The following is a 121,896-nucleotide window of genomic DNA, read 5'->3' as shown; positions in this document are numbered from 1 at the left end:
CTCCAACTCAGACATCCCTTGCCTGTCTTCCAAATTCTGGGATTAAAAGTGTGCCCTACCACTGCCCCGCTGTGGTAGAACGATAATTTATACATGCAAATAGAAAGGCATCTCCATAGCTGGGTGGTGGGAGGGCACACCTTTAAGCCCAGCACTTAGGAGGCAGGGGCAGGAGGAACTCTTGAGTTTGAGGCCAGAGTGAGTTCCACGACAGCTAGAGATACACAGAGAAACTCCGACTTGAAAAACCAATCAAACCAAAAACAAAACCCCAAAAAGGCAGGTCCTATAAATTGGATTAAGAACGTGTGGGCAGATGAGCAATTAAAAGTCAATTAAAAAAAATAGCAGTCCTGAGAATTTATAGACCACACCAGGTCAATAGGCAGCAACAGTCTCACCTGGGTCATAAAAGGAGGGGCACGGTGCTGGTTCTTACCTTGGTTGTCAACTTGACTTTAGTTAACTGGACTACAGTGCAGAAATGGAGGGCACACCTTTTGCTTAATCGGCGGTAGGAAGATCCACTTGTAATCTTTATCTTTGAGATAGGAAGACACACCTTTAATCCTAACCATTGGAGGTGGGAAACCCCACCTCTACCCTGAGCGCACGTTCTGCGGGAAGCCTACACTAAGGACAGGGAAGAAAAAAGCTTTTGCTCTCTGTCTGCTTGCCCTCACCTTCCAGCAATCCCATTCCTTTACTGCATTACAGCCTGCTTCTTCGGAATTCCAGGGCAAACTACAGACCAGCTGAACCACACGGCCTGGATTCTTGACTTTTGTGTACATAGCCATTCTATAAAATCCCTTTCTTTGCACATAGAGAGATTCGCTCTATAATTTCTGTTACTCTAGGGAACCTTGATGAATACAGGTACCTAACACTGAGACCGGGACTGGATTGTCCACCTGTCCACTGACAGCTTGGTGTGCCAGGCAGGCAACTCCTAACTGTTCATAATTATTCTCTCCTGCTGCATTCGGCCTACTTGAAGGGCCCTCCTTTCATCTTTCTGATGGGTCTTGTTTCTTGTTTCCTTCTTTGCCTCGGTGGACCGGCTCTGCAGCCCCAGCTCTGTGGGCCTCCTGCTGGTTTTCTAGACACCTTTCCTTACCACCTGCAGCGACTCACTTTGCATAGATACCGGCTTTCTGCTCTTGTCTCCTTTAAAATCTTTTGTGGCCTCTAAACCTTTTGTAGCCTTCATGTGTGAAATATACGGTGTTATAAAAGAATAAAAGAAGTTGTAAATGCCAACAGATCGCTATCTATGATAATATAGGCTACTTAGTAGAAAGTAACTAATGAAAGTCTCATAGTATTTGAATTTACTTTTATAATTATCAGTGTTTTGCCTGCATAATTGTCTGTGTCACTTTAGTGTCTGTTGCCTACTTAGGCCTGAAGAGGGAGGCAGATCCTCCGGAACTGGAGTTAGAAGCCCATGAAGAACTGAAGTCAGCAGCCATGCTGGTGCTGAGACCCCCAACCTGGGCCCTCTGGAAGAGCAGCAACAAGGATTTTAATCCCTGAGCATCTCTTCATCCCTCATGAATTTATCGTTATTTAAAAAAACTGACATCGTGAAAACACCCAAACGTCGATCTACGTTTCTGACAAGCTCGGGGCAGTTTCTTTACAGATCTGGCTATTTTTTTTTCCAATTACAGGCTACTATTTAGACGACAGGAATGAAAGAGATATCCAAACAAAAGAGTTATGCTAAAAAAAAAAATCGGTAACATCATAGAAACCGAATTCCTCTTCCTCTCAGGTTCACGCTTTCGGGAGCCCGAAACCCACGGCTGAGTGCCCACGGGTTCCCAGGCCTGAGGTGGCCCAAGGGCACCACGGCCTCCCTCAGCCTTGTCCCCGAGTGGCCTCTCGGGCCGCCAGGGCACCGGCGGCCCGTGGCCTTCGAGGGCCCACGACGCGACGCACATGCCCGTGCTCGCCTCCGCGTTGGCGGGAAGACGGGGAGCGCGGACGCGTGAGGCCGACTCGGAGCCTACCCATGAGGCAGCGCGCCGCGACTCGCGACGCCCCCTCCCCCATCGCGGTGCTCCGCAGCCCGCTCCGCGATGGGAGCCACGGCGGTTGCGGCGCACGGCCCGCGCTCCTCCCTCGCCTCCTCCTCTTTCTCCTCCTCCTCAGGGCTCCAGTCAGGCCGAGCCGCTCCGCTCACGGTAAGCGCCCCCCGCCCCGCGCGGCCGCCCGCCCGCCCGCGAAGGCCCTCCCGCGCGGCCGCGCCGCCGCACTCCGGGGGCGCAGGGTGGGGGTCTCGGGCCGCGGCGCGTCGGCAGGAGCGCCCGGGCCGGGCACGGGCCGGCTGCGCGTGTGACTGGCCCGCCATCTTGCCGGGCCTGGCGCGGGAGGGATCCCGGCGCGACGAGGCGAGGTGGACGGCAGAGCGGCGGCCCCCACGGTCCAGGCCGCCCGGCCTCCGCCTCGGCTCGCCGCCACACGGCAGCGCAGGCCCGCCCCAGCGTCGCGCTCTCCTCGGCCGGGCTTCGCTCTCAGGAGGCGACTCCCCCTCGGTCCTTTGTACCCTGTCCGCGGGTGTGTGGCGGAGACCTGACCTCCTCACAACACAAACCCACTCTACTCTTCAAGCAAGAGCCGAACCCATTGCAATGGCGTCCGCTGTAACAGCCCCAGAGGCCCTGCCTTTGCTAGACGAGCGCTCCTTTGCAGGCTCACAGCCTTCTTTCTTGTCAAAGGGATGTCCCCACTGTGTCAGACGAGTCCCGTTATTGTCTACACGAGAAGGGTTTTGAGCAGAAGCGAGTCCGAGTCGGACAGATTTTTTTCCAGCGAGCTTTGCAGGTTTCACTTAATAAACCACAAGCGAGTGATCGCCCTTTGAGGTTTTAGGTTGCTCAAGAGATGTTTTCACGACTCACCTGCCATTGGAAAAGCCTTAGGAAGCGTTCTAGAGAGAAAAACGGACGGCAACCTGCTGCCAGCAAGGAGGCCTTTGGCTTGGCGAAGATGTGTTTTTCTATTCAGCCTGCCATAGTTAGATACTCGGCGTTATTGTTTCCAAATTTGGACGGAATCGTCTAAATCATTGGGCGTCTTTTAGTGCCCTTAAACATAATCACCCGAGGGGAGTAGGAAGTCCAAAAGACCCTCTTGGGCATTTGTAAGCTCTCCTGCTCTGGGAGGTGACTGAACCAACTCTGGCTGTTTGGATGTAAATAATATGATGGCGAAGGCTTGGATTTGAGGACCTTGTGCTTTTGATTGTCCTACATCCGCACTAACGCTGTTGTAAATTTTTTTTTTTAATTTTTGTATTTGTATCTGTCACTGATGTCACTTAATGTATTCCTTTGGGCCCCTTTCCAAAGGGGAGGGCTGTTTGGAGGGTCGGCCTCAGAGTTGGCTTCAGTGAGAACCCTGGGCTCCCTGGCCAATCACAGAGCCTGGGTGTTCTGACTCCTCATTCAGCCCTCACCTCACCATTGTGTGCCCCATTTTCGTTAAAGTGAGATGGCTGAGAGTAGGAAGAAGTCCTAGGCCTCCATATTAAAGGAATAGCCTTCAATTTTCCATACTCTTACATTTTAATTTTTGAGATCATGTTACCTTTGGATGTTATTAGTGGTCATATTTTTTGATCATATTAGAAACTTGAGTATGGCGCGTCCAGATGTCTACCGGGGGTGAGATTTTGTAAACATGTTGCCACATTTGCTTTGTCTCAGCCTGCTGAATGTGTTTGTTGCAGATGTGACAGTTCACCCCTAAGTACTGGATATGTACATCGGTAAATAAAAGAGGCCATTTCCCTCTATACTATAGCACATTACCAAAGAAAAATAAGACTATTTGTATGTATTACATATTTTTCCACTATTTTACAAATCATGCAGATATATAATTCATATCATAAAGTGTGAGACGACTTAGTAATCATAGCTTTGGTCTCTTAGTTCAAATGTTGACTTTTGAAACCTCCTTTTGCAGTTTGCTTGGTTTTAGTGCTTAGTATGAATTTACCTGCATCTGTCTGGTATTTAGAGGGAGACATTCTGAGAAGAATTAGGAAGAAGAGGAACAGTTTTGGAGAGTAGAATGTGCTCAATTTAAGAAACTTGGAATTGGCCAAGTGTGGTGCTTTGGGAGGCAGAGGCAAGTAAGTGGATGGATCTTCCTGTGTGATTAGGCCAACAGGGTGGCGTAGTGAGACCTTGCCTCGAACAAAAACCCTTGGAATTGTTTCTACCCTGTAAGAGGTAAAGAGAATAGTTGGAAAACATTTTGCCTTGGAAAGTTTGGAGCTGTGTAGCAATAGTGAGCCACAGTGAGTTAGATCTAAGGTAGCTTGCTGTGGGAGCACTATAAATCTTAGTATCTCACTTCTCTCTAGTTAAGCCTAGTATGCACTCCTCCAGCTGAGTGTTTTTCTTCTCAACATTACCTTTTTTAGTTGAGAAGAGTAAACTAGGTGGTGGTGGAGCACACCTTTTATCCAGCAGAGTTGGAGGGATCTCTGTGAGTTCAAGGCCAACCTGGTTTACTGAGGGAGTTCTGGGACAGGCACCAAAGCTACTCAGAGAAGCACTGCCTCGAAAGACTAAAAGTAGAAAAGAGTAATACAATAAATATTTAGCATACCTGTTGTATTTATTCAATAGAAAATTTATAACTACACATTGTTGTTTGTTTATTTGAAATGGGGGTTTCTCTGCAACAGCTGTGGCTGTCTTGGAACTCACCCTGTAGACCAGAGATCCATCTGCCGCTGCCTCCTGAGTGCTGGGATTAAAGCTGTGCACTACCACTGCCTGGCATATTCTCTCTTTCTTAAAACAAATATTACTTATTTATTGATTGTTAAGTTTGAGAAAGTCTGTCTTGGGTACCTCTTAGGAAGCCTCCAAGATTTCCTTTATATGGTACACTTATGTATCACAGTCAAAGTCTGTGTTGCTGCTCTCTTTTCATTCTTCTGGTTTATCGCATTGTGAATTGTCAATTTTTTCCCCATTATATAGGCAAAGAGTAGTAAACCAGAAATTTTAACCACATTCAGTGAAAACTAACAACAGATGAGGATCAGGACATACTATCACAAAATAATGTCACTTTGGTGTAAAGAGTATTTTGAGTTAAAAGGCAATTGAGAATGAAAAGATGCATGAAGAATTCTGCTCTCTTTGGCTAAGGGCAGGACTTAAATTTCCTATATCTGAAGAAGGTTAGTTTGCAAAAACATACCTTGCTAAAATAGCTTTTTTCTTTGTTAGTCTCTTTCCAGTCTTTTTGTTTTTAGTTTTTTATTTTGTTTGGCAGAGTCTTATGTAGCTCAGGCTGGCCTGGTACTGGTAGTATGTCCCAAGATGACCTTGCTTCCTGAGTTCTGAAATTTGAGACATGTGATACCTTATCCAGCTTCCCAGTGATTTATTCTTGCTCAGATCCTAAACTTCTCTGTTAAGATGATAAATAATCCTCCAAATCTAGCCATTTCTGTGAGTTTCAATCTTCTGTGAATTCTTGAGAATGAAGTTAGTGTAACTTTTCCTAATTTTTCGTTAAGTTTAATTTGCAGGCCTTTAGGTACTGAGTCTGTGTATGACTAGAAGAAAAGTTTGTGTTCTCAGACACTGACTGCAAGGATGGTCATCAAGTCAGTCTTCTATACTATACCTACTGAGAAGAGAAGCAATGTAATATTTTCTAAAAACCAATAAGAAAACTGAAAAAAAAAGTGAAAGATCTTACATTAATCAGATTTAGTTCACTCTTGTGTCTTTTCTAATACTTTTTGTTGTTGTTGTTGTTCATTTTGTTTTGTTTTTTTGAGACAGTGTTTTTCTGTATAACAGCCCTCCCTGTCGTGGAAATAGTTCTGTAGACCAGGCTGGCCTCGAACTTGCAGTGTTCCACCTGCCTCTGCCTCACAAGTGCTGGGATTAAAGGAATGTGGCACCACCGCCTGGCTTGTCCTTTTTCTAGGCAGTTGAATCATTCTTCAATTTTTGTTTTCTTTGTTTTTAGCATAGTTAAGATTGAGCAGTGGTAACCTAGAATGGTGGAAGTAGCAAAAAGATTTCAAGATGTAGGAAAAATACAAGTCAGTTAAGGTCCCACAATGTACTTTAATATGTAAAAAGATACTTCTGTAGAACAATGTAAGATAGAGTGAGTTTGATTCTATTTAAGATTAGTAAAGCCTGGTGAGATGGCTCAGTGGGTAAAAGTGTTTGCTGCCAGGCCTGTTGATGTTAGTTTGATTCCCTGGACCGACATGGTGGAAGGAGAGATCTGACCCTGTGTGTTGTCTTCTGACCTCTGTGTATGTCATGATGCATGTGCATACACAAACAAATGCAATAAATTTTATTTTAAATCAGTCAGCAAATTTCCCCTTCTTGTTTGAAATCTCTAGGAAACAACAAAAGTCATGAATTGAAATACTTGAAGAAGGAAAAAAAAATTTAAAGTGTCTGTGGACACTTAATAGTGTGGGGATGATTAGTAGTTAATTGTACAGAGTTCTACCTCTCTAATGCATGACTTAAACCTGTCTGTCTGACCTTCTCTGTTAGCTTTTTTTTTCTAATTTGTTACATCTCTAACAAATTCAAGCAGTATTAGAATGTTGTTCTTGGGAGATCTGTTCCAAAATATTTTTCTTGTTAGCAGTACTTCCTTCCCTTCATTTACCTCTGAAGATAAATGGACTTTACTGTCAAAAGTCTTCTGTAGTGAAAGATGATAAACTGAAATCTTAGAATCAAGATGTTATATTTAGGCTTTTTGATTAATGAGACTAAGCCAAAATATTTTTTAAAGTCATTTTTAGTTTAAACAGTACTGTACTTTGACAACTTATAATGATGAACACAAATGATTTTGGATATACACTTAAACACTCACACTATGTTTTTACACCAATAATAGTAGAGTGTTGCTTTTACCACTTGGATGTCTTTGTTTATTTGAGAATTAACTAAATCTATGTATTCTAATGTTTTACAACATTATTATTTCAATTCCTTGGATTTTTGACCACTATAGTAAATTTAGCCCCCAACCCCCTCACAAAGTCTGTGACTTGTGTTTACATGGAACAAGGAGTGCCAGGATTCTGAAGCTTTAGGCACTTGGAAGGAATTGACTTTGTTCCTTTACTACTTGTAGTTCTGTGTAGCTATAACCAAATACTCTACAAGAAAGGAAAGGTTTATTTTGGCTTATGATTTCAGAGTGTTGAGTCCTTCATGGCCGAGGGAGTGTAGCAGAGCACACAACATTTCACTTCATGGCAGACTAGGAAATTGACTATGCTTTGTTCAAGTTCACTTGCTCTGTTTTCCCTTTTACTCCCAGCACCTGGAATGTTGCCACTCGCATCTTGGATAGGTCTTCCCTACTCCGCTAGTCCTGTCAGACACCAGACACACTTGGAGATTTTGAATCCACTCAGACAGTGAAGATTAACTGTCATGCCCTCTGTTTTGTGAGGCTGGGTTTTCTTCATTTCATCTGAACAGTCTAGTGTTCTAGTAGTATGAGTCACTTTTGAAAATCTGGTCCCTTGGAGTGTGTGGTCTGTTCTACTACTCACTGCACACTGGAAACTTTAGCAGTAAGACAGCCCAGCTGTGCCTGGGTTGGTGTAAAGTTATCCATGTTTGAGATTCTGTACTAAATGACTGAAATCCACACAGTGTGATCTGTATGTCAAGAGACAAAGTATAAAGTGAATCTTAGAAAGTAAATCTGTTTACCTTTGATATAAAGATTCTAAGCACTTGAAAATGGCTGAGTGAATACAGATTTTGAAGGACAGCTGTAAGATTGACAAATAGATGCTGGGCGGTGATGGTGTACTCCTTTAATCCCACCACTCAGCCAGGTGGATCTCTGAGTTTGAGAACAGCCAGGTCTACACAGAGAAACTCTGTCTCAAAAAATAAACTAAATAAATGGACTAGATAGGCATAAGAGACTTTCAGAATTCCACATACTATATTTTGATCATATTCTTTCCCTCCTCCAACTTCTCCCAGATTCTTCACCACGACCCTACCCAACCACCTTCATGTTCTTTCTCTTAGGGAAAAAAAAAAAAATTACTTAAAAAAAAAAACCCACATGGAGTCTGATTTTTGTTGGTTAACTGCTGATTATGGGGTCTGCCTAGGGGTGTTGTTGATATATTCAGTGTTACTCCATTGATGAAAACTGATTTTCTCCTAGCAGCTATCAATTGCAAATGGTTTCTTGGTTCAGGCAGAACTCAGTCTTTATTTCTCCTTCTCCAAGTTGGGATTTTGTTGGGCTTGAGTGTGTGCAGATCTTGTGCAAATTGTTTCTGGAAAATGCTGTTTCCTGACATAGTCTTTGCCTTTTACAGTCTTTCTGCCTCATTTTCTCTTCTACATAGATCCATGAGCCTTGAGGGGAGAGTTGTGATAAAGATATCCCATTGAGGGCTGCCTGAGTGTTTCAAAAGTCTCATCCTACACAATGTCAGTTATGGGTTTGTTAATTATCATCTACTACAAGAAGCTTCTCTAATGAGGGTTGAGTGATGCACTGATCTATGCATATAGCAATATATGCTCTTAGGAATTGTTTCATTATTTAACGTGTTTTCAACGTTTCATGTAACATATACCAGTACTTTTTTAAAGAATTGCTGAGTGATAATAGATTGTATGGAACACCAGTTTTAAAAATCCAGCAGTTGAACATTGGAGCTGTTACCACTTATTTAATTATTGTGAATGAATAATACATAGTAGACTTCATACCTCAATTATGAGGGAAGGATTGAGAAAAACAGAATTCAGGTGAATTTAAATATCCAGATGGCAAATGGGAAGGTAGTAGCATATCCCTTTAATCCTAGCACGTTAGGCAGAGGCAAGTAGTTCTGAGTTAAAGACCAGCATGGTCTACAGAGTAAGTTCCCTGACAGCCAGAACTACACAGAGAAACCCTGTCTCAAATAAATAAATAAAATCCAGATGACAGTTTTCAGTAGGGACTAAATCACAGGCGAAATGACAGGGCTAGAGGCTCATACTTGATAATTCTACAGCTGAAGCTATGGAATTTATTCACTGTCTTTTGGGTATCAGTCTGAGGTCTCAAATGCTACAGAAAACCCATTTCTACATGCTTTAAGGGGGAAAAGATATGGAGAATCTGTAAAGGGTTCAAAGGAGTAGCTGATTGAGAGTTGAGTGCACTATTTTCAAGAAATGGAGTTTGCAAAATAGCTACAGATAAGACATGAATATTAAAAGGTGGTTTGGCTGTTAAGAGTTTTGGGGGAGTCTTCAGGTGGATACTTTTAGCAGTGTAGTGTGCAGTAGAAAGGATTGTAGCTGGGCTGCCTTGCTCAGTTCAATTCTGGCTGATGAGTAGCAATAAAGAACAAATGGCTTTTAGCCTAGATCACGTTTGCAAGATTTTTTTTTATTTATGAGTTGATACAGAGGGATTTCCTGTTCTGTTGTGAAGAAGTTCCTTTATGCCGGGTGGTGGTGGCACACTCCTTTAATCCCAGCACTCGGGAGGCAGAGGCAGGTGGATCTCTGGGAGTTCGAGGCCAGCCTGGTCTACAAGAGCTAATTCTGGGACAGGCACCTAAGCTACAGAGAAACCCTGTCTCGAATCCCCCCCCCCCCCCCCAAAAAAAAGTTCCTTTATAAAGAAGTTTTGTTTTGTTTTTTCCAGGCAGGGTTTCCCTGTATAGTCCTAGCTGTCCTGAAGACAGACCTAGCTGGTCTTGAACTAGCTCATAGAGATCCACCAACTTTTGCCTCCTGAGTGCTAGGATTAAAGGTGTGTGCTACCATGTGCTGACCTGATCTACTCTTGATTAAAAAAAAAAAAAGGCTTGGGGCTGGAGAGATGGCTCAGAGGTTAAGAGCATTGCCTGCTCTTCCAAAGGTCCTGAGTTCAAGTCCCAGCAACCATATGGTGGCTCACAACCATCTGTAATGGGGTCTGGTGCCCTCTTCTGGCCTGCGGTCATACACACAGACAGAATATTGTATACATAATAAATAAATAAATATTTAAAAAAAAAGGCTTTGGGTCTAATGTTAGAACACTGGAGTAGACATCTCCCAGACCAGACCAGCCTGTCAAACTAAGACATAGCCTGCTTATATTGTTAGAAAAAGCTGCTTATTTAGTTACATGTTTGTGCTCAGATTGTAATTTCATCAAATATAGTCTTGCATGTGCATGGATGCCAGTCCCACCAGGCACAAGCCTCTTGGTGCACCAATGTGTAGTAGGAGCTGTGGGCCGCTTCCCGCCTCCCAGCTCCCGGCCACCGGCTAGCTTTATACCCGAAATAACAACACACAAACTGTATTCATTTAAACACTGCTTGGCTCATTTCTATTAATGTGCGTAGCACCACGAGGTGGTGACTTACCAAGGAGATTCTATCCTATGTCCATCTTGGGTCGGAGCTTCATCGCCTCTGCCCTGGAGAGGAGAGGCATGGTGTCTGAACTCACTTCCTCCCAGCATTCTGTTCTGTTTACTCCACCCACCTATGTTCTAACCTATCAGGCCATGCAGTTTGTTTATTAATTAACCAATGAAATCAGCTCAAAACAGAAGACTCCCACATCACCAATGATGGACTTTTTTTTTTTTTTATTGAATCACAGGAGTAGTACATCTCCCATCCCAAATGATAACTGCAGAATGAGCAAGGCCTTCAAAAGGTCACCGCATTTTCTCTTTTCTGCAGTGGGAAATTCTAACTCTAGAGTAGATTACATAGTCATGGCTGCAGCAAGTCTGGACATGAAACAGATGTGGCTTCAGCAGCATTGAGACCTTGATTATTGCTGCTAGAGTAGTTTCTTTAGAGTGATTCAGGTTCAAAAAGGTTCACAGCCCTCAGAAGGGTCTTTCACTTAACGAGAAAGGGGAATGGGTGGCAGTAGAGAAGCACAAAGGAAGGATCTGATGGTGTCATTCTAAGGGCTTAACAGCTAACAGTTCTACTCAAAACCCCTACTTCTAACTCCTGAGTGGAACTTGAAACAAGACCTAGGAAGCTAATACTCTGAACAGTATTTAATAAAGCCATTAACTCTAGCCATATGCCTGATGGAGAAATTCTGTGTTCTATATCTGTGTCTTTTGAGAGTTGTATTTTAAACTATCACAGCTTTGCTAAAATGAAATATGTATTGCTTACTTGAATTATGAATTATCTTTTTTCCTCTTCACCAGGAATTTGCTTGTTTTGAATAGATTTAGGTATAGTGTTGGATTTCAATTCTACTTCTTCATTCATTATGTTTTACCTAGAAGCTTCTAGAAAAAAACTGAAAGTAATAGCTTGATAACCAAATGTTTAAGTCCTACGCATGGCATTTTAAAAGTGATCAAATGAAAGATCCTTCCTCATTTGTCAGTTTAGGCAAAAAATTATATTCCTGTACTAGATTAGAATTGGCATGGACCATGAGGGGATCTTATCTTGAAAGTGGACACTGTCAATTTTATAATGGTTGAAATTTTCCATATTTTTTCATTTGGTGATATGTGTTCTTTAGAATTCATCTTTTGAAACCTTTTAATTGCTATGTTACAATGAAATCTGCCTCCTCCCTGTAATTTTTGTCTTTTATTTCTCATGAATATTGAAATAGTGCTGTTTCTGAAGTCTCTGGCCTTTGAAATGAATGTGCTTGAATTTTGTGTGTGTTGTGTGTGTGTGGGGGGGCAGTTCTATGTGCACTCATGTGTGTAGGCCTAAGGTTGATGTTGGGAATCTTCTAGATTGCTCATCTACTTTATTTTCTGAGGAAGAATCTCCCAACCAAACCAAGAGCTCACTGATAAGCTAGTCTAGTACTCCATTCGTCAGTTTACTCAGGAACTACTGGTGTGGGTTCTGGGGACTGGAATTCAAGTCTCGATTGCAAGACAAGTACCTTAACTGCCGAACAATCTCCCCAACCTTTGAATCTCCTCCCATCATCACTTAGTTGTATTTCTATAGAGAAAGTACTTAACTGCCTCTATAATTCACTTTTCACAATGATATGGTTTGAGCATTAGATGAAATAATTTTTTAATTAGGGCAACTATAATTGTATAATGATTATAATTATTTTATGACTACAAATTACATAATTTGTAGTAAAAATATAATGAATGGAAGTAAGCAGTTGTATTAAAACTTGACATTAAGAATGATTTGTAGCTGGGTGGTGGTGGCACACACCTATAGTCCAAGCACTTGCGAGGCAGAGGCAGGCAGACAGATCTCTGAGTTTTAGGCCAGCCTGGTCTACATAATAAGTTCCATTACAGCCAAGGTTATACTGAGAAACCTATCTTAAAAAAACAAAAACCAAACAAACAAAAGAATGAAATTGTATGGTTTACTCAAAGATGATAATGATTGAGACAAGGCCTTCCTCTGTAGCTCAGGCTTGGCACTGAATTTAAAATCCCTCTTCCTTAACCTCCCAAGTAATGGTATATTACAATCATGGCCAGGCGGTGGTGGCGCATGCCTTTTAATCCTAGCACTTGACAGAGGCAAGTGGATTATAATTATAATTTTGTCAGGACTGAGTCCCAACTTTTCCTCTTTTCTGTTTGCTTATTGCTGCTAAGATCTCCAAATGTATACTGTTTTAAAATTACATTTGGTGTTTTTGGTTTGTTTAAAAATTATAACTGTGACATTCATTTTTATTTGTTGTTTGTGTGTGTACCATGTGTGCTTGCATGCCATGACATGTATATGCTTGCAGAGTCAGTTCTCTCTTTCTACCTTTATTTGGCCTCTAGGGTTTTAACTCATGCTGCCAGTATTACATAGCAAGCACTCTGCTTTCTGAGGCACCTTGATAGTACAAAACTGTATCTAAGTGTACTGATTTCAGAGTTTACCTTACTATTAAAAGCTGAGAAGGAAGGAGGATGTAGGAGATCCAACACAAGGTATGAAATATGCTAAGCAAGCACTCTTCCCGCTTTACTCTCAGCCACAGTAAAACACATTTTTCATAACTCAGTGTTTGGTAATTTTTCATAGTTAAGAGATTTAGTTTTTTTTGGTTTGATTGAATTTACTCCCCTCTGCGTGTTAGGCCACCATTCTACCCCTGAGCTGTATCTCTAGTCCAGAAGTTCATAAATTGCCAAACATTAATAAGAAATTATGTCTATTTAAATTTTCCATTGACTTCTAACAAAAACTTTTAAGGCATAGTTTAATTTTATTTATGTAAAAGCTGAAAAATTAATAAAATAGACATTATAATTATTTTTATCTACAAAAGGTTAGGTTGTATTTTGAAGTCTTAACTTTTTTTACCCTTCTTTTTCTTCTTTCCTTTCCCTCCCTCCCTCCCTCCCTCCCTCTCTCCCTCCCTTCCTCCCTCCCTTTTGTGTGTGTGTGTGTGTGTGTGTTTGCGCATTCCTGCCTGCCTGTACACACATATTGTGGAAGTAGGAGGACAACTTGCATGAGTCAGTTCTTTTCTTTGGCCATGTGGATTCCAGGGATTGAGTTGAAGATTATAGGTTTGCTCCAAGCCCCTTTCTGCACCAAACCATTATGCCTCTGAAGGATCCTCACTAAATCAGTTACTTGGAATTCATTTTTTCAACATGAGCATGAAATCTGTGCCTGACTCTGTAGCTGAAGTAGAGTAATCTTTTGCTGGTTATTTTAGAAGCAACTTGAAGAGGCAAGAAAACTTTTGGAGCTGTAAAATCCAAGCTGATGCCTCTGCTGGATATTCTCTTTCTCTTTCAGGTGACTTATTCATTGAAATAAATGCCTTCACTCCTAAATTGTGAAGCATATTTCATGGAATTCATATAACCACTTAATTGAATTATATGAGTCTTATAGTTGTAGCATACTTTCTTTTGGGCTCCCAACCAGCCCCCAACTCATGACACGAGACTTATTATTAGTCATGAATGCTTAGCCTTAGGTTAGGCTTGTTTCACTAGCTCTTATAACTTAACCTGTTTCTCTTTGTTTATATTTTGCATCAAGACTTTCCACCTTTCTTTCATTATGTATGTCCTATTCCATGTCTGACTGGCTAGTGGCTGCTTGACTGGGTCTGAGAATTTCTCTTTTCATTCTCTTGTTCTCCTCGTTTTAGATTCCTCTTACTTCTCTCTGCCTGCCAGCCCTGCCTAGCCCTCTACTGCCTTGCTATTAGCCATTCAAGCTTTATATTGGGCCAGTCAGGTGCCTTTGGCAGGCAAAGCAACACATTTTTACATTGTTAAACAAATGCAGCATAAACGAATGTAATATATTTTTGCCTAGTTAAAGTAATACTCCACAACAGAATGTATAATTGTGATTCGTTATTATTTTTTTCAAATACAGCATAAATGAATGTAATATATTTTTGCCTAGTTAAAATAATATTCCACAGCAGATAGTATAATTGTCATTTGTTGTTGTTGTTGTTATTATTTTTTTGAGACAGAGTTTCTCTGTAAAACAGCCCAGGTTTCCTGGAACTCACTCTGTAGACCATGCTGGCCTCGAACTCACAGAGATACTTTCCTGTGTCGAGTGCTGGAATTAAAGGTTTGTACCACCACTGTCCAATGCTCCTTTAGTTGTTGGGAATGAGTGAAGAGACGTGTCTCTTGCTATTTTTCCGGCCCAAGAGCATGCTTAGCTGGTTGCTTCTCAGCTTCTCTGATTTAGCAAGTTTTCACCCCGACATCTGACTCTGAAGTCTTTATTGGTAAATAAAATGATAGAAACTTCCAGGGCTGCAAGACTGGAAGACCTAGCCTGGCGGTGGTGGCGCACGCCTTTAATCCCAGCACTCAGGAGGCAGAGGCAGGTGGATCTCTGTGAGTTCGAGGCCAGCCTGGTCTACAAGAGCTAGTTCCAGGACAGGCTCCAAAAACTACAGAGAAACCCTGTCTCGGGAAAAAAAAAGACTGGAAGGCCTTCCAGGGCACAGCCTGAGTGGCCATGGGCCCACAGATGCTAAAGTATCAGTAAGTTCATGCACAGCCTCTCTAAGCCAATGAAAAACATCATTTGGTGCCCAAAGTAGGGTACCACATGTAGCAGATCTTTCTTGTCGGACTCTCTTTAGACTGCTGACCCCCAAATAATGACACGGAGACTTAATTATATGAAAGTTTGACCTTTAGCTTAGCTTCTTTCCAACTAGCTCTTGTAACTTAAATTAACCTGATTCTATCAATCTACATTATGCTCCGTGACTTTTAACCTTTCTTCCATTCTGTATGTCCGACTTCCTCCATGTCTCGCTGGTGTCTCTTCTCTTCCCAGCATTCCTGTCTCTGGCTTCCAGGCTGTTGCTGTTCATCTCTTTATTAAACCAGTCAGAGCAACATATCTTCACACAGTGCACAAATATTCCTCAACACTAAAATATATTTAAAATTATGTCTTGTTCTTGAAATATATTTTTGACTGTGAATAGGAACAGGTTAGCATCAGTTAGCATTTGGGAAGTAACATTTACTAAAACTGATTATGAGGAAATTATTCCTTTTTATGCATATATTTTGTTGTGAGTTTGTTTGAGACAGTGTCTCACTGTGTAGTCCAGGCATCAAACGTTGCCTCAGACGATTACAGATATGTTTCACATGCTTGTCACAAATAACTTAGCTTTAATTTACTAACTTATCCGATTTATTGAAATTGGAAGTACTTGATATAATTTTCTGAAATTTGGAATTATTCAGAAATGAACCAGTTATTTTAAATAAATTATGTGCATAACAAACATCCAACTCTAACAGATTTTTATATAAAGGGTAAATGGTATATACTTTTATGTAATATGCCCTAATGGTAGATATCTTTATTTTCTAGAAAGGCAAATTGTGATAACTTGCTGCCTTTTGTGGTCACATGGTAAGTTTAAATATTTCAATTAGATCCAACAGTTTCTTCTTTCTTATGTATTTGTTTATGGAGGTGCATGCTCTGTGTGTTTGGGCAAAGGTCAAAGAATGACATGGGGTCCCTGTTCGATTACTCTCTGCCTTACTCCCTTTATACAGTACCTTACTGGCCCTGAAGCTTTCTGTTTGGGCTAGACTGTCTGGGTAGCAAGCTACTGGGATATACCTGCCTTTGTCCCCCAGCACTGAAGGTACAGGCACCTGGCACATGTTTCTATGCCTGGCTTATGTAGGTGTTGGGGATTCAGACTGAGGTCTTCCTGTTTGCACAACAAATGTTCTTAGCTATTGTTCCATTTCCCCAACTTCTTCATCAAGAATTTGTCTCTCCTCCTTCTCTTCCTCCTCCTCCTCTTCTTCTACTTCTACTTTTTTTTGGCGATGTGGGGGTGGCTTTGGATTCACTCTGTAGACTAGGCTGGTCTGGAACTTAGAGATTTGTCTGTCCTTGCCCTCCCTATTGCTGGAATTAAAGGTGTGCACCACTATTGCCTGGCTGAGCCTTCCTTCCTTCCTTCCTTCCTTCCTTCCTTTCTTCCTTCCTTCCTTCCTTCCTAAGATTTATTTATTATGTATACAGTGTTTGCCTACATGCCAGAAGAGGGCACCAGATCTCATTACAGACGGTTGTGAGCCACCATGTGGTTGCTGGGAATTGAATGTTGTACCTTTGGAAGAGCAGACAGTACTTTTAACCTGAGCCATCTCTCTAGCCCCTGGCTGAGAATTTCTTGATTGCAAGCTTGACATATCAATATTTGCAGTTAAAATTACTCAAAATTGACTGATGTCATATGTCAATACTTAGGTGACAACTTATAGAACGTCAGATCTGCAACTTGATGGGTGACAGTTCCTCTCAACAGAAAGGTGGGTGCTTCTTCAATGATTGATACTCATAAGCAACAGGTGCGTAAGTGCACTGTGTGGTGAAGGGTGAGGTGGGCACTCTTATACACTGTGTGGTGACGGGTGAGAGGTGGGGTATGCCTTAAACTTTGGTATTGCTGAGGTAACAGATAACTAACAAGTCAAGTAGAAATGAAGTATTTTATCTCTACTAATAGAAATGGCTACTATTTATCACTTTGGTATACATTATTACATATTTTTCTTCTATGCTTGTACAAACATTTATAAAAATTATATAAAAGAATTATAGCTTTTTTCTTAATAGTCTTTGATATATTAACAATTGCTTAGCCTTGTTAAATACACACGCCCAGGCATAAACATATATATGCGTGCGTGTGCTATAAACTATATTAGTTTACAAGGGTTGCCATAACAAACTGTTACAGACTAGCTGGTTTAATTTGGTAGAAATTTGTTTTTGGATAGTTTTTGAGGGTAGAAAGTCAGGACCAAAGTATTGCTAGGCTTGATGTCTTTTGTGAATGCTGAAAGAAATGCTCTAGCCCACGTTAAATCTGATTAATTATGAACATATTAAGAACATGGTAAAATGTATTAATTTTGGCTTAAAAGCAGAAATGGCACTCTTTGGTATAATAGAAAAAATACTTAGAAATGATAAATTAAAGATATTATCTAAACTAGAACCTCAGATTATTTCTTTGGTAGTCTTATTATCTTCATGTCTGGACAAGCTCCAATTCATATACATGCACCTGTTATATTAGTTGAGGCCCTTAACACTGTTTTCTTTCCCCACCTTGCGTCCCTCTGTTCTTGTATTTCTTCTTTCTGCATTACAGTCTGAACCAATATATGCATGTAGTTTAAAGAATCAGACTGTAAGGTTTTAATTGGCTCTGCCAAAGTTTTTTGAAGTTTTGTGTGTGTGTGTGTATAATATTTCATCAATTTTACTAAGAATGTTATATAATTAAAGATGGGTATTTTTGCTTTCTTTTAAAAAATATGTTCGTCACAATTTTTAATTTATGTGTATGTGTGTGTCTGAGTTTTTATCTTGTGTATGTGGTGCTTGCAGAGACCAAAAGAGGGCATTGACATTTTCTGGAGCTGGAGTTACAGGAGACAGTGAGCCACCCAGTATGGATATCCAGAATAGAGGTTGGGGTCCTCTGATAGAGCAGCAAGTGCTCTTAACTGTTGAGCCATCTCTCCAGCCCTGTTTTAGCTTTCTTTTTATATATGTTCTTATTTTATTATTTTTAATTAAGTGTAGTGTGTGTATGGGAGGGTGGTTATGTTCATGTATGAATGAGGTGCTCACAAATTCCAGGGGAGGGTGCCAGATCTGTTGGGTCATATGCAAGAACAGTATATGCTCCTAACTGCTGAGCAACTTCTTCAGCCCATTTTACTTTTTATATTTTGTTTTGTTTTATTTTTTGAGAGACAGGGTTTCTATGTGTAGACCTGCCTGTTGTGAAACTTGCTTTCTAGACCAGGCTGGCCTTGAACTCTGAGATCACCTTTAAAGGTGTGCTCCACTATCTCTTGGCCTGTGGAGTGCTCTTAAAGTTAACTTAATCCTTTTGAAGTGTTGCTATCCTTCATCCATCAACTAGAAAGAACATCTGCTTGTTCTCTAGACCTACTGACTTACTCTTTTCTGGGACTTTATTTTATATTGAATGCCATGTCCTTTGCTCCCTATGTCTCACCTTTTGTTTATTAGGCTGTGTGTGTGTGTGTGCGTGTGTGTGCACGCATGTCCATGAGTGTGCATATGTACAAAAATGTATGGGAAATCGGAGGACAGTTTGTGGGAGTTGGTTTCCTTCCACCACTTAAGGACTGGGGATGTAATTCAGATCATCAGACTTGGCAGCGAGTACCTTTACCCACCCACTAAGCCCTGTTAGCTTCATTCTTATTCAAACACTATTTTTTTTTTGTTTGATGCCTCTAAATATACCAGTTTCTTTTCTACTTTTCTTGCTTTGTGTCATCTTTTTCCTAGAATCCTTTTAATTTTTTTCTCTGTCTTTTGATCTTTAGATAGGACACGTTCCTTCCTAACATTCCTGGTGCTTATCCATTCATGCTTAAAAGAGAAGTGTTACTTGGTCAGAATTTCTAAGTAGTTTTTACTATATGCATTGCTTTAATTCAATTTCTTTAGAGAGAAATGTGTAATAATGTGTAATTCGTTCTACTTGAGATAAGCCTCAGTCCTTTCCAATACTTCTCTCTAGTACTACTTCCCCTCATTTCTGCTCTTTTGCCTTGCATTTCTAAATCTGGTTCATTCTAATTTGTTTCCCATCTATGGCTCTTGCTATAGTCCACCTCCCTATTAGTTACGTCTTTTTTTTTTTTTTGACAGTGGATAGGATATAATCCTTTTTGTGGAGATAATCATTCTAGATGTCTGACTGAAACTCATTTTGACTGGATTTTCTAGGTACCGTAAATTACCTTTGCTTGTCTGAAGTCTATTGGTTTATTATAGCTTAGAAAGTAAGATCTTAGTTTCTTACTGTTCTCATGTACTCACCATAAACATCACTTCAGAAATTGTTACTAGGATTATTAAAGTAGATTCAAAATATATATAGCAAATAATCTTTTTAATTAAAAGAATGTTGCTTCTTTTAAAAATTAGATAATTTAAAAATGGCAGAACTCTTTATGGAATGTGAAGAAGAGGAACTAGAACCATGGCAGAAGAAAGTGAAAGAAGTTGAAGAGGATGATGATGATGATGATGAGCCCATCTTTGTTGCAGAGATAGCAAGTTCAAAACCAGCAATTTCAAGTAAGCATTTACTACTTACTTAACGTAGAAAAGCAGTAGGATAAGGTTATTTCTTAGGGTTGTTATGAAAATATCCCTATTCCACCATAAGAAGTTAGGAATGAGATACTACCTGGGGAGACTGATCAGGGTTGACTGGCTGGAGCTTTAAGAAGGGGTAGACACCAAATATCAGCAGAGCAGACTGGGAAATGCAAGTGATTTGCTGGTGGCATTGGAGATCTTCTGAGAGCAGGAATTAAATTAAAATTTTAGTGGTACTGAAAACCCAGTTTATCTGATTTTTTTTCTTTCTTAAACCCAGAATAGCTTAAAGGAAAAATTTAGAATTCTTAGTTTTAACTTTTGAGATGTACTAAATACATTTTGTGTTAGTCTGAGATGAGACCCTACTGTAGTGTCATCTCCACCTGGTTACAAAATGTAGAGAGAATGTGTGACAGTGTCATAGCTTCTGACCACAGCTGTCTTTCAGCAGCTAGTTACATATGTGATATGGAGGGTGTTGTCTCTAGCCATTGCATTTTTACCATGTCACAGTTAGTACATTCACATCTCAGGCTTTTTAGTAGAACAGCCTTTGGATTGTTAACTTTCAGTTAGAGTGCTTGAACTTAACATTGTCAAAGTGTTAAGATAAGAAAACTGATAGTTGTTAAGCTGTCTGTTCAAAGATGTCTAAACTGGAACCGGGTATCATAGCACACACCATTATTCACAGTACTAGGGAGACACTGGGGAGACAGAGGCAGGTGAATTTCTGGGTTCCAGGCCAGCCAGGGCTAGATGGTGAGACCTGGTCTTGATGGAAAAAAAATCACAAACTGTACAAATTTCAAAGATTAAAAGAGTCTTTCTCATTTTAATTATATGTTTGTTTTAAGCCAGAAAAATTTATCAATGCATGTTAACGTGTCCAGCATATTAGTATTTTTTTTCTTTTTTTTATTTTTATTTTTTTTTATTTAAACATATTAGTATTTCTTATTTACCTTGGTTAACAGAGAGTACTATGGAATTTTCTGAAAGCCTCCTTCTTGTTTTTCTTGTCTGTAGTATTAGAATGGCACTTTTATACAGTTTTTATGGAGAGAATAATTTAACCAACTGAAATGTCAGTATCATTTCCTGTGATAGATAGGTAATTTCTCATGCAATGCTAAGTGGGATGCTATTTGGATTATAAGATGAGTTTAGTGTACATTTGGCTAATATCAGAATGGTCTGTTTTCTCATTTATTGTTTCTTAGGTATTGATTATCTTACACTTGAATGTTATTATATGCAACACTATTATTCAAATTCTCTCGATGAAAATATGACAGGATTGAATTTATACTGATTATAGATGACAATTAACGGTACTCAACTATAATAATGTATACTTTTTTTTTTCTGAACTGTGAAAAATTGAAATGAGCCAGGCAGAGGTAGTACACGCTTTTATTCCCAGCACTCCGGAGGCTGGGGCAGGTGGATCTCTGTAAGTTCCAGGCCAGCCTGGTCTACAGAGACAGAGATCCAGGACAGCCAGGGATACACAGAGAAACGTCTCGCAAAAGAAAAACAAAACTTTACACATTCATATGTATGTAAGAGTAAGAACTTTAAATTATTCCCTCAAAGTCATACCAATCTTAACTTCTGATGTGATATTGGATCCGAATCCTCTTAACTTAGAAGATATTCAGGTAACTTTAGATTCCAGTATTTATACTATATTATTATTGACTACTAGTAAACTATAGCTTTTACTAGTTTTCCCTTTTGAAACTCAGAGATAACTATAAATAGTCCATGGAGATTCTCCTTTATACAACTTCAGGGCTTTTAGAATTGTGAATAGAATATGGAGGCTAGATCAGGGTTTAATTTTAAGTCGTAGGAATCCAAATATAGGTACAGTTTTGTCACCTCCCCAAGGAAAGCACATGCACCCACATTTAAATGTGTTTTCAGAAGGTTTTTGTTTTGTTTTGTTTCTTTTTGGTTATTGTCTTTTTGAGACAGGTTTTTTTTTTTTTTTTCCTGTGTAACATCCCTGGCTTTCCTAGAACTCTAGATCAGGCTGACCTCAAATTCACAAAATCTGCCTGCTCTGTCTTCTGAGTTTTGTGATTAAAGGCATGCACCACCATGTCTGACTTTTGGAAGGTTTTATAGAGACAAAACTTTTTTTGCCTTTTCTTTGCAGAATGTTTGGCTTATATGCATTTGGGTTTATTAATATAATTCTGGCCTTTGAACATTTAGTTATAATAAGAAAGATTGTGCTTATTCTATAAAACAGTTAATACTGAAACTTTTTAAATTAGTGATATTCCTAATATCTACTTTCAGTTCATAATTTTTAATATCTCAGTATATATTTTATTCAAACAAGTTTAAAATATCTCTATATTTTTTTAGATATTTTGAACAGAGTTAACCCCAGCTCACATTCACGAGGAATAAAGAATGGTGCACTTAACCGAGGTACAATATTATTTTATTGCTTTAATTTTAAGCTTAAATATTTTGAAAAGTTCATTATATAGAAATGCATTCAATGTGTTGTGTAATCTTAAAATACAGGTTTTACTACTTCATTCAAGCCTACAAGTCAACGCTTCTCAAATCCAGCATCAAATCCTGTGGCTGCCTTGCCAGTAAATTTTCATCCTGAATCTAGATCTGCAGATAGCTCTGTTATTGTTCAACCATTTTCTAAACCTGTAAGTGTTTTTGAAACTCCTTAGCCAGCTCAGGAAATATTAACAATACTCAAGTAAAATTATCAATTATCAACAAGTAGCACCGATTAGTTAGCATAATGGGTATCTCAAGGTCACCATCTTTATGAACTTAGTAAGATGGGGAATATGCTTAAACTGACTAGGTATAGCTTTGAAAACCAAGACTGTCAAAGTGTAAATAAAAGGATTATAATGAATATCACGTGATAGAAAAACATTTATGCTTGCAAACTCGGCCAGGTATTTTTAATTTTGAAACTAGTGAGAAGCCTTGATAGCATTTTATTCTGAGAAATGTACCTTCATACTTCAATTAAAAATTTTTAGTAAAAAGTAATAGATAGTGATAATTAAAATTTACTAAGCTAATAATGGATATAAATATTTGTACTAAGTGCTGTGCATAAATTAATCTCATTTAATTCTTAAATATACCTAGAAAGTAGGCATTGTTACCCCATTTTTATAGTTGAATAAATACTGAGGTTTACAGTGATTGAATGATTCACTGAGGACCCGTAGCTGGGTGGATCTCAGATCTCAGGATAGGCTAATTCATTATATATATATATGCATACACACATACATATACATATATACACATATACACACATATATGCATGTGTGTATGTTGTATATGAGTGTATTGTTTGCAAAATGGAAGTACTGCCTCAATTTAGCAGTTCTAAGGATGGTGTGCAATTCTGGAGAGTTTCTCAGGACACTTTCAAGTGTTTGGGATTCAACACCTTTGTTCTTTTTCACTATTTGACATTAGTGTTGATGAAATAAACAACATTGACCAAGCCACTGATGGCTTAGTGTGAGTCAAAACCAGGACTCATCTGCACAGTGTTTGCAGGTTAGCCACCTACCATGCACTCTCAATGAAGTACTTCATTTACAGGTGGTCTCACAATGAAATTTTTCAATACATTAAACATAAACTTCCATTAATGTTATTTTGTTAACTATACTCTTAAATATGTATCTTTTAAACGTTATATATGGCAAAGTGGGTAGTATACATACAACATTTCTGTGTCTGAAGTGTCTTCATGATTGTCTTTAGGAAAAGCATTAGCATGATTAGTAAGCTGAAATACCCTCTGCATTTTACTTGAAATTATGGCTGACAAGCTGTAGTACATTATTTCTTCATATCATTATTGCCATAAGCTATGTGACTTAAACACAAACAACATACATTAATTATCTTATAGCCTTATAGTTTCTGTTGGTAGGAGGCAGATCGTAGCTTAGCTGGATCCTCTGCTTTAGTTTTTAATAGGACTCCCATTCAGGATGTGGTTCTCAAAGCAGTCTCATCAGGAGCATTGCTTGGGAAGTATCTCCCAAGTTTCAGATGCTTATTGGTAGCATTGGTTTCCTAACTGAGTCTCAGTATCCTGGGTTTTGGCTAATTCCTTGCCATATAGGTCTTCCCACAATGACTGCTTGCCTCCTTGAAGAAAGGGAGAGTTCTTTGTTGGTGGAGGTGATGGTGGTTTTTGTTTTGTTTTTAGTCAGCTTTTCTCTGTGTAACCCTGGCTGTTCTGAAACTCAGTCTAGTTCATGCTGGCCTCAACTCACAGAGATCTGCCTGCCTCTGCCTCCCAGGTGCTGGGACTACTGCCCGACATGACTTATTAGTCTTAAGAAATAATTCTGTTTATAAAATGATGTTATATACCTTGTCATCTTTACCATGTTATTTTGTTAAGAATCAAGCCAGCTGTCCAAGCCACATTAAAAGGAAGGGAATTCATACAGGAGATGGTATCACGGAGTCCACTTTAGAATTCAGTTATTCACTCCTCAGTTTAGTACAAAAATCTTCACTATCAGTATCATCACTTTACAAGGCAAACCTGGGATACCGGCGGCTCTGGCTCTCAAAATGAAAATAAAAATTACAAAAGTAAAAACTAATACTACTTTTATGTATCTGCAAATAATTTTTTATAAAATCCTCATGCTGCTCCATAATGGATTTAATGTAATTAAAAAATAAACTAATATTTAATATTTCTGCTTTAATTTCTAGTTTGTAAATGTAAAAAGTGTTTTGGGGTTTAGTTATTTTTAAATGTGTGAGATCATTGGGGATTTAATTCAGTTGTGTAGAGTTCTTGCTAAGGCCCTGGGTTCCGTCCTCAGCTCCGAGGGGAAAAAAAAAGACAAAATAGCAAAAAAGACCAAAAAACATAACAGAACAAGGTAACTGGTTCCTGACTCCCTGAGCAAGTGTCAGGCATGGGTTCCATCTAAAGGTGTGGACCTTAAATCTAATCACATAGCAAAAATAAATTTGTAAGATCATTTTGATGTTGGAAAGTTAAGTGAGTATTGCCTTAGTGAATAGTAAATATCCTTAAAATATTTCTTTAGACAAAAAACAGTTAAGAGACTACTCACTTTCTATCTTGGATCCTGTAAGGTTCCAAAGGCTATTATTATTCATGTTCTTAAATACAGGAAATGTTACAGTTAACTTGTTTTCTTCTACTTGTTATTAGTTGTTTGGCATCTAGAGTAGAAAACTGGAGAAAAAAGTTGACTAATATAGTTAGATAAATAAATCTAACAGTCTCAAGAAGAAAGCAGAGGGATGGTATCTTAACTTTTATAAAAGTTAGAAACTAGAATCTTTTCAGTTAAGAATATTTTATTTCTTTGGACATAAACCACCTCAATTGATGGTTTGTAGTCCTGGAATCTTACTGGAAAAAAGCCAGTTTGTCTGTTTGTATGGGAGCCTAGAAATCATACATTTAAATCTCAGCTATCTTTGTGGTCAAAACTAAAATCACAGACTTGTGTTCTGGAATGAATGGTCTTATTTTAGGGGCTTTCACCATGAATATCGGAAACTACTGGTTTTAATTATTTTTATTGATTTAATTTTAATTTATTAAATTATAATTATAGTTTATATTTAATATCATGTTTTATTTGTTTAATTTTTCATAGAATAGCTTTGTGACTTAGCACTTTTTTCAGGCAAGATTGGGATATATTGCTGTTAATATCATCAATAAAATCAATATGATTCATGACTAATTAATATGAATTATTTCATTTATAAATTTACTTATTTAGTTTTTTGAGACAGGGTTTCTCTGTGTAGTCATAGATTTCTTAGAACTCACTTTATAAACCTGGCTGGCTTTGAGTTTATAGAGAGAGGCAGAGGCAGGTGGATCTTTGTGAATTCGAAGCCAGTCTGGTCTAGAGAATGAGTTCCAGGACACCCAGAACTACACTGAGTAACCCTGCCTTAAAAAACAAAACAAACAAACAAACAGAAACCCTCCACATTCTTGTTTGCTATATTTTCTTTTTTCTTGTTTGTTTATTATTTATGCAGGTTTTTTTTTACTGAATTCTGCTATTTACTTCTTGATAATATTGCAATTTTAGAACCTCTCAGCATGTATTGGTCTTACAGATATAAAGTGAGCTTGCATTTCTTTTACTTTAAAAACACTGGATTAGAGTTTGCTACTCAGGTTAGGTAATCAATTTTTAGCTGGGCAGACAGGAATAAATGAGCGTTATTGCTTTCAATTTTGATAGTTGACAATTTTGCCCACTAGTAACTACTTTTGTGCTTTTTTAACTTGTTGAACCATCAAAGGTTTTTATTTTAATGATGTAAATATTCCATTAAATTGCTTTTATACATGTGTTTAAAACAATAATTATAATTATATCCAGTACACGTAATATTCTTTCTTGGAATTTAACAGGGTTATATAACAAACTCTCCACGAGTTGTGTCTAACAACTCTTCAGAGTTAGTGTTTGATCTGACCCAGGATACAGGATTATCACATTACCAAGCGGGACCGTCAGTTTCTATTGCAGGTTGGTGTCACTATTTTTTTTCCTTAAAATAGTTAAACTTGATGGATAATCATATGGAATCACCTTTGTTTTGGAACCCATATCTTTATGTGAAAGTATTTATTATATAGACTGCTATAAATAGCTTTTAAGTGTCTTTTTGAGGTTTTATATAAAATCTTCACAAAGTCACATTGTACTCATTTTTCCTATGAATTCAACCTTAAAAATTCTTTAAAAAATCAATGAATGTTTCAGATAATATAAACATTGTTAAGAAAATTCAGTTTATGTTGCCCCTAGTATAAAAAAAAGTATATGGCTGTAATTGAATTTTTTTTTTTTTTTTTTTGGTTTTTCGAGACAGGGTTTCTCTGTGGCTTTGGAGCCTGTCCTGGAACTAGCTCTGTAGACCAGGCTGGTCTCAAACTCACAGAGATCCACCTGCCTCTGCCTCCTGAGTGCTGGAATTAAAGGCGTGCGCCACCACCACCTGGCTGTAATTGAATTCTTAATTAGGTTAGCGTCTTTCTAGTTCAGTAAGTGATTTCATTATATAGTTAAGTATGATTTTATGGTGCTGTAAAGTAGCTATAATAAAGAAATAGATTTTGGACTAGTGACATGACTCAGCAGGCAAAGGCACTTGCTTCCAAGCATATTGACCTGAGTTTCCATGCCTGGGACTCACATGGTGGGACGAGAGAACTGACTTGTAGCAAATTGCCCTCTGACCTCCACATGTGTGCTGTGGCATGGCTGTATTTACCATGCTCTCCTTTCCCTCCCCTCCTCTCGTAACTAAAAGGTAATTTAAAGAACTAGTTTTTGAATGTGGCGGTGTACATCTATAATCTCAGCGTTTGAGAGGCTGTGGCAGAGGATTATTATCAGTTTGAGGTCAAGCTGGACTATGTAATGATTTCACAGCTATCCTGTGCTACATAGTGGAACTGTGTCTCAAAAACAGAAAGACAAAGACTTAGACATAGTAAAAAATGGTCTTTAGACGAGTAATAAATTTATCTATTGATGATTTAAAGTTCCTTTAGTGCATATGATAAGCATTCTTCATTAATTTGAAATATATTAGCATACCATGGAGAAATTTTTGTCTTTGTGAAAATTCCTCATCATCAAGGCAAGTTAGTTCTTAAGCAATAGCTATTTGTATTTATTGAAGTGTTTTAACTAAGATGTACAAAATTTTTTGGAATGGTTAGATTGTTTAATAAATAGATTAATGAGGTGTTTAACAGACTTTCCTGCACTTTTTTTTTCATAATAGGGCTTAAGGTGCTTTTCCATTTTAAAAATACCTTATTTGATAAACACGTCTCTGAATGTCACATACATAGTTTACTAAAATGTTTACTAATATCTTGTTAATAAAATAGGTACAAGCGAAAAGAAACGGAGAAAAAAATATTTGTATTAAATCTGGCATTAGGAAGCTCATAGACTTTACTCATAGAAAAAGTCTACAGTCTTGAAACTTCTGGGAAGAAAGAACCAATAAAGACTCCTATTCTCCCTCTCAGCTTTCTACTACAGTGAGTGAAACTTCATTAAGTGGGATAACTAGGAAGTTTTAGGTTTGAACCTCTGCTCTTAAGATTTAATTTTTATCAGATCAGCTGACTCTTCATAGTTTCGATTTTTTTCATATTAAGAGATGGGGCTATTCATTTTTCTTCTATAATTTCATTCAGTTCTCCACATGGAGCAAAGGCACCTGAAGATAGCATTTTGATTCTTGCTCTAGTTCACACAGGGCTTTTTTTAATGCCCACACAAGATAAGTGAAACGTGAAGTACATTTATAACAAATGTCAGTACCAGTCAGTGTTGATCTTTCAGTAGCATGATTGACTTGACAGATTACTGTCCGTGGAGATTATGAGGTTTGAGTTTGACTGTGAAAGAAAGTGGGATTTTTACTGGCAGAGCTAGAATTATTTGGGGATGGAGAATAGCACAAGCCTAGCAAAACAGATAAAGGGTCAGAATATAAAACACAAGCAGGACCAAGTGCCATGGCTCAGTTGGTAAAAGCATTTACTTCCAAGTCTTGACAACTTTGATTCCTGGAATCTACATGGTGGAAGGAGAGAACAGACTCACAAATTGTTCTGAGTTTCACCCAAATGCAGTGACTTGTGCATACCCTCACTCATTCACAGAGATAAATAAATAAATGTAAAAAAGATTGGAATGAATGCAGTGGTTTTATTTAATGTTGAGATTTCTCATGTTAAATTCTTAAATTGAAGAAGTCTATTTTTACATTATAATCTATTTTATAATTGATTAATTAAAAATGCTATCACCTATATGTTTTCCAAGTAACATAAACATGTTAGTATGATTACACTATCAGAAATCTTTTTCATATATGTGCAGTTTGTCTCAGATCAAGTGTTTTGAAGATTGTGAGAGAAACCATTATTACTTTGTCTAAAAGATGAAACAGTGACTGGGGCAGACTGCTTGTCCTGGCTTTTTGAACCCATTCTCTTTGGATGGATACCTTGTTCAGCCTAGATATATGGGGAGGGCCTTGGTCCTTCCTCAAAGCAATGTGCCTTACCCTCTCTGAAGAGTGGATGTGGGGTGGGGTAGGGGACAAAGTGGAAGGGATGGGAGGAGGAGAGGGAGTGGGAAGTGAAATTGGTGTGTAAAATGCAAAAAGTTAGTTTGTTTTCTTTTTAAAAAAATTTAAAAAATTTTTAAAAAGATGAAACAGTGAAATGAACTAGTATAATATTCTTATTTTCTTGGCAAGTTTGTCCTCATTAAAAATACTAATAGCAGATCTTTTGGAATAATTTTATCCTTTAAAGCAAGTTAAGGTATAAAGTGTCTTGTTAGTAATGGTAATTGTTCTTTTTCTTTATGTACCAAGTATTTTAAGGTTCTTTGAATACATTGTTTGACCTTAAAGTAACTGTAAAATAAGGTAGCAAAAACGGAAATTGAAACTCAGAAGTCAAATAAGAATGCATAAGTAGAGACTGACAGATTCTGGGTTTGTTTCTACAGTTAGTGTACAGACGGGGCTACTTAGTGTGCAGTTTGAGAGTCTTTGCTACAATGTACATTATATTTTATTTTTAAAAAGGACTTTGTTTGGCCTAGTTAGAGTCTAACTGTCCCTCTTTCTCTTGCTGATACTCTAAGGTTTAATCCTTTAGCGTTATGGTGCTTTAGCTAAATGGGAAATTATTTTTAATAATGAAATCTCCATGTAAACAAAGATTCATGCAGAAGTCTAATAAATCAAATAGAAGAGTTTTTTGTTTATTTTTTTACTTTTGGTCAGACACTCCTTAATATAGTCCCTTAAAAGAGACACAGCTCCCTCTCTTATGCCCTTTCTATTGAATGAGTAAAATATTATTCAGGTGTAGAAGTTTCTACTTTGTATATAGCAATAAGTGTGTAATGTCATAAGCTATGAGAGATCACTTTGTTAGGTGGGAAAGGACTAATCACATAAGGCATTTTAGGTAGTTACAAAATTTTATCTGGGCATGGTGGTGCACACCTTTAATCCCAGCACTCAGGAGGCAGAGACAGGCAGATCCCTGAGTTCGAGGCCAGCCTATTCTACAAAGTGAGTTCCAGGGCATCCCAGGTTGCACAGAGAAACTCTGTCTTGGGAAAAAAATGAAAGAAGTTATAGGATCTGTGAATGTTTGGAGCAAATTATTGGGTATGCTCGCCTCTCTCTGTGTGTGTGTGTGTGTGTGTGTAGTACAAACTTAAATGTATTTAAGCATCTGAAGATTATTGTTGGTTCTTAGGAACTTCAGAATATCTTTCCTCAGTGTCATTATTTTTTTCAAGCCATATTGAGAATGTACTTGCATAGGAAGGCAGTTTCACACATTGATTGAATAAATGTAGTTCTTAGTAAGTTTTTATGCTTTTTCCTTAGACTCTCTAAGTTTGTATCATATAATTTGTTAATAAGGACAGGGTCTTATTATGTAGCCCTGATTGGCTTGGAACTGGTTAGGTAGATCAGACTGGCCTCAAATTCACAGACCTCTGCCTACTTCTGCCTCCCAAGAATTGGAATTAAAGGTGTGTGTGCCACTGTGCCTAGAAATATCATTTAATTTTTATCATTGATATAGTATAGTTCCATTATATCATATATATTAGTTCCCACATATAAACTTAACTAGTTATGAGCAGCATTTCATAATATTTTAAAATCTTTTTCTACTGTTTAAATCATTTTAGGTTTGAATGAAAGTTCATTTTCATCAAAACGTCCTGGTTCTGACATAAGCAGTGTTAACCCAAAAAAGCCTAAACCCAGTGACAATATTTCTGGAGCAGATGCCTCTTCTATAGTCTCTTTAGAAAAGCCTCCATCAGTGATGTCTCTGCAGGTGACACCATCACAAGGTAAATGAGAATAAAATTACTGTAATATTTAAAGGTAAGTTTTGCAACTGTTACAAATTCAGAGACTAATAGTGGTTATTTAAAGTTAAAAAGTGCTGAATTTGGGGCCTGGAGAGATGGCTTATTGGATATGAGCACTTACAACTTTTGCAGAAAACCTGGGTTTGATCCCCAGCATCCACATTGAGTGGCTTACAACCATCAGCTAATTCCATGGAGCTTCAGGGTGCCAAACATTGTCCTCTGGCCACCCCACAGCCATCAACACAAATGTGACATTCATGTACACGTGTGTGTGTACCCAGAAATAATTAAAAATAATTCGGAAAAAAAGCCCTGAAAAGTGATGCGTTTTATTTCATAATTGATCTGAATTCATTTTAGGTGCAAATTGCTCATCAAATCAATCTAAAAATGGAACAACTTTTCCAAGAGCATGTCCTAAGTGTAATATTCACTTCAATCTTTTGGATCCTCTGAAAAATCACATGACGGTAAAATTTTTTTAGATTCTAATTTGAAAAAGTTTGAAAAATCTCTAAAAATGTTAATGACCAATTTATAGTAAATTTTGGTTTGTTAAAACACTTTATTTAGGTATGAAATCTTATATTGGATATATTCATAGTGAGTGCTTAGGTAAAAATTTATATTCAAAATGATTCTATAAGAAAGGCATGTGGTGGCACATGCCTTTAATCCCAGTATTTGTGAGGCAGAGGCAGATGAATCTCTGAATTCAAGGCCGGCCTGATCTACAGGACAGTCAGAGCTACACAGAGAAACCCTGTTTCAAAAAACAAACAAACAAACAAGCAAACAAAAAACAAAGAGAGATAGTAAAATTCCTTATTTCATATATTTATAATATTTGCTTATTGTATTCTGATTTTAAACACAATATACTGATTAAGTCATTCAGATTTGTAAAACACTTTAATTTAAAAATTCTATACTGTGTGTATGTATATATGCTAATGTGTGTATTCTGCATTAGATGATGAAGATCTAAGATACACATATATTGTCAGTATTCAGATATAAACTTCAAATGCTCATGTTTTTCACTTGAAATATTGTTTTGATAAAGTTCAGAATATAGTTTGCACAATTATTACAGATTTGTTTCAAGTTTAATAGGAAGCTTTTGATTTAGATTTTTAAGGAAATTTGGAAGTATTTATGAAGTATAAACTTTAGTTAAGACTTCCTTCAAATATTAGCTTTTACTATGCTCTTTTGTGCCTTTATAAAAATGTTATGTATTCTTGTTCCTACTATAAATGACTGGAAGGCAAAAGAAGATAAGAAGAACAGCAATATAGAGTACAAAAGGAAGTGAATGAGGGAAAAGAATTAAGTACCTATTAACAATTTTTTATTCATCATTTTCAAAAATAAACAAAACCAGGAGGAACTCACTGGCAGTTCATGGGGAAAGGGGAGACATATTGGTCAATGGTATAGCCACTGGTTAAATTGCCCATACTACTGTACATAACCCTTTACTCATGAAAGTAATCCTAATCAAACTTACTGAGCTTGAAAAGTAAGCAAAAAGAAAGCTGAAGACAGGAGGACGACTTACTACTTATTGGTAACAGGCAAAGTAGGAAGAAGGACTCGAGAGGATAATGAGGGTTGAATGTGATCAAAATATATTATGTACAAATATGAAAATGTCATATTGAAACCCATGCTTATGAGCAATTAATAGACAAAAAACTTTAAAAATTCCAAACCTAGTCTCTTTTATTCAGAATTATATTTGATTTATCCTACTTCCAGCTCCCAGAATGTAGCCTTGTGAACTGTCCTTCATGCTTCACTCATACAGGAAAATTATCCTGTTAATGGAATTTCCACTTTCTTTGTAATGTTTTGATGAGACTTAATGAAAGTTTATGTTTGATGTTAGAGATAGAGGGGCAAAAGGGAGTACATTAGTTCTGCTTTACTCATTTTTTGACCAGGTATTATAATCATATGATTCATAAAAGCCTACACAGGGATGCTAGTGAGGAATCTGGCCCCAATTCACATTTGCCTGATTCATAAGGTAGTCCTTAAAATAACTTCATATTAGTTTGCTTTATGTACTCTGGTTTTCTTTTTGTGTTTACAGGTAAATATAAAATGTTTTTATTTTCCCCTATTATATGTACAGATTTTATTATACTGTATAATCTTCTTGGCCTAATTGGCTTTCTGTTGCTGTGATGGAAACATCATGATTAAAAGTAATGTAGAAAAGAAAGGTTGTCTGTCAGCTTACATTCAGACTATCATGAAGGGAAGTCAGCGCAGGAACCTAGAGGCAGGAACTGAAGCAGAGACCTTGGAAGAATGTTGCCTAATGGCTTGCCTCACCTGACTTGCTCAGTTGACCTTATTATCCACCACAGGACTACTTGCACATGTATGGCACTGCCCCTAGTAGGCTAGGCACACCCACATCAGTCCTTAAGAAAAAAATTGCCTCACAGACTCCTATACAGTCCAGTGTCATGGAGGCATTTTCTCAATTGAAGTTTCCATTTTTCAGATGACTCTAGTTTGTGTCAAGTTTACAAAAAGCTAATCCTGCACTTGGAAAGATTGATGACCTCTGTCCTAAATGTGTGTGTGTTTTAATATCTTTTAGAATTATTTATGATTACTTTTATTGGAAATTGCCAAATGCCATGTAATATTCAAATAGTAGAACACCAGAGCATTTTATGAAAGTAACATAATTCATGCAATGTGTATTTATGTATTTTCTTGTATATTTTATTCTTGTATACTTTATTTCATAATGGGCAGATACACAGTCATCAAATCTAGGAAGGGTAAATTTAAAACCATGGGGCAATATTTTGACACAGAAAGACAAAAACTACATGATCTAAAAAGTTATCTCAGAAGTAGAAATATTTTTAGTCTAAGGAGGTTAAAGATGGAGTTGGAGAGGTTAACAGCTAATACTCTGTTGTAGTTATATCGGAGGTAAGTTCTTACGTTGTTTAAGAATATAGCACAGTAGGGCATAACATTAACCCATTAGTAATTAGAAAACTCTGCATCCAATTTTCCTGTGATAGTTGTGATTTTCTTTCCCCATAGGAGTTTTAAATAAGATAGTGCTTTGTTTGTCAAAATAATGCCATTGATACATATTTATAATATATAAATTTTAAGTAAGTTCATTCTTTTAATCTGCCTCCTGACACTTGTCTTTTTGAGACTGAATCCAGAGCCTTGTGCATGCTGGACAAGTTCTCTACCATTGACTCAGCCACAGCTCTTGAGTGATTTTCTATAGGAGAGTCAGATTGCTCCATATCGTGCTTCTTTTCCTTAGGATTAAAAGTAGCATTATCCTTATAAAAGTCTTTAGAAATAGCTTGATATTCCTAATTTTGAGTTCATATATTTTAACATGTACCTTAGGAAAAATTTAGAAATAAGACTGGAACTTTAGACTCAGCACTCAGAAGCAGAGGCAGGCAAATCTTTGTGAAATCAAGGCCAGACTGGTTTATTTAGTAAATTGCCAGCCAGTTCTGTCTCAAAAAAGAAATACGGAAACATAACAAACCCTTTTTTGCCTCACTTTGTAAATTAAAAGAAAATGGGGGAGGGGGTTGTGCTTCCATTTTATCAATGGAAAAAAAAGGTAGTCTTTTAGGATATACTGATGTACTTAGCCCTGTCTGAACTGGAATTCTCTGTATAGACCAGGCTGGCCTTGAACTCACATAAGTCCACCTGCTTCTGCCCCCTGAGTGCTGGGATTAAAGGTGTAAGCCTTTATGCTCAGCTAAAATGGACTTATTTTAATTTTGTTTATGAGTACAACCTTAACTCATGAATATAAATTAGTTATGTTCCTCTCTGAGTCAGTTTTATTTAGTATTTTTCCTACTTTTTTTGATGTTTTTACTTTGTAGGTATAGAAATTCAAAAGTTACAGTATATGAAGATAGTTCAAGCAATCTGTTCCTTACAGGAATACCTAATCTCCAGAACCCACATTTAAAAAGATCTAGGTGATGTTCATGTTGAGGTGCCAAGCTAGATAGCTGATGCTTGAGGAATGGCAGCAAACTTGTTGTCTGGCCTGCATATACATGTGAATGTATAAATGCTCACACCCACATGTACACACCTGCATTTACATACACAGAGTATAAATGTTGACCATGAAATGAAGCAGGAATAATGTAACCTTGTCGAAGATGCTGTACATCTGTCTATCACAGGCCTGGCTCCTCATGTTAGACTGAATGTTTGATGAATGATAATGATGGAAAGACTTACATGTGACAAAAGAGGAAGTGGATGTTGTAACCATAGGACAGAATAATTAAGATTTTCAGATGCTGGTTTAATAGCACACTTAAGAAGCTTTTTGTTATAAAACAATTACCTGTGTTTCTTAAAAAAACAAAAAGCAGAAACAACTTCTTCGGCTTCTACCTGTAGACATTGTGGTCCCAGGAATTACCATTTCTATTTATTTATTAATTGGATTTTTGAGGCAGGGTTCCTGCCTGTCCTGGAACTCTAGACCAGGCTGGCCTTGAACGCTTGCCTCTGCCTTCCAAGAGTAGAGTAAAGGCCTCTCAAGTGTAGAGATTAAAGGCATGTGCCCCCATCAGGCAGGAATTACCATTTTAATGAGCACCTCTGAATTTTCTGATGCAGATTTTTCTAGGTTTGCCCTTGAAGAAAAAAATACTAAAAAGCCCTACAACTGAAAATTATATACAATAAGTAACTTACTTATTTCTATTTATTTATTTTGGTTTTTCAAGACAGTGTTTCTCTGTGGTTTTGGAGCCTGTCCTGGAACTAGCTCTTATAGACCATGCTGGTCTTGAACTCACAGAGATCCGCCTGCCTCTGCCTCCCGAGTGCTGGGATTAAAGGCGTGCTCCACCACCACCCGGCACTTACATATTTTTAAAATGTGCATATATGGAAAATTTCATATTATAACTATTTATGTGATAACTTGATTTTATTACTGAGAACTAAATTTCATCTTCAAATATTTGAGCATTCTGGATTCCAAGATGTACCAGATGCATTTGTTTTTGTGTCCCAAACCATTTCTAGTACCCATGAAATTAGGGAATGGCATTTGAGCTCTGTAAAAGTCTAGTTTTAGCTAATTTAGGAAGTTGCAGCCTAGGTTTTTTTTTTTTTTTTTTTTTGAGATAGGTTTTTCTGTGTATCCTTGGCTGTCTTGGCTCTTCTGGCACTCACTAGGTTTGCCTCTGCCTCCTGAGTGCTGGGATACACCACTCCTGTCCAGGAGGAAGATTTCATATAACCGGGTACATCAAAGCATGTACCACAACCTTCCTCCTGTATTACTGACATGGTTATGAAATGAATGAATTTTGGTTAAGAAACAAATGACTATTAAACATGTATCTAAGCAGGCATATTGCATGGGAAAAGTTTAAAAGCTATAGCCAAGTCTTAGTGTTAAGGTTTTTTTTCATCTCTTTTTAAATTTTTGTTTTGTTAAGATAATGTTTATGGGCTGGCGAGATGGCTCAGCTGTTAAAGGTGCTTGCCGCCAAACCTGACGACTTGAGTTTGATCCCTGGAACCCACATGGTGGAAGGAAAGAACAGACGTCCGCAGGTTGTCCTCTGACCTCCACAAGTGCACTGTGGCACTCACACGTCCATACATAATGCACACACTAAACAAATAGTCTACTCTAAAAAAAAAAAAAGATGTTTACTTTTCTAAACGTTTTAGAATATTCACCACAGAATTTTACAGTTTCTTCCAGATATCTTATCAAGCATAGTTTTATGTGGTTTACCCTTAGTTGAAAACATAATTGTTTTTGCTATAATTTTGTAATTAATAAGGCATCTTTTTTTTTCTCTTCTAGTATTGTTGTCCAGACATGATAAATAACTTTTTGGGATTGACTAAAATAGAAATTTCAAATACAACAAATGACACTAAAGCTCTTGATTCAGAGAAAGGAAAATTGATCATGTTAGTTAATGACTTTTATTATGGAAAACATGAAGGAGATGTCCAAGAAGAACTGAAGACTCACACAACCTTTAAATGCTTCAGTTGTTTGAAAGTTCTCAAAAATAATATTAGGTATGTAAATAGGAATTTCTATTTAATGAAAATTGAAATGTTAGAGATGTTACCATTGTGTCTTTATCATACACTGTGTTGCCATTCTAGATAGCAATTTCAGTATGTTCTCCTTTGTTGTATTTTCAGATTTTCCTCTTAAATCTTGCTATTTTTGTCTTTCATATGGCTTAAGAAAGGACAGATTATTTTAATTTGAATCAAAATGAACTTATTAGTGATTTAGGAATTTATTGTGTGTTTTGAATTTTCTAATTTCTCTGAATAGTATAATTTCTTCACAATACAAGAAGTACTTCTTCAGAAGGTTTCAGATTGACTTTCTCCTTACTAATACTATTTGATGCTCAAACCTCCCACTTTATATTTATCATCTTTATTGTATATATCTTATAGGAATTGACCGCTTTAGAGAAGTACTACTAGAAGACGTGTCTGTCTTAATTTTAAAATTTAAATAAAAATTAGATATATCATTCTCAATGGAATTTAAAAATTTTTACATACAAATGTTTTTAAGTTTTAGCAATTTATACTTGTATTCTTTGAGTGGCCTATGTTATAAAAATAGCACCTTTGCCAGGCAGGCAGATCTCTGTGAGTTCGAGGCTAGCATGGGTGTGTAGAATGAATTCCTGGACAACCACAGGTCTACAGAGAGAAACTTTGTCTCAGAAAACAAAACCAAAAAAACTTAGAAGAATAACAAGAAGTCACCAGGCAGTGATGGTACACACCTTTAATCATAGCTCTTGGGAGGCAAAGGCAGGCGGATCTTTGTAAATTCGAGGTCTGCCTGGTCTACAGAGTGAGTTTTAGGACAGCCAGAACTACATAAAGAAAAATCCAGTTTTGATAAACCAAAAAGAAGAAAAAAGCAAAGAGATATGTTGAATGATGGTTTTCATATATTATATAGTCTAAATTTTTTATTTTATTAGGTAAGACTTTTCTACTCTCATAAAAACTTTCAAATATTCACTAAGAATTTTAAAGTTTTACATTGGACACTTGCCACCTTGTGTCTTCTACCCTTATTATAGTTGTTTTATTGTTTTCCTTTGTCTTTCTTTTAAACAATCTTATTTTTTAAAAATTAAGCTGTTGATGAAAACTGATTTTTCTTTTATGTACATTTCATAATAAGAATCAGACCTGAGTATACTTAGATAAGTTGTACTTCAGGAGTAGATATGGGACAAATTTGGAGAGAGATGAGAATATAATAATAACATACACAAAACTCAACTCTCAAAAATGAATGAAAAGATTATTGTATACAAATACACATACATTTACCATATCTTTTACATTTATTAAAAATCTTGTGACTTAGCATTTTATACACCAACAGTTACCTCTTCAGCTCCAGGGTTCATTCATTTTTATGCTTCTGTGGCTCGCTGATACAATGATGCTCACAGGCTTTTTTTGTGTGTGTGTGTGTGTGTGTGATTTTGTATATTCCCCAAGCTCTTACACTACTTCACCTTCTTCAAGAGCTAGTGGTCCCAGTAGTTTAGCAGGGAAGTTGTGCTTTGGAATCAGTCTTGAAGTAGACCTCCACCACTGAGTTCCGTATTCTCTCAGGAGATAGGGTATAAACTGTCTTCTGTCACCACGTTAATGGCCACACTTTTATGGTCAAAGCGACCGCTGTGGCCAATTCTGTGGATGTAGTTTTCCCTGTTGGTGGGAAGGTCGTAATTGATGACTAGGGAGACCTGCTGCACATCAATGCCTCTGGCCTAGGTCAAGAAAGATGATAGAGCTGTCAGAAGATAATCTACCCAGACTGATTAGGCATACATGTAGGCTGACAAAGGCAACAAGCAACCCTTGTTCCCCAGACCTCAGGCATGTCAGATTTTCTTCCAAGTTGCTACATTCCTGAAAGGGGCACTAGTCAGCCCTTTGGAGAGGGAATCACCTTGGACTCAAAGTGTAATTCAACCTGCTTTGAAGAGATACTATGTTTTAGAGATAGGGGGGAAAAAAGGATGTCACAGCCTTCATGATGGCTGTTCTCTGGATTGATAACATTATCATATAATTTTATGGTCATTTCTTTTGAAGCCTCCAACTGAATAATTTACTAATAGTTGACCCATTCTGAAAATTATTTTGCTCAAGTAATATTACTTTCCAATTAAGCCAAAAGCTTAAGTAAGTACTTTTAAATAGGTATACCATACTCTATACTTAGGGTCATAGTTCTGCTCATCAGAAGCCTGTAGGGATGCTGAAATAGCAAAGTGTAAAACTAAAAAATGGAGATTGTCTTACAAAGGACACAGTATGCAAAATGAACAGTTTGTGCAAACGGTAAACAGTGTCACTAAATAAAATGAAAAGTTACAATTGCAGGCATTAGAACTGCTCTTATGCATTTTAAAACAAAGTAAAAAATACTAGTAGCTGGAATTTATTGTGTATCTTCAAGATCTTAAAGGATTTTCCCCATGACTCTAGCTGCTTTTGCTGATAGGATTCTCTTCCACTATTAAATTTTACAGTGTGAATAGTCCTTAACAATGTAGACAACCCTGCCATTTTATCTAAAAACAATCATCTGAAACTAGTGACATTTGAGAACAAAGATTAAAAAGTGTCCACTTGAGGTCATTATTTAAGACATGCACTTTTCTAGAGAAATTGAAGATTCTAGATTTTGAATAGTATTCACAATTTTATTTATAATGGGGTTTGAGATTTTCTTTTGAGTGTTTTAATTTGAATCTTTGCACCTGTTGACAATCTTTTACAGGTTTATGAACCACATGAAACACCATTTGGAACTTGAGAAGCAGAGCAGCGAGAGCTGGGAGAAGCACACCACTTGCCAGCACTGCTACCGCCAGTTTCCCACGCCCTTCCAGCTGCAGTGCCACATCGAGAGCACACACACGCTTCATGAGTTTTCTAGTGAGTTAACGCTAACGCTGCCTTTCAGTTTCGAGTGTTTCTTTACTGTTGAAGTTACGCAGTCTTGAGAAAACTATTGCAGAAATAGAAACAAGAAACAGACTTTGAATTTTGGGGGCAAAATTCAAAAAGTTAACTTACTTCAACAGTTTCAGTTGAAATTCCAGATGTGTGTCATGTATTGCTACGTGAACTCAGATTATTTGGTACTGAGACAATAGGATGATGAACATGCATTTGCAGTAGTGCTAAAAGAGGAATTAGAGGACTTGCACTGGGTTTTTTTGTGTGTGATTGCTCACGACCTCTCACTGCTGTTCCATTTACCTTTAGACAAAAATGAATGAACCTTTATATTCATGTATTAAAATGTTGTAATAACTTTATTCCTTCTATTTATAGCCATTTGTAAAATCTGTGAGCTATCGTTTGAAACTGAACAGATTCTTTTACAACATATGAAGGATAATCATAAACCTGGTGAAATGCCGTATATCTGCCAGGTACATCCATCCATGTTTTATAGTGTTCTTTACTATTTGTTGTTTTGGTGTTAAGATTTGTAGTTGTTAAACAAATTGTTAGAAATCTTTTTAGTTAAGGGACCAACATTAAACATTTAATTTTAGAGAGATTACAGTCTCTCAGAGCCAGTCAACTCTCCCATTGTGGCAAGTCAGCAAAATGAGAGTAGGAGAATGAATGGATGTGTTCATGTTCCAATAAAACTTTAAGGACTATGATTTTTGAATTTTAGCTAATTTTCATGTGTGGTGAAATATATTGGTCTTTTTTTTTTTGGTTTTTTGAGACAGGGTTTCTCTGTGACTTTGGAGCCTGTCCTGGAACTAGCTCTGTAGACCAGGCTAGTCTCGAACTCACAGAGATCCGCCTGCCTCTGCCTCCCGAGTGCTGGGATTAAAGGCGTGCGCCACCATTGCCCGGCCTATTGGTCTTTTTTTTACTATTTAGGTAAAAAGGGTAGCTAAAATTAAAGTCCCTCCTACTTAGTTTACGAATGTAAAGTCTCTTGCATATTTCATACATTACATGAGGGGAAGATAGTGAACTTTATTTGGCCAGAGGCTGCTGTTTGCTCCTGGACACTAGAAAGAGAGGAGCCTGATCAGAAAAATAGATGTGGATTTACGATTTACTTTACCCTAGAGGGAATAGTGCATCCATATGACCAATGTGAAAATGCTTAGTTATACAGAGCCTGTCATGTGCTTTGGTACAAGTATTTCTTCAGAATTTGAAGGAATAGGAAAGCTGGAGGGAGATGAATTGCCACTTTCATAGCTTGGAGGCTGTATTTATAATCTGATGGCAAGTACTGTTTTATGCAGAGATAAAGTATTTTATAGGACTCCACAACCTCCAGAAGGTTCCAAAGCTTCAAAATTCAAGAGAAGACGGGGTGACAGGGAAGTGATGTGATAAAAAATGAAGGTATCGGGGCTGGAGAGATGGCTCAGTGGTTAAGAGCACTGCCTGCTCTTCCAGAGGTCCTGAGTTCAATTCCCAGCAACCACATGGTGGCTCACAATCATCTGTAATGAGATCTGGTGCCCTCTTCTGGCCTACAGGCATACATGCAGAAAGAATACCAAGAATACTGTATACATAATAAATAAATCTTTAAAAAAAATGAAAGTATCTATTATATTTAGGAAGCAGTCTTGAGTTCTGAAGGATCACCCTATTCTGACTTTTAGTGCTTTCGTTAGTGAGCTTCTTGCATGGATAGGCATCAGAGCTGGATATTGGTAGTATATAATCTAACAAGTGATTCTTTGTCACTTTGTACTTTCAAATCAATTACAAACTTTCCATTTCAACTTAATGTTTTTCATTTCTAGGTTTGCAATTATAGATCATCATTATTTTCTGATGTAGAATCTCATTTTAGAACATCGCATGAAAACACTAAGAATTTGCTATGTCCATTTTGCCTTAAAGTTATTAAAATTGCCACACCCTATATGCATCATTACATGAAGCATCAGGTGAGTTTAGTAATTTTTACTTTTTCATGTTACTTGATTATCACTCAGAATATTCAGTTTGTTCTTCAAAGGAAATAAAGTTGTTCCATGTATACAAGTGATTTAAATTATGTATAGAATCACTTGTAAAGCTTCCATGTCTTTCCTTTTCTAATTTTCTCATGGCCTATAAATAGTGATGAGTCTCAGAGACGACAAGGAATAGGAAGCCTAGGATTTAAACAAAACAAAAGGCAAATGGAATATGGGAAAGATTGGCTACTTCAGGGTCTCAGTAGATGTGGGAATGATTTTGAAGTACCCTCTCAAGAGGAAAAAAAGTGAGTTAGAATTGAAAGAATCAAGATAGAGAATTCTTAATCTTGTTTGTATCTTTGTCTTGTGTTTTCACCCCATTGTCCAGATCCTGGTGTTGTCATTACAGACCTAGGGTAACATTTCACAGTATTATGACAATGCTCCCTCAGCATTGGAACTCTGCCAGAGCATAGCTTGTTTCCTGAGTGACTTCTGCTAGCTTTAGCTATGTGATGTCTGGAACTCATCATTGGTTGTTCCTTACTTCTCTGATGTGATACTTAGTGGTTCTTTTCCTGGAGCAATTAAACCATCTTTTAAGCTAAAAATGTTGCTGAAACACTGAAACCTGTCTTAGCAATGATGCCTTTCTTGGAATCAGAAACCCATGTCTACACTGGATCTGATGGTGTGGTCAGGTTTTGTCAGCTCACTGCAAAGCTCAGTGTATTTGTACTTTTTAAAGTCTGCCCACCAGGTTTTCCCATTGTCATGTACTTGTCTGTTGGGTTCAGTTAGAAAATCATGAAATTGTGAACTGTTGTGAGTGAGTATACAGAAAAACATTTCTGGGAGATGAACTAACTCATGTGAACTGTCTTTTTCAGCCTGTTTAGTTTCTGATTCTTGGCCGTATTTTCTGTTTTAATTCATCCTCTTTGAGTACACAATAAATGAATTCGTGTTGCGTGCATCTGTGAAAAAAAATCTACTGAATCATGCTTATAAAATAATCATAAGATGAAGTTAGAACTATAGCACCTTACTATTATTCACTGCTTTGAGCATTGTAACTGTTGTCTGTTGTTGTTTTTTTTTTTTAATTCATTTAAAAAATCTTTTCTTAGCTGGGCAGTGATAGCGCATGCCTTTAATTCCAGCACTCAAGAAGCAGAGGCAGGTGGATCTCTGTGAGAGAAAAAAATTTTTTTTCTTTAATGTATGTTGTTATTTTGCCTGTATCGAAGTCCGTGCACCATGTGTGTGCCTGGCACCTGCAGAGAGCAGAAAAAGGCTTCCATTGGATCCTCTAGAACTGAAGTTACACATGCTTGTGAGCACCGCGTCGGTCCTCTGGAAGAGAAGGCAGTGCTCTTAACTGAAGACATCTCTTCAGCTCCTTTTAAAATGCTGTGTTGACATGTAACAATTGTGTATTTTGTGAAATACTGTGTGCTAATTTGATACAATATACAGTATGCAGTAAGCAGGTCAAGAGTAAAAACATTCTCCTCAGTCCTTTAATATTACTGCTTATTATTTGTACTCAGCAATCATGAGTGACTAATGGCAATCATGTTGGGCAGCACAGCCACAGAATGCTTTCTTACTATAGGAAGTTTATTGAATAATACTGCTTTCATTTCTTCGAAATGTCCCGTTAAATTTATTTGGTTTTAGAGAGGTCATGTTAGTCATTTTATCCACATACAGACCAATGGGAAATAGCAATTTTTTTAAATGTTTATTCATTATGTATACTATATTCTGTCTGCATGTATGCCTGCAGGCCAGAAGAGGGCACCAGAACTTTTTACAGATGGTTGTGAGCCACCACGTGGTTGCTGGGAATTGAACTCAGGACCTTTGGAAGAGCAGGCAATGCTCTTAACCACTGAGCCATCCCTCCAGCCCGGAAATAGCAAAATTTAAAAAATAACAGTTAAAAAATTATATGTATGTGTGTGGATATGTGCATATGGTAGGTATTGAACTTGGGGTCCTTTGGAAGAGAAGTATGAACAGTTAACTGCTGAACCATCTCTTTAACCTCCAAATAACATTTTTTTCTACATAAAAACACATAATAACTAAATTTTAGTGTCAGGTTAGATGGTTGGCTTAAGACTAAAAGACATTTCATATCATAATTTTATTTATTTATTTATTTATTTATTTATTTATTTATTTCCGAGACAGGGTTTCTCTGTAGCTTTGGGTGGTAGCCATCAAACCCAGGTTCTCTGGAAGAACAGCTCGTGCTCTTAACCACTGAGCCATTTCCTCAACCCTCGTGTTTGATTGCCACATAACAGATATACTCTTGAGATCCAATACTAATTAATACAAGTTTTAAAAATGAAATGATTCTTTGATTTATTATAGAATATCACTAAAACTAAAGGTTTCAGAACAGAATTTATAGCTATAGATATTATTTTCCTTTTTTCTAATAGAAAAAGGGAATACATCGTTGTACCAAATGCAGATTGCAGTTTTTGACATGCAAGGAAAAAATGGATCACAAGACTCAACACCATCGAACATTTGTAAAACCCAAGCAGCTAGAAGGACTGCCTCCTGGAACAAAAGTACGTTCAAGTATATGGTGTTATTTGATTTGTATGCTAAAAACTAACTCCTGCCTTGTTTTATCTATGGAACAAAATATGTTAGAAAATGACTTCTGATTTTTATTAAGACTAATTTTAGGTTTTACTGCTTTTGTACTTAGAAAGAAAAATATCTAACCATTGTTATGAGTTCCTGTGTGGGTATATTCCTTCATAAAAAGTACAATTGAATAAACTGCTCCCTTGATCAGTGGGTTATTTCAATTCTGTATGACTGTTTCAACTTTTCTAGTTAGTAGCATATGCATTATTAGTTTTAATAGCCGTACACTAAGGCATTTGATATCAGGAATCATATTCTTTCATTTATCTTTGTATCTCTAGTATCTTTTTAGAGTGCCTAATGCTACAGGTTCTCAGATGTTTGTTGAAGTTATTAATGCTGTGTCTACTCTCAAAGAAGCAAATTCTGCTGCTGGACAGCATTGTGAGCAAGCACTTGTCTGACTGTAAATTGATGATTGTAATTTACTGTTCCCCTTTTGCCTTATATACATCTGTTTTCTCTGACTTCTTTATATACAGTCAGCTCTTGAATATTTGCTCCAGTGGAGGGAAAACAGAGGCATGGATAATCCAAAGTGAAACAATCCCCAAAACATTTATATTTGCCTTTGGGTACTTACCTTTGAATGTGGGTATGTCTTTTATTTGAATTGACTAAATAATATAAAGCCCTGCTCTGAAGACTTAGAGCAAGAGGAGCTAGCCAACATCCTTCCCTGCACACCATTCCTTTCATGTTGGGACTACACATGCAGATACTAATGTAAGCAGTGCAGTCCTCTCCTTTCTTCCCATGTTAATAGTAATAATATTAATGATACTAAATGTTTTTCTAGCACCTTAGAATTACCTATTTCTAAATGTGCTTTTTCATGTATTCTTTAGCTTAATCCATACAATATAAATTATGCACATAAAGCTAACATTACCGTGTGTGGAAGATGTGAAATGGCTTAAGATTCAGTTACTTTTGCAAGGTTACATAGCTAGGAAGGCAGATTAACTTCAGGTCTTTGGATTCTTGGCCCAGTGTTTTTGTACATCATATAAGCACATGTTAGGACTCAGCATTGGCTGTCTCTGAGATGTGAGGAGAGTATAGTCAAATGATTAAAGCAGATGTTGGTAGGTGACGTTTGCATTGTCAGCCAACAGATAGAACGAAATGTTTTATGAATAGTAAATAATAAACCTTATTGGTTCTTTTAAAGAACTTTTTTCCCCCTGTTTTTTTGAGACAGGGTTTCTCTGTGTAGCTTTGGAGCCTGTCCTGGAACTTGCTCTGTAGACCAGGCTGGCCATGAACTCACAGAGATCCACTGCCTCTGCCTCCTGAGTGCAGGGTTTAAAGGTGTGCAACCACCATGCCGAGCAAGAATTGTAAATGTTATAATCTCCTTATAGTATAATGAATTGGTAAAACCACTTGCCTAAATCCTAGGAAGTATGATCCAAAAAGAACAAGTCACTCTTGCTGCCAATATTTGTTTAATGCTAGTAATTTTTAAAGGGTAACAGGCCTTTTTAGAGTTATCTTTTTCAGTCTTTATTACGTAAGTTTTGTTTTCTTGTGTTCGGAAATTACATTTAGTTATATCAGATCATAAAAGTAGCTATGAAATGTGATCTTCTTAGAGTCATACAATTTGTATTAATCTTATTTATTAATAACAATGTTAACATACAATAAATTATAAGATATATGAATAGATATTTTATGTGACTTGAATTTATTTAATTGGTTGACTAAAGCAAATAGATGGCTAAACCTAGTTAGTTATCTGTGCTTTTTAAAGAATACTTAAGATTTATCTTATTTTATACAGTGGTTAATTTTTTTTAAAGTAAGTATTTCCTTCATTTTTGTAGGTTACTATTCGAGCTTCAGTTGGACCTCTTCAACCAGGATCTTCAGCTATACCTTCCATCAGCGCAAGCACTTCTACCCTCCAGCTCTCACCTCCAAGGACTGAAAATACAACTTCTAAAAATCCCACTAAATTGAATACAAGTACACCGAATACAACCGTACCTGATCCCAGTCAACCTAATGAAAGCAAGTCTAATGGAAATAAATCTAAAATCAGGTCAAAAGTCTGTACTACTCAGAAGAAACAAAGCACACTCGCTAATAGTAATAAGAAAAGTAAGGTGAACACGGCATTGAGGAACCTAAGGTATGCTTTGCTTCTGACGCACACTCCCAGTCAAACTCAAGTCTAGCAGCATTATGTTTACTAATAGCCCTCTCTGACTGCTTTTGTTTTAAATATCTTTTTTATGTCTCCACAAGGTTACGTCGAGGTGTTCACGAGTGTATTGAGTGTTGTTCTGAAATAAAAGATTTTGCAAACCATTTTCCTACATATGTCCACTGTAGTTTTTGCAGATACAACACTAGCTGTAGCAAAGCCTATGTAAATCATATGATGAGGTAAGATGAGTTCAGTGTTTTGCCTTTTATAATTATAATTGAAGAAGCTTTTGTTTTGAAAACAAATTGTATTAGAAGCCTAGTAGCCCTTTCTGTTATAATAAAGCAAATCAAGAAATTACTGTGTGAAATGGTTAATTAAGCTAATGAAATTAAGATATATTTGTTAAAGGAGTAATTATTGTGTCAGATTTATTTTTCTTCCCCAAAAATGTTTTAAAATGGTTATTTCCCAACAAGTCTACATGTTTTAACTAACAACTCCATGCATGCCCATGACTGTCATTCTCTTCAAAGCAGTCAGAGTCTTGAGGATTTCCAGTGATGCTAGGAACTTTACTGGATTTGTTTCCCCCACGTCTCTCTCTGTAATCCATCTTTTTGTTTGCCATGTGTCTGTCCATCTTGAAACTGTATGTGCTTACATCTATTCAATGAATGTCATGATGCCACCATGGGAATTTTTCCAATAATGCATTCATTCTACATTGAGTACCTGTCATTTGCTCTATAATAGATTCTCATGAACTACATTTGGATATTACTGTTACCGAACACGTTACTCTTCCAGGGTTGATTTTGTTTTTATTTATGCATATGTGTGTCTTTGTAAGTGTATGCCACATGTGTATGGGTGCCTGTGGAGACCAAAAGAGGGTGTCTGGAGCTAGAATTGTAATAGGCAGTTATGGTTGTCTTTATGGGTGCTGGGAACTTAACCTGGGTTCTCTGGAGAGAGAAACAAGAACCAAAATTGTCCTTGTATAAATAAACCTGATATTGCCTATTCAGAATGATGCTGTTGTGAGTTTTTGTTTTGTTTGGTTTTTCTTTTCTTTTCTTTCTTTTTCTTTTTTTTTATAAAATTCATGTGTAACTGAGTTCCTTTTAGGTCATAGCCTGTCTTTCTTGTTGCTTTTTGATCATTGCCAGATGCTACTTTCAGAGGTCATCCTACCTTTAAGGTGGCTTCCATAGGTTTCAGCCTGGCCTCCTGGTACCCTGTCATATACAGTTTCAGCACTTCCATGGTGTTTGTCCTCTTTCTTACCTAATAGGGCCATTTCAATACCTGTCTGTGCTTCTTTGCTTTGAATTCCTTTGAGTCTGTGATGTTCAGTATCTACTGAGCTCTGTTGTCACTGGTCATCAAGGTCATTATTTTCAATGCTGTTTTGTTTTCTCATTTACTCTTTAGTCATATTTGCTTGTCATAAAGACCAACATAACTTCGAAACTTTTCTCCTTTTCCCTTTCTTTTTATTATGTTCAGTTCTGAAATGTATGTGACATTCATACTAGTTTCACTTCATAATATAAAATTTTAATTATTGTCTGTGTGTATATGTACACACAATGCATGGTTGCACCAGGGAGTTTTACTAAGGTTGCTCACGGGAGCATGGGTTAAGGTGCAGTCATACAGTCAGCGTTTCTATTTTTGTTGAGAATTATTTCTCTATCTGAGGTTATTTGTGCTTCCAAATGTATCTTAAGATTGGCTTTTTTTTTTTTTTGGTTTTTCTGAAGAATGATATTGGAATTTTTATTGGGATTTCATTCAGTCTGTATATTGCCTTTGGTACAATGGTCATTTCACAATATTAATTTTTCCAGTTTATTAGCGTGGAAAGCCTTTCCATCTTCAGGTTTCTTCCTCCATTTCTTCTGTATCTGCAAGTTTTTATTGGAGAGGTCTTGGCAGTTCCTTTGTTAGGTCATTTTAAGATTTTTGTTTGTTTCTTTAAGGCTTTTAGGAAAATTGTTTCTGTGCTTGATTTCTTTCTTTCCTAGCACATTTTTCATTCTTTTCTTTTTCTTCTTCTTCTTTTTTTTTAAATAAGGCATTTGTTTCACTGTGTAGCCCAGATGGGCCTTGAACTTGAATTCCCTTGTTTCAGCCTCCCAAATAATAGAATTATAGGTATGTGTCACCACATTTAGCTGTCCCTACTTTTTGTTAATTATAAAATCATGGAATTTTTGTTTTATTTTTTTCATCATTTTTTAAAAGATTTATTTATTATGTATATAGTGTTCTGTCTGCATGTATGCCTGCAGGCCAGAAGAGAGCATCAGATTTTATTATAGATGGTTGTGAACCACCATGTAGCTGCTGGGAATTGAACTCAGGACCTCTGGAAGAGCAGTCAGTGCTCTTAACCTTTGAGCTATCACCAGCACCAGAATTGTGTTTTAAATTTACATAATACAAAGAGAAGAAATAGAAAATTTTATTTATCGCTAGGGCTCAAATAACTTTGAAATTGTTATTAATATTTTAATGGTACAAATTGTAGACATATTTGAAAGCATCAGAATGACCTTATAATGTTATTTTAATCTCACTTTCCTAATAGGTATTATTATCTAAAGAAAGATAATTTTTGAATTTTATTTTTTAAGGTAGTATTTGATTCATATATTTTATGAATCGGATGGAATCTTAGACTAGTTTCTCAAGGGAACAATCATGTGTACAAATTTTTGCAAGTAGTTTTGAGTATTCTCAACTTGTTGATGTTAAAAACAAGATTTTTGTGATACCATCATACATATACTTGTAAATTCTTTAGTAATACTTATCCCAAATTGAAGAATTAACCATCTGAACTCTTCTGAGGATATAAAATCTTTGCAAACTTTGAAGAATATTTCCTAAGTTTGCAGCTACTCAGAATAGTTATCTGTTTTCACAGCCTGTATTAAATTTACCTAAGCATGCATTATAATCACTGACAAAGTATGTTAAAACTTCATTGCCAGAGATGAATTAAGTAGGTTTGTGGGTAACTTAAGACTTTACGTTTTTAAGTAAGTACTCAGGTGATACTGGGACTATTGTGTGTGACTTCACTTTTAGAAATAACTGTACTAAACCAGCCCTGGCTTTTAGTACAAGAAAGAGATAAAGGGCATAGAATACCTCTGTTCATATGGCTGAAAGTATGGTTAGGGATTTTTCTGTTTTCTGTTAAGAGGGGCATCATTTTAACCTAGGAGTCCTTATTTTCATTGTGTTTTTTAAACTGCTGCTGGTAATCTCAAAAGACCTATTGAAATATTTGGTTTTAAAAATGTAAACCATTTAAATTTTTTAAAATTTGTTTGAATCCCCTTCCATTTATGTAAGCTTGCTAAGACTAAAATGTGGTAAATTATGATTGGTTCGTATTATGGTAAAAATACCACTTGCAGAAATTCAAATTTTTTTTAATGTTTAACAGATAAAAGTTGAGTTTATTGCTCTATATTTTTTTATTTCCCTTTTTATGTAACCTTGAGCTTTTGATTGGGAATATGCTTAGGGAAAAGAGATGTTAATAGAAAAAATACAAAGATGATACCCACAGGACTGGAAAGATGTCTCAGCAGTAAAGAGCACCTACTGCTCTTTCATAGTATTAGGTTTCTGATTCCAATATCCATGGCAGTTACAATCATCTATCTGTACCTTCCTTTCCAGGAGATTCAATGCCCTCCATGGGCAACAGGCACACACATGGTTCACAGACATACATACAGGCAAAATGTCCATATGCATAAACTAAAAAACTTAAAATGAAGCAAAGGATATAGTCACACATGGTGGTACAAATTTTTAGTTTCAACTACTCAGAAGTCAAAGTAGGAGACCTCCTTGGCTCATAAGTTTGAGACCAGTGTGTAAAAAAAGGGGGGGGGGACACAATGAGTTAAAAGGAAACATGAGTAGTATTCTCATCATGCTATTTTATTAGAAACTTAAATATAGACTTTAAATGCGTTTATAAATCAGTGTGACTTTCTGTCCAATAAAAGTATTGTAATCATTTTTGTCTTTCCAGCTTTCATAGTAACCGTCCAAGTAAAAGGTTTTGTATATTTAAGAAGCATTCGGAAAATCTCAGGTAAATCATTTCTGTAAAATCTTTCTGTTGAACAGTGATTGTAACTTTTTTCTATGTAATAACTTTTTAAAGCTAGAATTCATATACTGTGTTAGTTACTTTTCCTGTTGCTATGATATAAATATCTGACAGGCAACTTAAGGAAGGAAAAGTTTATTTTGTCTCAATTCAAGGGTATAGTCTGTTTTAGGGATGTCAGGTGACAAGAGATTGGACTACCAGTTACATTGTATCAGCAATCAGGGAGCAGAGCCTGCTGAATACTGCCACTTGATTCCCTTTGTTTTTTTCACTCTGTCCAAGACCCAATCTGTGGGATGGCATACCTATATTTAGGGGGTGGGAGAACTTCCTGGTTCACTTAACCTAGAAACTCCCTCATAGAAATGCTGGAGGTTTTTTAAACCCCTCAGATTAATAATCATGATTAACCATCACACATGCCATATTCCTCACATGTTTAACATGTAATCTTAATAAATTTTAGAACGTTCAGTTGTGTATCAGTCATAGTATGCGTACATTTTCAGTACTTAAAAAGTAATCCCATATATTAGCAATCATTCCCATTTCCTTTCAACGCCGCCTATCCCCAAGTAGCTCTAAATGTACTGTAGAAGGAGCTGCGGGGCTATGTTCCTGTCACCCAGCTCCCGGCCTCCTAGCTAGCTTATGCCCCAAAATAACAACACACAAATTGTATTCATTTAAACACTGCTTGGCCCACTAGCTCTAGCCTCTAACTGGCTAACTCTCATATTTTGACTAACCCATATTTAGTAATCTGTGTAGCACCAGTCTTACCAGGAAAGATTCAGCATGTCTGACCTGGCGGCTTGCTTCATCACGTCTGCCCTGGAGAGCAGCGACATGGCGTCTGAACTCACTTCCTCTTCCCAGCATTCTGTTCTGTTTACTCCACTCACCTATGTTCTAACTTATGAGGCCAAGCAGTTTCTTTATTAATTAACCAATGGCCTTCCTCCATCATTTCCCCTTTTTCTGTTTAAACAAAAAAAGGAAGTCTTTAACTTTAACATAGTAAAATTACATATAATAAAACAATTTTCAAGTAAGAATTACAGTTACAATATTTACATCTATTTTATCTTTATCATAACTAAGGAAAACTATAACTAACTATTCTTCAACTCCATCAAAGACTCGAGAAGGATACAGTATTACCCAAGCAAACAAGAAATAAGCAACTTCCAAACTCTAGAAATGACAGAGACATCTCGCTGCCTGGACAGTCACCCAAAGTTCCTCTGTAACTTTGGGGCATCCATCTTTGGCCTACAGGCCCATAGTATCCAGAGACATTTTCATGAAGCAGGAAATTTCAAAGGCAGTTCAGTCACTATCTGCTGTGTCCTGCAGAATGTCTCGCAGACTCTTTCATGAGTCAGGAACTCCAAAGAATCATCTCACCTTTAGGCAAGTTCAGCAGTCCTCTTTCTGTGGGTTCTTTGTGTCCAGTTTATCCAACAGTCCAGGCAAGAGCAGTTTCTTGCTCAAATGGCTAACCAACTCCATAAGGAGCCTCTTCGATGCCCATCTTCCTTTTGAAGTAGATTGGTGCTGCCAGGAGCAGACATGTCTCATTGTCATGAAAAGCCCTGAGTTATTAAAATATTAAATGTCATTCTGTAGTCTTTGAAAGATATGAAGAATGTCTATCTAAAATATATCTATGTACATCTAGAAAATCTAACATGACTACAAGCTTGACTTATTGATAATTATCCATTAACAACCTATATACATTACATTTTTACATGAACTACACAATCACAATACCTTAGTCAATATCAGAAACACATATACATATAACAAGATTGACCTTAAATTTATATCAATAAAGTCAAATCCATACCAATGCAAATTATTCATATCTATATCATATCCCCCTTTAAATGTAAAAGAACATTTATAAGCAATATTTGGGAATATGGGCGCAGTTTTTTCTCTCCAAACTGCTTCCTGCTGAATGGGGGCGCTATCAATCAGGTCTTTCATGGTGTAACCTGTGTGCTAGATTTCTCTCAGTTGGCAGTTGAGTGAAGTAATTTTTTGAGGGTATTCTCAGCAACCTTTCAGGAGGACGTGGTTTACCATACCTTATTGGGATAGAAGCAATCCACAGGGTCTCATCCTCTGTGAAAACAAAAGAAGAAACTCTTTTCCAAAGTATCATATCCTTAGATCCAAATTCTGAAGTCAAAGCATTTTCAAAATATCAATGTTGGATTAGTTCAGCAGCATTTATAAACAAATATATTTTAGCAGCTATTGCTCCTTTTTCAGCATTCAAACAATTCAAAGAGAGCATAATAGCATACAGTATCAAAATTCTCTGTGTATTTTCCATCTTTGTGCAGCTTTATTTTAACCTCTATTTCATTTATTTTTACTTATATTTTTTGAGACAGGTTCTCTGTACATCTTTGTCCTGGAATAACTCTGTAGACCAGGCTGTCCTTGAACTCTCAGAGATCTGTCTGTCTCTGCTCCCCAGGCATTGGGATTAAAGGCGTATGCTACCACACCTTGAAGTCACAGAGGTCAATCTCCCTCTGCCTCCCAAAGGTTGGGACTAAAGGTGTGTACTACCACACCCAACTACTCTCTTTCTTCCTTTTTTTTTTTGTTTTTTTACTTTAAGAACTTTTAGCTTGCGTATATTTTTAACACACTATAAACCATTTAGAAATTTTCTTTGCTTTTGAATCTCCCTTTACTGTATCTCTCTCTATTTTTCTGACCACATGAGCCTTTAAATTACTGAGCAATATGGGTAGGATTAAAGCCGTGGCTTTGCCGGCTAGATCCAGCCCATTCCTTAGCTTTTCAGCCTCTGAGGTACTGCTGGAGCTATTTTCATTGCCACAACTCTATGGCGTTTCAAGGTCCCTCCAGCAAGCAAGCTGCAACAGTATGTTCACAGACAACACTCAAGTCCTCTCTCTGTAGTCGGCCTTCCTGCCCTGGTAGGACGGCCCAGAAAAACGGCATTTTTTAACAGCACAGCTTTTTTCCTGCTACAGCTGAAAACAGAAAAGCATGCGTTCAGCTTTTCATCAACACTGTTTAAGTGTTCATGGTAGGACCTCTTAAAAGAGCTACAGGATTTTGCAGCTGAGTCAGGAAGCCTCTCTTAGATGAGAGCGCTTGCTTGCCTCTAGCAAGCAGAGCAGACCCAAGAAATTGCTGCGACCAAGAAAACATGCTTTATTCTTTCCCAAGCCTTTTCAGGCTTTCTGTGGATCCAGTTATCCACACGTTGGGCGGCACCAGATGAAGGCGTAAGTCACAAACAATCCCAAACCAGTTTGGAATTATGATTAATAGAATGGTTATTTATTTAAAGGGGAAAACTTCCCAGACAACAGCCCTCTGCACAGTCAGGAAAGGAGCCTAGTCGCTGGAAGCGGAGCCGAAAGCCAGAAAGAGGAGAGGGAAGTGGCTGCTTTTTTAAAGGGAGACAGACCACACCCCAATGGGCTGGTATCTCAGTGGCTATTGGCTGACGGAGCGGAAGGAGCTCCCGCAACAATGTACTTTGTGTTTGTGTAGACTAGTACATTCTAGGTGTTTTGTCAATAAATGGGATGGTATTATATGGGGCCCTTAGTGACTTCCTACCGAGGTTTATCCATGGTGTGGAATATAGTGATACTTATTTAAGTTGATGAATACTATTTTACTTTATGGATATACCGTAGATTATTCATTTGGTTAGTTTTGCATTTGGAAGTCATTATAAGTAATGCTGATAGGAACATTCTTGTATAAGTTCTTTCAAAGACCCATTTCTCTTGTGTGTAAATAGGATTAGGTTTGCTAGCTAAATTCTAATTCCCTTTTAAGCATTTTTAGAAGCTGATAGACTGTTTTTCACTATAGTTTCACTATTTTACATACTTAACTAGTACTGTGTAAGAGTTACAAATTCCTGCATCTTTTCTAGCACTTGCTACTTGTTTTTTATTATAGGCATTCTGTATTTGTTCTTAGCCAAAAGGCCAAGAAGTGCTACTACAGTCATTTTAATAGGTGCAAAATGCTTTGCCATTGTGTTTGCTGTATCTTTTTAATTAACCCAATCCCAGTGTGTCAGTTGAGTGCTTGTGACTAGATGTTACAGGATTGTGTTACTATCATTAGATCATAGGTATGTCATAGTATCATGATAAATTCATTGTAGTAGTTTCAGAGGGGGACCATATAAAGTACATTTTCATTTTATGGTGAGAACAAAAATAAAGCTTTTCCACATTACCCAAAGAAATCCCGACTCAGAAAAAAATGCAAAACAAAAAGATATATGAAAGTAAATAATGTTTTTTATTTTATATATTTTTGTGTGTGTTTGCATAAAAACACACATGCACACATACCATAGCATATATGTAGAGGGCAGAAGAGACTTTTCAAAAATTGATTCTCTCCTTCTGTGGTGGTTTCCAGGTATTGGATTTGCACAGCAAATGCTCTTATTTGCTAAACTATCTCATCAACCTGCTTCAGTTTTTAGTAAATTTAAAGCACTGGAATGCTTGCATCAATATATAGTCTTTTTGCTTTTCTTACTCAAATACTGAAGGCGGTTGAGTTCAGCTATATTTGAGGTTAGTTGTAGGTGCATCAGTATTGTAATTTGGGGCTGTCAACTAGTTAGGACTGAGTTTGTAATGATATGAATTATTGGACTGAATTTGTGCTTTAGTTCAAACCTAATTATCCTTACCAGCTTTGTCTTTGGTAAATTATGATCTAATGATAGTTACAGTACCCTATAACATCCAGTCACAAGCATCCAACTGACAGACACACTGGCATTGGGTTAATTAAAAAGCTACAGCAAACCACAGTGACAAAACATTTTGTTTCTATTAAAATGCCAGTAATACCACTTCTTGACCTTTCAGCTAAGATTAAGTATTTAAGCTAATACTAGCTAAAGAAATGGTAATTATTGCATCTGCTTCTTCAAGTTGTTGTAATATTTCGATGAGATGATATGTCTAAAACACAGTATAGCACTACTAATATCATGAAGTGCTTCATAGCATATATTTAGGAAGGCAGAGAGTCAGAGTCTAGTTGGAGCCTCATTGTCAGATAAAATATCATTAAAAAAGATCAGCCAGGAAGAACTAATTTGGGGGTTTCAGTTTGTTTGACCAGAGTAACCTGTACGTGTAATGCATAGTATATTAGAATTTCAGGGGAAATAGTGTGACCTATTTTCACATTCCAAAAATTAATATTTTACTATGTGTATAAATATTTTACTCTCATGTATGTCTATGCACCATGTTCATGCCTGGTTCTTACAGAGGCCAGAAGATGGTATCTGTTCCACATGGGTGTTGGGAATTGAATTCAGGTCCTTTAGAAGAGTAGCCTTTGCTGAGCTATCTCTGCTGCCACTAGTTTCATGCTTTTTTGGTTTTGTTACTTAAAAAAAAAAAGATAGTAACAATGATCACATTGCGTGATCATTCTTTTTTTCACCTAAGCAAAAATAATTTATTAAGGAGATTCTTTAAGGATTTTACAGTCAGGCTGGGCATGGTGGTGCATGCCTTTAGTCCTAGTACCCTAGGGGGCAGAGGCAGACCTGCTCTACAGAATGAGTTCCAGGACAGTCAAGGCTGTTACACAGAGAAACCTTGTTTCAAAAATCAAAAAAAAGAAAGGGGGGGGGATGAAAAAATCTTGTGTTACTGTCCCCCTCATAGCACAAGAATTAGAGCCAGATCTTGTTGTCAGGGTTTCTGTCCTGCCTGGTTTCTGGCCTCCCACCAGGTTCCACAGCCGTTTAGCCCCAAAGAAATCACACAGAGGTCTGCATTAGTAGATTGGCCCATTAACTCATGCTTCTTATTAACTCTTATAACTTATATTAGCCCATTATTCTAGTGTATGTTAGCCACATGACTTGATACCTTTTTTAGTGAGGCAGTCACATCTTCTGTGGTGGGCTCAGGACTGCAGAGGAATGGGCTTCTTCCTTCCCAGAATTCTCCTGTTCTCATTGACCCGCCTCTACTTTCTGCCTGGCTACTGGCCAATCAGCATTTATTTAAAATGTAATTGACAGAATAAAGACCATTCTCCCACACCAAGATCTTATAAGGGAAACAAAGTCTCTAGATTGACCTCTGAGCATTGTCTTTCTCTTTGTCTAGATTTTCTTACCTTCAGCATACCAACTTTCTCTATTAAAGACCCAAATGTAACATTTCAAACCTCCCATGCTTTGCCAAATCAAGAAGTTTGTTTATACATTAATAATTTGTAATCATCACACATTTCATTAAGACTTCAGCAGATAGGCAGGTAGGCTAGTTAATGATGCTGCCTTGAGATATTCAGGCATGTATGATTTAGGGTCTAATTAGTTACTTTAGCTAATTCAGTATTAAATGAAGATAGCACCAATTGTGAGAACTTTAAGCATACCATGCACTTGATAGTAGCTGTCATATGATCCATTCTTAGAATTTACATCTTTTTTCTGACTTTATCTTTGACTAAATGAAACCCTATATTATAAATTCCATTAGAATGTGGACTACAGTTTTTTCACTGTTATATTCATAACACCTATTGGATGATATATAAAGAGAGCCTTATTAAATGCATATTAAGTAAATGAATGCTATATCCTCACCTGATGATGGAGGAACATGCTGCTTCCCTGTATTAATGCAAGCACTTAGCAGAGCCAAGACTATCTAGCAGTAGACTTTTTTTCAGCTGGTACAAAAGGTGAATGCTCCTAAAAAATACTTTTGGGGGGAGTAGGGACTGGGAATGAACTCAAGACTTGAGTATTCTAGGTCTTCACTACCACTAAGCTTTCCCCATATATTTTAAACACGAATACTTTAAATAACATCATAATTTGGATATGGCTACACCATTTTCTAAAAGTTATGTTAAATTTATATAACAAAATGTAAGTTATGACAAAAAACATGGAAAAATAGTATAGTACCTGTGTATAGTTTCATAAAAAATAAAACCTTTTATTGCTGTTTTTTTTTTAATAGGGGCATTTCTCTAGTGTGCCTTAATTGTGATTTCCTAACTGATGTTTCTGGCTTAGATAATATGGCCACACACTTAAGTCAACATGAAACTCATACTTGTCAAGTTTTAATAGAGAAAGGTACGTATACGTAACTACTGTTTCAGACATTGTATTTATCATTATTTTTTGGTCAGCCAAAATATGGACTCTTTACTAAGTCATTTTATTTCACCCAGCATTGTTTATACACTCTTGTAAATGTGAAACTTTTCTTCTGATTTCAGTTTCTGTTTGTATCCCAACTTCTGAACGCCTTTCTGAGTAAGTCTAATTTTTATTAAATGTGTTTTTCTTTGGATTTTTAGCACTATTGCATTCTTAAGTGTGCCTTTAATAGGAGTGAAAAGTACTGAAGTCTTTTGTTTTTATTTTTAAGCTGCTTGTTGAAATAGGTTCCTACTCTGTGGAGCTCATGACCTGGTGCAAGAGAAGTTGGGATTTCCTAAGTTCAAAGTTCTGAGATGTTTCTTACACAAAGGCAGTTTCACAAGTCCATGACACCAGTGGTGCTCATTACTCAGCTCTTTTCAGCTTTCGCATGCATCTAGATTCTTGCTCTGCCTTATCTTTGTGTCAAGATTTACGTGTCTTAACATATATATTTCTTCCCCCTCCAGTTGGCTCTCTAAAAATAACTTTATTGCTGTGGTCTTTTCTTTGCTTAAAATAATTTGTTTTCTCTGCTATTCTTGCTTCCAGAATAATGTATTCCAAATAATATAGCTCTTTATTTTTTTGTTTTGTCTGCTTTTTTCTTACCTTATGCCTTGAGTTTTTAGGTCAGATGGTTGTCTTTTTCCTCATTCGTTGTCTGTCATTGTGCTATTTTTCTTATTTTTCAGATGCAGAAGCAGCCCAGAGATTTCAAAACATGTCCAGGGTGTACCTGGACAGTGTCCCCTTCGATGGACACAAGTGCTGCCTGTTCTCTCTTTCCCAGGAATGAGAATGAACTGACTGTGGGACCTGCTCTAGGTTCTGGCCTACATCAGGCTGAGGCTGGCTCATTTGGCCAGAGGCAGCCTCAAAGCCCACCAAATTGAGCATGGCTCCCATTGGTGGCTTTGGCTCTTGATCTTAATCTTATGGGCCAATTGTGAACAAGAAAAGCCCATCAAATCAGTGCTTTTGATAACCAAATTAAAATGTAGCCATTTTGACTGCTGCCCTTAATGTTGCTTCAGCAGAAAGGCAGGCAGGCAGTCCAGGACATGAAGACACTGGTGCTGGGAGATAATAACTGTGTCTAGTCCTCAGACAACATTTCTCAGTGACATGTTCTAAAGTTACACTGTCATTGAAAGTAGATTGCCCCATACTAACTATAATTTTAATATAATTAAGATAAAATTTAAGTTAGTTCTCATAGCTTGATTTTCTGTTCTGAATTTATTGATGTCTATTTTTCTATTCTCTAAAATTTTAATGTTTGTTTCATTTTTGTCAAGAACTTCAAAAGCTCATGTAGGCTGCCTGTTTGTAGCTTTTTAATTAAGGTGTTCTTTTACAACACTATGCCCTCTGTCTCTATTTGAGGATTATTAATCTAAGTAATTGTGAGTTTTAAGGTATAACAAACTAGTGAGACTTTTTGAGGATTCTAAAAACAGGTTTTAAAGTAACATTTAATTGATATGTAAGCTCTGATAAGTCATTAATATCATCCCTTTGGATAAACGTAATATTATTTATACTGTATGAACCAGTATTGCATGAGCTTCTTTCTACTTAAACATTAAACTTGTCACTTCTTATCTTAGCTACATTAAGTTCAAATAAATTGCTTTGCTCTATTATTTAGTAAATTTTGTATTTGTCTTAGAAATTGTTTCCTAATAAATAATTTTATATAAAACTTAATTTATCCTGCAAATAGCATTAACTATATGGAGTCTGGTGGATTGACATGTCTACTGAGAATATTTCCACTTAGTACATTTATGTTCCCCTTAGCCCAACTAAAATGTCTCTGTTCTTACAGCACTGATTTCGTGGATTTTGGAAACAAATAAAGTGCTTTTTATGATTTTAACAGTTAGAGTCAGCAGTCTCTAAATTATAGTTAAGCCCTATTTTTCTTGCATCTTAAAAATATGTATTTACCCATCCCAATATCAGAGCTTTGTATTTGCTTTTGGAGCAGAGATAAAGGCATTTTCAGATGTCCGCCTTTTTGTTTTATTGTTTTCCTTGGAATTAACAATAAAAAAAGAGGATTCCATTAGTTTTAAGCTTCTTATTAAAACTTTATTAGTTCTATACTATACATAAAAGCATTTCCAGAATCCTAATAACAGCTTTTTGTGTTGTCATGAATTTGATACACTAGTTTCTATTACTTTATAATTACTTTAAAATGACTTGTTTCTATTTTTAACAATAATTATCATTCATAGACAAGAGAATCTGTTCTTAGTCATGGTTGAGTATTTGCATATTATCTCTTCTTTCACAGAACTGGTTTTCTTAATGCTCACCAAGTTCACTTCTTTATCTGCCCTTCTTTCTCTCTCTTTCTCCCTCTCTCTCTTCTTCAATTTAAATGAGACAGTCTTGCTATGTAGCTTATTGGAACTCATGGTCCTGCCTCAACTTTCCAAGCACTGGGATTATAAGCATGGCCACGATACCCAGAAGTTTCTCTCAAAGTTCTGACAACTGTAACTTTGTTTTTAAAAAATGTTTTAACGCAACATAAAACGTCATTATAGACAGTCAAATTTGTTTAGTACTAGTCAGCTGTTTCTTAATTCTTACCTGTTTTTACTGTTAAGTTTTAAAAAGTAGTTTATATACTGGTCACATAAAGCCATCTCATGCCTGTGTGCTTTTGGATTACTACGGAATAAAAGGTGGTTTGTACACTTGGAATCCATTGCCACTCCTAGATTGGTATAGCTTTGGATTCTCAACGTTTCTGGAACAGCATCATCTCTCTTGACTTTATTTATTCATTCATAAAATACTTATTGAGTATGTACTTTATGCCTGTCTCTGTTCTGTGTGCTCAGAAGTATAGACTGGAATTGCTGTCCTCATGGAGTTTACACTCTAGTGGTGAAAACAGGCAGTGAAAACGTAAAACAAACAGCATGTTAGAATGTGCTCAGTAATAGGAAAAAAATGAACTAGGGTAAGGGGGATAAAGGAAATATGAAGTGGCATTTCAAGTGGGTTGCCGTTTTAGTTTTGACCATCAGAAAAGGCCTCGCTGAGACAGTATTTGAGTAAAGACACAAAAGAGGTGAGGAAGCATAAGGTCTGGGCACTAACTTGGTGATGTCTCTGTGTCTTTTTTGTCTTAAGAAGAGTTGAACTCAGCATCTGGAATCCCCTTTCCCAAGAATAGTTAACAGGATGCTTGATGTTGAGAAATTAAATGCCCATTTTAGTCTTGGATCAGTTCAATACTACTGATCCAATATGTATTCTTATAGAAAATATCCTTGTATATATTTATGAAAGGTGACTAGCTGTGTATCTGTACTGTATAACTAATTGTCCATAATTTATATATGGTCTGGGGGAAAATCTGCCTAAGTCAAATAAATCAAGGAAATGTAGGTTAAACTTAGCTTAGTGTAGTGGCATATATCCTTAATACCAGCCCTTGGAAAACAGAGGTAAGAATTCTCTGAGTTCTATGGCTACATCGCAAGACCTTGTCTCAAAGAAATGAAAGAAAAAAGAAGGGCAAAAAGATTAATTAATGTAATGTTTTTAATTCTATAGTGAATGTTAGAGAATATTGACCCACTTTTCCATCAATATTTGACATTAATCTCCAGATATTAAAATCTAATAAATCATGTAAAACCCTAATATATAGATTTACCATTTTTGTTAATTGCATCTTAAAAATAATTTTGTTTAAATAGTTGGCTTAGGATTCCTAAAAAATGTTCCTGAATCACATAGGGTATATTGTATAATTAACTGCTAACAAGTCCACGTGCATGCTCCCACTTATATCAGGAAAAATATCCTCCTTTATAAAATCAAAGTAGTGCGTAACAGAGGCAGACCAAGTATTAGCTAATTCTGCCTCTGATTGTAGGCACAAAAGATGCTGTTATTCAAGGACATGATTATTTTAGTGACCTTTTGAGACTATTATTTCTAGACTTTACATCATCTATTAAGAGGTTTCCTTTTTTTTCTTAACTTTATAAAGTCCTGCTTCTTCCCTAAGTGGTTTCCAGAGTTCATGCACAACTCCACATTAAACTTTGTCTGACTGTTAAACAGATTCTATTATGTGGGAAGAATATAGGCTTTGTAGTAGATTTCAGAGTTTGGAATTTGTGCCTTGTTTACTAGATATGAGTGACTCTGGTCAGGTTACCTGACCTCTCTGCCCCAATTCCCCATTCTTAAAATGTAAATCACAAAAGAGCCTAGTTACAAAGGTTGAGGGAATTAAAGGAATTAGTTTATGTTTATGGTCTCTGAAACATAGGAGACAGTGTGAAAATGGCTATGCGATTGTTACTGTTCTTATGTTAGTACACATGGTTTTATTTGTCTACATTTTACTGAAAGTTAATCACCCTGATTTTCAAGTCATTTTTTCATTCTAGTCCACCCATATTTCACAAACCATTGCTGCTAATTCTCTTTTTTTCCTTTTGTACCAAGTTAGTGTTTCAGAATGTGTTATTGTGTCATACCATTAGACTGGTGTTTAAGTACACTATGTTATATTTTGAGGGAATATTTATGAATATCCCAGGTTAGTTTTTGATAATATTATCTTTTTAAATTTGATCACAGTCTTTCTAAACTGTGCTGCCTTGTTCTTGATACTTTATGGCCTATATCATACTTCCAATGCACTTGCGATTTTTGAGAGCCTTCTTCAGCCTTACTCTTACCAGCTTAGTATTTGACTCCTTGGAGAGGCTTACTGCTCCTCTTTGTATCTGACTGAAATATGAAACCCTAGTGATCTTAATCCCCCACACTGCAAATCTGTTTATGCACACCACTGTGACAGATGGTGCTATGAAAGGAATGTATGCCTGAAATAAAAGTAGATACAGACTGAGATCCAAGTTAAATACTCTATAGCTCCAATAAAATTTAACCCTTGCTAAGTCTCAGGTTTCTTATCACTAAAAGAAACAGTAATTCTATAACAAGTGGAAAGAATGTATGGAAACCAGTGGGTCCTGTTACTAATTGTTTACTTAAACATTTAAATTATTAGGTACAGGCTGGAGAGACGAGGCACTTAGTAAATGTACATTGCTGCCTTTGCTGCTGCCATCTCTACTTGTGCTTCTCCTGCTTCAGCTGTTAGTGCCGCTGTTGCTGTTTTCTCTTGATGACAGGAGACCCTGGTGACTGCTTATCTGTGGAATCTCATGGTTGAGAGTTTTAGTGACAGTCTATCTGTACTGTAGTTATTTGCAATTTTAACTTACAATTCAGTCTTGCAATACGTTCTTCTCAACTACTGGTCAGTGGTATCACAGTGCTTTAATTAAATATTGTGAGATTATCTTACACCGGACTTGAGTGTGATTGATTCTTCCTGTTTTTTTCTGAAGACTGTCTTGTTGAAATCTAGTACAGCACCTGTCTGCTTAGGACAACAGTCCTTTTAAACTGACATTTCTGTCCTTAAAGACAGCCTTTTTTATTAATTGACTTCAAGTAGACATTTTCAAGATTTCCTAGCTGCTTATACAACCCAATTTTATTAAAATACATTTATTGTACTAGTTTGCAGTAGTTGTGTTGTTCTTTCTTTTGTAGCACTGAAGTGATTTTGGAATGTAGTACATGTTTCTCCTGTGTTCAGTCAATACTGAACTTAGGGACGAAGTTGCTGCTATTTTACTCATTTTCTGTCTCCTCCTTCTTTATTCTCCAGTGTGCCTGTATAGGCTAACTATAAACAGAACTGATGTCAACTATTGTTTTCTCTTCTGAGATGTTTGTCCTTGCTAAAAAATTAAGAATAGAAAGATGAGTCTCACCTGGTGTGGTTGTGCACGCCTTTAATTCCAGTACACAGGAGGCAGAGGTAGGTGAATCTCTGTGAGTTTGAGGCCAGTCTGGTCTACGTAGCGGATTCCAGAGAAGCCAGGACTCCTAAAATGAGATTCTTTTTCAAAAATAGAAAAAGGAAGGAAGGGAGGAAGGAAGTCTCTTAACCTTCTTCATAGCAGAAGAACCACAGTAAAATATTGTCTATAACTCAAACTTATAAAGAGAGTCTAGTTCATTGAATAAAATGCCCTATAAAATACATTTTGAAATAGTTTTCTAGGCTTGCTTAGTTCTGAGTGTGGTTACTAAGTCCGTGCTAAGTAGAAACCCCACTGTCTTACTGCTGTGGGAAGGCTACTTTAGTTTCTTTAAATTATATTGAAAGTTGTTTTTGTTTTGACAATTTAAATGAAGTAAAATGCACTTGCAGATACAAATATATTTATTATACTTTATTAACCCCTCAAATATAAATAATACTAGAAAGAAATGAAAATTGAAAACTGACTTTTTTTGAATTCCTTTCTCTAATTTTAGAATTACTGAGTGCTAAGTTTTATGCTTAGGACCAGTGGTACTCAGTAGCTCTTTCATGGGCTGATACAGGTAGTATACTCATGGCACTGCTAGTGGCCCACCTTCTATGTACAAGACTATCAGGAATTGGAAATATAACTGAAGGTTATACTGTGTCACAAGGTAATATATAAAAAGGAAGCCAGAACAGTCAACAGGAAGTCTACACTGAATTCATGTCCTCACAGGGACCCATGGTCAACTGATTTCATAACTATTCAGATATTTCTTTTTTTACATTTTTTATTGGTATTTATTGAGCTCTACATTTTTCTCTGCTCTCCTCCCTGCCTCTCCCCTCCCCCTTTAACCCTCCCTTAAGGTCCCTATGCTCCAAATTTACTCAGGAGATCTTTTTCTACTTTCTATTTCTCATGTAGATTATATCTATGTAAGTCTCTCTTAGAGTCCACATTGTTGTCTAAGTTCTCTGGGATTGTAGTTTGTAGGCTGGCTTTCTTTGCTTTATGTTTTAAAACCACCTATGAGTGAGTACATTTTTCTGTGTCTGGGTTACCTCACTCAAAATAATGTTTTCTAGCTCCATCCATTTCCCTGCAAAATTCAAGATGTCATTATTTTTTTCTGCTGTGTAGTACTCCATTGTGTAAATGTACATTATTTTTATCAATTCTTCGATCAAGGGACATTTAGGTTGTTTCCAGGTTCTGGCTATAACAAACAAAGCTGCTATGAACATAGTTGAGCACATGTCCTTGTGGCACAATTGAGCATCCTTTGGATATATACCAAAAGTGTGTGTGTGTGTGTGTGTGTGTGTGTGTGTGTGTGTGTATGTATGTGTGTATACATACACACACATACATACATACATACATACATACATACATACTGGGTCTTGAGGAAGGTTGTTTTCTAATTTTCTGAGAAATTGCCACACTGACATCCAAAGGGGTTGTACTAGCTTGCATTCCCACCAGCAATGCAGAAGTGTTCCCTTTTCCCCACAACCTCTCCAGTATAAGTTGTCCATCAGTGTTTTTGATCTTGGCCATTCTTACAGGTGTAAGATGAAATCTCAGAGTTGTTTTGATTTACATTTCTCTGATGACTAAGGATGTTGAGCATTTCCTAAAGTGTCGCTCAGTCATTTTAGATTCCTCTGTTGAGAGTTCTCTGTTTAGGTCTGTACTCCATTTTTTTTTATTGGATTATGTGATCTTTTGGTGTCCAATATCTTGAGTTCTTTGTATATTTTGGAGAACAGACCTCTGTCTGATGTGGCATTAGTGAAGATCTTTTCCCATTCTGTAGGGATTCGTTTTGTCTTGTTGACTGTGTCTTTTGCTTTACAGAAGCTTTTCAGTTTTAGGAGGTCCCATTTATTAATTGTTTCTCTCAGTGTCTGTGTTGCTGGGGTTATATTTAGAAAATGGTTCCCTGTGCCAATGTGTTCAACTGTACTTCCCACTTTCTCTTCTATAAGGTTCAATGTGGCTGGCTTTATGTTGAGGTCTTTGATCCATTTGGACTTGATTCAAATATTTCATACCACATGTAAGTTACATGTATGATTTTTGTGTAATATTACATCAAAAGGAACCCAAAGTGAAATGCTATTTTGTTATACTACTGTCAACTAAATCAGTAATCGTCATTTTTCATGTGTGCAAATAGTGAACTTTTATTGGTAGAGGCAACCTTTTTCTTTAAGACTTACATTTGAAAATACAGAATTGGTTAAAAAGCAGTCTTTTTGAATCTGTGGTTGGTGAATAATATGTACGGAGCTAGTCCATTATTTCTTATTAATGTTTAACCTCAGTTGGAGGTAAGAAGTTTCTTACTCTAGTCATAATCTAAATTGTAGAGTTTAAATGTCATATTCACTTCATGTATTTAAATTAGTCTGGGGTGAAAAGCAAACCAGGATGATCTATGAGGTCATTTGGGGTTCTTCTCTTCTATGTACCTCTTTGTGGTGACTGTGATTGGAGATACTGTAAGATCTTCCTTCCGGCTCTCAATCTGAAACCGAATCTTCAGGAACTCAAGCTATGTTTCCTAATCAAAGTAGATATAATGCATATGGGCTTTGGTGAAATAGTATGAAATGTACATAAATGTAAAATGGTTTCTGAAGCTCAGTTTTCTGCCTTGGTATCTGTGATAAGCAGGGAAGAATGAGAGACCATGTTAGATGGAAAGATAAATGAATTCCTTGTAGTCAGGCCACTAGACAATCTTTCCATCTCTACCATTGATTCTGAGGTCAGTCCACTCCTAGCCATCTGGTAGAGGACTTTGTTATAGATGGGAAATGGGATTTCACTTAGTGGGGATAGTAATTTGGAGTTATGCCCTGGCATTAACTGTGCTTACATTGGTGATCTTAATTTTTTACATTTTTGTGCACATTTTGTTTTGTTTGTTCCTTATGTCACTTTTAAAAACAATCTTACATAGAATGATAGTTCTGCTCCTTAACATGTATTTATTTCTGTGCTGGAGGTCAAATCTAGAGTTTGGAATATGCTGGCTACATTGCCAACTTTTCCTGGGCAAGTACCACTGAGCAGTAGCCCCAACGCAGCATACGTTAGAGAAAGTGGTCCACCGTTGACCATGTTCCCGCCTACTGGGTAGTTGAGGGGATGGTCTAGCTTTAGATGGTAAGATCAAATCCTCATGTTGAACACGGATAGATCATTTTGTACTAGAGAAAATAAGACTAGTCCTAGGGAGTATCAGTCAAAATAAATGCCTAATATGTTTGAGGGTGTGATGGAAGCATTGCCGAAGAATCAAGCAGTGGAGATACTACAAAAGTAGCCTTTGTTGTACACTCTCATGCTCTGAGCCATAAAATTGGTTTTAGACTTTCTCCATGGTGGTAATAATAGGTAACATTTATTTATGGCCTTAAGTATGCCAGGCAGAGCCGGGCGGTGGTGGTGCACGCCTTTAATCCCAGCACTTGGGAGGCAGAGGCAGGTGGATCTTTGTGAGTTCGAGACCAGCCTGGTCTACAAGAGCTAGTTCCAGGACAGGCTCCAAAACCACAGAGAAACCCTGTCTCGAAAAACCAAGGGAAAAAAAAAAAAAGTATGCCAGGCAGTCTTCAAGTGTTTTGCATTCACTTAGTCATTCTGAGAAATTGTTAAGTGCTCTTGGTATCTTGAGCTTATGGAAAACTGGGGTATTATGAGCAAAATATAGTTTACCAATGTCTTGTAACTGTTAAGTAGGTAATCTCAATTTCAGTTTTGACTCTCTGCCTTTAGAAATAAAACTATTAGGTATTGTTGTTTATTTGGTTGTACTTATGATTCCAGGTGCATTTCTTCTGTCTTGGTTGATTAGCCAACGAACTAGATAAGTTTCTCTTTCAACAGAAGGGCAGTTGACAAGTGACAAATTTGTCGCACTTGGACAATAATCCCCACCCCACACCCCCAATGTCAAGGGCAGCACTTCTGATGCATGACAACAAAGTAGAACAAAGAGTCACATAGAACCAATCTTTGGGCAAGATTAATCTGACAGCCACACTCATGTTTTAGGGTCAAAATGTTTGAGACTGAGATTTTTTTTTTCCCATTTTTCCTGGTGTGGCCATCAGAGAGCCACACCAGGGTAGGGAGGATTGTTGGGAAGCAGTGCAGTAGAGTGTGATGTGCAGCCCATGTGTTTAACCTGATTTTGTGGCTTTGCAGCTTTAGCATGTTAAGCTTCCAATTCTTTCATCTGTAAGATTAAGGCAGTTGTATAATAAAATCTTAGGACTCCAGGATAATATTATATATATATATATATATATATATATATATATATATATATATTTTTTTTTTTTTTTTTTTTTTTGGTTTTTTGAGACAGGGTTTCTCTGTGGTTTTGGAGCCTGTCCTGGAACTAGCTCTTGTAGACCAGGCTGGTCTCGAACTCACAGAGATCCGCCTGCCTCTGCCTCCCAAGTGCTGGGATTAAAGGCGTGCGCCACCACCGCCCGGCATATTCTATATTTTTAATTTGAATTATCAGGTGATTGGAAAACTAAGAAAAATGGAGACATCTTGCTCTGGGTGTTGATTTTGAAGTTACCTGGATAGAAATAACCTTGGTAGTGATTGGTGCCTGCATGTGGATGTTCTGTAGGCATCATATCTTTGTGCCCAAAACTGAATTTATCTTTGGCAGAAATGACTCCTACCCTCTGCATTTCTTATCTTAGTTAATGCCTCTATCATTGTTCTGATTAGTCAAGGCAGACAGACATTTGTGCTGGGTTGTATTTCTTACTCCTGATATACCTTTGTCTGGTTGACTTAAATTCTGTTGTTTCCAATTTACTTATTGGATCCCCAAATCTTAGGTTTAGTCCATACACTTAACCATCATGGTATTGTTCCCTGAAGTGAGTAACCTCTGCTGTTTCTTCGATTTTGCCCTTTAACTACTCTTTTATTTCTGTTCTGTCCTATTTTCTCTCTCACTGTTTGAGTTATGTCATTGGTATCTTGTTTTATGTTACTTTTATTTTTCCCCCTCTCTTTTGAATTGGTCTTCTGCTTTGCTAGAAGCAGTATACCACATAGATATTTCTTTTCTAACTAAAACTTTGCATTTTTCAAAGTATTTGTTTCAGTAGTTTCCTTGACAATGGCCTCCTCAAGAGGAGAGACTGTTTCTTGTGACCAGAAGAACCCTTAGCACCACACAGGTTTCTGCACAAGATGGTAGATGTCATGTTAAGACATCTAGTTCATACATCTGTTTGTTGACACATCTTAGAGAAAATGATCAGAAAGATGTTCTGATAGTGTTTCCCTGTTATTCCATAGTCTGCTGCTGTCCCATTTAGTCCTGACTGACTTGGTTCACTTTACTATCGATGTTTCTTTGCTTTTAACATAGTGCTGGGAGTCTGAGTTCAGTTCTCTCTTGCTTGGGCAGAAGCATCTTCCTGCTGAGCCACAGCCCTCTTTTAGCAAAAATCCTCACGTTGAAATTTACATTTTATAAAAGTAGCATAAAAGTATTGAGTTTTAAAATCCTTTAGAAACAAAGTGTGTGACACACCTAGAATGAACCGGAGTGTTTTTGTCGTTGTGGGTTCTCCCTTCCCTCGTGGCATATTTATAATATGAATGAAATCTCGGGAGAGCATAATGCTGTAAGTTGAACTAGAATATTCACTTCGTGTGTACCCTTGTGTTGAGCACCCTATCTGCAGAAAATAGAGAAAGGGGGTTAACCTGTAGAAATTACGAGATCTATTTCAGAGTGTTTCCATGGAGAATAAAAATTACTCATTTGCAAATCTGGTTACTAATAATGAAATCAGTGCTTTTGTTCCTTGTAGTGAAGGCTTAATTTTTTTTTTTAAACACTGTACTACATTCTCTAAAAACATCGCACATTCACATCTGAGCCATGTAATTGCCTAGTAGCCGGTCATTAGCTCAGAACTTTGAGCTTAGGAAAATGACTACATTTCAAATTACAACTATTTCAGCAAGTATCTTTAATATATTTAATTTAGGTATAATTCTTTTTCTATAAATGTGAATAATATATTAGAATGTATATTTAATTTTATGAATCTTAAAGTATTTTGTTGTAAAATTATAGTGTATTTTCATTGATAAGTTTATAGTGATGAAATTTACAGTGTACATTTCTAATTTATTTTAGAGTTCTTTTCTGAATCCTAATAATTGTTGCAATTTTGTCCTGTAAAGAGACCACTAGCTAGTTTGGTAAAGGTACAAAACAAGATTGAGCTAATAAGCCTCTTAGTGCCAGTTATTTCAGTAACTTCTTGTTTTCTGACCTCGTTGTCTCTTAGCTAGTAAAATGAATAGTGAGTCTTTCACCAGCCTCTGTTGCAAAAGTTATGAGAGGACTCATTTTGACCTAGTATAATGCTAGAGACCTGTCAAGGTGATTAACAATGATATTTGCTAGCATTTTCAATAATAGAGTAAAATGGAAAAACCTTAATATTTTTAAATATTCTCTGAACAGATTAAGTTTTTCAGACTGAATTTAAGGTGTTTAAATGCTTAGAAATGGAAACCAGTTATAATAGATATATTTAATTTCAAAACATCATAAATATAATTTTTTGCTTTTTTCAGGCAACTGTTTCATTTTCTTATCTTTATATAGTTTTCATAAAACTTTATATTTTCCTATGTACCTCATTAAAACAATGTAGTTATACTATATATAATTTACACAATGTCTTTATGCATGTTGTTGCTCACATTTAAGTATTTAAAACAATTATTAACCCCAAAAAACAATAGAAATTTAAGTTTCTCAAGTTTGTTTTGCAATTTTTTTTCAAGTTTAAGCTAATTATAATTTGTTATAATATACTACTAACATGGTGGTACATACAAAGAGTTCTTTATCTATTTTGTTACAATTTTACTTAATAAATACAATATAGATAAGTAATTTCTATACTTCGCTACTAATATCTAGGAAAACTGTTACAACTTTCTCTTTTTGCACTATGGACTAAATGCAGCAATTTGTGTATCTGAAGCAGATTCTTTGCACTTAACTGTAGCTATCTCCATATACCATGGTTTTTAACTTGCATCCTTACAAAGGAGGGTGTATGCTAACTCCATGTTCCATTGACTAACCATGGCAAAGGTCATTAGGGTAGTTGATAGTTCTGTTAGATATTTTCATGTTTACACATAAAATTTTTCACAATAGCTTTAGGTTAAGTATATTATTCATTGTATGTACCTAATCTTTTTAAAATTACAAATCAGTTAACTCTTAATAATATATTTCAGGTCAGTCAGGTACCCTACTTATTTTAAAATCAAATTCAATGTTCTCAAGTTTCTGAAACAAAGGCCCTTAAGAAAAACTTAATTTATATTAAGTTAATTTTGTTTGTTTGTTTTTGAGCAAGCTTTCTTTGTGCAGCACTGGTTGTCCTGGAACTTGTTCTGTAGAGCAGGCTGGCCTTGAACTCACAAAGATCTGCCTGCCTCAGCCTACCAATAAGTTAATTTTTTAAAAAAGATGATAGAAATAACACATGCCTTTGTTAAAATTAGAATGTTAAAATGTTTTTGGCACTCAAGAATTTTTTTAATGTGTCTTGAATAGCAGTTTTGTGAGTATTTACCGTCAAAATTATTTTTCTTTGACTGTTTTTTACTGCCTTCAGAGTAAGTTATTGTAGTTAATATATATTGCAGTAGGTTTGTCACATTGAGTTTTTCAACAAATCAAAATCATCTCTCACTTTTTATATCCTAAGATCAGTAAATGTTAGTGCAAATTGCACATCCAGGTCTTTTGCTTGTTTTTCATTTTTATTTTTTGGAAATTGTTTTACTAATATTTTATTTTCTTTCTTTTTGTAACCATACTTATCAGAGAGACAGTTTCTTAAATTCTGTTGTTCCTAAGAGATGTCTAAATACATGTCTTTTTTTTTTTTTCTTGTTTTGGGGATAACACCAAGGGCCTCACACAAGGCTTGGCAGGCACTCTACCCCTAGCCAGGGTCTGATCCTGAAGTACATGTCATTCATTTACTTTGCATACCTATTCAGCCTGTTGTTTGTTCTAAGTATTTTATTTTTACATTAAGTATTTACAGCGTCATTCATTCTACTAGACTGTACATTGCATTAGATTTTACATATTAATTAAGCATGCCAAAAACCAATTTCATATTTTCTAATTGTAAGTATAATATAAAATAATCAATACTTATTTTGTTTTTAAGATTAAAAACTGAAGCTCCCACTAAGGGACAAGAATCTGTGTCTAAGGTAAAGTTTGTTTTATTTTATAACTTCATAATTTTTTCATTTGAAAGAATTATTGCCACAGTTTTTCAAAAACTTCAACTGCAAATGAATATAAGTAACAATTATTGCTGTTAGTAGGATGAAAATAATTGAGACTGAAAATGTCTCATTTAAAGTAGATTGTAAGATGTTTCTGTTTTGACAAAGATCATCTATTTTGATTTGTCTGTTGCTTAGCTTAACTGTAAAGTGATGGTGATAAATTTGTGAGTGGAATCCCAGCATCAGGAGAACCTCAGGCATTTGACACCATGAGAAATTAGTATTTCCAGATGAGTTAATATTTTGGAACGTTTAAATTGGCAAGAGCATATAACATTTTTAGAATAAAAGTATCTTGCATGAAGATTATGTTTTCAGTATGGATAGACACCTAGAGTCATCATGTAAGCATCTTTTGCTAGACAGTCTGGATCTTCCTGATCATCTAGAAGTAGTTTTGGGGCTGGAGAGATGACTTTTAAATTAACTCTGAGTCTTGAGGCCTTGAGGATTAGGATTTCTTTTCCATAGCTATAGTTAGTCCCTGTCCTTCAAGAGCAACAGGATTTGTTCCTTTCCTTTCCAAACATGTGAAGGTCTAAATATGAAGAAACTATCAATCCAATCCTGCTAGCATTCATATTTAATTCGAATAAATCATCAAACTCTAAAATTTTATTTGATTTCCTTGCTTTTGAAATACATGAGTCATATTTCTTAAATATGCTTAAATATGCATATTGAATATTTTGTCATGTTTCATTTTATTTATGTGTGTTTGTGTCTGTGTGTACTCACATGCTTGGGTACCCACAGAGGCCAGAAGGCAGATTCAGAATCCATGGAGCTACTTAGAGGCACTCATTGTGGGTGCTGCAATCAGAACCCCAGTCCTGCTAGAACAGCAAGCTCTCTTGACTGCTGAGAATTTGAATTTCTTGGAGGGTCTTGTTACCCCTATTAATTTTATGCAGTAACTTTGTTAGGCATGGTAATCTTTGCTAGCAGTCATTTTTTTTCTCAGGATTAGCATAATAATGTGTCTTGCTTTCTTGGCTTTCAGAATTTCTACTGAGAGATTCTTGTGTGTTTAACCTTGTTAGTTGATTTTTCTCTTAGTAGCCATTGAATGTTATTTATGTGTTTTGTAGTGAAGGCATTTCAACTATAATGGGACAAAGTTGTTTTTTTTTTTCTGGTCTTGTCTGTTGGAATTCTAATCTTGTCTTATACTTAAATGTTCCAGTTGTGGCTTTTTCTGCTATAAATTTATTGACTAGTTTTCTGTGTCTTTTGTTTATATCTCAGTATATCAAACCTATGGATTCTTAGGTTTGGTCTTTTGTTCATATCCCAGAGTTACTGAAAATTGTGATAAAGCTTTTTATCTTTTTTGTTTGTTCATGTTCTTTCTTAATGATATCTGACTGTAATATTTCCTAAGTCTTGTTTTTCACCCCTTCTATTCTTTCCTCTGCTGGATCTAGTCTATTTGTGATAAGTTGCATTGTGTTTCTTATTTTATTATGTTTTGTATTTCTAATGTTGCTTTGCTCTTTAATGTTTCTTGTGTTTCTCAGTTGTGGCTTGTGTATCCATTGGGATGGGTGTCTTTCTCCGTTTTACTTGGAAGTAAGCAGCCTTCTCTTTGAAGGCTCAGTAAGTAGTACTACTCCAAGAAAAGAAAACAAACTGCCTTAACAGCAAACAAAACCAGGCCTGAAAATATAATTTAGATTAATTAAAGCCAAATACTATGCCACCAGTTAACTAATAGAAAATAAAATGGCACACACCAGCAAGGTGGCTTAGGAGGTAAAGGTGCTTGCCACCAAGCACAAATAACCTGAGTTTTGTCCTTGGTCAGACTCCTGCAAATTGTCCTCTTGACTTCAACACATGCATCATGGTATACACATGCATGCACATATACATGGGTAAGTATTGAGTAGGCTTTGAAGTTAGAAATTATAGTCAGTTAATAAGAATAAACAAATGAAGTAAAAGACTCAGGCAAGTAAAGGGTTAATTTTTAAAAAGTGGACTTGTAATAGTGTAAATAAAATTTACCTTTTACTTAAGCAGTAGGCTTAAGTTAAAGAAAAAAATGATTGTTGATGGAGGGAGGGCCTGCTTTTCGTCCCAACCACCCAGCTAGCTTACACCCGAAATAATCACACAGAAACTGTATTCATTTAAACATTGCCTGGCCCATTATCTCTAGCCTCTTATTGGCTAATTCTCACATCTTGATTTAACCCATTTCTAATAATCTGTTTACCACGAGGTCGTGGCTTACCAAGAAAGATTTAGCATGTCTGGCCTGGCGTTTCCATGGTAGCTCTCAGACTCAGCTTTCTTCCTCCCAGAATTCAGTTCTGTCTTCTCCGCCTACCTAAGTTCTGCCCTATCATACCAAGCAATTTCTTTATTGATTAACCAATGAAAGCAACACATAAACAGAAGGAACTCCTATACCAAATGATGGAATAATGTAAATAAAAGCAAAAAGAGCACAAAATAAGAGAATCTGATTACACAGCAAAAAATAAAGATGAATACAATTAAGTGGCTATGAGAGAAGAATGAAAAATACAACAATAGAGTACAATAAAGACAAGTTTTTTAAAGAATGAAGAATTTTAGAGCCTTCCTTCTGGATCCTCTGACCCTGCAGACTGGTAGCTGTGGTATGGACCCTTCTCTTTTCCACTGCTCTGTCCTGAGCCCATTGTTGCGCAGTGCGTCATTCTCCTTGGAAGCTTCCTTTCTTTGTTCATGAGGAACCACTGCTCGCACTGTCTTGGCCTTGTGGACTAAAGGCTAGGCAGGTTCTTACTTGCTCCAGAGATTTCCCAGCTCTGTGTACCCTTGGGTGAGGAGCATCCATGTCAGAGGAGCCCTTTCCAGGGCATTAAAGAGTAGAGGAAACAATCAAACTGACCTGTGCTGAAGAGATCTGAGAGAACCCAGCAGTTTAAGAGCCTGCGTAGCAGTGGACCACCCTGGGAATGGGAAAGGAAACTTCAAGTCTTTCATTCTTCCTAGATCATATAGCAAGGAGGCATCTCTAGAGTCTGAGCAGTCTGCCAGCCACAGGCGGAGGACTATCACCTCCCCAGTAATTGCAGGTTCCCAAACTTGTAATATTGGTGGGGGGTCTCTGACCTTTGGCCCTTCCTAACATGAGCTACCTGCTGCTTAAACTGCTTAACATGTCCACCGTCCATCCTCTTGTCTGTGGTAGTGTCTCCACTCACCCTGACTTGTGATTGATTGTTTTAGGTCCTCAGACTAGTTCAGGCCCAAAAAGTAGGTTCCCTCTCAAGATGACTCTATTGTCATGCAGTATGGGGTGTAGTGAATGGATTTCTTCTCCATTTACTGCTGGTCTGCCACATAGGAGTTTGTATCCTACTAATGCCTGTGAGAATTGTGGGCTTACCCTGTGAGTAGGCCAACCTGTCTTTAACAAGATGCCTGTCTGCCTGCCTGGCTTTGTGGATATAGCTTCTGCTCTCTTCCCTGAGGGATGTGCTAGCACTGGGGCATGTTGGCTGCTGTCATTTATGTAGCCTTTTTGTGTCACCAGCACTACAGTTATCCATCTTTAATTCCTCCTCCTCTCTCTAGAATAAAATCTACTTGTCATTTATGGAGTCAAAATTATGTCCAAGCCATCATAACCAACAGAGTTTATAAAATTATCTTATAATGAAAAGAAGAAAGTCACATGTAGGTTGCTTCTAAGAGCACTGCCATTTTTAGTCCTGATATCTTCTATTATATTTTGAATAGATCTTTTATCTATGGGTAAATTTTGTACTGATGACTGGAAATTTTTTTATTCTGAGTTAGACCTACAGAATGTTGACGTGCTACATTGTATAATGTCAGTCTTATTCATTAATACTAGCACTAAGTTTATTTGTGATACACAAAGTTTTCCAAAAGTAGGAGGTTTTTGCTTGTTTTTTTTTTATGTCTAGCAGTAAATACATGATTTTTTCCCCTTCATATGACAAACTCAAACTTTACTATAAAAATATCTACTGAATACCAAAATCAAAATATGCATAGTTTGGCTTTCATTCAAAACAAAAGTGATATCTGGGTGGTGGTGGCACATGCCTTTAATGCCAGCATTTGGGAGGCAGAGGCAGGCAAATCTCAGGGAATTTGAGGCCAGCCTGGTCTACAAAGCAAATGCCACGACAGTCAGGACTGTTACACAGAGAAACCTTGTCTCAAAAAAAAAACAAAACAAACAAAAAGCAAAAGTGATTTTCTGTGGGGAAAAGCCTGTATTCAATCCACAACTCAGTCGTGGACCCTGGTGCTTTAAACACATACACAGAACATTGAGACATGAGTTCAGAGATTGAAACCTAAGAAGGCTGTGGGCTATAGCGCAGTAGAGCACCACCCTATAATCTACAATGCCATGGGTTGCCCCTCAGCACTGTAATAATAATAGCATTATAATAATAGTAAGTTAGTTCTGCTTATGTGTGTGTGGTAATGGAGAATACAGTGACTTCTGGTACAGTTCTTTGCTTTTGTCTTAGTTTGTGTTACGGTGCCAGTATTTTTATTCCCCACTCCTTATGTTATACTAAGAGTTATAACTTATTTCCTAAAAAGTCATATGGAGTCCCTGGGTATCTGTGAATCACACTTTTAGACCCGCTGATATAAATTTTAATGTGAGTTTATGTGCATATAATCTCCACACTATGCATGGATATTGTTTAGACTTTGTTGAAGTGAAGTCAGGTGTGCTGTGCTGGGGCTGAGGGATTCTATAAAGAGATTTTTCCCACAGTGTTATGGGAAATGTTTCTTTGGGACTGATTATTTTCTACAAAGAGAAATCCAGATCTATTTGTTTTTTATTTGTATTTTTGTTTGTTTTTCTCAGTCCCTCATGTTGGCCTTTGCTGCTCCTGGTACTCATAAGTCCTGACTAGGTGGTTCAGAGAGCTGACTGAGGGTCTCTGTGCTCAGCATTGGATGAGGTCCTGTCCAAAGTGACTCTCTTCTTGCACTGCCCTGCTTCAGACATCTCCTGTCACCTCTACCATCTTAAGTCTTTTCCACTACTTAAGCCACTTTCCGTCTTCTAAAAACAGTTCTGAAATACATGTTTGTTTGTTTTTATGAGTGAAGATCTATTATTTCTTGGCTCTATTTGGCAGAATTAGGGGAGAATAAGAACTTAATTGTGTGTGACTAGTTACGCTGCCATTCATGTCACAGTCAGTCTGCAGTGGGTTTAGAGCAAGACCTAGACCTAGACTTTCGTCAGCACCTCACTGTATCGCTTGGATGTTCTGCTTCCTCCAGTTACTTCTCATTTGTACAGATATCCTTTGTGATCTCAACTATGGGCTAAATGAAATTAAAGTTCTTAATACACTCCACACAGCATATGTGCTTGGAAAGTGGTGAATGTTAGGGAATGCCGAGCGGCTTCCAGTATACCGAGGTTTTTTAGTATTCCTTCCTCAGCATTTGAAATAAGCAAAATATTTCTTCAATTTTGACTTGACAGTAAAATTATCAAAATTTTTATAATTCTTAAATATGAAATAAAATGTCATTAAGATTCGGGGGGGCATCATCTTGTTATTTATATTCAGATTTCATCTAGTTTTCTGCCCAAGTAACTATGGTCCACATTTAAAAAACTTGGTGAGGAAAATAGGCAACATCTCACTATAGAGTCTTTAGTGACTTCGACCTCGCTCTGTAGACCAGGCGATCTCTGTCAGCCTGACCTGACAGAGATCCTCCTGCCTCTGCCTCCCCCATGCTGGGATTAAAGATGTGCACCACTACATTTAACTGGGAAGTAAATAGCTCTTAATAAAATTGTATTCTGCTTCTTGACTTTGCTCAAAACTTTTTGGTATACTGAAATTGTTATGAATTTGAAAAAAAATTGCTTATTATCTATTCTAAAAATACTGTAGTGTACGCTTAAGATCAGAAAGTTATTTTCTGTTCCTTTAGTTTTTTAGCTTGTACATATAAGTTCCTCTTATCCAGGATGTTTAGTATTATGATACTACTTAAGTTTAGCCATGAATGTAAAAGTGTTATTGTTTCAGGAAACAGCAAGACATAATACAGCTGAAGGAGAAACAGGAACATCACATTCTGAAGGGTAAGAATAAGGGACAAATGAGTCTCTTGATCAAGTTTGCTGAAATAAATTAATACTTTCACTGACATCTGACAAAGAGTTATTTGAATTTTTGTATATGATACAGCTTTAGTAATGACTTTTTTTTTTTTTTTTTTTTTTTTGGTTTTTCGAGACAGGGTTTCTCTGTGGCTTTGGAGCCTGTCCTGGAACTAGCTCTGTAGACCAGGCTGGTCTCGAACTCACAGAGATCCACCTACCTCTGCCTCCCGAGTGCTGGGATTAAAGGCGTGCGCCACCATCGCCCGGCTAGACTTTTAATTGAAATTTCAAACTTAGCAAGACATTTTAAAATCTTTAAATCTTTAAAATGTCTGTGATATCTTAATTAAATTTCTTAAAGTATTTATTGTAAGTAAAATGTTAACCTTTAGATATATCTGTTAAATGATTGTCTGTTACATGAAAACAGTCATAAGATACTACAGATTATGAGTTAGACAGTTAGATTATATTGTTTTTCATTTCTATCTTTATATTTTATAGTATGCTACTTGTTAATCTGTCGTGAATAATCATTCTCCCTCCCAAAAAAGTAAAATGTTGAGTAAAAGCCTCATGAAGGTATTTGCACTTTCACTAGTAAAATGATCTAATCTCCTTACCCCTTTGTTCTAAAGTTCTGAGCAAACAAGTTAAACAAAATGTCATCTAAGCAGTTAGGGAAATAAATGCATCATGTATACATTACTCATTCTTTCTGTGAATTATAGTCTGTCCCATATAATCTGAACAAAAAATTAATTTTACAGATATGAAAAGAGGAAAAGCGTGGGTTTTATCTATGACTAGTGAATATAAGAAAATGAGCTCAGAGCGGTTAATTGGGTTTTAATTGAGATGGTTGTATGTAAAGGTCAGAATCTTCCTGAAACTAATAGCATATAATTGCATGATATGTGGACAGAAAAAAATCCTTCACCGTAGCAACACAAATGAGACCTTCATGGAGAACAGCAAATGTTTACTAAGCTAGCTTTCATGGTCAACCATTTTCCAAATGAATTTTTTTCATTTAATCAATATTTAGTTGAAAATCTCAGTGGGGTATTGTTTGGAAACTAAGAGAATTGCCCCCCGAGGTCAGTCTAAATGCAGATCGATAGAACAAAGTAAATTGTAAAGAAACTCTCTTTTATGCTCAGTGGTTTCATAATAGATGACACCTGAGATCTTCACTGGGGTAGACACTTAGCACATTGAGAGAGTCTAAATTCCAGATAGTTCAATTACTATAAACAGGAATGTGTGGTGATTCACTTTTATTAAAGTAATCATCTGCAATTGGTTGTTTTTTACTCTTTACTCTTTGAGGGCCTGCCACTCAGCTCTCAAATAAATCACATAGAGTCTTATTTTTACTTTTGAATGCCGGCCTTAACTTGGCTTGTTTCTTGCCAGCTTTTCTTAAATTATTCCATTTACCTTTGCCTCTGGGCTTTCATCTTTTTCTATTTCTGTATACCTTTCTTTTTTTTCTTTTCTTTTTTTTTTTTTTTTTTTTGATTTTTCGAGACAGGGTTTCTCCGTAGCTTTTGGTTCCTGTCCTGGAACTAGCTCTTGTAGACCAGGCTGGCCTCGAACTCCCAGAGATCCGCCTGCCTCTGCCTCCCGAGTGCTGGGATTAAAGGCGTGCGCCACCACCACCCGGCTTTCTGTATACCTTTCTTAACTTCTTGCTGTGTAGGTGGGTAACTGGCCCCTGATGTCCTCTTTTCCTTCTCTTTCTTTTTCTTCTTGGTCTTTTTCCCCAGATTTTTCCTCCTCTTTTATTCTCTCTGCCTGCCAGCCCCACCTACCCTTTCTCCTGACTCGCTGTTGGCTGTTCAGCTCTTTATTAGACCATTCAGGTGTTTTAGGCAGGCACAGTAACACCACTTCACAGAGTTAAACAAATCCAACATAAAAGAATACAACACATCTTTGCATCTTTAAACAAATGTTCCAAAGCATAAACAAATACATCTTCAAATAATATTCCATAACAATCGTCCTTGTCACAAAGCTGTAACTACCATTTTATGGTTCATTGAATTATTCCAGTTTACACACTAAGCTCAGAGAAAACATACCTAAATATGTGTGTAGATAGACATGTATTCATGCATGTATGTATTCTTTGCATGTTTTCAAGTATATGAGGTTATTGAAAATCAGGAAAATGTTTGTGAGTCATTTTGATTTTTATATAGGAAAGACACTTGATTTTATATAGGAAAACAAAGAATATATAAAACAAAAGAAATTAACTTTTGGGGGCTGGAGAGATGGCTCAGTGGTTAAGAGCATTGCCTGCTCTTCCAAAGGTCCTGAATTCAATTCCCAGCAACCACATGGTGGCTCACAACCATCTGTGATGAGGTCTGGTGCCCTCTTCTGGCCTGGAGACATACACGCAAACAGAATATTGTATACATAATAAATAAATAAATATTTAAAAAAAAAAAGAAATTAACTTTTCCATAGATTCATTATGTTAGATACTTTTACTTACTATTATGGACATTTAAATTTGACCTGGACACAGGCAGAGCTTTGACCAGACAGCAACAGTCACAGCTATGACAAAGGCAGCTGGTAGACACTCAGGTTCCAAGTTCCTTTTCATTTGTGCCTTCAGCATTTCTTATAGTTTTGCTAGCAAACTGCTCCCTCCCAAGTTGTGAAAGAATAGCCAGGACTATCTGTTTGGGCAGGCAAGTCTCTTTTAAGTTGTTTTACTTCTTAGAGTTTGCTTAGGTTTTGATAGCTTTGAGTTTTATTGTTTTATTGAATGGATAATAAACAGCTTTGTTTTTCAGTAAGCAGGATAAAGCTCCTTCATCAGAAGAAGACGTTGGGCGTGATGCAAGTGTATGTGAAGCTGCAGCAGTAGTAGACTGTACAGGAAACGAAACAGTTTCAGATACAGAACAGGAAAGCAGTTCAAAGAATATCTTCAGTCACGATTCAGATGCTGGAACAGATAATATGGAAAAGGAAGAACAGACACAGCACACCTGTGAGGAAATGGAGCCGAAGGCACACCAGAGTTCAGAAAACACAGATTCATGTAATCAGAGTGAGGAGCATGACTCCCCTGCAGCTGAGTTTTCTTCAGAGTCTGCACAGGATTTGCAGTTAGTGTCAGGGGGTGTTGGCATTGATCAGTTTCTACGGCAAAGAGACGAACCTGAAACTGTGAGTTCTGATGCTAGTGAGCAAGGCAGTGTTCGTTTGGAACCTTTAACTCCATCGGAGGTACTTGAGTATGAAGCCACGGAGATTCTTCATAAGGGGGATGGTTCTTCAGCCAGTATCAATGACACGATGTCTGATCAAACGGGTGACAGTCCTGGAGGAAGTAGAGCAGAGACAGCAGTAGACCTGGAAGATGGAAAGAAAGAAGCTGAAGCAATATAGTCATTCCAAGTTTAGTTCCCAGCAGAAAGCACTTAGAGCAGTGCTGTCCGGTGAGCACGGTAGTGCCGTGGCAGAGGTCAGCAGTGAGAGATCTGAGGGAGGTCCTTCATACACTTCACCTGTATGTTCTATCTTGTTAAGTCAGTTTGCCAGTAATAGCATGGTTAGTATGAATTTCCAACTTTTTAAAAACCTGAGCAGAACTTTAGTGAAAACTAAGTTTGCCATCCAAAGGTCTCTTAGCACTTTTTAAGAAATCTTGTTCACCAATATGAAATTATTATAAGAATATTAGTTATGTTAATCAGACTTTTCAAACTTTCATTAGTCCTGAACTTAAAATTCTTATCACCTGTATATTCCTTTTAATAAACTTAAAGGAAGAGATTTGAAACCATACATTTTTTGGAAATACTTTTAAACCACCTATCAATTGTTACTGTTAATGAAGGCTTTATTTTTTAATGTGATCCTGGTAATGAAGCATGCCTAGAGTGCTAAACTGACCTGTTGAGAATTTGGATGAATATAAACTTAAGTTTGGATTTAATATAACATTCCAGTCTGTCAGAAGCATGCAAACAGAATTTTAGGAACTGTGCACCTCCATACAAGTATTAGCCTGCCAGGCTGTCAGCTTACCTTTATAAAACTTTCAGTGAAAGTGAACTTATAAAAATAAAGTTTATATTTGTGCTTTTAGTCAGTGTATAAGCTCTGCAGAACCCTACCTTGCCCCCTGGGCTAGTTGTATAAAGTAGAAATTTGTTATTGAAACTCTTGTAGCTATTATGCTTTTAATATCGTTTCAATGATTTTTGGCAGTAGACCCATAAAATGGCCTGGAAGCCAAACCAAAGTATGGTGTATGGTGTAGGAGAAAGCATTGAACTGAAAACATGCCTTGGCATGCACTCCTTAATTTTAAAAGTAGAAATTCAAATGCGATCCTAAAGCAGATTTAAAAAAAAAAATTGGATGCGGAAATTAGCCTGATTTTTCCCTAAGTCAGCTACTAAATTGATTTTTAAGATATAGAAATGAATACAGCAAACAATAATTTGCTTTGACGTACTAATAAATTTTTATTTTAAATGCTGCATTTTTACTTCTTAAAATGTGCTTTGAATTCTTAAACTGTTTCACTGAATGTTTAATGTTTTCAACGCCTGTTAGAATTCTGTTGTATATAGTAGTTTTTTGAATAAGTATTTACAATAAAAACCTGTCTTTGGATAATTTTATTTTCAGATCCCTGCTTGGTCAGCCTGTGTTTGGTGCTGTTACGCGCGTCACATGCGGTAGTCCTTTGTACAGCAGGCTCCACTCCATGTGCTGTCCTGACACACAGTGAGAACTGAAAACACAAGGGATGCACTGCTAATTGTTATAGAGTCATTCCTTCACATCATGAGAAACTGTAGTATTATACACTGTCGTCTCATCAACTTAAAAGAAGTTAAATAGAAAAAAACATATAATAGAATTGTTTTCTTGAATATTTGAAGAGAATATTTTCATCTTTCCTGCTTCTCATACAAGTTGAACAAATCTTTTGAGAATTGCTTTGAAATAATATAAACCTATAGAAAAGCCAGGACATAGAAGGAAGTTTTTGTCTATATGGACCACTTTCTCAGTAGCACTAAGTATCTTGTCAAACCTGTTTCCCTATGCTATAAAACTCTGGTGTACAAAACCCTTAGAATCAAAGTAAAGCTCTACCCCACCCTTTAAGCCTTGTAGAGTTTGCACTTCTGTCTCATATACAGAGTGGTAGTATTCAAAGCCACTGGTGAGTGAACTGTTTGTGCTTGCCCTGGATAAGAAGGGACTGGTGCTGAACTCTCCTTTGTGGAGAAAGTAAAACAGCCAGGGAGGGAAGGTAATGACAAAGAGCCTTGTACTTGGTAATAAAGTACTGTTCATCCTTCTATAACCTGCTCCCCCACTTCCCAGTCAGGAGCTAACAATTCAGATACACAAAACAAGCCTTTGAGTAGTGGTGAGCAATCAAGAAACACAGTAAATATTGAGGTCTATGTGGCTTATAGCATGGAAACTGCAGTGGAGAGTATGTAAATACTGAGCCTGTTTGTGAGCCAGTATAACTTTTTTGCAAAGGATATTGGATAGATGTGGGCCATAAGTTCACTTATACCTGCTTTGAGTTTGGGTAAAGGCTAGTGATGCACTCAGGTTCAGTAGATCATTTACCTTGTGGCTACAGTTCAATGACATTGAGAAGCATTATATTGCTTTGTGGGGTTTCTTTTTAATTTATATTAAAACTGAATACCTTGTGTTATTTCTTCCCCTCTGCATCTTTTCAGTGTTTTACAGAAGACCTTGTAAGGTTTTCACCCTAGTGTGTGTGTGTGTGTGTGTGTGTGTGTGTGTGTGTGTGTGTATGATGCAGGATTGGGGGGTGTTCATGTATTGGTGGGAGTGTGGAAGTCAGGAAAATTCAAGTAGATCTCTACCTTTATGTGGGTTTGGGAATAAACTCAAGTCATTAGGCTTGTGCAACAAGCCCCTCTCCTTGCTGAACCATCTCTCCATTTCTTTGTGTTTGTTTTGTATTTTGAGACAGGGTTTCTCTGTAGCTTTGGAGCCTATCCTGGAACTAGCTCTTTTAGACCAGGCCAGTCTCTAACTCACAAAGATCCGCCTGCCTCTGCCTCCCTAGTGTTGGCATTAAAGGCATGCACCACCACCGCCCAGCTATCTCTCCAATTCTTATCCCATGAATACTTAAAGAATTATTCTAAACATTTGTAAAAGAAGCTAATAAAATATGTTATATTGGTTATACACACAAAAGTGAAGAAACCAATGCCTGGGCATTTATTGCATAGGGTCATAATACTAGGACTTGGGCCTAACTTTACCTGGTTCTAAAACTGGTGTTTCCACCACACCTATGATCCCTAGCACTAAATATTCTCTTAATCGGCTTTTATTTTTCTTGCTATTTTCCTTACTGATAACTCTTACTGGCAAGTCATTACAACTTTATTTATTATTCTACAGTAGTTATAAATATGAAATCAAAGATTTAACCAGCCGTGTATGGTAGCAGAGGCTGGTTAAATCTGAGGTAGGAGGATCAAGATCCAAGTTTGGCCAGCCTAACTCTCTAGTGAAACCCTGTCTCACAAAACAAGAGCAGCAAGTCTTAAAATGAAAGAAAGGGTGGTACTTTGTATTATTAACCTCTCCTCAAGGGGAGAGGTTAGCATATAATTTTATATTTAGAAAAGAAGGTATGTAATTTAAAGATACACTTTGAATAGCTTATTGAAATTTTAGCATAATTACACTAGTGTAGCCATCTATTATATAGGTTTTGTGGTTAACATGATTATTTCTGTTCCCATCGATTGTTCCTCTGGGACTCCATGGTAAAGCGTCTGCTGCACAAGGATGAGGACCAGTGGACAGATTTCTCACACCTACATAAATGCAGAGTGGAGTGGTCACAGCCTGGAATTCTAGTTCTTAGAATGGAGTGACAGAGATAGGATCCCCAGAGTGAGCTGACTAGCTGGACTAGCCAAATTGGTTAGTCCAATTGAGCTCAGTTGAAAGGCCCTTTGGCCTTCCACACCTGCACACACCCACAAGCACACATGCTAGTACTCACACTGCATATGCACACACACTTGTTAACTTCAAGACCACTCACTTTTATTAACTATAAATCAGGCATTAAAGGCTTTAAAGAGGGATTACAAACCTCTGACTTTACTAGATTATTACAATGCCAGTGCCTCTTCAGCTAAAAGATGAAATGCCCATTTCTAAAGTTCAGAAAAAGAAGCAGTTGTTGTTGGTGGTGTGTGTGTGTGTGCGTGCGTGCCCCCTGAGCCTATAAGAGGAGCATCGAATCCATAAATCTAGAATTGACAGGTGGTAAGTTGCATAAAGTGGGTGCTAGGTATCAAAATGGGTTCTCTGAAATAGTTGGACATGTAGCACCCGTTTACTGTTGTGAAGGGAAAGGCTTCTTTTGTAAATTTTTTTGACCTATGAGTTATGCAAGGCCTGTCTATCTGTCTGTCTATCTATCTATCTATCTATCTACATATATTGCAGAAACATTAGTTTCTCGCCTCACCAACTCCCTTGAATTGATGTGTGGGCACTTGAATTTGACAGTTAAGTAGGTGTGCTCCTTCATCACTCTGAGATAATGAACCAGGAACAATGAAGCAATCATCTTTTAACAGTGATGCATCATTATTCTTTTGGGGTACACTCCGCAAGCTCAACTCTTGTCTTTCATCAACAATGAGTGGCACTGAAAATTTAAGGTGAAGACTGAAGAAATGGCTTGCTAGTGGTCCAGCACATAAGCTGCTCTCCAGAGGACCTGAGTTCTGTTTCCGTCACATGTGGAGCTGTTTACCTTCAGCTCCAGGGGATCCTATGTCTCCATTCTCCAAGAGCACTTATACCTCTTGCACATACACACAGAGTGTCTTACTTTTTTGTTGTTGTTGTTTGGTCTTTGAGCTGGAGTTTCTGTGTGTAGCCCTGGCCTTAAAATTTTTAAGGTGAGACCATACAACAGGAAATTAAGCTTTTTAAGGTGAGCAGTGGAAACATGGAAATTGCACATACTGTGTTTCCTGGGTTGTGCAACCCTGTCATCTAGTTCCCAACCTTTCTAGCCAAAGTGAAACTGTCTTACCAAATAAGTAACTTCTCCCCATTGCCCACTTTCCACAATCTTGAAACCACCAGTATCCATGCTATAGAGTTGTTTTCTTTTCTGGATATTTGGTGTCTTAGAACCATACAGCAGGTGACATTTTGGAGTCACTGGGCTACATCTTCAGCCTACAAACAAATAACTGGAAAGGTATCTTATGTTCATCAGTAGTTAGTTAATGCTATGAAAACCTTCATAATCCCCAAATAGATTTAATGAAATCCCTAGCCAAACCCCAGTGACATTTAAAAATCTATAGTACCACAAATACCACTGAGTAGTCAAGGCAGTTTTGGGCAAGAAAAAAGCTAGAAGCATTGTACTCCCTAATTTCACAAAATATTACAGAGCTACAGTAACCAAAATAATATACTGTGTAAACTCAAAGTAATGGAGAACTCAAAAATAAACGTGCCTATATATAGTTAACTGATCTTCTCTCGAGAATATACAAGGGGGAAAGACTGTCTTCAGTAAACCATGCTTGGAAGATGGAAATCCACGTGCAAAGTCATGACACAGGACCTGACCTCACTGAATGCAAGTTCCCACCCTCTCTGAAGAACTGTAGGCAGTTGACGGCTTCTGTGTGAGAATTTCAGTTTTCTTTAAGGGTACAGGCCCTAGCAAGTCAAACACACTCCAGTGGATGCCCCCACAACCAGAAGTATGTGAACAACTTAAATTGGGCTTAATAGGTTTTACATTTCAAAAAGGCAAAGTTGTGGGTAGGGCAGTGGGTGGATGAGGGGGAAGTGGGGTAGCAACTGCCAAAATACACTATAAGAATTTTCAGGAAAAAAAAAAAGAATTTTCAGAGAATTAATAAAATATTCAAAAACATAGGATATAAGATCTGAAACTATTGAAGTAGACTATGTAAGGCAAAAAATTTCTTGACATTGTTTTTGACAGAATTTCTTGGGTACGGTACCAAAAGCACAGTTAACAAAATAAAAATTAAGTGTAATCACATCAGACTAGAACCTAAACAGTACAGGAGACAGCAAAATGAAAGACTCTAATAGAAAGCTGATGCAACTCAACAGTGAAGTACCAATACTATTTACTGAAGATGGAAATTATTTTTGTTTTATTAATATGTATGGGTATTTTGTCTGCATGTGTGTGTGTACCACATGCATGCAGGGCTCACTGAGGTCAGAGAGGACACCAGATCCCCTGAAACTGGAGTTAGAGACAGCTGTAAGCGTCCATGTGGGTGCTGGGAATCAAACCTGGGTTCTCTGGAAGAGCAGCAAGTGCCCTGAAGTCAGCCCTGTGACCAGACATTACACAGAGTAGCTGAGTAGAAAGTGTGTGAACAAAGACATCTGACTCATCAGCAGAGGAATGGAAAGATACTCTAAATATCACTGGCTGTGATGCTTAGTTTGTCAACGAGATAATCTAGAAGCCTTTGGGAAGGGAGTCATAAGAGATGGTCTAGATTTTGACTGTGGGCATGTCTGTTGGGGATGGTCTTGATTAGTGGGAAGACTTGCTCACTGTGGGTGACACTGTTCCCTAGACAAGGGATCTTGCATTATATTTTTGGAGAAAGCCAGCTGAACACAAGTACTTCCTGCTATTGACTAGGGATGATAATCTGACTAACTGCTTCAAGTTCCTGCCATCTTGACTAACCTAAAGTGATTTACTGTAACCTTGAACTGTGAGCCACAAAAGCCATTTCTCCCCCCAGTTGCTCTTGTCAGAGTGTGCTATCAATGCAACAGGAAATACAACTAAGATATCATCAGGGAAATGCAAGTCAAAGCCACTTGAGGTAACTCCGTATGTATGTTGGGGGAGGGGTAAATACAAAGGTGTAGGGAAAAGAAAAAAGGGTTCCTTGTACACTGTTGGATGTGAATTCTACAGCCTTTATGGAAAACAGTATGGAGTTTCTTCAAAACATCAAAAACATAACTACCACGTGACCCAACACTCATTTCTGAGCATATACACAAAGCACTCAAAGCCATGGTCTTAGAGCTAATTTCACCCCCATGTTCATTACAACACTGTTCACGGTGGTGAAAACATGGAGGCGATCTAAATGCCCATTGACAGATGAATGGATACGAAATGTGGATATACATACATTGGTATAGTATTGAGCCTTTAAAAGAAAGAACTCTTGGGCTAGGGAAATGTCAGCAGGTAAAGGCATTTGCTTTGAAGCCTGATGACCCAAGTTCCTGTCTAGAACCCATGTAATGGTGGAAAGAGCTGACTTTACAGAAGCTTTCTTCTGAAACCATATCCTCACTATGGCATGTGTGCGCATACTCATTTTCAAAATTAAATGACTGAGCCAGGTGGCACACACCTTTAATCCCAACACTCAGGAGGCAGAGGCAGGCAGATCTCTGAGTTTAAGGGCAGCCGGGTCTACAGAACAAGTTCCAGATAAGGGTTAAACAGAGAAACCTTGTCTCAAACAAAACAAAATTTAAGAACTCTCTCAGGCTGGGGAAGTAACTTAGTGGTAAAGCACCTGCATAGAGTGTGCTCTGGTTTCAATCCATTATACTTCAAAGGAGGAGTGATCTTGTTATTTATGAAAACATCAGTGACATGTTAAGTGTCACAGAAGACAAATACAACAATTTCAGTTATACAGATGGAGTTCTGTATCAAAGTCATTGCCTAAAATCAAACATCCGAGCTGATAGAGCACTTTAGATGGGCAGTCTCACTCCTGATCTCACAGGATAAAATACAAATATACTGCATGGTTTTCTAAGCACCCTCAAAGGATAAAAGGCCTCCTGGCCCCATCAACTGCAATATATGTTTGTTTAATGTATAGGTGAGCAAAGTGCATGTAAGGTATATATAAAACATCAGTGACGCCGGGCGGTGGTGGCGCACGCCTTTAATCCCAGCACTCGGGAAGCAGAGGCAGGCGGATCTCTGGGAGTTCGAGGCCAGCCTGGTCTACAGAGCTAGTTCCAGGATAGGCACCAAAGCAACAGAGAAATCCTGTCTCAAAAAACCAAAAAAAAAAAAAAAAAATCAGTGAATTTCATATATAGACTTTAGTCTCATCTTCTAGATAGTTCATGTGTATGCAAGTATTTTGAAAACTTCCTGTGTCCCATGCATTTAAGATAATGGAACACACCTTTCATAAGAAATCTAAAATAAGAGAATTTGTAGAAAAAGAAAAGAGGTCTCCCAGGTGGATAGAAAGATGTCATAATGTGTTGATACTGCCCAAAGTGTATAAAGTTCCAGAAATGCTAGAATTTAGATGAGTAATACAGTAAACACCTGTACAGAATAGCACCTATAACTAGCAATGCCAAGTTGTAAACTCAAATGTTTTTCTAGAATGTATGCTTATCACATACAAACCAATCACAATAAGAGAGTAGCACTGAGTGTGACAGTGGTTTCATGAGTAAACACCCTCAACCTCACTAAAGGTAAACATTTTTATATCTTGGTATGTGTTAATTTTACATCAACAGTGATTTTTTTTAGATCTGTTTTATTTTTAATTATGTGTGCGTGCATTGTGTGTGCACATGCATGTGTGCACTTGAGTGCAATGCCTGCAGAGGGCAGCAGAGAGTGTTAGATCCTGGAGCTGGGGTTGCACACAGTGAGCACATGTGTTCTGAGAACCAAACTCTAGACCTCTACAAGGACAGCAGTGAACATTCTTAGTCATTGTTCCCTCTCCGGCACCTACAATGGGACTTTTTAAGAGAAAATTGAATGGAAGAAGGAAATTCTGACATATGTTGCAGCATGGATGAGTCTTGAAGATATTGTGCCCAGGAAAATAAGTAGGTGTGGTTGAATGAAAATGCTCCCATACAGCCAGGTGTGGTGGTGCATGCCCTTAACCCTAGCACTTGGGAGGCAGAGGCATGTGTATCTCTCTGAGTATGAGGCCAGCCTGGTTGACACAGTCAGTTCCAGGCCAGGCAAGTCTGTTTGTTACACAAAGAAACCCTGTTTTGGGAGAAAAAAAAGGAAGGAAGGAAAAAAATGGTTCCCATAGGCTCATATATTTAAATGTTTGGTTCCCAGTTAGTGGGACTGTTTAGGAAGGATTAGGAGATATGATCCTGGTGTGTGTCACTGGGGGCAGGCTTTCAGGTTTCAAAATCCCACACTAGGCCCAGAGAGAGGCCCAGGCGCTCTCTCTCTCTCTCTCTCTCTCTCTCTCTCTCTCTCTCTCTCTCCCTGTGAATCAGGGTGTAAGCTCTCAGCTGCTGCTCCAGTATCATACCATGCCTGCCTGCCACCATGCTCCCCACCATGATGATTATGGACTATCTCTGAAACCGTAAGTAAGCCTGCAATTGAATGATTTCTATTATAAGTAGCATTGGTCATGGTGTCTCTTCACAGCAAAACGATAGTAATTAAGACACTCAGTCATAAAGATACAAATATTCTATGAGTCTGTTTGTATGAGGTACATAGCACTAAAATTCATAGAGGGCATGAATAAAATGGTGGTGTCAAGGCACTTAGGAAAAAGAATAATAAGGAACATTAATATGTGTAATTAATATGTGGGTGTGTGGGTGGGTGTGTTCACTTACCCGTGCAAGTGGGGAAGCCAGAGGTTGACATCACAATGCTTTTCCTTAACCACCTTCCCATCATCTGTTTTGAGACGGTGTCACTTATTGAAATTACAGATTGGAATTCAGCTCGACTGCCTCGTCGATGAGCCTCTGTTTTCTGCCTGTCTCCACAGTCCCACCCTGAGGTTACAACCTGAGGTTACAGGCAAGCACCACTGTGCCTGACACTTTCTGTCTGTTCTGGGGATCTGAACTCAGTTCCTCATGTTTGCACAGAAGATGCTTGCTAGAACATTAAACCATCTCCCAGCCTCTAAAATTATTATTTAAAAGGTATAAAGATTTAGTTTTACAAGATAAAAGGAATTCTATAGATAAATCTTGTGAAAATTTAACAACAATAAGTGTTGTGAACTTTATACCTCAAAACAGTTAAGACTGTGAATTTATGTTATATTAAATATATATTTAACCACAATTTGAAATTTGAAAATGATCAAAGATATATGGCTTACTTCTGAACTTACAACCTATTCCCTTGGTCTATATGTTTCTCCCTATACTAGTATCACAATTCAGATTTTTTTCATTGCTTGGGATTGAACCCATGGTCTGGCCTGGTGCATGTTAGACAAGCAATCCACCGTCAAACTGCACCTGCTGCCATGATGGTACCTGAATATAGTGCTTTCTGTCATCTGTCGCTCTTCTCTCTTTTTTTTCCATCTTACCCCAACCCCAACCACCCATTCGTATGTATATACACTGAGAAACTAGAACTAGTTGGCAGACAAATGTAAGATCTGTGATCTACAAGTCGGGGAACCCCAGGAGGCAACGATACAGAATACATCTGAAGGGTGAGAACCAGGTAGCTAAGGGAGAAAACTCCAGTCTGATCTGAGACGAGGACAATAGGGGAGAGCATTTTTTTACTCACTTTCTTTTGTTCATGCCTTCACTGGCTCGGATGAGGCCTGCCCACCTTCGGGAGAATAGCCTGCTCCCTTCATCCTAATCTGATCCTATCCAGGCCCTCTCTCATAGACACACTCAGAAATAATGTGTAACCAAGACTATTGGTACCTAATGGGCAGTAAAACTGACATCTAAAATTAACTAGTTCTCTTTCCTAGTTCTTGCCCTCAGCCATGCTGAGAACCACCATTACGGCTTTGATAAGGACGTGGCTCTGAACTGTCTTCAAGGAGCCAATACTTATCTAAATGTTTAGATGCATGTTTTTAAAATGTCTATATATGTGCACATGGGGTGTGTGCATCCAGTACAGGTGCCCGGCAGAGTCCAGAAGAGGGGTTCAGGTTCTCCAGAGCCGGAGTTACCGGAGGGTTGTAAGTTAGCTGCCTGCAGCAAGTGCTGGGAACGGAACTCACAAGGAGAGCAGTGTGCACTTTTAACTGGGTGGTTTTTAAAGTAGAAATTAAAGAATGAATGAACAGATCATTTGGGATGAGGAAATCAGAGGAAGTGAACTAGTGAAGCTTCATTCTTCTTGAATCTAGTGGCATATCCTTATGAAAGGTGAGATTCTAAAAACATAAACAAAAGAGCCACTTCGGAATCCTAATGCAGGTTTGGTGTAGGAAACGAGAAAGATGACTTTAATTTTCCAGCACAATTTGAAAACTTGCCATTCGGTTACTAAATATTTAAAAAAAATTTCAGTATGTTCCTGCTTTCCTGCTTATAAATCTTTTATGAGTTGGGGGAAAACTCAGTGTAGCATTCATGAATAAGTAAGCACCAAGTCTGGTTTGGTGCGAACTCAAGGATCATCGCCATTTTCTTCGTCATTTGGCGACGAAAATAAACTCAACACATAAATATAGTTATTGAATTTGTGATGTTTTGTCCTACAACCCTAAATTTCAAAATACAGAATTTATATCTGTTTGTCATCTGGGTTAAGGGAAGAACTGAAGTCAAGCTGTGGAGCCAGTCCTGGTTCCTGCTGGTCAAGGGTAGACCCTCTTCACCACCCTAACTGAGAAGATGTACAAGACAAAATGGGAACTGTTGGCAGTATATTCTCAGCTCAATCAAGACGGGTGTCATCCACTCAGACCTGACCGTTCCAGGAAGGACAGAAGCATCAGAACACACCAACCAGGAACAGTTTGAAGTGTTTTCTCACTCCCTGTGAATTAACTAATTCTGAGAATAATTAAAACTTTCCAAGGAAATAATTGCATATATCACATATTATATATACATTATATAGATGTATAAACCTCATGGGATTATCACAAATATTACATGGCAGAACCTGTGTATTCCATAATAGGTTTGCATAGCTGAAGATGATCTTGAACTTCTGACTTTCTCACCTCCACTTCCCAAATGCTAGGCTTACAGGTATGAGCTCTTAAATCCAGTTCTATGTGGTGCTGGGACTGGAACCCAGGACTTTGTGCATATTAGGTAAGCGGTCACGTGTAGACACACGTGGAGCCCTCTTTAAGGATGTTGTCGGCTTGGTTTTTTCCATATGGCTGGCAATTTCATGTCATGGTCACTCTTTTCCAAATTCGTCACCTTCTGAACCTATAGCATTGGCAGTACTGAACCTGAGGTTGAACTAAATCTTGGAGATGAAAATAATCCAAACCAAATTTTTATATTGAAAGGAAGTGAAGCTGAGGAGGGCTGGAGTCTGTAAATTCAGAAGGACTTTAGATTCATGCTGTCCAAATTCTTAAAACTGGGTGGTTGGTGTCTCTTAGGAGTAATGGAGAAATTAGAATTGTCTGCTTCCTTAGCCTGGCCAGGGTTGACCCAGGAATACAAGTCCCTTGTGGAGGAACTGTTTTAAAGCCTTCGACAGGAAAGTCCTCTCCCAGCTGCACACAGTTGCTCTTGTAGCACTGGACCTAGAACAGAGGGTTTCTGTCTGTCCCCTTCTGTATCCCCAGCATCGTTTCCAGATCTATAGGCAATGAAAGCTCTGAAATTCTCATTGTGATCATATTACTGAAGCCCTTAACAATGAAACCACTCCAGAGGGACCCAGGCATCTAAAAACAAAACAAAACAAAAAAATGCTCTTCTGTCTGGAGCTTTGGTGGCTGCTGGGGACAGTACTTGACAGCTAAATTATAGACAATTTGAATTTTTTTTTCCAAAATAAGCAAGGCAGGAGGGTTGGGGTGAGATATTCTTGATACATAAAAAAATTTGAAATTCTTAAAGACCATATGTCCAATTACCTAATTCCAATATATCCTAAGTGACCCTCCTGGCTTTACTAAACCATTGGCCGAAACAGCTTCTTTAATAACCAATGGTAATAAAACACAATCATAGCATATAGAGAGGAATCCCACATCATCTTCCCTTTTCTTTCTAAATAAAAAGGAAGGTTTTAACACAGTAAAATTACATATAACAAAACAGGTATCAAGCACAAATTACAGTTACAATATTTATATCTACTTTATCTTTTTTTGGTTTTTTTTTTTTTTAGTTGTTGAAAAAAAATTCCGCCTCCTCCCTGTTTCCCATTTCCCTCCCCCTCCTCCCACACATCGCCCCCTCTCCCCACTCCCCTCCTCCTCTCCCCCTCCCCCCACTCCATTCCCCCTCCCTCTCGAGAATGAAGATTAGTCCAGATTCCCTGCCCTGCGGGAAGTCCAAGGTCCTCCCACTTCTATCCAGGTCCAGGAAGGTGAGCATCCAAACAGTAGGCTCCCACAAAGCCAGTTCATGTATTAGGATCGAAACCTAGTGCCATTGTCCTCGGCTTCTCATCAGCCTTCATTGTCTGCCATGTTCAGAAAGTCTGGTTTCATCCCATGCTTATTCAGTCCCAGTCCCGCTGGCCTTGGTGAGCTCCCAATAGATCAGTTTCACTGTCTCAGTGTGTGGGTGCACCCCTAGTGGTCCTGACTTCCTTGCTCATGTTCTCCCTCCTTCTGCTCCTCATTTGGATCTTAAGAGCTCAGTCCAGTGCTCCAATTTGGGTCTCTGTCTCTATCTCGATCCATCGCCAGATGAAGGTTCTAAGGTGATATGCAAGATATTCATCAGTATGGCTATAGGATAGGGTCATTTCAGGTTCCCTCTCCTCAGTTGCCCAAGGTACTAGCTGGGGACATCTCCCTGGACACCTGCGAGCCCCTCTAGAGTCAAGTCTCTTGCCAACCCTAAGATGGCTCCCTTAATTAGGATATATATTTCTCTGCTCCCGTATCCACCCTTCCTTTATCCCAACCATCCCATTCCCCCAAGCTCCCCCCATCATCCCCTTCTCATGTTTCTCACCCCATTCAAATGGATGGAAATAGAAAACACTATCCTGAGTGAGGTATCCCAGACCCAAAAAGATGAACATGGGATGTACTCACTCATAATTGGTTTCTAGACATAAATAAAGGACATTGAGCATATAATTTGTGATCCTAGAGAAGCTAAATAAAAAGGTGAACCCAAAGAAAAACATATAGTCATCCGCCTGGATATGGGAAGTAGACAAGATTGCCGGGCAAAAACTGGGTACTTGGGGGTGAGGTGGCATGGGGCTAAGGGGAAATGGGGTGAAAAATCTACTTTATCTTTTATTATAACTAAGGAAAACTATAATTAGAACTATCTATTCTTTAACTCCATCAAAGACTCCAGAAGTTGCATTGTAAGCAACTTCTAAAACTTTAGAATTGACAAAGACATCTCACTGCCTGGACAGTCACCCAAAGTTCCTCTGTAACATTGGGGCATCCATCTTCAGCCTACTGGCCCATAGTATCCAGCAGACTTTTCCATGAAGCAGGAAATTTGAAAGACTGTTTTGCCTCTTTTGGCAGTTTGTCAGTCACTTTCTTCTGTATCCTGCAGAATCTCTAGCAGACCCTTTGATGAAGCAGGAACTCTGAAAGATAGTCTCACCTTTAGGAAAATTCAGCAGTCATTTTTCTGTGGGTCCTTCAAGTCTAGTTCATACAGCGTACCATTAAGCAGTCCAGGCAAGAGCAGTCTCTTGACCAAATGGCTAACAAACTCCATAAGGAGCCTCTTTGATGCCCATTATCCTCTTGAAGTAGATTGGTGCTGCCAGGAACAGATGAGTCTCATTGTCATGAAAAGTCCTAAGTTCTTAAAACATTTTAAATGCCATATTCTTTTAGTCTTTGAAAGGTTTGAAGAATGCCTATCTAACTGAAATATATCTCTGTACATCTAGAAAACCTAACTAACATGACTATAGTTTGACTATTATAGATGACTACCTATTAATCTGTTATTTCTTAATTATACACTACATTTTTAAATGAGCTGCACAAACACAATACCTTAATCAAGAGCAGAAATGTACATATAACAAAATTGACTTTAAATTTGTATCAATAAACCAAGATCCATATCAATGCAAAGTATTCATCTCTATAGCACATCCCCCTTTAAGTATAAACAAACATTTGTAAACATCACTTAGGGAATTTGGGCATTGTTCTCTAGACTACTTCCTGCTGATTGGGGACACTGTTAATCAGATTTTTCAAAAAGGGGAATTGCTGCAGGACAATGATCTTGTATTGTTTCAATAAAATGCAGATTGGCCAGTACCAGGCAGGAAGTATGGGTGGGTCAACCAGGCAGGAAGTAGAGGCAGGGTGATGAGAACAGGAGAATTCTGGGAAGAGGAAAGTTTCAGTCAGCTGTCATCACTCAGACACAGAGAAAGCAAAATTAGAATGCCTCACTGATAAAAGGTACCCTGCCACAAGGCTAACACAGACAAGAATTATGGGCTACTGTAAGATATAAAAAGTTAATAAGAAGCCTGAGCTAATAGGCTAGCCACTTTATAATTAATGTAGACCTCTGTATGTTTCTTTGGGACTGAATGACTGTGGGACTGGGTAGCACAGAAATCTCTGTCAACAGGGTATCCTGTGTGATAGGTCCATCTCACCTAGCAGTCTTGAAGCTGTCATGGATTTTGGTCCATCTGGGCTATCTTTGTTTGATCAAACCATATCCACTGTCCCAGCTTCAAGGGCAAAGCAGGTCTATGTTGCCATTAAACAACTTGTAGAAGTCTGCTCACAAACCCCAATGCTCCATAGCTGAACCTCCCAAAAGATCCAGAGCTTTTCATGTCAGCAAGAACCAGGAAGCCCTCCCCTAAAAAAGCCATGCAGCCTTTGCTTCCAATACTGAGTCAGGAAGACCTCTCTTAAAGGAATCATGGCACCCTTGCTCACCGTAAGCAAACAAAAACCGTCTGAAAAAAAATGTGACTACCAAGAAGCTGCACTAAACTCTGTTCTTTGTGTCTAGAATTTCTTCCCCAGCTCTCTCAAGTTTTATGTGGATGCAGTTGCCCCATGTTGGCACACCATTTTGTAGTAAGAGACTGCTTGTTCATTTCCCAGCTGCCCAGATGTGAATAATCACACAGAAACTATATTAATTACAACACTGTTTGGCCAATAGCTTAGGCATATTTCTAGCTAACTCTTACATCTTAAATTAACTCGCTTCTATTAATCTATGTATCATCACTATGCTGTGGTCTACCGGTAAGGTTAAGGCTAGCATCTGGCATCTCTCACCTTCAGCAGCACATAGTGTCTCTTTCACTCTGCCTACTTTCTCTCAATATCTCTGTTCAGATTTCCTGCCTGGCTTTACTCTACTAAGCCATTGGCCAAAACAGCTTCTTTAATAACCAATGGTAATAAAACATATTCATAGCATACAGAGGGGAATCCCACATTAAACTATCACCTTCCCCAGCCCCAAACCCTGCTATCTTTACAATTCTATGAGTGACTTCACCAAATTTCTCATGTATTTGTCTTTCAGACTGGCTTGTTTCATTTCCTATCCTAATTACTTTTCTGTTGATGTGTAGAAACATCATGACCAAGGTTATGCATAAAAGAAAGCATTTATTTGGGGACTTGCTTAACAGTTTTAGAGGTTGAGTCCATGACCATCATGGAGACAGGGAATATGGCAGCAGAGAGGCAGGTATGGCACTGGACAGTAGCTGAGAGTTTATGTCTTATCCACAAGTTGGAAGAAGAGAGAGAAAGAGGAGTTATGGAGGACAGGGAGAGAATAACCTAGTGTGGGTTTTTGAAACCTCAAAGCCCACCCCCTGTGACACCCCTCATCCAACAAAGACACACCTCCTAATCCTTCTCAAACAGTTCCACCAACTGGGGACCAAGCATTCAAATATGTGAGCCGAAGTGGGATGGGGGACCATGCTCATTCAAACCACTACAGATGCCTTCAAACCACTACAGATGCCATGTGGGATGGGGGACCATGCTCATTCAAACCACTACAGATGCCTTTAGGCATGCTACATTTTGTTTATTTTATTCACTCATGTGGATATTTGAGTGGCTTCCACTTTTTGGTTGTTAATGATTGTAGTGATATTTCATTTGTATTTTAATAAATAAAGCTTGCTTGAAGGTCAAAGAGTAAAACAGCCCCACTGGTCAGCCTTACAGACCTGGCAGTGGTCACACATGCCTTTAATCACAGTAGCCACACTAGTTTGTCATAGATGCCAGGTGGTGCATGTCTTTAATCCCAGCACTAGAGAGGAATATAAGACAAGAGGAGACAGCACTCAGTCTCAGTCTCATCCTGAGACCCCTGCAGGCATAATCGCCATTCCAGACTGAGGTAGAGGTAAGAGCCAGTTAATGTTTTTCCAGTAGTGGTTACCTTAGTGAATCAGGTGTTACCCTGCACTTACGATTTTCCAGATCATTAATGATGTTGAGCATCCTTTCAGTATCTCCTGACCACTTTTATATTTTTGTTAGAGACATCCCTACTCAAATCTGTTTCAATTCTTATTATTTCTGAATTGTAGGTATTACTACTTTATCACATAACTTACTTAAACTATTTTATCCTATTATATGGGCTGAGCTTTTTGTTTTGTTTCATTTTTTACTTTGCTGATTGTGTTTTTGGATGACTAGAAAATTTAAACTTTGATAGTTCAGTTTGTCTGTCTTTATTTCTGTTGCCTCTGTTTTGTCATTATGTCATTATGGTGAAAGCTGGCATCATAAACTTTTTCTTCTAAGAGCTTTACAGTTTTAGCTCGGGGGTGGAGAGTTGGCTCGGTGGTTAAGAGCACTTGCTGCTCTTGCTCAGGATCTTGATTCAGTGCCCAGCACCACAGGGTGACTCACACATGTCTATAACTCTATTCCCTGAGCATCTGACATTCTTTTGGCTTCCTGGGGCACTTCATACATGGCATACATATGCTGTGGGACAGTGGTCTTATACCCTGTAAAGATTTGTCACTTATATTGCTTTGATAAAATGCTGATTGGCCAGTAGCCAGGCAGGAAATATAGGTGGGACAACCAGAACAGGAGAATTCTGGGAAGATAAAAGGTTCAGTCTGCTGTTGTCACCCAGACACAGAGGATGCAAGATTGCATATCTCACTGATAAAAGGTTCCAAACCACATAGCTAATACAGACAAAAATAATGGGTTAATGTTCGATAGAAGCATTAGCTTATAAGAAGCCTGAGCTAATAGGCCAAGCAGTTTATAATTAATGTAGGCCTCTGTGTGTTTCTTTGGGACTGAACAACTGTGGAACCAGGTGGGACAGAAACCTCTGTCAACACATGTACATACAGGCAAACACTCATACACATACAATAAAATAAACAATTTTTAAAAAATTATGATTTTCTGCTTAACTTCCTTTTTCTGACATGGATTTTTATTGTTAAAGAAATCAGATTGGTCAGAGGAGTTGTACTGAGTTTCTCAACTGTGAAATGATTCCATCCCCAGTAGTGTTAATGAAGACATTACTCTGTTTCTTATTTTTCTTAAAATTTGGCAATGCAGTCTAGACCTTAATCAGATTTGCTTTTAACTTAATAATTTTGTGTGTGTGTGCATGATAAAATATATGCCATACAAACTTTACCACTGTATGCAAAACCTTGTTAAATATAGTGGCAGTTGACTACATTTTCAAGATTATAACCATTGCCCTAACCATTATCTCTAAGAGGAATCCTGTGCTGAGTAAATCCTCCCTCTGTGTCTGTTGATGTCTCCCTGGACAGTGGTCTTCTGTTGTTGTCAGGGAACATACTCTCGGTCACACAATGGATGCCTGAAGCCACAAAGGTTTAGTTCCAGATTCTGCCTTCTCCTCTTTTCCCTCATGAATAGATAGCTATGATGGATTCAATCAATACATTGAGCACAGTAAGATTTTAATAACCAGCAATGAAATGGATTATAACAATATAATAAAAACTTATTCACATGTTAAAAATTGTAGTTTTAGCTGTAAAGGCTTAAGACCCATCAATAGTGACCAACGTCCTTTAACAAGGCTCTAACCCCTCTGGTATTCACAGCCTTCCACAGATTGGCAGCTGGTGACCAGATATGCGAACAGTGAGCATATGGGGCTGTTCATTACACTGCAACGGAGGCTTACATTGTTAAGAGGCTCTAGTGAGGGGCTGGAGAGAGGCTGAGCAGTGAGGAGCACAGTGCCCCTCCAGAGAACCAGGTTCAGTTCCCAGGATCCACATGGCAGCTCACAACCAACCTAACTTCAGTTCTGGGGATCTGACGCCCTCTTCTGACCTCCAAGGTTGAAAATAGTACATGGACATAAATGCAGGCGAGACATTCGTACTCATGGGAACAGAAAACAAAAACAAAAAAAAAGCCCAAATCAACCTAAAATAATTTAAAAAGAAGAAACAAGACTGATTTTTAGTTTTTCTTTTCTTTTTACTTTATTTTTTTTTCATGATAGGATTTCTCTGCATAGCCCTAGCTGTCCTGGAACTCACTCTGTAGACCAGGCTGGCCTTGAACTCAGAGAATACCTGCCTCTGCCTCCAAAGTGCCAGGAGTAAAGATATGTGCCACCACTGCCCAACTGATTATCTATCATGGAACTCAAGAAGTTGAAATCAGTAAAAGAAGAAAAAGTAAATCTCAATGAATTAAAACACCAAAAAAACAAACCAATAGATAAATAAAATCAAATAAAATAGAAAACAGTATGATTGTGGTGGGGAATTTTAAGATATGAGTAATCACAAGAAATGAGGATTTAAAATGATTTTTGAAATACAAAGATTGCTGGTGTGAGAGGTTCTTCTGTTCATGTTTTACTTTCATTGGTTAATGAATAAAGAAATTGATTTGGGCCTGATAGGGCAGAATTTAGGTAGACAGAGAAGACAGAAATGAATGCTGGGAAGAAGGGCAGAGTGAGAGACACCATGGATCTCCTGCCTGAGATGGACGCTGGTTAGAATCTTGCCAGTAGGCCACAGTTACGTGGAAATACACAGATTAGTAGAAATGGGTTAAATTAAGATGTAAGAATTAGCCAATAAGAAACTAGAGCTAATGGGACAAGCAGTGTTTTAATGAATACAGTTTCTATGTGATTATTTCAGGTGTAAGCTAGCTGGGCAGCCAGGACAAACAAAGGGTCCGCTCCCTTTCTCTACAACAGATTGCCAAAAGAATTTCAAAATGTGGTCTAGTTACATATTTTATAAAAAAATAATCCACAGAACACGGGATGACAACACAATAGGACTTCCAGGGGATACTGGGGCTACCTCCGGAGGCACCGTGGTGGTGACGCCATAGGAAACAGTCTACTTTCAGTGATAGAGCTGTGCTGGGGCGTGACTCTCTTGGGAAAGGCCTTGGGTTTCATCCCCAGCATGGCACAATTAAGGTGACGCCTTAATCCCAGCTCTTAGGATGTGCAGGCAGGAGGATCCGTAGTCCAAGATGAGCCACAACTAGTTCAAGACTACAGGAGACCCTGTCTTAAAAACAAAACAAAACAAACAAACAAAAAACCCCACCACCACTACAATTAAACTCAACAACAAATCCCAAGCAGCAGCTCTTCAGGCAAAGAATTCATATATTCTCACCCCATTATTAAGAACAAGATTCTTTCCTCCTGTGTTCTTATTTTAATAAGAACACACTTCACGTTCTCAAGGACAGAGGTAGACGGCTAAGTTTTTGGTATGTAAAGGAACAATTCTGGATAAAGGCACCTTGGGGTTTTCACACACCGGTCTGGAAAAGCTGCCAAGGTCCACTTACTTGAATGCATGTTTCCAGAGTAATTCAATGCACATAAGCTCACTCTAGCCCCGTGCTAATGATGAGAGTGGCAAAGCAGAGAAGTGCCATTTGCCGCACTAAACATAATCGCCTCTCATCCCCTGGAGGGGTCCATTAAAAATGACAAAAAGATTTTGTTATGTTAGAGGTCTCTAGCAAATAATCTATGCCATCAGTTCATTTGCTGATGTCAGGCATTAAGTGCATTCTCACTGCCTGTGTGTGTTTTTACAGTGTTTGCTGTAGAGTTTTTACTTTCATTGCCTGTGAACATGACTAAAATTAGATACGGAGCAGTACATTTCAAAGGCTGCTGTTGTGCTTTGAGTTTATTAAAGTGTTTAGCTAGGCCAAGCGTGGTGGCCCACGCCAGAGGAGGAGGCAGGCTCTATGAGATCGAGTCCAGCCTGGTCTGCATAGCGAGTTCTAGGCTATTCAGGGTTACAGAGTGAGACCCTGTCTCAAAATTTTAAAAAGAAAGGAGGGAAGAAAAAAAGTTAAGCAGAGAAATTCCTCACTGTCTCTAAGATATGAGCAGAGGCATGCTCGTTGATCAACACTTGAATGGGGTGGAAGGAAGTCCTTCAATAAGGTCCCACAAATATGGGGATGTAGTGTGGGATGAGTATGGGTTATAAGGAAAAGATGGGGTCTCTGGTAAGCCAGGCAACCTATGCCAAAGTAAACCATACATGCAGTAAAACATAATGAAGATAACGACTCCATAAGTACATGAAGACCCAGTTCATTCCATGTCATTTTGGAGTAATCTTAATTTTACACAAGAAAGATTAATTCAAGTGTAAGAAAAAGTTTTAAAAGTCCTATAAGAACTTCCCAGTTTTGTTCTGGTTTCTCTTCACCTTGTATAAATCTTTCCTCTCTGACTAAAGATTTCTGTGGCCAGGAGTGACTCTTACTCTCACCCACATGGCTGAAGTCTCTCAAATGCCATTGCCGTATCCTGTAGTTTGCTTCCTTCTGTAGATGGAGATATTTCTTAATGGCATTGTTGCGCAGCCTGTATCTTCGTGTGATGCCTAGAATCCTCCTGAGACCTGAAATAAGTGATTGGTTTAAGATAGCCGTAGGAGTGTTGCAGGTATGTGTCTTTTCACCACTACTCTTTAATATAATCCTGGAATTAATAATAGCAACAGCTCTGAAGGATAAGGAGATAGGCGTCTGCCTAGGTGGCGTGCAAATCAAAAACTAGCATTTCGCTGATAACGCAGCCCTACTTGCTGAAAGTCCAAATGAGCTGCAGGCCATGGTGAACAGAGTGATGGGAGTAAGTGAAAACCTTGCTATGAAAGGAAACATTGAGAAGGCTGAGGTACAACATCAGGATTTTAACATTGTAATAAAGAATCAGAACCTCAAACAAACAATCAACTTTGACTATCTGGGAGGAAACTTCAGTTCAAAGGTGGGAACTATTTCAGATGTCAAGAGGCGGACAGGGAAAGCGAGGGTTGCGTTTCAGGCTCTAGGAAAGGTTTGGTCAGCAAGAGATATAATGACAACAACAAAATTACAAGTGTAGGAGGCACTTGTCATGAGCTGACTTCTTCACAACTCCGAAACCTGGACAATGAAACACTCCTCAGAACAGCAGCTGAATGTGTTTGAGACGGCTTCTCCCTCAATGTACCGGTGCCTAAAATATATAAAGAATGCTCAAGTGTCTGCAACGAACGTGTCTAATCAGAAATGGCTCAAACACACAAAGGGATACTTCTGGGTTTTTGGTTTTATTTTCTCATTGATTTATTCTTCAGTATTTTAGTGCATGTCTATAACACATTCTGGTCACTCCCCCTCCCTCTCCTGCAGCCCCATCCCCCAAGTCCCCATTCCACCTGTCTCTTTGTTTGTTTGTTTGTTTGTTTGTTTGTTTGTTTTTGCTGCTGGGTTTAGCCAGAGCCACCCACAGTGGCATGGGTGTGGAGCCTCCACCAGAGCAACAGTGGCTCTGCCATTAAAGACGATGGCTTCCTCTCCTCCAGCAGCCCACCTCAGCTGATACGCTTCCCAGAGCAGGACTGAAAGTTTACAGACTCATTCTTAACTAGGCTACTGCCGCTGCTGTGAATTCACGAGGCCACAGCCTTGTCATGTCTATGTAAAGAGCCGTTTCACACAAGAGGCACATACATGGGTGACAAGAAGCAAGTGGCAGTGTGCTCAGCGCCAGTCATTGGTAGTGAACAGCACATTCCAGCAATAAAATGACGATGCCAACCAGAGCCCTGGCCCCTCCACTGCTAGTGGGAGCAACATGGTGGGAGTGAGCATGGTGGAGCCCCGCTGGAAAACAGCCTGGCAGCGTCTCAACAAACGGAACATGCACGGAGATACTACTCAGGAATTGTAGTCCTGGTCCTTTATCCTAGAGAAATGAAGACTTGTGTTCCTTCTGCCTCCACAACACAATCCCACTGCCATCTATAAATAAGCAGCAGGACCATGGCAGAGAGTCCCAGTATCACCACTGCCACCTATGAATGAACATGAGGGCTTGGTGGAGATTCCAATGTTAACAGAGACTGATCTTTTGTTTCCCTGCCACCCAGACTCGAATAATCACACAGAAACAATATTAATTACAACACTGCTTGGCCAATAGCTTAGGTGTTTTCCTAGTTAGCTCTTATATCTTAAATTAACCCATTTCTATTAATCTATGTATCACCATGAGGCTGTGGTCTACCAGTAAGGTTCTGGTGGCATCTTTTTCCTTTGGCAGCTACATGGCATCTCCCTGACTCTGCCTACCCTCTTTATATATCTCTGTTCAGATTTCCCCACATGGATTTACTCTGCTAATCCATCGGCCAAAACAGTTTTATTCATCAACCCAATAAAGCAACACATACAGAAGGACCACATCATTCCAAGGTTTGCTGACTTGAACATCAAAGAAGTTCAAAGGGCTGGGGCCTTAGTAAGAATATCCATGGGAGCCTCCTGGAAGCCAGCTGGAAATAACACTTGGGTTACTCAGGTACTTGGTCCAACCTGTGTGATGTCTCTCCATGTGACCTTTTCTAATAGTATAATTATGCAGACTTTTACCATTTTCTAGTGTAGTTCCAATATGATAGAAGAAAAAATGACAAAACTACATCATTCCCTTCTGTTAATTTGCATAAGGCTGAACAGTTGTCTTTTCCATGAATTAATATTCAGAATGAGAACGAAATGTTTCACAGTGAATGAGACCGATGCTGTTTGACTGGTTCACTTCCTTTTTTAATATATCTATGTCAACACAGAGTGGTATTGGCGTAGATAGGCACCTAAATCAATGCGAAGGAAGAGACAGTTCCCAAAACAGATATGTGTATCTGTTGTCAGTTGAGCTTTGAGCAGCATTCTAAAACGATTCTCTGAAGAGAGGGTGGTCTTTTTTCCTTAGGAAATGGAGTTGAGCTAGTTACATATCAACCTGTATTCATCAATTTCCTTTCCTGGGTAAAGAACTTGAGCCACACCACACACACAAACCATCTCAAAGAAATCAGAGGCAAAGGCCCACATGCCAAACTAAAGCTATAGAATCCTAGAAGGAAGCATAGGCAGGGTTCTTGTGATGCTGAGTTAGCCAAAGACTTATCAGAAAGGATGATTAAAGCACAATTCATCTTAAAACTGGTCATGTGGGCTATGTTTTAAACTTTTCTTCTTTAAGAAATATTTTAAAAAGAAAAAGTCTTACTACAAGCTTGGTAAAATATTTCCAAATAATGTATGTAAAATGAGCAAAATTTTATAATTCAGTAGTGAAATGCAACGTGGACATATTTATTAGAAAAAATATAAGCAAAGAAGATATGCAAATGGATTCTAAGTACATAAAAAATGTTCAAGATGTAGCATTTTGGCAAGACATGAACTATATTAGACAACATCACTCAATTCACATAAGGAAAAATCTAGACAAACTGAAAACCAATAGCTCTCTTTTAAGTAATTTGATTTGTGTGTTTATTTTGTTTGTGTGTGTTGAGCCAGTGTCTCATACAGCCAGGGCTGGCCTCGAACTCACTATGTAGTTGAAGACAACCTTGAACTCCTGATCTTTCTACCTCAGCCTCCTGGGTGATGGGATTACAAGCATGAGCTTAGCTTTAATTTAATGAGTATACAAAATTGATATGATTTATGGGGTACCACATGGTGCTTCAACATTTGTCTACATTGTATAATGTTCAAAGCAGGGCACACATTTGTCCCCAGGACTCCTTGCTCTCTTGTGATGAAACACTCAATTTTTTATTTTCTTTAATGTTTTATATTTTATGCATAGGAGTGTTTTGTCTGCATGATTGTGTGCGTATCACATGTGTGCCCAGTGCCCACAGAGGACAAAAAATGGCATTGGATCACTTGGAACTGGACTTATTGACTTGGGAGTATTCATGTGAGTGCTAGGAATTGAACCTGGGTCCTCTGCAGGAGCAACCACTTCCCTGAATCACCAAGTGTCTCTCCAGCCCCATCTTTTAGGTTGTTTTTATTTTGTTTTGTTTTGTTATTTTAAATATACAGCATGCTATCATTACTTACGGTCACTCTATGCAACAGAATACTAGAGCTCGTTTCTACTGTCTACACTAGCACTGGCCGGCCCTGCATGCCAATGGCGACACTGGGGGTCTTACATGGTCTTACATGGTCTTACATGGTCTTTCTTACATGGTCTTACATGCTCTTTCTTACATGGTCTTACATGGTCTTACATGGTCTTTCTTACATGGTCTTACATGGTCTTACATGGTCTTACATGGACTCACTGGTCATTTGCATAACTTCTTTTGAGAAACACCATTTAGTTCTACATAATTATTATTTTTTTTTAAATTTATTTATTATATTATGTGTATAGCATTCCTTCCACGTGTGCCTGCAAGCCAGAAGGGGGCACCAGGTCTCATTATAGATGGTTGTAAGCCACCATGTGGTTGCTGGGAATTGAACTCAGGACCTCTGGAAAAGCAGTCAGTGCTCTTAACCTCTGAGCCATCTCTCCAGCCCCTCTACATAATTATTTATTCAGATTATTTGTCGTTTTTATTTTTGCTATTGAGTATGGTTCCTGCTCTGTATTAGCCCTCTATCTAGTGTATAGCCTGAAGGTATTTTCTCCTATTCTGCCATACAGAAGGGTTTCCACTTGATAAAAATTTTCATTTGTATAGTTTTGCTTTTGTTGTCTGAGATTATAGGGTCTTATCCAAAAAATTCTTAATTATTCCAATGTTCTGAAACACTCAGTTCTTGTTTTTTCTGGTAGTTTATGTACTTAGGTCTTAAGTCTTTAAAGCTTTTTTAGGTGAGTTTTATATGTGATGAAAGATAGGTGCCTAATTTTATTCTTCTCCATGTAGATTAGATAACTGATTTTCCAGCACACATTTTGAAGAGATTGCCCTTCTTAAGTGAACATTCTTACCACCTTTCCTGAAGATCTGTGGGTGGCAGGGATGTGGGTTTACTTCCGTTGGGCCCTGAGCGTTTGTCCACTAGTACCATGATGTTGCGATTTCCATATCTTGGGAAGTATATTATGGAATCGGATAGTGTAATGGTACTTCTTTGTTTTGGCTTCAGATTGCTTTAATTATTTGGGGTGCTTTGTGATACCATACAATTTTTAGTAAGTTGTTTCTAGCTCTGAGAAGAATGTAATTGGTATTTTGATAGAGATCTCATTGAATTCATAGATCACTTATGTGGTGGCATTTCATTTGTATTTTAATAAATAAAGGTTGCCTGAGGATCAGAAAAGTAAAACAGTCATACTGGCTAGCCTTACAGATGAGGCAACAATGACACACACCTTTAGTTCCAGAAGCCACACTTGCCTGCCATAGAAACCAGGCTACGGAGGTGGTGCACACCCTTAATCCCAGAACTAGAAAGGATTATAAAACGGGAGGAGACAGCTCTCAGTCTCATTCTGAGATTGCTGGAGGCAGGACTACCATTTTCAGACTGAGGTAGAGATAAGAGCTAGTGTCTGGCTGTTTTACTTTTCTGACCTTCAAGCTGAACCCCGATTTCTGTCTCTGAGTTTTTATTAATCATGCTTCACTTGGCAGCCAACTTTTGGGGCACAAATTCATGAAAAGGGCCATTTGCCTGAGGCTTTTCAGTCAGTGGCACAGTCCAGAGATGGACCCAAACCTAGCCACCTGGTTCAGGAGAAAAACTAGTGCTCCCAGCTCCCATTTTCCCCGGCTTAGCATCCATGTCAAGAGGGAAAGTACACAGAGAGTCTGGATACTATGTGTTATTGTGTTGTCTTTGAATTGTTTGATAGCTAAGGAAGGAACAAAGACATTTGATTGTAAATGTTGCTGAATTAAACCAACCTAAATATTTAAAATTTTTTGACTTCAAGATATAGGTCAAAAGATATGTTACTTTGGGAAAGAGGTTCTGCTTTTGTTTTCACAGGAAGTGAGAGGCTGTGGATTCATTCTGGGTTAAGAAAAATAAGGTTTGATCAAAGAAGACCTCCTGAAAAATCTCTGATAGGAGCAGATGGCCCAGATGATCCAACATTTCAGAGCACCTCTGTTGCAGTTCCCTCTGAGTTCTACATCCAGAACAGCCTCAAGACTGCTGCTGGCTGAGATGATCCAGCCTTACAGAATTGACCATAATCCTAAATTTTCTTTGTTTTCTCCATAAGATTATCAGCACCCCCAATCAGTAGGAAGTAGCCTGGGAAACTATATCCACAATCCACCCAAAATGAATCGTGGATGTTTGATTTTATTTAGCGTGTTGGTTAAAAGTTGTTATGGATAATTGTCAGAAAAAAAAAAGCTGAACAAAGGAAATTAGATTCAAGTTTCTTGTTTTGAAAAGAAGAAAAGGGGGGATATAGATATGATAGGATAAAAGGGTAGATTATTGAATCTACCCTGAAAAAGGGGAAGGATATAGATATGATAAGATGAAAAGCTAGATTATTGAATCTACTTTTAAAAAGCAACTACTAGTTTTAAATTGGATTTGCCTTTGTATATCGTACAAACATTTTGTATATTGAGATAAATGTTGTTAAACATACTGCACATACATTTCTAGTCTTGTTTAAGTTATTTTACCTATACAGCTCATTTAACAATATAATGCAAATTTCTAGTCCTTGAAAGTTATTATTTCCAACTGTCTAGAAAAATAAGGAAATGCAGGTTAGTAATTAATTTCCTATTATAATTGAACTTGAACTTGTAGTCACATTTTCAAGGTCAAACAAAGATATATTTTAGATACCCCAATGTTACAGAGGAACTTTGGGTGATTGTCGAGGCAGCCAGCTGTTTCTGTCATACTCACATTTTTGGAAGTCACCTGTTTGCACTTCCTGCTTATTCAGTTAATATTATTCCCTTCTTGGGTCTCTGAGGGAGTTGAAGACTAGACAGTTATAGTTTTCCTTGTTTACCTAATGCAGAAAGCAAGTTATGATAGAAAGTAAATTAGGTACAAGACTTTGGACTCATCAAGATAGGACAGATAAGGAGTATTTTCTCTGAATTTGTCAAATGCAAATGGACAAGACATTGTTGCTGTATTTATTGCCTGTATATATTGTATATAGTTTTTCTTGTATTAGTTATAGTCTTTTTTTTTATTTTAGACAAAAAAGGGGAAATGTAGTGGAATTTCATTTGTATTTTAATACATAAAGCTTGCCTGAGGATCAGAAAAGTAAAACAACCAAACTGGTCAGCCTTACAGACCAGACAACAATGACACACACCTTTAATTCCAGTAGCCACACTGCCTTGAAACAAAGATATGGTAGTGGTGCACGCCCTTAATCCCAGAACTAGAAAGGATTATAAAACAGGAGGAAACAGATCTCAGTATCATTCTGTGATTCCTGGAGGCAGGATTGCCATTTTCAGAACTAGGTAGAGGTAAGAGCCAGTGGCTGGCTGTTTTGTTTTTCTGACCTTAAGGTTGAACCCCAGTTTCTGTCTCTGAGTTTTTATTAATTGTGCTTCACACTTGGAGTGGCATGAATATTTTAACAACACTGCGAACCTAGGAACACAGGAGGTCTTTCCGTGTTTTCATGTATATTCCTAATAATCATCAATGTTTTTGTAGTTTTCATTGAAGACATCTTTTACCTTATTGGCTAAGTTTAAAGCTGGATACATTTTGTGGATAATGTAAATGAAGTTGCTTTTCTTGTGTCTTTTCCAGATAGTTCACCATCAGCAATGTTGGTGAATGCATTAGTTCTGTAATTCTTTGGTGGGGTTCTCAGAGTTCTTGTCAACTGCAGCATGACAGCTTGACTAGATGCCCTCTTTTCTGTTTTGCTGATTGCTCTGGCTTGCACTTCCAGTCCTGTTTTGCATTCGCAGTGAAAGCGGGCATCCCTGCCAGTCTAGGCTTCGTTAAGAAAGCAGTCAGCTTTTCACTGTATTCAGCAGGATGCTGACTTACCGGATGTGGCCTTGTTTAAAGCGATGAGCTACATTCCTGCTTTGCTTCATTTTTTTTTTTTTTATCATACAGAAATGTTCAATTTTTATCACATGCCTTCTCTGCCTATATTGAGATAATCACATGCCTTTGTCCTTCATTCTGTTGATATGAATAGTCAATAATCAAAAGCGATTGTTTCCTAGGGCAAAAGGAAAACTAAAGCAACTGAAGGCAATCTGCCATAGCATTCTGCTGGGAGGAATGAAGAGTTATCATAGTTTCACCAAACAACTCTGAGGACATCCCCATCCACCCATTCATCCATTCGTTTATCCATTTATTCATTCTTCCTTCCTCCTCCCAATGTCAGCACTAGTCCGTGTGAGAGAAGCTGTTTTTCTCACACAATTTGCAGTCAAGGAGGAGGAGGTTTACTTACACTAACTGACGAAGTGTGATGAGCACCCAGGGTAAGAACGAACAAAGAGGGAGGGAGACATCTACTGCCCTGAAGTCTGTGCGTTCCTGTACCTGGGATGACAGCCAGCATCACAGCTGCAGAGCTGTGGTTAAACCACAGCAAAAACAGTCAGAAAGCAAGATGAGGCCAAGACAGGAACCACACCATTGTGGTTAACAGGTGCTGAGGCAAGGACGAAGGAGATCTGAGACGAAGCCACAGCCAGGTGTGAGGGGCAGATGCGCCATCAAATGCAAGAAGCAGCAACGCGAGCTGGCAATGCTGCTGCGTCCACCTCCAAGCTTTTAGGATCTCAAGCCTTTTCCCCTGGTTTTACAGGTCGTGTGGCACTTGCCAGGGCTAGAGTTCTGCCATGGAAGTGGAAGGAAGTGTTGAGAATCACGGGTCTGGAGATAAAAACCGAACTGCTGTAGCAAAGAAGCTGGAGCTTTGATTGGCACCTTAGCAATGCTTTCTCACTTGTTAATACCTCGTTCTCTGTCTCTTAAAAAGGGCACCGTGGGGGCTGGAGCAATGACTCAGTCAGTAAGATCGGTGCTTATGATGCCAGCAAGAGGACCAGATTTGAGATCCCCAGCATGCCCACAAAGCCTGGCAGAGCACACCTCTCATTGCAACACATTGGAGGTGAGATAGGCGTGTCTCTGAGGCTTGATGGCCAGACAGACTAGCCAAATCACGAAGCTTCTGCCTGGCTCAGTGAGACCTCTGTCCCACTCTGCTTTCTTTCCATCCCCCCTAAGCGTATCCTCTGTCTCCAGTTTACTTTCCTGGTACTTTTCTTCTGTGGTCTGAGTCAGATAACTGCAGACCCCCCTTTCCCTGGCTTCTGTTGCTCTGGAAGAAATGAATCTGGTAAGCGCATTAAGAAACACAGTGCCTTCACCGTGATACTTTGAAGTCAGGACATTTGAATCTTAGCAGAAGTCTTTGCTGCTTTGCATAAAACTTTGGATGTAGCAATTAGGTGCATGCAAGCTTTTGCATGTGGCCATGCAGATATTCTGGGGACAGGGAAACAGATACTTCTTGGTCTGAATGGAGTTGCATGCCACAGTGAGGAGCGGGCCGCCTTCTAACTGCTACCATCTTGATGTTTAATTTGGCTGTAGCCAGTCACCTGTAGACTGTAGTCACCCATAGACTGTAGTCACCTGTAGACTGTAGTCACCCGTAGACTGTAGTCACCCGTAGACTGTAGTCACCCGTAGACTGTAGTCACCCGTAGACTGTAGTCACCCGTAGACTGTAGTCACCTGTAGCCTGTCTGATAGTGCATAGTTATGTTTGAATGGGCTTTTGATGTAAAAGGTTCTTGTGTCTGAAATCCCTGTAAGAGGCTCTATTCAGTAAAGCTCTGGAGAGATGGCCCAGTGGGTGATTGTGTCTCCTAAGCAAGCATGAGGGCCTGAGGATGGGTCCTCAGCACCCATGAAGAACCTGGGTACAGGGGTGTGGATCTGTAAGCCCGGTTCTGGGATGCAAAGGCAGAAGGCTCACTGGAGGCTACTGACCAGCCAGTATAAAAAGGCAACCCTGGGTTCAGTATGGGAAACCCCACCTCAAAAATAATGTAGAGAGCAACTCTTGAGGACACGCAAACTCAGGTGCACATATCTGAACATACATGTGCACACAACATACACATGTATATGATGATTTTGTTGTAATATTTGATCCATGGTTTTCAGCCAGAAGGATTTTTGCCAGAATTTAGATGCTTCCCACGTCCTGCCATCTTGTTTTTTTGTTGATGATTTTTGTTTGTTTTGTTTTTTTCCGAGACAGGGCTTCTCTGTGCAGCTTTGGCTGCCCCGGAACTCATAGAGATCCCCCTGCCTCTGCATCCTGAGTGCTGGGATTAAAGGTGTGCACCACCACCGCCTGGCTCATCCTGCCTTCTTTGTCTAACCCTAAATAATAATCCCCATGTGGCCATCTCTGGAGATGGAGATTTCTAACGTCTGTGAGTCCCAAGTGAAGTTCTAGAAGAGAGATTCTGGGTCTGTACCATTGTTAAGATGTTGAGGGGACTACAGATCTCTCAGTACAAGCAAAAAACCTGCTCTGTGACAGTCAGGGAACGTTCAGTCTGCAGTCTGATCCCTGCGTGCTCTCTGGTTGGCAGAACTGGGAGGCACAAGTAAGAAATTATGCTAATTAACTCTGATCTTGCAGAAGCAGAGCTGTGGGCCAAGAACTGACAATAACAACTTTTCCAGCTGGGCCTCGGGACAGAGGCTGAAGTTGAAATGTGAGCGGCTCTGTCCTCCTTTCCCGCCACCTTTCTTCTACGAAGAAACGGAAGTCCAAAATTGTCCCTCTCCAAGACTCCTGAGGGGACTTGCTTAACGAGCAAAGGGCTATCTTTTAAACTAACACCTTAAACAGGTCCCCTTGGAGAAATTCCATACAGTAGCACGTCATGGGGGAGGGGCCTTACGACTAGCCCCGTGGCTTAGGTTTCCGCTGGGAGGGAATATTCACCACGACTACCTGCGGGGGCTGAGCCACCCTCCTCCACGCTGTCCTGGGAAATAAGTTCTGGAAGCTGGCAGACGCCTTGAGAATTCTAAACTTGCCTCTCTCCGCCTGAACGAGTCTCCCCCTTTATCAGACAGTTGCTATGTACAAAGTAAGTTAACCCAGCCTTGGGTGACTGAGAAGCCAAGCGGGATCCACCGCAGCTTTATCCATCTGTGGCTTGGCCACGGCTCTTGCATATTAGTGCAGATCCCAACAAGCAGCAAGAGGGCTGTTGGAGCTTGGATTATGTTTGCTATGCTCCAAAGCTAAGGTGCAATCTGGTCTGGGGTCCCCGCGGTCTAACTAATGCAGTAATGAACTGCGACAGCTTGATGGGCCTCGGGTCCCCCCAATTCCCAGGCTGTTCTGTTCTGGGAAGATACTTGCAAAGTGAAAATGGGGTCCGTGTAATGAGCCCCACTCAGAAATGACAAATTTCATTGTAAAGTCACCTGTAAATGAATAGAAGCAATGACGCCTTTAACTATTCCTCTGCTGCCCAACTTATATTTGAGAGTCTTATTGTCAAGAAAACACGATGCGTTTATTAAATACCCTGTAGGCTACTGTTCTAGAAATGCCTGCTGTATCTTATGCAATTTTTCTATTTAATCTGAGTTGTATGTATGCTGCTGCAGCTTCAAAACATCTGGGTACAGCATTTTTTTTTTCTAGCCTGCACCTGCGAGGGTAAGTAGACACATAAACAAAAAAAGAAAGAAATTAAATCTTCTGCAGAGCTGGGGGTTGGGGAGAGCCCAGCCAGCCATGAAGCTCCAGGGAGCAGAATGACAGGCACTGAGCTGTAAACAACCTTGAGAGGGATTTAATTCTTCTGACAAGTGCCCGTGGTGGCATCTCACACGGACTCAGCATATGTACACACTTCAGAGAAGAGCCACACAGGATTTCATGCAACTGGAAAGTCGGGAGGAAGGGAGAGCGCCCCAGCAGCAGTGCCTCCCAGCTATAAATAGCCATGCAAATCAGGGCGAAGCTCGGCTTGTAATTATCTTGATTTTTCAGAATTCTTGCCACCCAGAAGAGACTTTTAGAGTCTCCTCTCTGCTTCTTATAATTACAGCTGCTTTTTCAGCCACCGCCAGAGGGTTGGTGGCTGTGTCCCAGTATTCCAGCAGGCCTCTCTGCAGCCGAGGAGAAAATGACCAAGTTGCCTTGGTGGGTCCGGCTTTGTCATTTCAGAATCAAATCAAAATGTCAGAGGACAGCTATTCATTATTCTGTGACAACCACTTCTTCACTGTCGCTGTAGCTTCTAGACTCTGGTGCTGTGGGACCCTCTGTGCTGAGCCAGTGACATGCCTGAGATACCAGAGAAGCCAAGCAGAGAGCTGCAGACATAGCAGCGAAAGAAGCCACACCTACGACAACCCAGAACATGGATCCTTTGCAACTAGAGAATGCCACATTTTCTGATCCATGCCCTTTCTCCTGGTACATGCAGGAGCTGCAGGGGAGGATTGGGTGACCATTCCAGAGCTCTCTCTCTGTAAGGAGATGAAAGTCTCCAACAACTTGAAGACCCCGAGATCCAGATGAGACCCCCAGCTGGTGTCAACATCTTGATTTGTCCAGTGAGCAGGAAAATCCAGTACAGCTGACCTGTGCCTGGATTCCTAACCCACACAGACCAAGAGCCCACATGGTCTTAGTCCCTTAGTGGTCATTTGTTCAGCAGCAACAGAAAACAAAAATCCAACCAGGAATCTGAAGCCCGTGTCTTAAGCTGGGTATGGTAGCACATGCTCATAATCCCAGTACTCAGGAGGCTGAGGCTGGAGGGTTTGGTGAACCAGCCTGCCTCCATTTTAGGCTCGAAAGTTATCTTATAGTAAAGACAAACCAGGCTCATTCCTGTTGATGATTAAATCTTTCCCCCCCAAGGTTTGGGCTATGTCCCACCTGTAACCTTAACTACAAATGGTTCTGTACTTCCTGTTACAGGGAATGGCAACTGTGTCTTTGTTTCAAACAGTTGGAATGACCATTTGGCAACCCTACCTTTGTTTCAAAACATTGTTACCACCACCTTGTTAGACTCCCTTGTTATAGTCTGCTTCTCTAACTCCGTCTATTTTGACCCGCAAATTCCCCACTTGAAAACCCTTACCCCTGAGCTACCAAAACCTTGTCTTCCTCACACCCGAGGCTGGCCTCTCAAACCCCACCTTAGAGGGAGGGAGTCCGTATAAACAAATTAAAAAAATTCTTTCTTTAGTTAATTGATTGCCTTAATTAATTTGATCATGATGATTTGGGTCTGTAGTCTTTCTCCTCAAATTTTTAGGATTAACAGATTGCCTAGAGTTCAAGACCAGCTTGGGCTACATAGCTAGCTAGTAGTGCTAGGCTAACCAGGCATACATAGCAAAAGCCTGTCTCAAAACAAACAAACAAACAAAAACAAATGAAGTTAGGGAGGGAGAAAAGGACAGAGAATGGACGAGGAAAGAGACGAGGAAGAGAGGAAGAGAAGGAAAGAAAAGGATTAGAAACGTCTTTTTCTAGGATTTTGCTTCTGGGATTAGCAGCTTGTTTGCTGGATGTTGTACTGTGCAACAATCTCACAAAACCTCGCGAGAGTCTCCTAATCAGTAGAACCCCCCCACCCCACAACCCCGCAACACACAGTGGCGTGTCTCTTGCCCTGCCATCGTGGCTCGCATGGTTCCATAGCACGCACGGTGCAACTTCATCCTTTTGTATCTAGGAAGGCTGGATTCTGTGGTCTGCTCTTCAGAGCTTCTACGCATTCTGGATTCAGCTAATGAAAACCGAGACAACAAGAATGCTGGAGAGCAAAGCCCCCAAACATGCACCTGGTTTTTCCATAATGGATGAGTTGCTTTGTGCTCCTCTACTCCTGTTGGCCTTCCCTCCTAAGTACCTCCATACTCCTCGGGTAGTGCCCCCCCTCCTTAGCTCCCAACAGGTTAAAACTCTGCTCTATTGCAATCCCTGCACACAGTTCCGCTCTGAATATGCTTTGCAAAGAATCTAATAAACATGCCCACTTCTGTGATGTGCAAATGGACTCTTCCCTTCCGAGACCTCTAGGGTACAGCACTCATCAGATCCCCATTGTAACTGCACAGTGGAGACAGGGTTTGAAGTCTCGCTAGGGCATCCATCAGGTCTCAGAAGCTGTAAGCTGGCAGGTGTTTTGTACACTGTAAGTAACCTGGGAAGGTTCATAGCCTTGTCCTTCCTTCCCTAGCCACTGACCTGGACTTGGTGGCAGCCTCCACCCTTTGGTTGGGGGAAATATATTCAGGCTGACTCATGAAACAATGTAACCCCCTTTACACAGCACAACATATCTGTCGGGAGAAACGCTGTCTTCCATCTCTCTTTGATCAGTCTGAGGGTCTCACTGTGTGGGCCAGACAGGTGGGGAACCCCAGCTTCTCTCCTCATAGACTTGTGTGTCCCCATCAGGGCACCGACTTCTGTTCTGTGATGTCATGACTGGAAAAAGGGGTCAGTTTCCTTAGGCTTGCTCTATCCAAGGCCCCATCTCTCACCTGTCTGTCTGTTCTGCTGACTTTCATAAGGCCTGGGGCACAAAGGGTCAGAGAAGAGATTCTATGCACTGGAGGGTCATATGGTCTCTGCTGACATCACCTAGTTCTGCAGCTCTAGAGCAGCTGCCCATAGCATGGAAAGAGGGGTGTTTGTTTACAGAAATGGATCACACCCACAGGCATTATTTCATCTACCCCTACAGGTTTCTTGGCTCACCTCTAAAATCCCGAGGTAAATCCTCATGGGCCCCAAGTCAGAGCCAGGTAACATTGTAACAAGAGCAGGCCCCAGCGTGGTTCTACGTACTTTGTTTTATGTCATGAGTGTTGTGTGTCCTATGTTCTACATACCTTATCATGAGTCATGAGTGTTGTGTCCTGTGTTCTACATACCTTGACATGTGTCATGAGTGTCGTGTGTCCTGTGTTCGACATACCTTGTCATGTGTCATGAGTGTTGTGTCCTGTGTACGACATACCTTGTCATGTGTCATGAGTGTTGTGTCCTGTGTACGACATACCTTGTCATGTGTCATGAGTGTTGTGTCCTGTGTTCTACATACCTTGTCCTGTGTAATGAGTGTCTTGTGTCCTGTGTTCTACATACCTTGACATGTGTCATGAGTGTTGTGTCCTGTGTTCTACATACCTTGTCATGTGTCATGAGTGTCGTGTGTCCTGTGTTCTACATACCTTGTCATGTGTCATGAGTGTTGTGTCCTGTGTTCTACATACCTTGTCATGTGTCATGAGTGTTGTGTCCTGTGTTCTACATACCTTGTCATGTGTCATGAGTGTCGTGTGTCCGGTGTTCTACATACCTTGTCATGTGTCATGAGTGTCGTGTGTCCTGTGTTCTACATACCTTGTCATGTGTCACGAGTGTTGTGTCCTGTGTTCTACACACCTTGACATGTGTCATGAGTGTTGTGTCCTGTGTTCTACATACCTTGTCATGTGTCATGAGTGTCGTGTGTCCGGTGTTCTACATACCTTGACATGTATAATGAGTGTCGTGTGTCCTGTGTTCTACATACCTTGTCATGTGTCACGAGTGTCGTGTGTCCTGTGTTCTACATACCTTGTCATGTGTCATGAGTGTTGTGTCCTGTGTTCTACATACCTTGTCATGTGTCATGAGTGTCGTGTGTCCTGTGTTCTACATACCTTGTCATGTGTCATGAGTGTCGTGTGTCCTGTGTTCTACATACCTTGTCATGTGTCATGAGTATTGTGTCCTGTGTTCTACATACCTTGTCATGTGTCATGAGTGTTGTGTCCTGTGTTCTACATACCTTGTCATGTGTCATGAGTGTCGTGTGTCCTGTGTTCTACATACCTTGTCATGTGTCATGAGTGTCGTGTGTCCTGTGTTCTACATACCTTGTCATGTGTCACGAGTGTCGTGTGTCCTGTGTTCTACATACCTTGTCATGTGTCATGAGTGTTGTGTCCTGTGTTCTACATACCTTGTCATGTGTCATGAGTGTTGTGTCCTGTGTTCTACATACCTTGACATGTGTCATGAGTGTTGTGTGTCCTGTGTATTACATACCTTGACATGTATAATGAGTGTCGTGTGTCCTGTGTTCTACATAGCTTGACATGTATGAGTGTCGTGTGTCCTGTGTTCTACATACCTTGTCATGTGTCATGAGTGTTGTGTCCTGGGTTCTACATACATTGTCATGTGTCATGAGTGTTGTGTCCTGTGTTCTGCATACCTTGACATGTGTCATGAGTGTTGTGTCCTGTGTTCTACATACCTTGTCATGTGTCATGAGTGTCGTGTCCTGTGTTTTACATACCTTGACATGTATAATGAGTGTCGTGTGTCCTGTGTTCTACATAGCTTGACATGTATGAGTGTCGTGTGTCCTGTGTTCTACATACCTTGACATGTGTCACGAGTGTCGTGTGTCCTGTGTTCTACATACCTTGTCATGTGTCATGAGTGTCGTGTGTCCTGTGTTCTACATACCTTGTCATGTGTCATGAGTGTTGTGTCCTGTGTTCTACATACCTTGACATGTGTCATGAGTGTTGTGTCCTGTGTTCTACATACCTTGACATGTGTCATGAGTGTTGTGTGTCCTGTGTATTACATACCTTGACATGTATAATGAGTGTCGTGTGTCCTGTGTTCTACATAGCTTGACATGTATGAGTGTCGTGTGTCCTGTGTTCTACATACCTTGTCATGTGTCATGAGTGTTGTGTCCTGGGTTCTACATACCTTGTCATGTGTCATGAGTGTTGTGTCCTGTGTTCTGCATACCTTGACATGTGTCATGAGTGTTGTGTCCTGTGTTCTACATACCTTGTCATGTGTCATGAGTGTTGTGTCCTGGGTTCTACATACCTTGTCATGTGTCATGAGTGTTGTGTCCTGTGTTCTGCATACCTTGACATGTGTCATGAGTGTTGTGTCCTGTGTTCTACATACCTTGTCATGTGTCATGAGTGTTGTGTCCTGTGTTTTACATACCTTGACATGTATAATGAGTGTCGTGTGTCCTGTGTTCTACATAGCTTGACATGTATGAGTGTCGTGTGTCCTGTGTTCTACATACCTTGACATGTGTCACGAGTGTCGTGTGTCCTGTGTTCTACATACCTTGTCATGTGTCATGAGTGTCGTGTGTCCTGTGTTCTACATATCTTGTCATGTGTCATGAGTGTCGTGTGTCCTGTGTTCTACATACCTTGTCATGTGTCATGAGTGTCGTGTGTCCTGTGTTCTACATATCTTGTCATGTGTCATGAGTGTCGTGTGTCCTGTGTTCTACATACCTTGTCATGTGTCATGAGTGTCGTGTGTCCTGTGTTCTACATACCTTGTCATGTGTCATGAGTGTTGTGTGTCCTGTGTTCTACATACCTTGTCATGTGTCACGAGTGTTGTGTCCTGTGTTCTACATACCTTGTCATGTGTCATGAGTGTTGTGTCCTGTGTTCTACATACCTTGACATGTGTCATGAGTGTTGTGTCCTGTGTTCTACATACCTTGACATGTGTCACGAGTGTCGTGTGTCCTGTGTTCTACATACCTTGTCATGTGTCATGAGTGTCGTGTGTCCTGGGTTCTACATACCTTGTCATGTGTCATGAGTGTTGTGTCCTGTGTTCTACATACCTTGACATGTGTCATGAGTGTTGTGTCCTGTGTTCTACATACCTTGTCATGTGTCATGAGTGTTGTGTCCTGTGTTCTACATATCTTGTCATGTGTCATGAGTGTCGTGTGTCCTGTGTTCTACATACCTTGTCATGTGTCATGAGTGTTGTGTGTCCTGTGTTCTACATACCTTGTCATGTGTCACGAGTGTCGTGTGTCCTGTGTTCTACATACCTTGTCATGTGTCATGAGTGTCGTGTGTCCTGTGTTCTACATACCTTGACATGTGTCATGAGTGTTGTGTCCTGTGTTCTACATACCTTGACATGTGTCATGAGTGTTGTGTGTCCTGTGTTCTACATACCTTGTCATGTGTCATGAGTGTTGTGTGTCCTGTGTTCTACATACCTTGACATGTGTCATGAGTGTCTTGTGTCCTGTGTTCTACATACCTTGACATGTATAATCAGTGTCGTGTGTCCTGTGTTCTACATACCTTGACATGTGTCATGAGTGTTGTGTGTCCTGTGTATTACATACCTTGACATGTGTCATGAGTGTCGTGTCCTGTGTTCTACATACCTTGTCATGTGTCATGAGTGTCGTGTGTCCTGTATTCTACATACCTTGTCATGTGTCATGAGTGTTGTGTGTCCTGTGTTCTACATACCTTGTCATGTGTCATGAGTGTCGTGTGTCCTGTGTTCTACATACCTTGTCATGTGTTATGAGTGTTGTGTCCTGTGTTCTACATACCTTGTCATGTGTCATGAGTGTCGTGTGTCCTGTGTTCTACATACCTTGTCATGTGTCATGAGTGTTGTGTCCTGTGTTCTACATACCTTGTCATGTGTTATGTTGTCCTCTGAGCACAGCAGTTACTGTTGTTGTCAAAGCTGTTGTGATCACTACCACATGCAGCCCTCAACATCTGACCCTGTTGATATTTCCTTCTTGGAGAGTCTGGGGAGGGCCATCAAGCCCTCAACTGAGACTCCAGATAGTCTGTCCTGTCCCTCCCCAGCGTCCAGCTCTATGTAATCCTGGCCCAGCTACAAGTGGTATCAGGAGGTGCTTATACAGTATGTAGAGCAGTGGTTCTCAACCTGTAGGTCGGGACCCCTATGCCAACTCTCTCTGTGATTTGTAACAGTAGCAAAATTACAGTTATGAGGTAGCAACAAAAATGATTTTGTGGTTGGATGGGACATACCATAACATGAGGAACTGTTTTTAAGGGTTGCAGCATTGGGAAGGCTAAGGACCACTGACGTAGTGTGAGAGTTAATTTAGGAGGAGGGGACAATGCCATCTATTACAGCTGTGGAGAAGTCATTATCCATACTGGGATAAGATTTTTTGGTGATGCAGTTGTTTTGGTCACTTGGTTCCTGTCAGGAAACCCAAAAAAACTCGCTGGTTCACTAAGCCAGACTTGGGTTGAACCCTTTGGTTTGTCACTGGTACCCTACTTGGGGTTAATGAGTGTTTTACATCTATCCAGAACAGGTTTATGCAACACTTGGTGCCTAGATAGGGACAGGACAGAGCCACAGATGTGTT

At 38.5% G+C, this 121,896-nt stretch overlaps 1 protein-coding gene and 1 non-coding gene across 5 annotated transcripts; one reads left to right on the top strand and one right to left on the bottom strand.

The window, feature by feature from the left end:
- The first annotated feature begins 2,030 nt into the window (after window positions 1-2,030).
- On the top strand, window positions 2,031-83,159 carry Znf280d (zinc finger protein 280D). 4 transcript variants are annotated; one of them, XM_041679618.1, is made up of 22 exons: window positions 2,032-2,192; window positions 15,866-15,907; window positions 16,766-16,827; window positions 19,499-19,651; window positions 22,061-22,126; window positions 22,226-22,365; window positions 26,139-26,256; window positions 30,487-30,654; window positions 31,039-31,148; window positions 36,554-36,777; window positions 39,545-39,702; window positions 40,105-40,205; window positions 41,565-41,711; window positions 44,186-44,320; window positions 46,238-46,545; window positions 46,662-46,802; window positions 50,630-50,692; window positions 57,757-57,875; window positions 58,022-58,058; window positions 72,100-72,145; window positions 78,280-78,335; window positions 81,176-83,159. In XM_041679618.1, the coding sequence occupies exons 3-22, from the start codon at window positions 16,800-16,802 to the stop codon at window positions 81,774-81,776; spliced, it is 2,919 nt and encodes a 972-aa protein (XP_041535552.1). In that variant the 5' UTR covers window positions 2,032-2,192; window positions 15,866-15,907; window positions 16,766-16,799; the 3' UTR covers window positions 81,777-83,159. The 4 variants fall into 4 exon arrangements, with proteins under 4 accessions (XP_041535555.1, XP_041535552.1, XP_041535554.1 ...); XM_041679619.1 differs by lacking the exon at window positions 2,032-2,192 and adding an exon at window positions 13,771-13,786; XM_041679620.1 differs by lacking the exon at window positions 15,866-15,907.
- LOC121466267 lies at window positions 38,573-38,714 on the bottom strand. Its single transcript, XR_005976747.1, has one exon. It is a non-coding gene; the product is annotated as a small nucleolar RNA SNORA67 (small nucleolar RNA).
- Window positions 83,160-121,896: the final 38,737 nt, after the last annotated feature.

Source organism: Microtus oregoni, unplaced genomic scaffold (genome assembly GCF_018167655.1).
Source record: "Microtus oregoni isolate MIOR12 unplaced genomic scaffold, Mior012 000032F_ref0000030, whole genome shotgun sequence".
Classification (NCBI taxonomy): domain Eukaryota; kingdom Metazoa; phylum Chordata; class Mammalia; order Rodentia; family Cricetidae; genus Microtus; species Microtus oregoni.
The sequence above is the reverse complement of the archived record's forward strand: the minus strand, read 5'-3'. Positions and strand labels throughout refer to the sequence as shown.

Bases quoted from the DNA above. Each gene is read 5' to 3' on its own strand.
- Znf280d (XM_041679620.1), top strand. From the start codon at position 16,800: ATGGGTGACAGTTCCTCTCAACAGAAAG. The intron at 39,703-40,104 runs GTGAGTTAACGC...TTCTATTTATAG, and splicing joins CACGCTTCATGAGTTTTCTA to CCATTTGTAAAATCTGTGAG. The intron at 44,321-46,237 runs GTACGTTCAAGT...TCATTTTTGTAG, and splicing joins GACTGCCTCCTGGAACAAAA to GTTACTATTCGAGCTTCAGT.